The sequence below is a fragment of the Leopardus geoffroyi genome, chromosome E2, assembly GCF_018350155.1.
Source record: "Leopardus geoffroyi isolate Oge1 chromosome E2, O.geoffroyi_Oge1_pat1.0, whole genome shotgun sequence".
Taxonomy (NCBI): domain Eukaryota; kingdom Metazoa; phylum Chordata; class Mammalia; order Carnivora; family Felidae; genus Leopardus; species Leopardus geoffroyi.
This window is the reverse complement of record NC_059335.1, coordinates 3,474,163-3,602,500: the sequence shown is the minus strand read 5'-3', so window position 1 is coordinate 3,602,500 and position 128,338 is coordinate 3,474,163. Positions and strand designations below refer to the sequence as shown.

The 128,338-nt window shown below is 47.7% G+C and overlaps 4 protein-coding genes across 5 annotated transcripts; 1 reads left to right on the top strand and 3 right to left on the bottom strand.

Annotated features, from left to right (window-relative positions):
• The first annotated feature begins 15,898 nt into the window (after positions 1-15,898).
• NLRP2 (NLR family pyrin domain containing 2) lies at positions 15,899-50,851 on the top strand. Its single transcript, XM_045441331.1, has 10 exons — positions 15,899-16,178; positions 19,327-19,391; positions 21,503-23,409; positions 32,958-33,128; positions 35,139-35,303; positions 37,004-37,174; positions 37,507-37,677; positions 39,801-39,971; positions 47,307-47,477; positions 50,485-50,851. Exons 1-10 carry the CDS (start codon positions 15,899-15,901, stop codon positions 50,621-50,623), a joined length of 3,411 nt encoding a protein of 1,136 aa, XP_045297287.1. The 3' UTR covers positions 50,624-50,851.
• A 1,463-nt stretch (positions 50,852-52,314) lies between these two features.
• GP6 (glycoprotein VI platelet) lies at positions 52,315-74,217 on the bottom strand. Its single transcript, XM_045441521.1, has 8 exons — positions 74,041-74,217; positions 69,120-69,155; positions 68,740-68,997; positions 66,239-66,523; positions 60,105-60,158; positions 57,468-57,527; positions 53,823-53,873; positions 52,315-53,302 (listed from the first exon to the last, which is right to left on the bottom strand). The coding sequence occupies exons 1-8, from the start codon at positions 74,072-74,074 to the stop codon at positions 53,067-53,069; spliced, it is 1,014 nt and encodes a 337-aa protein (XP_045297477.1). The 5' UTR covers positions 74,075-74,217; the 3' UTR covers positions 52,315-53,066.
• A 1,589-nt stretch (positions 74,218-75,806) lies between these two features.
• LOC123578587 (leukocyte immunoglobulin-like receptor subfamily B member 4) lies at positions 75,807-84,247 on the bottom strand. Of its 2 annotated transcripts, none has more exons than XM_045441520.1 (9): positions 84,073-84,247; positions 83,805-83,840; positions 81,046-81,330; positions 80,337-80,624; positions 78,272-78,391; positions 78,148-78,190; positions 78,025-78,062; positions 77,690-77,742; positions 75,807-77,603 (listed from the first exon to the last, which is right to left on the bottom strand). In XM_045441520.1, exons 1-9 carry the CDS (start codon positions 84,104-84,106, stop codon positions 77,457-77,459), a joined length of 1,044 nt encoding a protein of 347 aa, XP_045297476.1. In that variant the 5' UTR covers positions 84,107-84,247; the 3' UTR covers positions 75,807-77,456. The 2 variants fall into 2 exon arrangements, 1 of the variants encoding a protein (XP_045297476.1); XR_006702421.1 differs by having other exon boundaries at positions 77,552-77,603; positions 77,937-78,062.
• Positions 84,248-105,370: 21,123 nt separating this feature from the next.
• Positions 105,371-117,418, bottom strand: RDH13 (retinol dehydrogenase 13). Its single transcript, XM_045441522.1, has 7 exons — positions 117,210-117,418; positions 114,724-114,842; positions 113,002-113,157; positions 110,352-110,456; positions 109,211-109,423; positions 108,279-108,380; positions 105,371-107,014 (listed from the first exon to the last, which is right to left on the bottom strand). The coding sequence occupies exons 1-7, from the start codon at positions 117,272-117,274 to the stop codon at positions 106,788-106,790; spliced, it is 987 nt and encodes a 328-aa protein (XP_045297478.1). The 5' UTR covers positions 117,275-117,418; the 3' UTR covers positions 105,371-106,787.
• Positions 117,419-128,338: the final 10,920 nt, after the last annotated feature.

The following is a 128,338-nucleotide window of genomic DNA, read 5'->3' as shown; positions in this document are numbered from 1 at the left end:
CCACCCAGGCGATGGTGCATAACATCTCGAGGGACAGAGTGGATGCAAACCACGACAAAGTCAGAGAAGGAGGCAAGAGAGGAATTCCTGGTTTCATACGAATGCGTAAGAACATTTAAGACATGCACATTTAAGAACCCCATGACTGGGGAGTATCGTAAGACTTCTGCTTCCCACACTGCCCCTGCTCAACTAACGGTGGATAGTAGGTCATTTAATTCCAGTTCCCATTGATACGCTCCAGCTTTGCGTGGAGCCCTGCGACGCCAGAAACACTGAGGCTCCTTTCCTGGGTCATATGCCCTCTCATCAGGGCAGCAGACGCACCCTTGGTTATGTCTTTCTTTCTGGTGTTGCCACTGTGGACAATGGTTGCTTCCACCCAGAAGGAATGGGTATGTGCACAGATGGAGAGAGGCAGCCTTAGAAGAAGGACAGCAAGTGGGTTCATGGAGGAACCGAATCCCAGAGGTCTCCAGGTAGGGATCCTCAGCCTGGAGTGCAAGCATTTGTTTTAAACAGGGGTCAATGACTTCCGAGGAAGACCAGGCATTGATAAACTTGGAGCTGAGCCTGAATAGCCTGAGGGGCTCTGTCCTTGCAAAGTAAAAAGCAAGGTGCCCTTGGCAAGCAAGCAAGGCAGAGCCTGCAGCCTAGAACTACAGAATTGTTAGATGCAACCCATATAATTAGCAGTGGCCCTTTCCTTGATGCTCTGTCATTACAAGTATTGGGGGGGGGGTGGATTACAAACCCATAAATTCCATGAGCACACGACTCTCCTTCCGTCTACATGACTGACACCACACCCATCTTTGGGAATCAAGGATACCATCCCATATTACAGATGGAATACGGAGGCTCACAGGCAGGGGTGCCCTGCCACAACACAAGGGCACCGCATGTGGGCACGAGGGCACATTTGGGGGTGAGGGAGATGCTCTGACGATGGATTGTGGGGATGGTTGCACAACTCTAAGTCTGCTCAAAAATTGCTCACTTAAAATGGGTGGGTTTTACAGGGTAATTTTCACCTCAGCAGAACACTTTAAAATAACATAAGAAAAACATTATAGATGTAATCACTGGCAGCTGTCTACTCCCAATCTGTTTTCTCGTACTTAACAGAGATTTCAGCTCGAGGACCTCAATAACCCTTCCAAAAAGCCTCAGGCTGCCCATGTAAGCTTGCAAAGTTCTGTGGTAGAGACTCAACCAAGCACTGCTGTTGACTTAAATAGGCACGAGAATTGGAATATATCAATGACACTGTGGCGAACACAGCACAGTGTATGGACTTGTGGAGTCACCGTGGTGTACCCCTGAAAACAGTGCAACATCGTGTGTCAACTACACTCAAAAAAAGAAACACAATACTGTAAATGGGAAGAAACCGAAACCAAAGGAACTGGTACTCACTTCTCTTAGGCTAGGGCTTACCTGCAGCCTGTGGATATTCATTGCAAACAAAATCTCCAAAAAGAATTAGTCTGCTGACTCAAGCTCCATGACCAACAGGCGGGGCCCTGGGTGGGGGCACGTCTTCCTGCCCAGGGTAGAATGACTCCCACAATGATTACCAGTGGCTGGTTCTCAACCTTTAAAATGAGACTCACACTAAAATTACCTGGGCCCTATTTCAGGGATCCTAATTGAATTGGTCTGGGGTAGGCTTCAGGCAATCAGGAGCCTTCAAAATCTCCCCCAGGAAATTCTAATGCACAGTCTCTGTTCTAGACCATCTGGAATCGGGGTTTTCGACTTCCGCACCGTCAACACTTTGAGATGGACAATTGTTTACCGAGGGAACTGTCCTGTATGCTGTAGGATGTTTTGGCCTCCTCTCCCTCAATGTCAATAGCGCCTTCCAATTTTGACAACCAGAAATGTCTCCAAACATTGCCAAATGTCCCCTGAGGGGTGCAGTCACCCCTGGTTGAGAATCGCTGATGTAGCTGCAATTAGCCACCCCTTGCCATCATACCTAGCATATTGAAATCCATCCACAGTCTATGTTAAATAAAATTTATATATCATAACAGTCAAGCTCATTGTTCTATGGTTGATGGTATTGATTTGTGTTGACATTTAAATGTGAATTCATTTGATTTATTTTGTATTCAATCTCAGGTGTATTAATTTTGACGGAAGTACAATTAACATTTCAGTCTAACTGATGTTACTTACAGGATTATAACTGCTGATCCAGGATTCCAGTCAAAAGATAGTGTATAATGACTGTCAGTGCCTTCAACTATAAAACTAAGAACACTAGCTGGCTAGCTAACTAACCAAATGCATGAAGTGTACAGTTGTTTATTCACACACACACACACACACACACACACACACACACACACCTTTAAGTTCAGAAAAACAACTAGAAAGGCAAATAATCTCATATGTATCTATGCCTAGAATCATAGGTACCATGCGTTGGTCATTACATTTTTTCACTCAGTCACCCTATAATTCTTAGGGCTCTAACATCCTCAATTATAAATGAAGACAGTGAGACAGAACTGATAAGTAACATCCCCAAGTCGATGGGCAACAGGGGAGAAAGAGATTTAAGCAGACTTCTGTTGGAATAAGTGAGTTTTGGGACGGGCAGACACAGACTGCAAAGGTGATTGAGTACATAAAAGAGGAACTATGTGTCCAGAGCAGTGGGTGAACTGATTAGAAGCCACAATAAAAACATAATTCAATAGAATGCCCAGTGCCATTAGAACCTGTCCGAGCCAGTCCATGAGTCCCTGCCAGTGGGCAGGCAGATGAATCTCCTGGACGACGCAGGACTGTGATCCTCAGAAGGAGAAATAGAACCCACCATGTAAGTCACCTGATTCCAAGTAGGCTCTCCAAACCCTGCCACTTGCCACAACATGGGTGGGCCTTGAGGGTCTCACGCTAAGTGAAGCAAGTCAGGCAGAGAAAGACAAACACTGCCAACAAAACCTGTCTGCCTCCTCCTCTGGGTTGGAACATTCGATTATCTTCTCGGTCCTTAGGGAAACTCCTTCTCTTCAGCCACAGGCATCTCAAAAATTACAATGTATGCACCATTTTTTTTTTTAATTGTCTGATTGTCTGGGCCTAATTGGCCAGGCCCTCATGCTGCTACTGATACATGACAACCAAAGGGAAATCCTAGTGGAAGTAAGAGCTGTTTCTGAAATTGAAGAACTGTGTATGATTCTACCGCTGTCTACAAAGGCCACAGAAGCAAATAAATGAAGAACTGTTGACACGGGGTATATGGACCTGTCCTAGGGACTTTAGCAAGAGATGGCCAAGGTCAAAGGGAATATAAGACTCTGCGTGATGCAGCTGATTATAAACACAGAGGTATTTTAAATAGGTAAAGGCGATCCCTAAATAAATGGTAGCATGAGTTTGGTGCCATAACATCAAGCATGGCAGCCCCAGCCCTCCAGGGCCCACCTCTGTTCTGAAGGCATAGAACCTTGAGGTAATACAGTGAATAGAAAAGTCACATTGACACAATACGCATGCACACACGCACGCATGTACGCACCCACACAAGCTCAGCCTCTCCTTGCTTATGACACCAGCCTCCACTCAGTAACTCAAGTAAAATCTGGGAGACATCTATCCTTATCTCCCTGTCTTATCAGCCCCAGAACCAACCATTCATTAAATGTGTTGTTTTTAGGGGCGCCTGGGTGGCTCAGGAGGTTAAGCTCTGACTCTTAATTTCAGCTCAGGTCATGATCTCATGGTTCATGAGATGGAGTCCTGCGCCTGGCTCTGCGCTGACAGCAAAGAGCCTGCTTGGGGTTCCCTCTCCCTCACTCCCTCTCCCTCTTTGTCTCTCTCTTTGTCTCTCTCTCTCTCTGCCCCTCCCCAACTCATGTCAGCACATGCAATCTTTCTCTCAAAACAAATACATTAAACCTTAAAAAAAATCTGTGGGGGTGCCTGGGTGGCTCAGTTGGTTAAGCGACCAACTTCTGCTCAGGTCATGATCTCGCAGTTTGTGAGTTTGAGCCCCATGTGGGGCTCTGTGCTGACAGCTCAGAGCCTGGAGCCTTCTTCAGATTCTGAGTCTCCCCCTTTCTCTACCCCTCCCCTGCTCATATTCTGTGTCTCTCTGTCTATCAGTAATAAATAAACGTTAAGAAAAAATTTTTTTAATCTGTGGTTTTTAGACGGTATCAGCGAAAGCTATCACTATTTTTTTGTTTATTGAAGTATAATTAATTTACAGTGTTATATTAGTTTCAGGTGTACAATATAATTATTGAACAATTCTATACATTACTCAGTACTCATCGTGATAAGTGTGCTTTTAATCTCCTTTATCTATTTCACACATCCCACTACACTCCTCCCCTCGGCAATCACCAAATTGTTCTCTGTATTGAAGAATTTTTTTTTCAATTATTTTTTCGTTATTTGTTCATTTTTTTAATGTTTATTTATATCTGAGAGAGAGAGAAAGAACGAGCAAGGGAGGGGCAGAGAGAGACAGAGAGGGAGATAGAGAATCCAAAGCAGGCTCCAGGCTCCAAGCTGTCAGCACAGAGCCCGATGTGGGGTTCGAACCCACAAACTATGAGATCATGACCTGAACCGAAATTGGACGCTTAACTGACTGAGCCACCACCCAGGTGCCCCCATTTTTTTTTACTCCACATATAAGTGAGATCATACAGTATTTGTCTTTCTCTGACTGACTCATTTCACTCACCATAATGCTGTCTAGCTTCATCCATGTTGTTGCAAATGACAAGATCTCATTCTTTTTTGTGAGTGCGTAATTTTCCGTTGGACATATATACCACATCTTCTTTATCCATTTGTCTATCAGTGGACACTTGGACTGTTTCCATAATTTGCCTATTGTAAACAATGCTGCAATAAACATAGAGTTCAGTACATCTCTTTGAATTAGTGTTTTTGTTTTCTTTGGGCAAATACCCAGCAGTGAAATTACTGTATCACATGGTAATTCTATTTTTATTTTTTGTGGAACTATCACACTGTTTTCCAGAGTGGCTCTAGCAGTTTACATTCCCACCAACAATGTATGAGTGTTCCTTCTCCTCTGCATTCTCACCAACACTTGTTGTTTCTTGTGTTTTTTATTTTAGCCATTATGACACATATGAGGTGATATCTCAACGTGTTTTTGATTTGCATTTCCTTGATGATAAGTGATGTTGAGCATCATTTCATGTGTCTGTCGACCATCTGGATGTCTTCTTTGGAAAAATGCCTGTTCATGTCTCCTGCCCATTTTTTTTACTGGATTATTTGTTTTTGAGTGTTGAATATACTAAGTTCTTTAAAGATTTTGGATACTAACCCCTAATCATATATGTTGTTGGCAAATATCTTCTCCCATTCAGTAGGTTGTCTTTTTGTTTTATTGATTGTTTTCTTTGCTGTGTGAAAGCTTTTTATCTTGATGAAGTCCCAATAGTTTATTTTGTTTTTGTTTCCCTTGCCTCTGGAGACGTATCTAGAAAGATGTTGCTATAGCCAATGTCAAACAAATTACTGCCTATGTTTTCTTCTAGAATTTTTTTAATGTTTATTTATTTTTGACAGAGAGTGAGAGAGAGAGAGAGAGAGAGAGCATAAGCGAGGGAGGGGCAGGGAGAGGGAGACACAGAATCCGAAGCAGGCTCCAGGCTCCAAGCTGTCAGCACAGAGCCCGACGCGGGACTCGAACTCACAGACCGCGAGATCATGACCTAAGCCGAAGTCAGATGCTCAACCAACTGAGCCACCCAGGCGCCCCTTCTAGAATTTTTATGGTTTCAGGTCTCACATTTAGGTCTTTCATCTATTTTGAATTTATTTTTGTGTGTGGTGTAAGAAAATGGTCCAATTTCATTCCTTTGCATGTTGCTATCCAGTTTTCCCAATGCCATTTGTTTAAGAAACTGTCTTTTTCCCATTGGGTATTCTTGTCTCTGTCATATATTAATTGACCATGAAAGCAGGGGTTTATCTCTGGGCTCTCTATCCTGTTCCAATGATCTGTGTGCCTATTTCTGTTCCAATACCATACTGTTTTTATGATACCTCCAGTTTTGTTGTTCTTTTTCAAGATTGCTTTGACTATTTGGGGTTTTTTGTCATTCCATACAAATTTTTGGATTATTTATCCTAGTTCTATGAAAACTGCTGTTGGTATTTTGATAGAGATTTCATTGAATTTGTAGACTGCTTTGAGTAGTATGGACATTTTAATAATAATTCTTCCAACCCATGAGCATGGAATATCTTTCCATTTGTTCGTGTCATGGAATCTATCACACTATTGATTCATTTAAAACAAGTATTCAATAACAGTGCGATGTTTCAGATTCATAGGGCTGATGAATGAGGCTCAAGCCTTATTCCCTAAATCCCATCACAGGCCAGGTCAGATGGGGTTAATGCTGTTTCTACGACAGACCACAATGTGTTCCAGCTTTCGCTGCTGTGATATCCACAACAGGAGCCTTGTTTCACTGCAATCACTCCCCACGGCAGTGCCAGCATCAGCACCCTGCAGCCACGACGGGCAAGGGTACTCCATGTCAAAGCCAGCTTATCTGTTCATGTCCAGAACAGTCAATTTCATGGGATGGAGGCTAGGGGAGGACCACCTAGCATTTTCCATTCCCATGGGGGAAAAAGTCATCACCACACCCCAGGAGGAATGCAAAAGTGGACTTGCCTGAATGTGAAATTGGTGTTAGATGCTGGTAAGTATAAATAAACCAGAGATGTGGGAGATTACCATGAAGGGGTGTGTGTCTTCCATGTATCTTTTGCATTGCTCCTGCCTTGTCTCTGTCTCCCGGACCACTACCCTTCTTTATTAAAAAAGAGACTTGACTAAATTTCCAGTTGACTCTGAAGTCAAGGCTTATGAGGCATTTAATGTCATATCTCAGTGATTTACCCTGACAGGTTACCAAAGTAAGAGATTATTCAGCTATGAAAGGATTCGACATCAATGGGTGGATAAAAGACCTTTGTACCCTCCACCTGAGAAGAGAGCATACATGTCTAGTTGTCTGAAGAGTATTAGCATCATGTCAAGTGAAGCCATGATTTTGTCATCATCGTGTTTGGAAAGGAGGTATGGTTAAAAGGTGTGCATTTGGAAACCAACGTGATGGGAAGCAGACTGGTGGCTCTGCACTAGGTCGATTTAGCTAAGCATGAATGAAATTTCCTTGAATTTTCTTACCTCTGTGGTTCTGGGTCAGAGATGACAACAGAAATTGACACAAGACATAGAAGGTGGAAGTGACCCTCAGGTGGTGAGTGTGGGCAGTGCAGTGTCTGTCATGGTGCAGCTCACAGATGTTTTATGGGATCTGCTGGCTCACCCATGGGTGTGAGCCCACCTTCACGCCCCCTGGCACCTGCACCAGCACTACTGAAGGTCTATAGTGAAGAGCACCATGCATATCATTGAAGTGGGAGGTGGTGATAGACAAATTGACACTGATTTTCTTGAGGGTTCCAGTGTGCTCATGATCTGCCACACTCCACATGCAGCTTTTCCTGTCAACACCCATCCTGGCTGACCTTCAGTAGCATTAGAGTGATACCAGATGCATCTGCAACCACAACTACATACGTTCTAATTGTTGCCATAAAGCCCTGTGTCCCACATCTCTCTCGGTAGTCCTCGTGTTCTGATGGAATCCTAACTGGAAAAGGCTTAGATCTACTGTATGATCACATGGATGACTACAAAACTGGGGGCAATAATCCAAGCTACCACCATTTTTGTGAGGACTAAATGCAGACCTGCTTCATGTAATCTACCTGTCTAGAATGAAATGAAAACTCCTAAAAGATTGATTATAAATTATTTGAGGTTCTTTGCAAAGATAGCATCATGGAGGAATAATAGAAGATTAAAAAAATTTTTTTGATGTTTATTCACTTTTGAGAGAGAGAGAGACAGAGTATGAGTGGAGGAGGGGCAGAGAGAGAGGGAGACACAGAATCCAGAGAAGGCGCTAGGCTCTGAGCTGTCAGCACAGAGCCTGACATGGGGCTTGAACCCACGAGTCGTGAGATCATGACCTGAGCTGAAGTTGGACGCCCAACCAACTGAGCCACCCAGGCACCTCATGGAGAAGATTTTAAATCACCCCTACATATTTGTCTAGGAGAAAAGATGACCTAGCTAGTCAAGGAGGTTCAGTCAGCGAGAACACTCAAGAACAAAGGTATAACTTAACCTAATGTAAGTATCTTGTTTACGTTCAAAATCAACACCCATGGATAAATCAGTGTTGACATTGTGTTGGGAAGAGACAGAAGCAGAGTGTGAAGGGGAAATAACGATTATGCTACTGCCTGTCTAGAAAGTTCTTTTGGGGACCATTTACATACCTCATTATTGTAGCTCTTCAGGAACTCATTGCTCCCCCTTTGTATCTTTGTATATATATCTTTGTATATGAAGAAGGGAATGCAGAATTAAGAAGCAAGGGCCATGAGTTCATGGTATCTCAAAGCAGGGCTTTGCCTACAAATTATTTATTTCTTGTTCTTTATCTTGTGATTTTCTTACCCCTTGAATTGTATAGAAATATATAGAAATATTTAAATGTTGATATGGGATTTGGGAATAGGAAATAGGAATCAGATTAGACTGAGTGTAGTTTGAAGTTCAGATGATTAACATCTTTGTGATGTCAGGCAATTCTGCAAGTCTCCTTTCCACCAAGGGGGGAAGAGAAAGAGGATATGGATTGTATTTTCTCCCTGTTGGGAGTGGGGTCACTCAAACTTCCTTGGGGTCTGTGTCACTTGCCAGAGAAAAGTCTGTTCCTCATAAGAGCAGCACTGCTGAGGCCAGGGGGTCTCTGGGATGTAGGCACGTGTCTGTGGTTCTTCCCATCCTACTCTATCTTGGTGACTGGGAGAGAAGGGTCAGGGTACAAATGAAGTCTACAGGAGTGAAGCAAAATAAATTTACCCCCTTGTGTTTTCTGTCAGGAGGATGTTTGCCAACATCTTATCTCATCTGAGGAATGTGGGGAAATGTTTATCTTTAAACAGGAACGTGCGTGCCTTTCTTCTACATACTGTTTAAATCCATTACAAGTACTAACTCACTTAAAATACTCTTCTCCTGGGGCGCCTGGGCGGCTCAGTTGGTTGAGCATCTGACTTCGGTTCAGGTCATGATCTCATGGTTCAGTTCGTGAGTTCGAGCGCTACATGGGCTCACTGCTGTCAATGCAGAGCCCTCTTCGGATCCTCTGTCCCTCTATCTCATGGCTCATCCTCTCTCTCTCTCTCTCTCTCTCTCTCTCTCTCAAAAGTAAGTAATAAAAGGGGCACCTGGGTGGTACAGTCGGTTAAGTGTCTGACTCTTGATCTCAGCTTAGGTCATGATCTCACGGTTCATGAGTTCCAGCCCTGCATCAGGCTCTGTGCTGATGGCATGGAGCCTGCTTGGGATTCTGTCTCTCTTTCTCTCTGCTCCTCCCCTGCAAAGTAAATAAATAAACTTTAAATAAATACATAAATGCATAAATAAAATACTCTTGTCCTATGAGGCAGGTGCTATTGTTATCACCATCTTACAAATAAGGAAACTGAGACACAGACGTTAGGTAACTCAACTGACTTTGCAGTCTAGAAGGGTTCAAAGGGTTGAATGGCCCTCTGTGTACTGTGACCTGGAAGTCAGCTCTTGGGTTGATTCTTATATCTGAGGGTTCATTGCTTACCTCCTCTTACTAAAGGACTCTTGATAGATGTATATCAAGAGACTCAGAGAAGTAACCAAATGCTGGAAGACCAACCCTTTTGATCCCTTGACCCTCCTCCTTTTTAAAACCAGAGGTCACTTTCCTGTCCTTGGGTCTAGACCTAACCCATATGATGGCCACTAGCCACTTGTGGCTATTAAACACCAGAAATGTACATGATCTAAACTGAAATGTGCTATGAGTGTGAAGTGCAGACCAGATTTCAGAGCTTTAGAACAAAATGTTGAATGTAAAATATCCCAATTATTATATCCCAGTAGCCAATTACATTGACTACATGTTGAAATAATATTTTGGATATATTGGAAAATTAATATTGTAAATATTGTAAAAATTAATTTCACCTCATTCTTTTTCCTTGTTTTATTTAAAAAAGCTTTTTTAGGGGTGCCTGGGTGGCTCAGTCGGTTAAGCGTCCGACTTCAGCTCAGGTCACGATCTCGCGGTCCGTGAGTTCGAGTCCCGCATCGGGCTCTGGGCTGATGGCTCAGAGCCTGGAGCCTGCTTCTGATTCTATGTCTCCCTCTCTCTCTGCCCCTCCCCCGTTCATGCTCTGTCTCTCTCTGTCTCAAAAATAAATAAACGTTAAAAAAAATTAAAAAATAAAAAAGCTTTTTTAATGTTTTACTTATATTTAAGAGAGAGAGCGAGAGACAGAATGTGAGCAGGCAAGGGGCAGAGAGAGATGGAAACAGAATCGAAGCAGGCTCCAGGCTCTGAGTTGTCAACACAGAGCCTGATGTGGGGCTCGAACCCACAAACGTTGAGATCATGACCTGAGGTGAAGTCGGACGCTTAACTGACTGAGCCACCCAGGTGCCCCGGTTCTTTTTCCTTTTTTAATGTGTCTATTAGAAAATTTAAAATTATACACATGGCTTATGTTGCATGTGTATTATATTATTTATTGTATTAAAATATTTTAACGTATTCTATTTAGTATATCATATATTGGTCTGGAGACTCTTCAGGCTTGAGCAGATAGATGAGAAAGTGAGATGTAGATATATATTCGTTCGAAAACAAAAACTTTGAACTCCAAAATTTTGAAATCATAATTACATATCTACAAAAATTAACATTGTCAGTGTAAAACTGATGAACTTGGCTATTGATGTACCTCTTGTATTTAACGTGCCACTTGTATTTAACATGAAATGTGGGTAGGTTTTAAAATACCTGGTGTGACAGGAAGGGGCGGCCATTCACAGCTGAAGGCTCTAAGCAGATCTTCTCAAGATTGGCTGCAATTACAATCATCTGGGGATCTTTCAAGAAGCCCGAAGTTTGGGCAGCCCCGATCCGATTCATAAATCAGAATCTCTGGGAACTTGATACTTTGAAATGATGCCCAGGGAGGTGGGTTATGCATGCGGTTGAGATCGAGGAACTCTGGTCTAGGAGAAAATGACACTCACACTGAGGAAATGGCCACCTCTCAGTAACTGTGGTGGATGCAGCAAGTTCTCTGCAATGGGATTGGGTCCCAAGGTCCAATCACAGAGCTCAGGGCAGAAGGAGAAACTCTTTTAATAGGAGGGCTTCTGTACCCGCAGCACTCACCGTGGGAGAGGAGTTCCTGGTGTTGGAAAGGTGAGTAACACCCCTGCCTCCTACTTTATTCCACTGTTACATCTCTACAATAAAAATTCCTCCTCCCTTTCTTTGAATGTTTGGATGTCACCCCTCTGAAGGGTTATTGAGATTTCAAGTGAAACTCCTCTTTGTGCAAAAGTTTCTCTCTCCTTGGTTGAGTTTCTACAAGTAGCATTCTATAGCCATATCCCCGAGAATATCATGCATGTTTTTATTCATTACACTCTAGATGCTTATCTTACTATTCTTCTGAAATTGATTTTCTTAAGATCTTGTCTGCTAAACGCAAAGGATTTTTTTTTTTTTTTTTGGTCCCTTTCTGACAAGTCCCCGAAATGTCGCTGAATCATTTTTCTATTAAATACGTCCTCCTACAAATAAAATGCATGCTAATTAGAGACTGAGAGTTCAAGAGGCTCAACAAGAATCCCCCACTGCGTTGCAATGTAAATGCAACCACTGAATGTTTAGGTATATATATCCTATTTCCATATAAGATTCTCTTCGCTGCTGTAATTTTAAACAAAATCGCAAGTTTAACTTTTCTCTTTTCCGCTGTAATTATACAGTGAGTATTGTATAATAGTCACCAGCCTTGAAAACCCATCAGGTGTTGACACACTTTGCTTAATCTATCTGTTGGCTTAAGAGAATGCTTTCTTCTGTATTTAACCAGTTGACTTTATTCTTCTGCCTGGTCCTCATTTTTTCTGTGTAATTACTGGCGACTTTAGAGTGGCATATACTTGAATCAACTAGCAGAGGAATTGAGATCACAGGTTCTGGGATAAGACTGCTTTGAGTAGAATATTGGTTTCAACACTTCACAGCTGGGTGAGAACTGGCCATCACTCAACCTCTGTAAATTTCCATTCTCCACGTTTTAAAGGATCATTTTACACAATGACCCCGTCCAACTCTTTCAAAGGGACTAAATTATATGTTGAACACCTGACCTGACTAGCATATAAATGGCACTTGGTGGGGCACATTGCCACCATCTCTTTAAAAAAAAAAAAAAGACACATGAAATCTGCTGGTAAATATAACCTGAAGTCAAATTTGAGGAGATCGTAGGGCCAAGAAGGACTCTACAAACTAAGGTGGGAGGAGGGGGGAGGGAATCAAGGTGTTGAAGATCTTGAGTGAGCAGTGGCTCTCTGCCTTCAGAGGGAGGAAGGTAGATGGGGAGGCAGGATCACAGCTGCATATTAATATGAGAAGAAACACTAGAAAAAATGTCCTTTTTCTTAAGCTGGCATAAAACTTTAGGCACTCATAAATACCTTAAAATGTTATGTAGCTTTTCCCTTCCATTTAGGTCTTTGGTCTGTTCTGAGTTAGTTTTTGTACATAATGTGTGACTATTTGTGGGAATCTTCCAAACAGGCAAATCCTTGGGGACAGGGAGCAGACTGGTGGTCACCAGAGGGCTGTAGGGAGGGGCATTTGGGGAGTGGGGTTTCCTTTTAGGGAGATGAAGATGTCTGGAACTAACCCGAGGTGGTGGTTGCACACTTGAATGTATCAAATGCCACTGAACTGTTCCCTGAAAATGGTTCATGGTTAATTTTATGTTACATTAATTTTACCTTAAGAAAAATGAAATATATATATGCATGCTTACATGAGGAAAAAAAAATGTCGGTCAACAGGATTTGTTTGAAACCCAATATAAACAGAACTACTAGGCATATGTTGGAGCAGGTTTGGTGCATGTGGAAGCTGGGACGAGTCTCCTGGCTTTGAGGTTTGGGGATGCTTCAGATGACCTTATCCCTCACACCACAGTCTGGAGCAAATACAGCTGCTGCAGGCTAACTCCCAGAGGGCCCAGCTTCCCTCTTGCAGGTCGACTGCGGCTTCCTGACCACATGTACCTTCTCCACATGCCTGGCAGGGTCGGGGGACAAAGGTCAAAGGATACTCAGCTGTTTCTGCCACCTTTATATCAAGACAAAAATAACATTCTCAGAAGCCCAACCAAAAATGCTTAAGCTAACTTCGTGGGCCAGCAATGTCCCATGACCACCCTTGGCCGAAACGTGGTTTTATGAATGGAGTTGGTGACAAATTAAGAAGCAGGTAGAGTGGGCGTGCACCTCAGGAACAAACACAGTGGAGGGGCTGTTCTTGACCCTAACCCTAGACCCAGCCCCTTCCTCACTGGGAAGGGAATGTGGAAATCCAAGCAGCTGGAAGTGGAAGGAACCCTGTTTAGATGGGTGCCCCTATCTTGGGTGTTTGTTGGGTCCTCATTTTCTCTTCATTTCCCTCCCTTATTGCCCAGAAACCACTGATTTCTCTCAAAAGATGTAATTCAGTTCTCCACAACTACACCCAAGTGAAACAACCGTCCCATCAGGGTGATTGACACCTGGGCTTCAGAGCAATTTATAATATCTAGTTCAGAGTCCATGTGGTCATGTGACCTTGAATGGTCTATCTTACCTCTCTGGTGCCTCAGTATCAATACCTGAAATAGGGAGAATATAACACTTGGTGATATCGTAAGGATTAAATGAGCTAAGTCTAACGGGCAGATTGCAGTGCCAGCCACCTTGCAGGGACTACCAACGTGTGACCTGACCCCTCCACCCTCAGGATGAATTCAGAATCCTAAGCCAGGCACTGACAAAGATGGTCTTCTTGACTGAACTGGAGTCAGCATCCTAGGTGCTCTTTTCCATTGGACCTCGTCCTTGGGCTCTCTCCTTGGTCCACTTAGTCCAACTTGAGCCAGAATCCTGCTGGGTCAGCTTAGCAAAAATTCCCCCACCCTTGCTATCTGATCAAATTCCTCCTCAACCAGGTGACATCTGCTCACCCTGGTCTGCCCTCAGCAGGAATCTTGGTGAATGGATCTAACAAGAATGCGCGTAGCCTTGATGTTTCCTCTCGGTGACTGTCCACCCACCGACCCCCACCTCCTTGGATCCACCCACTTGTCCTTGCTGTGTTTGGAGCTGGGTTCCATCTCTGTCCTCTGCCTCCAAACCCCAGCTGTAGCTGCCTCTCTCCAGTAAAGCCTTCCTTACCATCTTCAAGCATCATTAATACATTTCCCTTACCAGCTCTTTGGTATGGCTCTCTGTCCTACCCATGCAACAAGACAAAGTGCTTCTGAGTATAGGACAGATGGTGTGCCATCCCTGCTGGACTGTACCTGGAACCAAATTATAAAAATCCCAATTTACCATGCCACTGCCTTCATGATCAGAGATCTGACCCTAGGGTATGAGTTTCATCCTGTGCTCATCTGCTATAGCAAGTGTGTACCTGTATTGTTTGCCTCCAACCTGCTGAGCTCCACTCAGCCCTGAGCTTTCATACACCTTGTTCGCTCTGCTTAGAATTTATCCCCCACAAAATTCCCACATCTGGCAGCTCCTTGTCTGCATGTTAGCGGTTGACCTATTCCTCTGAGAAAATGTCCATGCTCACGTCTTGCAAAATTCCCTTCATTCTATTTCTCTATATCACCCTATCTTCATATTTTGATGTCACTTGTTTCTGTTTATGTGTGAAATGTCTGCTTCTCCCATACCATGTATGTGTACCCAACATTGAACATAAACCCCAAGTGGGCAGGTTTCTTACCCACCTTTATAGTGGTCCCTTCAGTTCTAAAATTGTTCCCAGCACCCAGCGGGAGCTTCTACTTGAATAAACAAAGGCCCAAAGCCAGTTAATATGGTGGGTGACGGCATACTTGTGTTACAACTGGAAATTCGGACGTCAGGGACTTTGACTACAGAATGGTCTCGACTTTGAAAGCATCTTAACAGAGGCTCACCAGGCAGTTGAGTGGTACCCCTTCTCAATACACTATTGCTTAAAAAGAGTGATCTCCTGACTTCAAGAGACATGTATTTGAAATTCTATTCATTGAACAGTTTGCGTGTTTGAGCCAAGGGTCCTAGAGAGCTAAAGTCGGTAGTTCTCATTAGCTCATTTGTCCACCAAATTTAATAAAACTAACAGGTGATCTGCTAAGTCCAGAAGACCCATCAGCATGGACTTCCTACCTACCCTCAGGGATTTGCACACTCTCAAAAGGGTCTCAGGTTCTAAAAACGTGAACCACTGTATCCAGCCAAAAACTAAGGGAGTTTCGTGTGAATTTGGCCTTTTGGGGAGTTTGTTCTTTTTTTTTAATTTTTTTTAACATTTACTTATTTTTGAGACAGAGAGAGACAGAGCATGAATGGGGTAGGGTCAGAGAGAGAGGGAGACACAGAATCTGAAACAGGCTTCGGGCTCTGAGCTGTCAGCACAGAGCCCGACGCGGGGCTCGAACTCACAGACTGTGAGATCATGACCCGAGCTGAAGTCGGACGCTCAACCGACTGAGCCACCCAGGCGCCCCGGGGAGTTTGTTCTTAAAGCAGCAGTTGGGCAGTGAGAATTGCCCAGTCCCAACACAGAGGCAACTGGTGTTTGAGAGAGGAGTGCCAGTTTTCTCTCTTTCATTTCCTCCCTTGATTCTTCTTTAATGCCCAAAGCTCGGATCTCTCACGTAGGACAAGATGGTACCTGCTGCGCAGCTGGGTTTCAACCTGCAGCCCCTTCTGGAACAGCTCAGCCAGGATGAGCTGAACGAGTTCAAGTCTCTGTTGAGGCCCCTTTCCCTGCAAGATGAGTTACAGCACATCCCTCCGACAGAGGTAGAGGAAGCCGATGGGAAGCAGCTGGCAGAAATTCTCACCAACCGCTGCCCCAGCCATTGGGTAGAGATGGTGACCATCCAAGCCTTTGACAAGATGAACCGAACAGATCTGTCTGAGAAAGCAAAGGATGAGCTCAGGGGTAAGTAGAAATGAGTCCACACTGTGTCACAGGAGGAAAGAGTAGTAGCCTCTAAGGTTTCAGATGCACAAGAGTAACACTGAGCTTTGGAGAGGCTACCTGCCCCGAACCCAAATGCTAGACCTTCATTAAGTCTGGTGGTATCTTTCAGCTCTTTTCCAAGTCTTTTCCAGCTCTTTCCACTCTGCCCAAGTATCGTCTACCTCCCCTGGCCTCCTCCCTCTGTATCTGCTCTGTCCAAAGCTGTTCCTTAGAGAATATATTCATGATCCCATTCTTCCATACCTCCTCCAAGATGTTAAATTATTGTACACACTCTGTTTCACTTTCAGTTCCCACTTATGGTGTTTGCTTCCATACACTCTGATGCACACTCAAGATGCAAACCCCTGCCTTCCCCTTGACTAGCAGCACTAACAACGTGTGGGGCTGGGAACCTCCTTTGAGGTATTTGGCAACATCCCTGGGGCCCCAGTGCTGGCATCCCAACACCTCTACCCGTTAGATGCCAGCAGCATACTCCCCTCATGTGTGACAACCAAAAAGGTCTCTAGACACTGGCAAATGTCCCCTGCGTGGAGAACTGTGTTTTAGGTTAGTGGCTGTCAACTTTCACTGTTAGGGGCAATGTCCTCAGGAGCTTTAAATACGCTGATGTCCAGAACCTACCACCGGAGATCATTATTTAGCTAAGTGATCTGTGTCTCCCCCACCCAGGTGTCAGGTTCTTGACCGCTTCCCAGGTGACACCTGTGTGCACCCAAGGTTTTATAATACCACCCAGGGCTCTGACACCTAACAGAGCAGCCACATGTGGTTAGTACACACTTGAGGTGTGACTGGTTCAATTCAGGTGTGCTGCAAGGATAAAATACACACGGGCTTTTAACTGCACATTTTTACGTACTATCTCATGAACAACTCTTAAACCGACTGCACATCTAAGTGTTAGTATTTTACATAGAGCTACATTAAAAAAGTATGAAAATCAGCTGTGCCTCTTCACAGCTTTCATCATGTGGTTCCTAGAAAGATAGGAAATCACATACTTTTGTGACAGGTGTTACATTTGTCTTGGAGACCACTGTGCTCCAGAGGACATTTTCTCTCTTGCTCTTCAGCAAGGGTATTCAAAATCGTTTTCCTATCCTACGATTTTATTTTTCTTTAAAAAAAAAAAAAAGGCCAGTTTTATTCCATCCAGGGATCCATTTTTAGCTTTAATGTTCCCTATCTTCAAATAGATAGGCGAGGGTTTTCATCCCTAGCTGGCCTCTGAAGATGACGAATTTAGAAATAACTGGAAGAAACTCAGAGTTGGATACCTATAAGGGTTTGGCTCTGAAAAGTGCAGTTTCTCCCTCCTTTCCTAGAAGTAGCTTTGAAGTCTTTTCTGGGAAATTTGCCTCCATCATTAAGTAAGTTACCTCATTTACAGTCTTGTGTGTGTGTGTGTGTGTGTGTGTGTGTGTGTGTGTGTGTGTGTGAGAGAGAGAGAGAGAGAGAGAGAGAGAGAGGGAGAGAGAGAGAGATTTTGGAATTCAGGAGCTTGTCTTAAATAGACAAAATGTGGTGCTGAGCACTAAGGATGCAAAGAAAGCCAAGCCCTCATCTCTGCTGCCATCCAGGTGGGTGAAGAGTTAAGACATAGGGAAAGGAGCTCAAAAAGGCAGTATTTACAGTAGAAATGAGTAAATACACACAGATGCTGGAAAGAATGAGCTTTCCCTTGGAATCTGGACTGTCTGGATTTTAGACGGACCTATAGCAAGGGTTGGCCAACCTTGGCTCACAAACCAAATCTGGCCCGCCATGTGCTTTTGTGCATCTTATATGCTAGGAACAAATTGTGTGTATGTGGTGGTGGAGGGGGGGGGATCAAATACTATTTTCCAGCCTATGAAAACCATGTGAAATTCAAACATCAGTATTCATAAACCAAGTGTGCTTTGCACACGGCATACTTATTTGCTCATACGTTATCTGTGATGGCATTTGCCTCACAAGGGCAGAGGTAGAGAGAGGTGGCCTGAAAAGCAGGAAATATTTACTGTCTGGTCCTTTGCAGTAGCAAAAAAAAAAAAAAAAAAAAAAAAAAAAAAAAAATCTGCTAACCCTGGCCAAAAGGATTTTTGAGTTTGTGATTTTCAACATTCTCTTCTCTTGACGTCATCAATCACCAGTACCTTGAACAACATGACCTGGGCTCAAGCCAACAGTAAACCAGAGGCTGGTTTGAAAAGCAAAGGTACAACTATTGATACTCCAGCCAGGTGCCTCCTGGGTATTTCTGCAAGAGTCTCCTAGACTCCCCTCTTCATTTATCCAGTGTTGAGTTTGAAGTATTTCCTCTCCCTTCGTGACTCCCCCCTGTTCCTATAGCCCCTCCCAGGTCCGTGAAGCTCTAACCACCTTATTAGAAACCCGGAAATTAATGCATGGAAGGTTTCTGATGCCCTCAGGAAGAAGCAATGGTGTATACGTGCCCATTTCTCTCACTGTGTGAACTTGACTGGTGACACCTAGGACAAATCCACCATGATGACTGCTCTGTGACCTGCAGTCTTCTTGAGCCCAGCCCCGCCCCCATGTCCACTGTCTTTCCTTTTGTTTAACCACACCCTTAAGTACGCCCTCAGTGCATAATGTCCTTGATCTGCTCTGGAGATAGGACTGGGGAACACATCTATTCTCCTTCTCCTCGCCACATGTACTCCCAGCCTCTAGAGCTATAAAAGCAGAGTTCCAAAGATCTTTTTGTCTTGTGGATGCTCTCGACATGCTTCTTAATAAGCCATTTCTTGTCAACTGGACTTGTCAGCCTTTTTCTTCAGTCTTAGGGCTCCTTCTGCCTTTGGAGGTTATTCTGCATACACCTCCCTGACACGGAACACACATTGTGTGTTCTGAACTGCATAGGAACCCACTTGCCACAGAGGCATGTAAGCCTGACATCATGGCTTGGCACACTTTGATTTCATCTCCAGTATCACGTTAACATCCTGTGCATGTAATCCGGGCTTAACTATTGAAACCCAGTTGTCAAACATGACCCTTCTTAAAGTCCCACTCTCTTCCCTGGGCAGAAGTTGCAATGCTACATAGTGACAAGCCTACAAATGCCCCCTTTTTTCTCAGGGATCACCAGGACTCCAGAACCAAAATGCGCGAACCTGGAAGAGACACAACAGTGTTCAGGAGAAGAGGAGCCAGGTTGGTCATAGAACGCTCAATGTTGGAGCAAGCTGAGTGACCTCTCCTCTCCCTCCCCCCACCCACCCTTACTGGACTCTCCATCTCTCTCCAACCTCATTTCCCTCCACCATTTATAATCCCGAAATGTCTCTCAGAAAATACCTTCTTCCCTTCCTTAAGAACAAAGCGGGGGGGGCGCCTGGGTGGCGCAGTCGGTTAAGCGTCCGACTTCAGCCAGGTCACGATCTCGCGGTCCGTGAGTTCGAGCCCCGCGTCGGGCTCTGGGCTGATGGCTCAGAGCCTGGAGCCTGTTTCCGATTCTGTGTCTCCCTCTCTCTCTGCCCCTCCCCCATTCATGCTCTGTCTCTCTCTGTCCCAAAAATAAATAGACGTTGAAGAAAAAAAAAAAAAAAGTTAAAAAAAAAAAAAAAAGAACAAAGCGGGGAAATGAACATTGGAAAGAATGGGAATTTCTTTAGTTCACAGAAAAGGAGTGTATTGTATAGAGTTTTTCTATAATTTTTTTTCAGTTTCAGATGCTCAGACTTTAGTAATATCAAACTCCCAGATGAGAAAATTAAGACCTGCCAGAGGTAGGTGTCTTGCCTCAACCAGTGCTGTGGTCAGTTTAACATCAGTCAATTTCTTAAGTTGGCCTGATGGTATTTTTTTAAATGGCCTTAGTGAAGTAGAATTTAGGTATCATAAATGTTATGTATCCTAAATTTTAATGTACTACTAATGATTTTGTGTAAACGTAGACTTTCGCAACCATGGCCGCTCTCCAATTTTACAACATTTACATCACCCCATAAAGTCCCCTCATGTCCACATGTAGTCACCCTCTGGTCTCTGTCGCCCAGTTCCAAGCAACTGTTACTTTCTGTGTCTCTAGCATTGCCTCTTCTGGACATATGTGGCCTTTGTGTCTCTCTTTCGTCACTTAGCATAATCTTTTTGAGGTTTGTCCATATTGTTGGATATATCGTGAACTTATCCACATTTATTACAGAATAATATTCCATTGTATGGATGAGTCACACTCACATTGCCCATTCATGGATGGATGCATGCTTGAATTTTTTCCACTTTTTTAAAATATATTTTAAAAAATGTTTTAATGTTTATTTATTTCTGAGAGAGACAGAGTGTGAGCAGAGGAGGGGCAGAGAGAGAGGGAGACAGAATCCAAAGCAGACTCCAGGCTCTGAGCTGTCAGCACTCATGTCCGAACTCACGGGCCCCGAGATCATGACCTGAACTGAAGTCGATCGACCAACCGACTGAGCCACCCAGGCGCCCCGAATTTTTTCTGCTTGACTGCCTTGCATGATGCTGCCAAGAACCTTCATGTGCTGGTCTTGATGTACACAGATTTTACTCGTAGCTCGGGCAGATACTTAGGAATTCTCTGGCATTCCACACAGGCATAACACTACTGGTTTACCCAGATACTTGAGCAGCTATAATGGGTTGGGCTGTATGGTGAAGGTCTGTCCCCTGATATCCTGGTGCTCGTTCTAGTCCGGTGGGGAGAGATAAGTAGTTTCCATAGATCACACTGAGTTTTGAATGAGCAAATAGAACAAACATTTCTTGTTCTGGGTGTCTCATCCGGGAGTTTGATGTTACTAAAGAGGGCTGTCACTTGGTTTAATTTTTTTTTTTAATTTTTTTTTCAACGTTTATTTATTTTTGGGACAGAGAGAGACAGAGCATGAACGGGGGAGGGTCAGAGAGAGAGAGGGAGACACAGAATCGGAAACAGGCTCCAGGCTCTGAGCCATCAGCCCAGAGCCTGACGCGGGGCTCGAACTCACGGACCGTGAGATCGTGACCTGGCTGAAGTCGGACGCTTAACCGACTGCGCCACCCAGGCGCCCCGGTTTAATTTTTTTTTAATACAAGTTATTGTCAAACTGGTTTCCATACAACACCCAGTGTTCATCCCAACAAGTGCCCTCCTCAATGCCCGTCACCCACCTTCCCCTCTCCCCCACCCCCCATTAACCCTCAGTCCGTTCTCCGCATCCAAGAGTCTCTTATGGTTTAGAATGTCATTTGCTCTAGTCATCTCTTTAAGCCCAGCTGTCATACCTCCCAGCACATGATATGGACAAAGAACTTAGAATCTGAACTCCTTGCAACCTCGTAACTCTGGGGGAAAAAAAAAAAAAAAGCAGTTCACCTGTTTTTACATCAAGCTCCATTTAATTTGTATTTTGCAGCGCTTGCACAAATGCAGGGAGAAGATGTCACAGACCCAGAAGAAGCGAAGGAAGATTCGAAAGGAGCGGAGCCAGGTCTGTATCCTGTCTTCCTGGATGAGCCTGGTGCTATTCGTAAACTTCTCTAGTTTTCCTTTCCTACTTAACACACAGTATTTTTTTTTTTCCCTAATGAATAACCAGCTATGTCCTTCCTATCCCCTGCCTCCTATCACCGAAGGTAAACAGGATGAATATAGAAGTATATTGGAAGAGGAGGTCTGGCAAAGCAGGAAGAAGAACTTTTGGCCAGAAGCCAGTGAAAACATCCACATGGTCACCCAGAGATACGAGACACTGGTCCCATCCTGTAATGCTAAAATGCTTGCAGGGCCATTCGCACAGACGGTGGTGCTGCACGGTGCCGCGGGCGTCGGGAAGACCACGCTGGCCAAGAAGTGCATGCTGGACTGGACGCAGGCCGGCCAGGCCCGCGCCCGCCCCGCCGCCCTCTACCTCAGCTGCAAGGCGCTCAGCCGCAGGGGGCCGTGCACCCTGGCGGAGCTGCTGGCGGACAGCGCCCCGGGCCCGCGCCGGGCCCTTCCGCGGCTGCTCGCGCGGGCGCGGACGCTCCTGCTGGTCATCGACGCTTTCGAGGAGCTGCGCGTGCCCGCCGCGGCGCTGGCGCGCGACCTGGGCGGCGACTGGGGCGCGCGGCGGCCGGCGCCCGTGGTCCTGGGGGGCCTGCTCAAGAGGAAGCTGCTCCCCGCGGCCACGCTCCTGGTGACCACGCGGTCCGAGGCCCTGGGGGAGCTGCGGCTGATGGTGGAGCAGCCGCTGCTGGTGGAGGTCGAGGGGCTCTCGGAGCCGGAGCGCAGGGCGTACCTGCGGCGACAGCTGGGAGGCGAGGCTCAGGCGCGGCGCGCTTGGCAGCTGATGAGAAGCAACGCGGCGCTGCTCCGCCTGGGCTCGGCGCCCGCCGTGTGCTGGATGCTGGGCGCCTGCCTGCGGCTGCCCGCGGACGAGGGCGACGACCCGGGCCGTACCTGCCGCACCGCCACGTCGCTGCTGCTGCGCTTCCTGTGCAGCCGGTTCGCGCCCGCGCCGGGCAACTGCCCGCGCCCGCGCCCCCGGGCCCCGCTGCGCGCCCTGTGCCTCCTGGCGGCCGAGGGCGTGTGGGCGCAGACCTCGCTGTTTGAGCCCCGGGACCTGCGCCGACTGGGCGTGCGCGAGGCCGACCTGCGCCCCTTCGTGGACCGGAGCCTCCTGCAGGAGAGCGGCGAGTGCGCGGGCTGCTACCGCTTCCTGCACCTGAGCCTGCAGCACCTCCTGGCGGCCGCGCTCTACGTCCTGGGCGGCGGCGAGGGCGGCCCCGGCTGGGGCGCCCGCGGGGTGCGGAGGCTGCTCTCCAAGGAGGAAGGGCGCCGGAACCCCCACCTGGCCCACGTGGGGCGCTTCTTGTTCGGCCTCGCCAACGAAGACAGGGTCAGGGAGCTGGGGGCCGCCTTCGGCTGCCCGGTGTCCACGGAGCTCAAGCACGAGCTGCTGGCGTGCACCGTGAGGTCCCCCGAGAGCGGCCCCTTCTCCTCGGTGACGGACACGAGGGAGACCTTGTGCCGTCTCTACGAATCGCAGGACGAACCGCTGGTGAAGGAAGCCGTGGCCCAGGTCACGGAAGTGTCCCTGCACTTGAAAGACCCCACGGACCTCGCGCACGCGTCCTTCTGCCTCAAGCATTGCGAACGGCTGCAGAAACTGCGTCTGCGGGTGGAAAAGGGCGTGTTCCTGGACGACGACACCGCGTCGGGGTCCGAGGCCCAGGCTGCCGGGTAAGGAGCCTCACGGTTCACTTTGTCAATTGCCGGGTAAGGAGCCTCATGGTTCACTTTGTCAATTGCCCCCGCCCTCAGCCTCCCACCCTGCGGCACCCGGAAACCGGGCCGACTTCCCGCTCCGTGTGTCTGAGGGTCAGAACGGGCTTCTGGCCACAATTTCTCCTGCCAGCTTGCCACTCAAGGTGGGAAGCGCTATATTCATACTAGGAATGGGGTCATTGGAACCAGATAATGTTTTGAGACCTGTCTCCTTTTTCCCTTAGCTGAGCAAGTTTTGCAAACGGCCCAGCCTGTCTCAGTTCACATGTTGGCTGTATAGGTTTCCCATTTCTGGGCGATTGTCCCATTTGGCATGATGGGTAGAAAAGCATTAAAGATGTGAAGTCAGAGGCTGAATCAACAAGGGGTGGGAAGGCTCCATGCCACCATGACGGAAGGGGAGTCCTTCCACAGGCGCCTTGCCCAACAGGACAGAGACCATGAGGGTGGCCCCAGACGGTTGTGACACGTTATTCTTGATATAGGCTTGAGTAACATCCAGGGAGCTCCTACAGAGTTTCCAAATGCTCCTGCTCACCCGGTGCCCATGGATGCCGTGTAATCTTCCATGTTGAGATGAAGATATTGGTTTTCAGAAAAGGGTGCTTGAGTGGGATTAGACTCAAGTCCGTTGGCTCGTGAAGTCCTACAGTCACAATCCATGATCACTGCTCATGGTCCTGTGTAGGGCCCCCCAACATACTGATGTTTATCTTATCCACTCACCTCTTCCTAACCCCTAAGTTGTCCTCCAAAATCAGTATCTGAAACCCTCATGCACATTCATGGGGCCAGAATAAAATGCCATCATTGATTTCCTGGGGGAGGTGTCTATTTTCCACATGAAACTTGAGTCACTGCCAAGGGAGCGTTAGGAGCACAACAGGTTGGTGTGAACATCTCTCCACCTCCCAGATCACCAGCAGTCCACAGACCGTATCCCTTCATCCATATTCTGATTTTGTTTCTTCTCTCATCCAAGTGTTTAGACAGACCCACATGCTACTTTATCTAAGTCCTTCCTCTGCAGGAGAGTCCTCCAAGAAATGCTTTGGATGAAAACAAAATTGTGTGAATAACCTCCTGTCTCTATCCCATCCAAGATCCCAAGTCAAAATAGTCTCTATTTTCCTGTTTGTTTGCTTGTTTGTTTGTTTGTTTGTTTTTTAGAGTATCAGAGCTTTTATTTTATTTTATTTTAATATAATTTATTGTCAAGTTAGCTAACAATGTATACAATGTGCTCTTGGCCTCGGGAGTACATTCCCATGATTCCTCACTATATACAACACCCAGTGCTCATCCCAACAAGTACCCTCCTCAATGTCGGTCGCCCATTTTCCCCTGTCCCCCTCCCCCTATCAACCCTCAGTTTGTTCTCAGTTTTTAAGAGTCTCTTATGGTTTGCCTCCCTCTCTGTTTGAAATTATTTTTCTCCCTTCCCTTTCCCTATGGTCTTCTGTTAAATTTCTCAAGACCCATATGTGAGTGAAAACATATGATATCTGTCTTTCTCTGACAGACTTATTCCACTCAGCATAATACCCTCCAGTTCCATCCATGTTGCTGCAAAGGGCATGATTTCATTCTTTCTCTTTGCCAAGTAGTATTCCATTGTATATATAAGCCACATTCTCTTTATCCATTCATCCATTGATGGACATTTAGGCTCTTTCCATAATTTGGCTATTGTTGAAAGTGCTGCTATAAACATTGGGGTGCAAGTGCCCCTACGCATCAGCACTCCTGTATCCTTTGGATAAATTCCTAGTAGTGCTACTGCTGGGTCGTAAGGTAGTTCTACTTTTAATTTTTTTGAGGAACCTCCACCTTTTTGTTTCTTTTTAACCTTGGTTTGGCTAAAACCAGCAATGGCACCAGTGTTAAGCGGCATTTCATTAACCACAGTCCAGCTGCTTGGTTCTCAGAGCTCCCATCTCAGAAAAGGCAGCATGGATGTCTTTAGGTTTAATTATGACCGTTCTGGTCTGTAATGCAAACTCCTGCTTTTCATGAAAGTTCCTTTCACATGCTGTTTGCCACTTTCCCTTCTGTGCTGCCCCATCACAGCAACCCCATAGCATTGCATTGCTGGTTTGCAACTCTCAGAATGGTTAAGTCACAAGATGACTTCTAATCAAATCACTTTCTCTACTTAGTGGCTTATCTTTTTTTCCCCCCCAAATCTTCACTTTATTCTTTTTGTTATTTTATTTTTTAAAATTTACATCCAAATTAATTAGCATATAGTGCAACAATGATTTTGAGAGTAGATTCCTTTTTTATTATTATTATTAATATATGAAATTTATTGTCAAATTGGTTTCCATACAACACCCAGTGCTCATCCCCAAAGGTGCCCTCCTCAGTACCCATTACCCACCCTCCCATCCCTCCCACCCCCCATCAACCCTCAGTTTGTTCTCAGTTTTTAACAGTCTCTTATGTTTTGGCTCTCTCCCACTCTAACCTCTTTTTTTTTTTTTTTTTTCCTTCCCTTCCCCCATGGGTTTCTGTTAAGTTTCTTAGGATCCACATAAGACTGAAACCATATGGTATCTGTCTTTCTCTGTATGGCTTATTTCACTTAGCATCACACTCTCCAGTTCCATCCACGTTGCTACAAAGGGCCATCTTTCGTTCTTTCTCATTGGCACGTAGTACTCCATTGTGTATATAAACCACAATTTCTTTATCCATTCATCAGTTGATGGACATTTAGGCTCTTTCCATAATTTGGCTATTGTTGAGAGTGCTGCTATAAACATTGGGGTACAAGTGCCCCTATGCTTCAGTACTCCTGTATCCCTTGGGTAAATTCCTAGCAGTGCTATTGCTGGGTCATAGGGTAGGTCTATTTTTAATTTTCTGAGGAACCTCCACACTGCTTTCCAGAGCGGCTGCACCAATTTGCATTCCCACCAACAGTGCAAGAGGGTTCCCGTTTCTCCACATCCTCTCCAGCATCTATAGTCTCCTGATTCGTTCATTTTGGCCACTCTGACTGGCGTGAGGTGATACCTGAGTGTGGTTTTGATTTGTATTTCCCTGATAAGGAGCGACGTTGAACATCTTTTCATGTGCCTGTTGGCCATCCGGACGTCTTCTTTAGAGAAGTGTCTATTCATGTTTTCTGCCCATTTCTTCACTGGGTTATTTGTTTTTCGGGTGTGGAGTTTGGTGAGCTCTTTATAGATTTTGGATACTAGCCCTTTGTCCGATGTGTCATTTGCAAATATCTTTTCCCATTCCGTTGGTTGCCTTTTAGTTTTGTTGGTTGTTTCCTTTGCTGTGCAGAAGCTTTTGATCTTCATAAGGTCCCAGTAGTTCATTTTTGCTGTTAATTCCCTTGCCTTTGGGGATGTGTCGAGTAAGAGATTGCTACAGCTGAGGTCAGAGAGGTCTTTTCCTGCTTTCTCCTCTAAGGTTTTGATGGTTTCCTGTCTCACATTCAGGTCCTTTATCCATTTTGAGTTTATTTTTGTGAATGGTGTCAGGAAGTGGTCTAGTTTCAACCTTCTGCATGTTGCTGTCCAGTTCTCCCAGCACCATTTGTTAAAGAGACTGTCTTTTTTCCATTGGATGTTCTTTCCTGCTTTGTCAAAGATGAGTTGGCCATATGTTTGTGGGTCTAGTTCTGGGGTTTCTATTCTATTCCATTGGTTTATGTATCTGTTTTTGTTACAATACCATGCTGTCTTGATGATGACAGCTTTGTAGTAGAGGCTAAAGTCTGGGATTGTGATGCCTCCCGCTTTGGTCTTCTTCTTCAAAATTACTTTGGCTATTCGGGGCCTTTTGTGGTTCCATATGAATTTTAGGATTGCTTGTTCTAGTTTTGAGAAGAATGCTCGTGCAATTTTGATTGGGATTGCATTGAATGTGTAGATAGCTTTGGGTAGTATTGACATTTTGACAGTATTTATTCTTCAAATCCATGAACACGGAATGTTTTTCCATTTCTTTAAATCTTCGTCAATTACCTTCATAAGCTTTCTATAGTTTTCAGCATACAGATCTTTTACATCTTTGGTGAGATTTATTCCTAGGTATTTTATGCTTCTTGGTGCAATTGTGAATGGGATCAGTTTCTTTATTTGTCTTTCTGTTGCTTCATTGTTAGTGTATAAGAATGCAACTGATTTCTGTACAATGATTTTGGATCCTGCGACTTTGCTGAATTCATGTATCAGTTCTAGCAGACTTCTGGTGGAGTCTATCGGATTTTCCATGTATAGTATCATGTCATCTGCAAAAAGCGAAAGCTTGACTTCATCTTTGCCAATTTTGATGCCTTTGATTTCCTTTTGTTGTCTGATTGCTGATGCTAGAACTTCCAGCACTATGTTAAACAACAGCGGTGAGAGTGGACATCCCTGTCGTGTTCCTGATCTCAGGGAAAAAGCTCTCAGTTTTTCCCCGTTGAGGATGATGTTAGCTGTGCGCTTTTCATAAATGGCTTTTATGATCTTTAAGTATGTTCCTTCTATCCCGAAGAGTAGATTCCTTAATGCCCCTTACCCATTTAGCCCATCCCCCCTCCCACAACCCCTCCAGCAACCCTCAGTTTGTTCTCCGTATTTATGAGTCCCTTCTGTTTTGTCCCCCTCCCTGTTTTTATATTATTTTTGTTCCCCTTCCCTTATGTTCATCTGTTTTGTCTCTTTGATGAGTGAATGGATAAAGAAAATGTGGTATATATATACAATGGAGTATTACTCGGCAATCAAAAAGAATGAAATCTTGCCATTTGCAACTACGTGGATGGAACTGGAGGGTATTATGCTAAGCAAAATTAGTCAGAGAAAGACAAAAATCATATGACTTCACTCATAGTAGCTTGATTATCTTATCTTGATAAGACAGTTGCTGACATTAACCCTACACAGCCCCAGATTCCCCCTCACCCCCCAGAGCACATAGACCATGCTCTTTGAAAAGTCACAGATTCAGGGCACCCGAGTGGCTCAGTCAGTTGAGCGTCCAGCTTTGGCTCAAGCCATGATCTCACAGCTTGTGAGTTCAAGCCCCAAATCAGGCTCTGTGCTGACAGCTCAGAGCCTGGAGCCTGCTTCAGATTCTGTGTCTCCCTCTCTCTCTGTCCCGTCCTGGCTCACATGGTCTCTCCCTTCCTGTGTCTCTCTCTGTCTGTCTCTCTCTCTCTCAAAAATAAATAAACATTAAAAATATTTTTAAAGAAAAGTCACGAATCTAGGTTGATAATGGCTCATCTTCATGGTGCCTCAAGTTTTACAATAGGTTATTTATTTATTTATTTATTTATTTTAATGTTTAGAGAGAGAACAAGCGAGCACGAGCAGGGGAGGGGCAGAGATAGAGGGGGACAGAGGCCCCAAAGCAGGCTTCACACTGACAGCACAGAGCCCGATGTGGGGCTTGAACCCACAAACCATGAGATCATGACCTGAGCCAAAGTTGGACGCTTAACCGACTGAGCCACTCAGGCACCCCTAGGTCATTTATTTTAAATGTGTCTGTATTCAGGGCAGGTACCACTAAAAAAACCAAAGGTATAACCTTGTCTTAAAACAGCCAGGGCCCTAGAGCTGACCGAATCTAACTTCTGTCTGGTTTCTTTTTCCTTCCCCTATTTCAAACCACAAACTGTCTCCTGTGTGTAGGGCTTGCTCTTGAGTCAAGTCTACTAACAAAGCTTCCGTCTTTGGAAACTATTTCTTCTCTGGGCTCTTTTGAACCTTAGGAAGATATCAACATTGTCCCAAATAAAATTAGGACTCCATTAGTGCCTCTGGGAGAGTATCCCCAAAACACAGTCTTGTATAACCTTGTCCTTCTGCAGGAGGAAGGAAAATTGTCCTTCAGAAGAGAAGGTGACTGGGGCACCTGGGTGGCTCAAGTGGTTAAGCGTCTGGCTTCAGCTCAGGTCATGATCTCGAGGTTTGTGAGTTCGAGCCCCGCGTCGGGTTTTGTGCTGACAGCTCAAAGCCTGGAGCCTGTTTCCGATTCCTCTCTCTCTCTCTCTCTCTCTGTCCCTCTCCTGTTCATAATCTGTCTCTCTCTCAAAAATAAATAAACATTAAAAATTTTTTTAAAAAGAGAGGGTGACTGAGTGACCACCCTCAAAAGGCTTAGGGACGGGGTGGAAATAATAAGTTAATTATTCAGATACATTTTAATGCTCTGAAAACCAACTGCCTTGATTGGAAATCAGTGGAACTCAGTTGTGAGCTGATAAGTAGAAGATGGTAAGAGGTGAGCGCAGGTGCTGGGATCTTATTCTTTGACTTTGAGTCCTGTCTCTGTTAGTGTGTGATGATGTGGGGCAAGTTAGACACTTTGTGTGCCTCCGTGCTATTATTTCCAAGTAGCCACAGTACCCACTGGAGAGTAGTAGGTTTTAAATGTCTACTTCTTTTGTTTTAATTGTTTTTTACATTTATTTATTTTTGATAGAGACAGAGCACAAGTGGAGGAGGGGCAGAGAGAGAAGGAGACACAGAATGGGAAGCAGGCTCTGAGCTGTCAGCACAGAGCCCGACACAGGGCTCGAACTCACCAACCGTGAGATCATGACCTCAGTCGAAGTCGGACACTTAACCGACTGAGCCACCCAGGTGCCCCTTAAATGCCTACTTCTTTTTTTTTTTTTTTTAGTTTTTTTTTAAATGCCTACTTCTAAGGGCACCAGGGTGGCTCAGTTGGTTGAGCATCCCACTCTTGATTTAGGCTCAGGTCATGATCTCACGGTTCATGAGTTCAAGCCCCACGTCAGGCTCTGTGCCGACAGCATGGAGCCCGCTTGGGATTTGCTTTCTCTCCCTCTCTCTCTACCCCTCCTCTGCTCTCTCTCTCTCTCAGACTAAATAAACTTTAAAAAATAAAAAAAAAAAAAGCCCAATTCTGAAATTGTTGAAAGTACCAGCTGCTTCTTTCAGTGACATGTTACCTTTATTCCTTGGGCATTTACACCTTTGATTTTCTCCAGGAAAACCTTCAGATATTAGACTATCCCTGAGGTCCCACAGGATTTCTACATCAGTAACTAAAATGTTTTAATTTTCTGACACGTCTTGGTTTAGAGTGTTTGCACCATTTTCCTGAAAATCAGTCCCCCCCCCCCACCCTGACTGCGAATGTCCCACACATAAATAGAAAATTAAAGCAGGGGTGCCTGGGTGGCTCAGTCGGTTAAGAGTCTGACTTCAGCTCAGGTCATGATCTCACGGTTCATGAGTTCGAGCCCCGCGTCGGGCTCTGTGTTGGCAGCTCAGAGCCTGGAGCCTGCTTCAGATTCTGTCTCTTTCTCTCTCTCTGCCCCTCCCCTGCTCATGCTTTCTCTCTGTCTCAAAAATAAAATAAACATTAAAATTAAAAAAAAAAGAAAATTAAAGCAATGTTGAAAAAGATAGAGAAATCGGGTCACCTACACAAACCCTACCCCCAGAACAAAATGAACATTCTCTGATACGTCTGTGTATATGGATATGTAATTACTTAAAGATTGTATTTTCTCTAAACTCAAAATGGATAAAGGACCTGAATGTGAAACAGGAAACCATCAAAACCCTAGAGGAGAAAGCAGGAAAAGACCTCTCTGACCTCAGCTGTAGCAATCTCTTACTCGACACATCCCCAAAGGCAAGGGAATTAACAGCAAAAATGAACTACTGGAACCTTATGAAGATCAAAAGCTTCTGCACAGCAAAGGAAACAACCAACAAAACTAAAAGGCAACCAACGGAATGGGAAAAGATATTTGCAAATGACATATGGGACAAAGGGCTAGTATCCAAAATCTATAAAGAGCTCACCAAACTCCACACCCGAAAAACAAATAACCCAGTGAAGAAATGGGCAGAAAACATGAATAGACACTTCTCTAAAGGAGACATCCGGATGGCCAACAGGCACATGAAAAGATGTTCAACGTCGCTCCTTATCAGGGAAATACAAATCAAAACCACACTCAGGTATCACCTCACGCCAGTCAGAGTGGCCAAAATGAACAAATCAGGAGACTATAGATGCTGGAGAGGATGTGGAGAAACGGGAACCCTCTTGCACTGTTGGTGGGAATGCAAATTGGTGCAGCCGCTCTGGAAAACAGTGTGGAGGTTCCTTAAAAAATTAAAAATAGACCTACCCTATGACCCAGCAATAGCACTGCTAGGAATTTATCCAAGGGATACAGGAGTACTGATGCATAGGGGCACTTGTACCCCAATGTTCATAGCAGCACTCTCAACAATAGCCAAATTATGGAAAGAGCCTAAATGTCCATCAACTGATGAATGGATAAAGAAATTGTGGTTTATATACACAATGGAGTACTACATGGCAATGAGAAAGAACGAAATAGGGCCCTTTGTAGCAACGTGGATGGAACTGGAGAGTGTGATGCTAAGTGAAATAAGCCATACAGAGAAAGACAGATACCATATGGTTTCAGTCTTATGTGGATCCTAAGAAACTTAACAGAAACCCATGGGGGAGGGGAAGGGAAAAAAAAAAAGAGATTAGAGTGGGAGAGAGCCAAAGCATAAGAGACTCTTAAAAACTGAGAACAAACTGAGGGTTGATGGGGGGGGTGGGAGGGAGGGGAGGGTGGGGGATGGGTATTGAGGAGGGCACCTTTTGGGATGAGCACTGGGTGTTGTATGGAAATCAATTTGACAATAAATTTCATATATTGAAAAAAAAAAGATTATTTTCTCAAGTTTTTATGGACTTTTTTTTTGGGGGGGAGCGAGAGAGCACATGTGTGCATAGGGACAGCACACGTGGGCAGGGGCGGAGGGAGAGAGAATCCCAAGCAGGTTCCATGCCCAGCACAGAGCCCAACACAGGATTCAGTCTCAGGACCTTGAGATCATGACCTGAGCTGAAATCAAGAGTCGGACACTTAACCAACTGATCCACCCAGGCACCCTGGATATCCTTTTAGGTCACAAATAGAGTTGTAAATCAGACTGAGAATATCATGTGTATGGATCCACCATCAGACATTCAAATATCCTCTATTTACATGTATATCACTCTCTATTTTTTTTTTAATTTTTATTTTAATGTTTATTTACTTTTGAGAGAGAGCATGAGCAGGGGAGGAACAGAGAGAGAGGGAGACAGAATCCGAAGCAGGCTCCAGGCTCTGAGCTGTCAGCACAGAGCCCAATGTGGGGCTAGAACTCACGGACTGAGATCCTGACCTGAGCTGAAGTTGGATGCTTAATCGACTGAGCCACCCAGGAGCCCCTCACTCTCAATCTTTATCAATGATCCACTTAGAATTTTGGATTATTCCAACCTTATTAGACTGTTGTGATCTATCTTTCTCTGTTGACACGATTGGTTGTTGGATAGTGATGCTAACTGATGGAAGGAATCATCTCACTTTTAGAATTACACTTATTTATTAGGGGTGTAGGCCCAAGCAACCCTAAATGTCTTCACAATGATGGCGAACTGTTAGTTTTCTCTCCAGCAACATTCGGTAAATTCACTCCTTTGCCTCTTCCCAATAGGTCCCAGAATGATGAACATGTACTTCCTTTCTGGATGGACCTTTGTTCCGTATTCGACTCCAACAAGGATCTGGTATTTCTAGACATCAGTCAGACCTTCCTGAGTACCTCATCAGTGAAGATTCTTTGTGAAAAACTCTCCTCTGCTACCCATAATCTTCAGAAAGTGGCGTAAGTGGAAGCTAACCCCTGGATTAAGACCCCCATGGCACAGCCAAGCTTCTTACATTTTTAATATTGGAGTAATATTTGAATTTCTTTTTTTAATCTTTTTTTAAAAAAATTTTAATGTTTTTTTATTTATTCTTGAGAGAGGGAGACAGAGCATGAGTGAGGGAGGGGCAGAGCGAGAGGGAGACGCAGAATCCGAAGCAGGCTCCAGGCTCTGAGCCATCAGTACAGAGCCCGACGCGGGGCTCGAACCCTCGAACCGTGAGATCATGACCTGAGCCGAAGTCAGACGCTTAACTGACTGAGCCACCCAGGCGCCCCTGAAATTCTTTCCCAGAGTCCCAAGTGGGTACTCAACACGAGGAATTCCACTGAATCATATGAAGTAATTTTTTCCAGTTTTTTTTATTGTGATATAACATAAAACTCACCATTATTTTTAAGTGTAAAGTTATGCATTTTTAAGTGTATTTGGCAACCACCACCACCACCATCACCACCATCCATCTCCAGAACTCCCTTCACATTGTAAAACTGAAACTTTGACCCCATTAAACAATAATTCCCCTGTGATCCCTTCTCCCCTGCTCCTGGCAACCACTGTTCTGCTTTTTATTTTTAATCAAGTAATTTTAATACAAAGTGAAATATGGTTTGAATGTCCACAAAACCCCACAAGGAACATCCAGATCCTGGGGGAGGTTTTAATCCCATTAAGACGACCACAGGGCTACACATAGAGCAGGATTTCTCAACCTCTACTGACACTTTGGGCTGGAGGGGGGCTGTCCTGTGCATCGTAGGATTTTTCGCAGCAGCCCCGGCCTCTGCCTTCCAGATGCCAGTGGCACCCACACACCCCCAGTTGTGACAACCTAAAACCTGTCCACACATTTCCAGGTGTTCCCAGAGAGTGTACAGAATCCCCCCTGATGGGGAACCCTGTTAGAGATGATGCTGAGACTGGTCTGCGAGCTGGGCTGCGTAAAGTTAAAATTCGCTTGGGCTGGGTGTATGTCTATCTGAATACGATCCAAAAATCTGTGTAGTTGAACGAAGTTGGAAAGAAAGGGTGGGGCTCATCACAGAACTTAAACATTTGTACTTGGAACAGAGTGTGCACCTGTCCACCTGAGGCAGCACTTCCGAGTCTCCCTGGACATGAGGCTCGTCTTGACCCGTGCAGCTTCTGTGCAGGGAGCGTCCTGCAAGCTCCCATGTGGGCGGGCTGCATGGGGTCGTTAGGGAAGGAGAGCAAACCTGACTGAGTCGGCAAAGGGGCTTTGGTACCAGGGAGACCTTCTCCAGCTACGGGTGTCTTCGTTCATAGATTTCTTTCTCCACCTAGAGAAAAGTTCTTGCTCACTTCCATGGGATCCTGATTCTGAATGCACCATATTTAGCAGGATGTAGTGCTCCTGAAATGTGCCCATTGGTAACACTTCAGGGAAAGGGACTGCTCCCCTTCCTTATCTTTTTCAACAAGCCGTAGAAGAGCTGTTGTCTGAAATGTCTGTTGGTGACCAGCTTCCCTTCTGTAAAAGTTTGAGAGGACTGAAATAGTGGAGGCTTCTGATAGCTTCTCAAATTAGATGTTAGGCAAGCGGCACAAAGCTCCAGTTTCTGCAAAATGAGTGAGTGAGTTCTGGAGACCTAACCTTACACTATTGTGACAACAGTTACTACTGCATCGGATACACGAAATGTGCTTGATCTCAAGGGTTCTCACCACAAAAAATAAAATAAAATAAAATAAAAATGGAAATGGTAGTTATGTGAGGTGATAGGTACGTTAAGTAGCTTGATTGAGCTTGATGGTGGTGATGATTTCACAAGGCACGTGTCTACCAAAACATGAACTCGTACACCTTCATGTATACAGTTTGACAATAAATACCTCAACGAAGGCAAAAAACGGGAACAGTAATTTCTAGTGTTTAAACCTGTTGCCACCCTTTGTCTCTGTGTATACAGAAACTCAAGATTTCACCTCTGTTCTCATTGCCCTAGCCTCAAAAATGTTTCCCCAGCGGATGCTTACCGGGATTTCTGCATTGTCTTTGGTGGTCACGAGACACTAACCCATCTGACTCTTCAAGGAAATGACCAGGATGATATGCTTCCCATATTGTGTGAGATCTTGAGACACCCCAAATGTAATCTGCAATGCCTCAGGTATATCTCACCGTCACTGAAAAACCCAGCACGTAACAGAGCTGCCTCAAGCTTCTATATCAATTCTGTGTAAATTAGGGGTGGGGGGCAATCCCTTATTTCTGCTTAGAAACAGTACTACACAGGGCACATGTCCCAGGACAGAAAATGGGGTGGGAGTTTAGTTTCCACTTGTATTGATCATTGAACAGCCTGGGTAACTGTCCATAAGATCCCCAAGTCCAAAGAAACACTCAGAAACTTGATATCCTCCTCTATCAGAGAGAATTTGTTTATAGTTTATGTTTCTCTTATGTCATGATTCAGAATGCCAGATTTTGTCCAGATTCCTCTGTCCAGGCAAGGATGCTTTGGGAGCATCAGATTTCCCCTTTCTTGGGCTGAGAGATCTCCCATTTGGGGATGTTCTCCACATGATTGCTCTGGCGATGATTTTCGTCACTTATCGTCGGGTTTCCATGGATCCCCACTTGACCACATTTGAGCAGCAATAGCAAAACGTTTAAGGTGATCTGTTGGTCTCAAATTATGGTTTTGCCTCTACCAGTATGACCTTGGGCTGTTGAAGTAGGTCTTATCCCCATCGGTTGGATGGAGTAGTGCACCTCGCACGAGGATTTGAGGAATGAATGAAACCAAGTCCAAGCGCACAAGTATTCATCGTTGCATTATTGGTAGTAGCCATTGTCACTATTCACCATCCCTACGACATTCCTTTCTTTTTCCTGTGAGGATTCACCAGGAAAAGGAATTGTGCCGTTTGAAGATTTTGGTCATTAACTTGTTTCTCAAGGAATAAACGAATACCATGATGGAAGAAGGAGACTCCTATAAATTTAGCTTCTTTTATTGGAAGCCATTAAACATTCTCTTTTGTGTTCCAATGCCCTGGTTAACTTTGATTCCTCTATTAGGGAGTAATCTCTATAGACATTCTCCATAGAGAGTCTATGAGAATACACACTCTAAGAGAGAAAGTGTTTTTGTTGGATTTTACTAAGTTTTAGCTATATGATATACAATCCACTTAGCACTTCCTGTGAATTATCAACCTTAATCAACACTCAGCATGAGGGTAGGACTTATTTTCAACTTAAAGATGGAAATGAGGTTTGATGAAGTTCAGTAACTTGGCCACCGTTTCATATACTGTAAATGGCAGAACTGGGATTTTTTTTTTTTTTTTGTAAGAAACCCCACTCCAAAGGCCACAATACACATAATGCCCCAGTGAAGTTCCATTCGTCCATGGTAAGAATCTCTCTCTTCAGGAATAGGGTATGGATGACTTGTTGCCTGATGTGTTTGATTGATTGGATTTCCAAATAAATAGTTCTCAACTTGTGGTCTCCAGACCAGCAGCAGCTTCATCGCCTAGGAACTTGTTAAAATCCAGATTCTTGGATCTCACCCAGATCTTCTGAAGCAACTTCTGGGTATGTGGCCCAGGAATCTTCCAGGTGGTTCAGGACCCCCTAAAACAGAGATCAGTGGATTCCGCATCCAGAGCGTCTGAGGACTTGCATTTCTAACTGCTTACCAGGTGATGATGACACGGCTGGCCCGGGGACCACACTTAGAGGCTGCTCCACACAATTAAGTCCAGGACGTGACATGATGGAGTGGAATGAGGGGCACAACTGGAGACCGTTATCCAGGGTTTGGTTCTCAAGAACGACTTGTTCTCCTTTCTCCTGCAGGTTGGTATCTTGTTCTGCCTCTGCTCAGCAATGGGCCCATCTCTCCTCCTCCCTCGAGATCAACCAGTCCCTCACATGCCTCAACCTGACAGCAAATGAGCTTATGGATGAGAGTGCCAGGTTGCTGTGCAAGACTCTGAGACACCCCAAGTGCTTCCTGCAGAGGCTGTCGTAAGTGCCACCTCCGTTCCCGTGGAGCATCTCCACACTGGGTCTGGGGCCACAATGGCGAACAGCACTGGATTTCCTGGGCGACCCATATGGGACTTCCCACTGATATGGATACCTGGTTTCCGCTTCTGGTCCCAGGCGGGTGGCTCGTGCATTTTCTTCTCTCACTCCTGGTCCTTCATGGCTGTGAGGATTAACTGCAGGATGACAGAGGAAGTGGATTCCCAACAAGAGCTGTATACAGCTGGGACCTCGAGCCTTTGGGGATGGCCAAGAAAATCAGGCTTCGGAAATGTCTTCGCCGTCTTACTGCTTGTATGGCGCTTTGGCAGGTTGGAAAACTGTCACCTCACGGAAGCCTGTTGCAAGGAGCTCTCCTCTGCTTTGATCGTCAACCAGAGTCTGACACACCTGTGCTTGGCAAAGAACGCTCTCGGAAATGGAGGGGTGAAACTTCTGTGCGAGGGCTTGAGTTACCCGGACTGTCAACTACAGACGCTGGTGTAAGTCTGTACTGCGTGTATGTGCATTCGTGTATCCTGGATTCAAGTAACACAGATGCAAGCATTCACTAATTCCTCTGATAACCCCAAGTATGATGCTGACGGTTAGATGTGATGAGACCCGGTGGTAGAAAAAAAATACAAGAGGGGCACCTGGGTGGCTCAGTCGGTTAAGCGTCCGACTTCGGCTCAGGTCATGACCTCACGGTTCATGAATTTGAGCCCCGCGTCGGGCTCTGTGCTGACATCTCAGAGCCTGGAGCCTGCTTCAGATTCTGTGTCTCCCTCTCTCTCTGCCTCTCCCCCCAGTCACACTCTGTCTCTCTCTCTCTCTCTCCTTCAAAAATAAACATTTTTTGGGGCACCTGGGTGGCTCAGTCGGTTAAGCCTCCAACTTCAGCTCAGGTCACGTTCTCACGGTCCGTGAGTTTGAGCCCCGCATCGGGCTCTGGGCTGATGGCTCAGAGCCTGGAGCCTGCTTCTGATTCTGTGTCTCCCTCTCTCTCTGCCCCTCCCCCATTCATGCTCTGTCTCTCTCTGTCTCAAAAATAAATAAACGTTAAAAAAATATTTTTTTAAACATTTTTTTTTATAAAAAGAAAAAAAATACAAGATATAGTGTCAATAATCTGTAGGGATTTGGGGGATGTCACTGGTTTCAAGGTTTGTTTGAGGTTTTCTTTAACCTTTAAAAAAATTTTTTTAATGTTTATTCATTTTTGAGAGACAGAGCACACATGGGGGAGGGGCAAAGAGAAAGAGGGAGACACAGAATTCGAAGCAGTCTCCACAATCTGAGCTGTCAGCACAGAGCCTGACGCAGGGCTCGAACCCATAAACTGTGAGGTCATGACCTGAATCAAAGTTGGATGCTTAACCGAATGAGCCACCCAAGTGCCTGTGTTTGGGTTTTTTAAATGAATGTTTTTGATAACATGTAACATAAGTTCTATCTGCAACTGGGTGTAGGTGGAGTTATTTGACTCTTAGAAAATATAGGTCAAATCTTTCTGGACCTCATCTGTTTCTGTTTTGTGAGCCATGCCCCCACTTTACTAAGTTGTCAGAGCTTAATTTCATGTGTCTGTCTTGCTGGGGTCTTCCTCTGTTACTCCGTAGTCCTGGGAGTTTCTATCAGTTCACAAATCTCCAAGCCTTAGAGGTGTATGTTGGTTCCTCTCAAAGGCTGTCTATGACTGAACATCCCTGGATGTATCACATGACTGTTTCCTAATTGTTTCTGTAATGAATTGTCACAAACGAAGAGGCTTAAAACAACACAAACTCGTTGTCTTAAAGTTCTAGAGGCCAGAGGTCCAAAATGAGTTTCACTGAGCTAAAATCAAGGTGTCTGCAAGGTGGTGTTCCTTCTGAGGTCTCCAGGGAAGGATTCATTTCCTGGCCTCTTCCAGCTTCTAAAGGCACCTGCATTTCCTAAAGGCCCCTTCCTTCATGTTCAAAGCCAGCAGCATAGCGTCTTCAAATGTCCTTCTGTCCCTCTTATCCCATCTCCCCCTCCTGGCTGTGACTCTCATGCTCCTTCTTTTTTTTTTTTTTTTTTTTCAACGTTTATTTATTTTGGGGACAGAGAGAGACAGAGCATGAACGGGGGAGGGGCAGAGAGAGAGGGAGACACAGAATCCGAAACAGGCTCCAGGCTCTGAGCCATCAGCCCAGAGCCTGACGCGGGGCTCGAACTCACGGACCGCGAGATCGTGACCTGGCTGAAGTCGGACGCTTAACCGACTGCGCCACCCAGGCGCCCCACATGCTTCTTCTTTTAGAAGGATCCTTGTGATTACATTGGCCCACCTGGGTAATCTCCCCATCTCCACATCCTTAGCTCAACGGCACCTGCAGAGTCTCCTTTACATGTTATGTGATGTATTCACAGGGACCAGGGATTAGGATGTAGACACCTTTGCATGTGTTGGAGCGGGGGGAGTGGCAGCCTATGTAATCACTTTTGTAGTAATTGTGACTCCATCCATGATGTCATTTCCACGTCTCGTTGTCTGCTAGCTTGTGTACAACCTATGGCTTGAGGTCGGCAGTCCTGGCTTTGGTGCATCTCACCAGGGAGGACTCACAGAGTTCATTTTCTCCATGTGATTGATTTCTAGGCTTTGGTACTGCAGCATAGGCAGCAATGGCTGCCATCATCTGTCAACACTTCTCCAGCAAAATTCAAGCCTTACGCACTTGGATCTGGGGCTGAATCACATAGGAATTACTGGACTGAAGTTTCTGTGTGAGGCTTTGAAGAAGCCAATGTGTAACCTCAAATGTCTATGGTAAGTTATGTTTTTTTGAATTTTAATCTGTATCTGAAATAAAATAGTGTAGCAATTCCCCACCACCACCACCAGCTCTAATGTAAGAGATTGGAACAAATCTAATCATTAAAAAAAAAAAAAAAAAGTAAGATAGCAGTTTTCACAACTTTTGTTTTTATTTTTTTTTTATTTATTTTTTTTTAATTTTTTTTAACGTTTATTTATTTTTGAGACAGAGAGAGACAGAGCATGAACAGGGGAGGAGCAGAGAGGGAGACACAGAATATGAAACAGGCTCCAGGCTCTGAGCTGTCAGCACAGAGCCCGACGTGGGGCTTGAACTCACAGACCGTGAGATCATGACCTGAGCCAAAGTCGGACGCTTAACCGACCAAGCCACCCAGGCGCCCCACAACTTTTGTTTTTAAATCCCCAGATTTGTAGGCATCCACAAAAGACTCCAAATAGCCAAATCAGTTCTCACAAAGAACAACAAAGCTAGAGGCATCACACTTCCTGGTTTCAAACTATATTACAAAACTGTGGTATCAAAACAGTATGGTATTGGCATAAAAACAGATACATAAACCAAAAGGACAGAATAGACGACCCAGAAATACCGGGAAGGCATGATTTCATCAGTAAATAGGGTTGAAAAAAACCCTGGATATCCACATGCAAAAGAATGAAATTGAACCCATACACGATACACAAAAATTAAATTAATTTTTTTTTCAACGTTTATTTATTTTGGGGACAGAGAGAGACAGAGCATGAACGGGGGAGGGGCAGAGAGAGAGGGAGACACAGAATCGGAAACAGGCTCCAGGCTCTGAGCCATCAGCCCAGAGCCCGACGCGGGGCTCGAACCCACAGACCGCGAGATCGTGACCTGGCTGAAGTCGGACGCTTAACCGACTGCGCCACCCAGGCGCCCCTTTTTTTTTTTTTTTTTAATTTTTTTTTTCAACGTTTATTTATTTTGGGGACAGAGAGAGACAGAGCATGAACGGGGGAGGGGCAGAGAACACAAAAATTAAATTAAAATGGGGCACCTGGGAGGCTCAGTCAGTTAAGCATCATGATCTCACCGTTCGTGGGTTCAAGCCCCGCATTGGGCTGACAGTTCAGAGCCTGGAGCCCGCTTCAGATTCTGTGTCACCCTCTCTCTGCCCTTCCCCCAGTCGCACTCTGACTCTCTCTCAAAAATAAATAAATAAATAAATTTTTTAATGTTTGTTTATTTTTGAGAGAGAGAGAGAGGAACCGAGAGAGGGAGACACAGAATCCAAAACAGGATCCAGCTGTCAGCCCAGAGCCCAACATGGAGCTCGAGCTTACTAACCATGAGATCATGACCTGACAAAGTCAGACGCTTAACTGACTAAGTCACCGAGGTGCCCCCCAAAATTTTTAAATTAAAAAAATAAACTCAAAATGGATTAAAGACTTAGGACACAAAACTGTAAAATTCCTAGAAGAAAACATAGGGCAAAAGCTCTTTGACATTGGTCTTGGCAATGATTTTTTATATATGATGCCAAAAAGTACCAGCAGCAAAAGCAAAAATAAACAAGTGGGGCTTCATCAAAATAAAAACCTTGTGTCTACCAAAGGAAACAGTCAACAAAATGAATGACAACCTACAGAAAAATATTTACAAACCACATATCTGATAAGGGATTAATATCCAAGAGAGATAAGGAACTTCTACAACTCAACTTTTTTTAATGGGACCTAAATAGACTTTTTCCAAATCAGACAGACAAATGGCCAACAGGTAGGTGAGAGACTGTTCAACAGCACTAACCACCAGGGAAATGGAAATCAAATCCACATGAGATATCACTTCATACCTTTCAGGATGGTTGTCATCGAAAAGAACACAGGTAACAAATATTGGCGAGGATGTGGAGAAAAGGGAATGTTTTTGCACCGTTGGTAGGAATGTACCACCATATGGAAAACAGTAAGAAGAGTCCTCAAAAAGCTAAAAATTGATGTATGATATGGAATCCCACTTCGGGATATATATATCCAAAGGAAATGGAAACAAGGTCTTGAAAAGGTATCTGCACCTCCATGTTTGTGGAAGCATTATTCACAATAGTCAAGATGGGAAACAACGTAAGTGTCCATCAACAGAGGATTGGATAAAGAAGAAGTGAGATATGTATACACAATGGAATATTAGCCATGATAAAGGAGGAAATCCTGCCATTTGAGATAACACAGATGAAACTCAAGGCTAGTAGGCTAAGTAAAATAAGACAAAGACATCACTTATACGTGGAATCTAAAAGAGCTGAGCTCATAGAAGCAAAAAGTAGAGTGATAGTTACCAGGGGCTGAGGGGTGGGGGAAATGGGGAGGTGCTGAGGGAAGCATACAGACTTCCAGCCAGAAGATGAAGTTCCGGGACACCTGGTGGCACAGTCAGTTAAGCATCTGACTGGATCTCTGCTCGGGTCATGATCTCACGGTTGGGAAGTTCAAGCCCCTCATCAGGCTCTACACTGATAGTGCAGAGCCTGCTTGGGATTCTCTCTCCCTCTCTCTCTCTGCCCCTCCCCCTGCTTTTGGTCATTCTCTCTCTCCCTCTCTCAAAATAAATAAATTTAGAAAAACGAGTAAGTTCCAGACATCTAACGTATAGCATGGAGATTATAGCTAATAATACTGTGTAATATACTTGAAATTTGCTAACATAGATTTTTTCTAATTCCAGTATAGTTAATATATAGTATAATATTAGTTTCAGGTGCAATATAGTGATGCCATAATTCCATATAACATCTGGTGTTCATCACACAAGCGCCCTCCTTCCCATCCCTTATTTATTCTGTCCCCCCACCCACCTCCTCTCTGGTGACCATCAGTGTGTTCTCTATAGTTAACAGGTATTTAAAAGAACAGATCTTGGGGCGCCTGGGTGGCGCAGTCGGTTAAGCGTCCGACTTCAGCCAGGTCACGATCTCGCGGTCCGTGAGTTCGAGCCCCGCGTCAGGCTCTGGTCTGATGGCTCAGAGCCTGGAGCCTGTTTCCGATTCTGTGTCTCCCTCTCTCTCTGCCCCTCCCCCGTTCATGCTCTGTCTCTCTCTGTCCCAAAAATAAATAAACGTTGAAAAAAAATTAAAAAAAAAAAAGCAGTTGAAGAACAGATCTTAGGGGGCGCCTGGGTGACTCATTTAGTTGAGCATCCAGCTCTTGATTTCAGCTCAGGTCATGATCCCAGGATCGTAGGATTGAGCCAATCAGCCTAACACTGAGCATGGAGCCTGCATAAGATATTCTCTCTCCCCCCCCCCCTTTTCTATCTTTTCTCTTTCTTTCTCTCTCTCTCTCTCTCTCCCCCACTCTTTCCCTCTTTCTCTCTCTCTCCCCCTGCCCCTCCCCTGCTTGTGTGCTCTCTCTCTCTCTCCAAAATAAAAATAAAATTTTTAAAAAGAATAGATCTTAAATGTTCTCCCCAAAAAAAGAAATGAAGATGGTGTGTCAGGATGAGGGTCAGCTAACACTACAGTGGTAATCATGTTGTAATATATTAACGTGCCAAATCAGCACATTGAACACCTTAAACTTACACGATGTTTTGTGTCAATTATTGTGTCAACAAGGATTAAAGAAAATCTCCAGAAACTTCTACATTTCGACAATAAGAAATAAGATCTACTCTCAGCAAATCTAGTGTTCTCAAAAAAAAAAAAAAAAGCAACTATGTGAAAGCTGACAGATGTAGTAATTAACTCGACTGTTGATCATTTCACAGTGTATATTAAATCATCACATCGGGGCGCCTGGGTGGCGCAGTCGGTTAAGCGTCCGACTTCAGCCAGGTCACGATCTCGCGGTCCGTGAGTTCGAGCCCCGCGTCAGGCTCTGGGCTGATGGCTCAGAGCCTGGAGCCTGTTTCTGATTCTGTGTCTCCCTCTCTCTCTGCCCCTCTCCCATTCATGCTCTGTCTCTCTCTGTCCCTAAAATAAATGAACGTTGAAAAAAAAAAAAATCATCACATCGTATACCTTAAGTACATACAACTTTTATTCGTCAATTATTCATCAGTAAATCTGGGGAAGAAAAGTCACTAGTGTGATTAAAGGAATACTCTCTAGTCTAAGCCATCCAAAGGACACCAGTGAAGCATTTTGAGGATGCAATGCCTAAAGCATCGAGAGGCAGTCACCGGTGCCCCCGCTCCCAGCCTCCAGAGAGGTAGGGATTTGACATGCTGCCTCCACTGGCAGATAAATGCCCTCAATTCAGTTCTGTTTCACAATTCCACATGAGTTAGGTATCTTCACTCAGATGCACTGGGGTCTGGAACCCTACCTGTGAAGGACCCCCAAATGGTAACCAATTTTCTGACCTCTACACCACAAGACGATAAGTCATGGTGTTCAGCCTCTACTGAGTAGTAGAAATGCTTGCAGGTTTGAGAATGCCAACACCCACCCAGGCTGTACCTCAGACCACTCCAGTCGGGATCTCCTCAAGTAAAACCCAGACAACGGTATTGTTAAAGCTCTCAGCATGACTGCAGTTTGCACTGGTAAGGATACCAACTGAACAAATCCTAGAGATCGCAGGTGGAAAACCACTGGTTGTTATGATTCATGGCACGTGCCTGTTTGCAGGAAGGTGACGATGTTAACGGTGATGGGGAGGGGGCTCTTCTAACCATGTGCTCTACTGGCATAGGGAAGTATCTAGTCAGCCATAACTTCCCAATGGTATAATCTCGGTTGTACATTTTAGGAAATGGAGTAAGTCCTGTCCATCAGGAAAGTTGGTTATGATAATGAAATACATATGCATTTACTGTGCCAGGAAGTATGCTAAATGTTTGATATTACTCATAGCCTCTCCCAAATCCTGGGGTAAATTTAAATACGTGACCTTGGGGCGCCTGGGTGGCGCAGTTGGTTGGGCGTCCGACTTCAGCCAGGTCGCGATCTCGCGGTCCGTGGGTTCGAGCCCCGCGTCAGGCTCTGGGCTGATGGCTCGGAGCCTGGAGCCTGTTTCCGATTCTGTGTCTCCCTCTCTCTCTGCCCCTCCCCTGTTCATGCTCTGTCTCTCTCTGTCCCAAAAATAAATAAACGTTGGAAAAAAAAATTTTTTTTAAATAAATACGTGACCTTAACTCATATGTGTGTTCATGTATGCACAAACACATTGAATCTTTGTATAATATTATTTGCTCAGAATGAGATCCTTCATACATCATCCTTTATTCCTTTTTTTCTTTCAAATATCAAATCCAAGCCTTTTTTATTATTTAAGTTCAAGTTAGTTAACACACAGTGTAGTCTTGGCTTCAGGAGTAGAACCCAATGATTCATCACTTATATATAACACCCAGTGCCCTTCCCAAAAAGTGCCCTCCTTAATGCCCATCGCCTGTTTACCCCATCCCCCACCTACCTCCCCACCAGCAACCCTCAGTTTATTCCTAAGAGTCTCTCAGGGTTTGCCTCTCTCTGTTTTTGTCTTACTTTCCCTTCCCTTCTCCTATGTTCATCTGTTGTGTTTCTCAAATTCCACATATGAATGAAAACATATGATATCTGTCTTCCTCTGACTTACCTCACTCAGCATAATACCCTCCAGTTCCATCCACATTGTTGCAAATGGCAAGATTTTATTCTTTTTGATTGCCAAGTAATACTCCATTTACATATATACCACGTTGTCTTTATCCATTCATCCATCGATGGACATTTGGGCTCTTTCCATACTTTGACTATTGTTGATAATGCTGCTATAAACATTGGGGTGCATGTGTCCTTTCAAATCAGCATTTTTGTATCATTTGGAAAAAATCCTAATAGTGCAATTGCTGGGTCACAGGGTAGTTCTATTTTTAATTTTTGGAGGAACCTCCATACTGTTTTCCAGGGTGACTGCACCAGTTTGCATTCCCACAAACAGTTCAAGAGGGTTCCCCTTCCTCCACATCCTCACCAACATCTATTGTTTCCTGAGTTGTTAATTTTAACCACTCTGACAGGTGTGAGGTGGTATCTCATTGTGGTTTCGATTTGTATTTCCCTGGTGATGAATAATGTTGAGCATCTTCTCATGTGTCTGTTGGCCATCTGGATGTCTTCTTTGGAGAAGTGTCTATTCATGTCTTCTGCCCATTTCTTCACTGGATTATTTGTTTTTTGGGTGTTGAGTTTGGTAAGTTCCTTACAGATTTTGGACACTAACCCTTTATCAGATAGGTCATTTGAGAATTTCTTCTCCCATTCTGTCGGTTGCCCTTTAGTTTTGTTGATTGTTTCCTTTGCTGTGCATAAGCTTTTTATCTTGATGAGGTCCCAGTAGTTCATTTTTGCTTTTATTTCCCTTGCCTCCAGAGACATGTCAAATCCAAGCCTTTTTAAAATCTTGCTACCTGGGGTCCCTGAGTGGCTCAGTCATTAAGCATCTGATCTTGATTTCGGCTCAGGTCACGATCTTGCAGTTCAGGAGATCAAGCCCTGGATTGGGCTCTGTGCTGGCAGTACAGAGCCTGCTTGGGATTCTCTCTCTATCCACCCCAACCCTTCTCCTCTCCTCTTCTCTCTCTGTCCTCTCCTCTCCTCTCCTCTCCTCCCTCTCCTCTCCTCTCCTCTCTCTCTCTCTCTCTCTCTCTCTCTCTCTCTCTCTCTCAAAATAAGTAAACATTGTTTTAATCCTGCTACCCTCTTCCAGATATCTAGAATCTGTTCTCATACCCCACACACATACTTATAACATGTGGGTTGTTGTCTAACCTTCAACCTAGTCTGTATTCTGCCCTCTCAGTGCCGCTAGTTTTCTAGCCAAGCACTAAGAATAACTTGTAAGATGTAACTCCCATCATGCTTCTTCTCAAAAGCCCCGGTGGTTCCCCATCTCATTCCAAGTAAAATCTGAAGTTTACAATGGCCTAAGGGCCCTATGTGAGATGGCTCCCTGTTATCTGTGGCTTCGTCTCTTATAACCCTGCCTGATTCACTCTCTTGATTTGCTATTGAATCTGGCTGCCTTGGTATTGTTTTACATGATAATGATACATGACCTCATAGCCTTTGCACAAGCTATTTCTCTGTTTGGGGAGCCCCCACTCCAGATCTCTCTAAGGTTTGTTCTCTTCAGCCATTGTAGTGAGTGCCCTGCCCAGCTTCTCCCTTTACCCTTTGCCCTTCATAACCCTTATCAGATATGGCACACTACATACATCTGTTTCCTATTAGTATGAGCTCAGAGGGAAGAGATTTCTGTAATTTCCTCTTGGATCCCCAACACTCAAGAATGTGCCTGGCACATAGGTTGGTTTCCGTAAACACTGCTTGAATGAATGAACTAATTTTTGTGTCTCCCCTGCAGGTTGTGGGGATGTGCCATCACCCCTTTCAGCTGTGAGATTCTCGCATCTGCCCTTGGCAACAACCGGAGCCTGATCAGTCTGGACCTAGGCCAGAATTCCTTGGGATATAGCGGAGTGAAGATGCTGTGTAATACCTTGAAACTTCAGAATTCCTCCCTCCGGACACTCAGGTATGATCCTTCTGCTCCTTAGGGTGTTTCCTCCGGGATAGCAGGTGTGCAGGAGGATGCGCAAACCACAGGGACGTGTGAGTCGCTAACGTTCAGCTTTTATCCAGTGATGTTTAGTCGCCAGATAATTCTCCCGTCGGCCCCTTCTGTTGCTTTGGAGAGTAAGATGAGTCAAAGGTGAGACTCAAACTCAGTCTGATGCCGGGAAGCTGGCTCTGGGGGCTCCTCTAAGTGAGGGACAGTCATGGTGGCCGTCTGTTGTTGAGTGAGGAAGATCAGACTCTCGTGTGGTTTCTTGAGTTTGTGTTGGTTACAGAGGTCTGGCAGTGGGTCCACCTTAGGAGCACATTCTCTGCTGTGAGTCCGCCATTGAATGAAATGAGTCTCTGTCTTCTGTTGGTCGTCGAAGCAAGCTGTCCCTGAGTTGTGCTGTTCACTTGCTCCCATGGCAACAAAGAACCCTACAACTCTTTATTCTTAGGTGCATGGGAACTTTAATATTTTCTTTTAGTTTATTTTTGAGAGAGAGAGAGACAGAGTGCAAGCAGGGGAGGGGCAGAGAGAGAGAAGGAGACACAGGTTCCAAAGCAGGCTCCAGGCTCTGAGCTGTCAGCACAGAGCCCGACATGGGGCTCGAACCCACGAACTGTGAGATCATGACCCGAGCCCAAGTCAGACACTCAACTGACAGAGCCACTCAGGCGCCCCCAGACGTGTGGAACTTTAAATTCTCAGATGCAACATAGACAGCCGATGGCTCGAAATGATAATTATGTAGGAGAAACTGATGAAATATTTACTTAATGTGACTCTCAGGTCCCTTGCTAGACGAAAGAAGCAGCGTGTAGAGTCTGAAGTTTGTTTCTGTTTTTAGCCCTTTTCTGGCGAGCTAGCTCCCATTTTATGTATCAGTGAGTTCTAATCGAGGTGTAAAGCCCCCCACAAAGACATTGAGCTGTTTCTTGAGACCACCCAGTCAGACGTGCTCTCCTGAGTCTGTGAATCTCAAGGGGAGCAATTCAAGATGGGGGCTTCTTGTTCAGTGACAGACCCTAGACAGGCACAGAGACCCCGGGTTCAGAACTTGGCTTTTGGTTCTTTGACTTTATCAGCTACCTCGTATCCTTCTGAGATGCTCTTTTAACTTAACTGGAATCCTTTTCTTTGGCTTAGAGACAAAGAGGCCCTGTCATCACACCTCATTCTTAGAGCAACACCTTTATATATTCCACTGTGCCTCACGCCCTGTTTCTGATTCCTTCAACACTTTTGACCAGACACAGGTCGACTGTGGGAACTTTTTCTGTCCTTCAACTGCAGACCATGACCAACCTCCTACACTCACGAATAGACACAACTACATTTGACCTTGGAGGGTCATGTTGAAAATATTTTTTTAATTTATTTTTTTAATTTACGTCGAAGTTAGTTACCATATAGTGCAACAATGATTTCAGGAGTAAATTCCTTAATGCCCCTTACTTATTTAGCCCACCCCTGCTTCCGCAATCCCTCCAGTGACCCTTTGTTTGTTCTCCATTTTTAAGAGTCTCTTATGTTTTGTCCCCCTCCCTGTTTTTATATTATTTTTGCTTCCCTTCCCCTATGTTCATCTATTTTGTATCTTAAAATTCTCATATGAGTGAAGTCATATGATATTTCTTTCTCTGACTGACTAATTTCACTTAGCATGATATCCTCTGGTTCCATCCACATAGTTGCAAATGGCACGATTTCATTCTTTTTGATTACTAATACTCCATTGTGTGTGTGTATGTATATATGTATGTATATATGTGTATATATGTATATATATATGTGTATACATATATATATATATATATATGTATGTGTGTATATGTATACCCACACACACACGCACACACACACACCCACATACATACACCACATCTTTTTTATCCATTCACCATCGATGGACATTTTGGCCCTTACTTTAGCCAAAGTTATATTGATTGTGATTTTGATATACAAAAACATTGTGAAATCATCACCATCATCAAGCTGATTAACACATCCATCACCTCATAGAGTTTTACCTTTGTGTGTGTGTGTGTGTGTGTGTGTGTGTGTGTGTGTGTGTGGTGAGAACACCTAAGATCTATCATAGCAAATTTCAGGTACCCAATACAGTATTACTGTCACCAAGCTGTACATTAGATCTCCAAAACATAAAACTGAAGCCTTGTTGTGTGATTGTGTTGTGACCCTTAAACAGCAAAACAAAAAAAATTGGTTAATAAGCTAGCAAAACCAAGGGTTTCTGCCTGGCTCAGTCAGTAGAGCATATGACTCTTGATCTTGGGACATGAGCTCAAGCCCCACATTGGGTATAGAGATTACTTAAAATACATATATGTTTCTTATTGGCATTATAGTCCTGTATACATACACACACATACTAAGAAAACCAGGACTACGATGCCACCAAGAAACATGGCAGCTAAAATCTTCAGTCTCTTACTTTTATACATATTTTTGCTTTAATTATTCCCTTTCCCCCACCCCATTCCCCATGCCCGTGAATGAATCTGGTTACCGAAAGGTGAATCCTACAAATGAGGCTGCTATTATCACAGGTCAAATAAAGGTGGTGATCAGCTAATGTCATGTCAAAGGAGACACAAGTCTGGTCTGACTTGGTTCAAGTGTGTATGTCTCGTCCTGGGTCCACCAAATAGAAGTTGCCAACATGAGCTGTGGAGTAGGTAGGTGTTGGAATTGATGGAAATGTCTGTGATTTAGTTCTGTCTCTCCAAGAATAATATGAGAATCATCTGAGATCATGCAGGCATCTTAAAGCCATTTGTTAACCTGGAATTATCTCTTGTTCCCTATCAAATCAATATGGATCCCTACTTTGCGGCACAGAATAATCAATAAAGACTGCCTCTCTTCTAAAGCATGACACTTGCAGGCTCTTGGGCATTTGGAATTAGCCTCCTTGAAGCAACAAGAAACCTTCTTTTCATTCCCACTGCACCTCCAGGTTGAGGATAGATGAATCTGATCCTCGAATCCAGAAGCTGCTGAAAGAAGTCCAAGAAAGTGACCCACAACTGACCATTGAGAGTGATAAGCAAGATCCAAACAATAACCGACCTTCTTCACATGACTTCATTTTCTGAATCCCCTGGAGTTCTTGGTTCTCCAGTAAAGTCTGAGGTTGTCAAGGTGATGGGGGAACTTCCTCTGAGCCCTCTCAGTGATGTTAGGTATGGGGCCAGATGTTCTTTTAGCCTTGGGGGGGTGCCTTTGGCTTCCATAAAGCACACACAAGTGACTTACCCCTGTTATGGGTGGAATGTCTTTATCTCGAGTCTATCAAGAGAAATAAAGGTGAAAGCATTCATGAAGGAGGTTATGTTTATTAATGGATTCTGACCAAACTTAGACACAAGATACTTAATTTGGGGAGAACCTAACCCAGCAGGGCAAGGGGACAGAAATGTTTGTGATCCCATCGGTCCGTTCACTTTGCCAGTCACTGCCTGGCTCTGGCATTTCTTGACCTGCATGGATAGCTGTCTATAGGTCTTCCTCATCAAGAGTATTTCTCCTACAAATCCTACGATATTTTGTAGCATTCTTAGGCACTTCAATGAAGCACATATATGATTACATCATTGCTCTTATTAACTTTTTAATAACTCCCCCCTTACAGAAAACATAAGTTCATGGTGTGCGTAGCCCTTCCCCATCTAGCCCTCCTTATTTCATTGTGACCTACAGAATCCCAGAATTCCTTAAGGCAATTAATTGTTAAGAATCACTTTTTTATTAAGCGCTAATTTGTCAATTACTCTTTCAGTCATCCTACTTTCCTGTTTCTTCCCTGGGGTTCATCGATTCATCATTCTCACCAAATACACCACGTTCCCAGACGTCCCCTTCAAACCACCCTTGAACATGCTTGTGTATCATCTCTGTGATGTCACTGCATACAGTGTGGGCTCCTGGACTTTCCTTCTGTTTCTGTCTCAAGGCCTCTTGTTCAGCTGGATGTAGGTTTTTCCTAGAGCATCTTCATTCTCAGGGTCTGAGGTTTCATGAGTGCCTTTAGTAGGAGCAGATGGGGTTATTAAAAGAAGAAATAGAGGGGCGCCTGTACGGCTCAGTCAGTCAAGTGTCTGACTTCAGCTCAGGTCATGATCTTACGGTTCAGGAGTTTGAGCCCTGCATCAGGCTCTGCACTGACAGCTCAGGGCCTGGAGCCTGCTTCCAATTCTGTGTCTCCCTTTCTCTCTGCCTTTCCCCTGCTCGTACTCTCTCTCAAAAATAAACATTTTTTCTAAAATGCTTTAAAAGAAGAAGAAGAAATAGAGGCATACTATTCTTTAAAAGCTAGGAAGGAACCTCAGTGTCTGCTAGCCAAGAGTTTCTCAAGATCTGCGCTATTGACACTTGGGACCAGATAATCCTTTGTTACCTTAAGTGTATCTCTCACCAAGAGTATGTTCTGTTAAGAGAGAGAAAGAGAAAGAGAAGCATCTCTACTCTCTACCTGCTAAATACCAGCATTTCCCCTTGCCTCCAAATATCTTCAGATGCTGTGCAAGATGTCCCAAGGTTGACATCCACTGTAATCTAGCCAACCCCCCTTTAAGGGAAAAGAAACTGAGTAGCCTGTGTACATTAATTTAGGGACAGATGCTCTGCCCATTCCTCCTGTGAGTTAGAGATTCTGTGAGTGTGGTTGTTTTTTTTTTTTTTTAATTATTTTTAGTATTTTTATTTATTTTAGAGAGAGAGAGTGTGTGTGTGCTGCGCGCATGCGAGACAGAGAGAGAGAGAGTGGAAGAGGGGCAGAGCTGTCAGCACAGAGCCTATTGTGGGGCTCAAACCCATGGGCTGTGAGATCATGACCTGAGCCCAAGTTGGACACTTAACCAACTGAGCCACCCAGGCGCCCCATCTGTGAGTGTGGTTATTAACTATGGAGCAAGATAGGAGGAGGATGTGACCATAAATTGATGAATCCAGAGACCAGGTCCAAGGAAATGGCATTTGGGACCAAAGAGAAGGACATCTCAGGGCGGGAAGGCATGGGTATGATGGGGCAAGACCTGAGTGCTCACACATGTGACCAGATGTTTCTGGTTAGGAGAGAAGCTAGGCTGATGGGCTCAGGAAATGAGTACTAGTCTGAATTAACCATCTAAGCTATAGGTTTATATTCGTGAATATGCGGAGAAGGCACAGGGGCTAACGGGGAAGTGTGGGAGGGTTTTGTGCAGAGGATAGAACAAGGTCAGCTGTGAGTGTTGAGGACATTGGAGGTCAATCCAGAACATGTATCAGAAAAGGTTGAAGGAAAAGGTCAGTGTGGTGGTCCCATTAGATCCACAATGTGCCAGATAAGAGCAAGGAGGTGGTAGCATCCTCTAGATACCTCTAATCCCTAGTGAAGGGAGTCAGAAAGCCATAGATACTGGCTCAACAGCTCTTTGATGGGGCACCAAGGAGGGGCCCCATGGCCCTCCTTCTCCACAGACCCTACCCTCTTGATCTTATGTTCCACACACGGTCTTTACAATGCCTGTCTCACAGATATAGCCAAGCCTTGGGGTTCTAGTTGTGGCACCCATGGGTATAGCCATCTGGTCGACCCTTGTCCTGCCAACTGTGTGGCTTCTGGGTTTGCGGAAGGGGTGGGAGTGGCCTGTGGACAGCTCTGACCAAGTGCAGCAGGGGTTTCTTTCGGCTGTGCCAGTCTTCTGCCAGAAACCCCACCAAGAGTATTAGGATCACAGCCCCGAGGCATATCCGGACCAGATTGCCCTTGGTGTAGTGCTGCTGGGCAAGACCTGGAGGAGAGAAGAGAAATTAGAGCAGGTGATAAAAGCCCATCTTCAGGACCCGCTTCAAGGGACATCTTGCATTCCTCGTAGCCATGACCCTCATCTAAGATCCTGTTATTCTCTGCTACCTACAATGCCAGTCTCCTTACTAGAGGCCCCCTCCCCTCCTCACCAAGGCTGGATACTTATTCTCTAAACATCACTTCTTCCCATACTTGCCCTCCCCACACACAGTCGCTCTCTGGTTATTTGGCTAATTGCAGAAGAAAAGATTGTTACAAGGGGTAGAAGAAGAGATGAATGGAATTTATCCTTCTCTGATCCTCTAGAAAATCTCAACCTCCCCCCCCCCGCCCTGATGTTAATGATCAATTCTGAGTTCCAAGTGCTGATATTTACCCTTAATATTTTACCCACCAGGACCCAAGATCATAGAGCCTTAGCTTTCATACAGGAAAAGCAGTCAGCTTTAGGGGAAGACACAGGAATGGGAATGGGGAGGGTCCGGGGAGGACCCGTTACTCACCAATTGGAGAGTCTGACCCCTTTGGAAAGATGGTGATATTCCTGGAAGGCACTGGGAGTCAAAAAGGGTGGGGGGGGGGAGTTTAAAGAGATGAGACCATCTCCTCTAGCCCTGTTCCTGCCCCTATCCTGAATATATGCACTTGGGAGGCAAAACCTCATGGCTATAAGAAAAGCATGAACTACAGAGTCAGGCTATCCAGATTTGAACCCCAGATCTGTCACGAATTAGATGTGGAGCCTCTCCCAAGTGACTCAACGTCTTGAGTCAGTTATCCCATCTGTCCAGTGAAAGTAATTATAATGCATCACAGGTTAATGTGAAAATTAAGCCAATAACAATAATAACAGCATGAGGCACAGTGCTTGACCTATCATAAGCACCCCATACACGCTAGCCCTCCTTCTGTCACTCCACAAGTATCCCCAGAGACTTTCCACGTGTTCAGCTGTACTCATCAGACAGGTGCATGTTTTAATATACTGTGAAAATCGGTGTAATGGGTAGTCCATAGGACAGAGGAAACTGCATAACCCAGTGTCAGAAAAGGTTTCCTGAGGGACTGAAGCCATGAGGAAATGGAAGGAAAGGCAGAGCTAGTGGCTTGGGTGCAGGGTCACGAAGAGACGTCGAGTACCCAGAAGAGCTTCATCTGACTCTGTATGGCTGAGGTTTGCATGAGGAATGAAGACTGAAGGAATCAACAGTGGCTGATCTAATGGCATTGGATTTAAAAGCATTGAACATTAAGCTGAGAAGCCTGAGCTATATCCTAAGGGTGATTAGGAATTCAGAAGGATTTTCTTTTAATTTTTTTTTTAAATTCCAGTTTCATACAGTGCAATATATTGGTTTCAGGAGTAGAGTTTAGTTATTCATCGCATACCTATAACAAGTTCTCATCATAACAAGTGTCCTCCTTAATGCCCATCCCCCATTTAGCCCATCCCCCCCCCCATCAACCCTCAGTTTGTTCCCTGTCATTAACAGTCTCTTATGGTTTGTTTCCCTCTCTCTTTTTTCACTTCCATATGTCCATCTGTTTTTGTTTGTTAAATTACACACATGAGTAAAATCACCTATCTGTCTTCCTGTGACTTACTTCTCTTAGCATAATACACTCTAAATCCATCCACATCATTGCAAATGTTAAGATGTCGTTCTTTTTTATCTTTGAGTAATATTCCATTGTGTATATATACCGCATCTTCTCTATCCACTCATCAGTTGATGGACACTTGGGCTCTTTCCATATTTTGGCTATTGTCGATAGTGCTGCTATAAACATTAAGGTGCATGTGCCCCCTTTGCATCAGCGCTCCTATATCCTTCGGATAAATACCTAGTAGTGCAATTGCTAGATCATAGGGTAGTTCTACTATTAACTTTTGGAGGAACCACCATACTGTTTTCCAGAGTGGCTGCACCAGTTTGCATTCCCACCAACAGTGCAAGAGGGTTCCCCTTTCTCTGCATCCTTGCCAACATCTATTGTTTCCTGGGTTGTTAATTTTAGATGCTGTAGCATCTGACTTCAGCTCAGGTCATGATCTCACAGTTTGTGGCTTTGAGCCCCATGTTAGACTCTGTGCTGACAGCTCAGAGGCTGGAGCCTGTTTCAGATTCTGTGTCTCCCTCTCTCTCTGCCCCTCACCTGCTCATTCTCTCTCTCTCTCTCTCTCTCTCTCTCTCTCAAAAATAAAAATTTTAAAAAGAAAGGTAATGCTGGCCTTGTAGAAGGAGTTTGGAAGTTTTCCTTCCATTTATATATTTTTTAATAGTTTGAGACTAGTTTAATAGTTTAATAGTTTAATTTTCTGCTTAGATGATCTGTTCAGTGTTGTAAGTGGGATGTTAAAGTCCCCTCCTATTGCTGTATTATTATCAATGATTTCTTTATGTTTGTTAATTGATTTATATATTTAGGTGCTTCCAAGTTGGGGAAGGGGAATAAATATTTACAATTGTTAGACCTTGTTGGATAGACCCCTTAAATATGATGCAGTGCCTTTCTTCATCTCTTACTTCAGTCTTTGGTTTAAAATCTAGTTCGTTGGGGGCAGCTGGGTGGCTCAGTCGGTTAAGTGTCCGATTTCAGCTCAGGTCATGATCTCACGGTCTGTGAGTTCGAGCCCCATGTCGGCCTCTGAGCTGACAGCTCAGAGCCTGGAGCCTGCTTTGGGTTCTGTGTCTCCATCTCTCTCTGCCCCTCCCCCTCTCATGCTCTGTCTCTCTCTGTCTCAGAAATAAATAAACATTAAAAAAATTGTTTTAATCTAGTTTGTTGGATATAAGTATGGCTACTCAGCTTCCTTTTGATGACCATTAGCATGATAGGTGGTTCTCCATTCCCTCACTTTCAATATACAGGTGTCTTTAGCTCTAAAATGAGTCTCTTGTAAGCAGCATATAGATGGGTCTTGTATTCTTACCTATTCTGATACCCTATTTCTTTTGACTGGAGCATTTAGTCCATTGACATTTAGAGTGAGTACTGAAAGATACAAATTTAGCACCATTGTGTTATCTGTGGATTTCATGTTTGTAGTGATGTTCTCTGGCCTTTTGTAGTCTTTGTTACTTTTCGGTCCCCCCCTCCCCGACTCAAAGAGTCCCCTTTAATATTTCTTGCAGGGCTGGTTTACTGGTCACAAACTCACTTCTTCAGTTTTTGTTTGTCTGGGAAACACTTTCTCTCTCCTTGTATTCTGAATGACAGCCTTGCTGGATAGGGTATTCTTGGCTGCATATTTTCCACAAGCATTCATCACATGGAATATATACTGCCACTCCTTTCTGGCCTGCCAGGTTTCTGTGAACAGATCTGCGAACCTGATGTCTTCCCTTGTAAGGTAGGGACTTTTTTTTCCCTTGCTGCTTTTAGGATTCTTTCCTTTTCTGTGTATTTTGTGGATTTGACTATGATGTGTTGGTGATGGCCAGCTTTTGTTGCATTCAGTGGGAGTTCTCTGTGCTTCTTGGATTTCAATGTCTGTGCCCTTCCCCAGATTAGGGAAGTTTTCAGCTATAATTTCCTCAAATAAACCTTCTGCCCGGTTTTCCTTCTCGTCATCTTCAGGAACCCAGAAGGCTATTTTGAAAAAGGATGGTGGAGAATCTCACCAGGGTGTTAGAAAGAACTTGCTGGCCTCAGGAGTCTACCAGAGAGCTAGAGTTGGGTAGAGCACAGATGTCTAACCTGTCCTCAGGGGATCGGCCAAGGTTTTCTGTCTCTACGGAAATGGAGACTTTTTCCAGGAAAAGCGAGGGGAAAGAGAACTACAGCATGAGGGAAGCATGTTGTGTGGCACTGCGTTAGTAAGAGGATGCACTGAGCAATAGGAAACAAGATTACACACATGGACCGCAGCAAAGTCAGAAAAGCAGTGTGTAGGAATGAGTGATGGTCTTCCCATCATAACCTTGGCTCCGCCATCTTTGAAACGGCCACATCATCCAGAATGTTCCTCTGTCCCGAAGCTCAGAGCCCACCTCTATCCCATCCTTGATCCTCAGACCAAGGATTTTCCTTGGACAAGTCAGGTGGTTTCCTGAAGCAGACTAAAAGCCTACGGCCCTAGATGATGAGAGAGAAACCAGTTCTCGTACTCTTTTCTGCTGGGCTCTGAGTGCCTGGTTACTCACCAGTTGTGGAGCCTTTGTTGATAAATGAGACGTTCAGTTTCCTGGAGGCTTCTGGGAATTCTAAGCAAGAGGGTAATAAGACAGTGGATCACGTCAGGTCTTCCCAGTGAGTCCCTACACTCCATACCCCTTCTGAGATATCTGGGCTTCCTGCAACCCCTTTCTCTGACACACTTTGTACAGACACTGAGGAGAAACAAACACAGAAGGGCTGTAAGAACATGTTGTTTTCTATCAGTGGCTTAGTAAGAAATGGATCCGTTCATCCATCGATGGGCATTACGTTATTTCCTCTTTTTTGGCTATTATGAGTAATGCTGCTATGAGCATTTATGTACAAGTTTTTGTGTGAATGAACATCTTTCATTTTAAACTTGGGGGGGGGGCTATATCCCAACAAGTGGAATAGCTGGGTCCTGTGATAGCTCTGTGATAAGGTCATTCTTCCTGAGGGAGCTGCTGGACCATTTTCCATGGCAGCCGTGGCTCTTTTTATTCCCACCAGCAGCGTCTGAGAGTTCCAGTTTCTCCACATCCTCACCAACACTGTTGTGCATTATTATTATTATTATTATTATTATTATTGATTGCCATTCTGGTGGGTATGATGAATTTCATGGTATGTGACTTACAACTCAACTAAAAACATAAGAAATGGGTCAGTAGGTGCAAACTCAGTGGCTGATACCAGTCTCCGAGCATAAGAGGCTCCCCTCCCTCCTAAGGTCATTTTCTTAACCAGGGACATTCCCGATTCCATGGGCACCAAAATATTTCCTAAAACCCCTCGACCTATAAATATATAGCTCCTATTGAGGGTGGGGAAAGTCTCCGAGATCCTTTATTATGGCAGAGTCAGCTCATCAAAGCCTAGTTTATGCTCGCCTTTCTGTGGTATAAAAAGAGCTTGGATATTATGGGTTCTCCGTTATTTCTCTTCCTGGGAGTTTCATTAATAAATTTGGGGTCGTCGGGGCGCCTGGGTGGCTCAGTCAGTTAAGCGTCTAACTTCGGCTCAAGTCATGATCTCACAGTTCGTGAGTTTGAGCCCCACGTCGGGCTCTGTGCAGACACCTCGGAGCCTGCTTGGGATTCTGTGTCTCCCCCTCTCTCTGCCCCTCCCCTGCTCATGCTCTGTGTCTCTCTGTCTCTCAATAATAAATCAACGTTAAAAATTTTTTAATTAAAGAAATAAATTTTGGGTTGAATTTAGATTAAACAGGCGGTATGTGCATATCATGGAATACTACTCAGCCATAAAAATGAACACACTGTTGATAATCATAATAACTTGGGTGGACCTCAGATCATCGTGCTGAGTGAGAAAAGGCAGCCTCAAAACATTCCATGCTATGTGGACCTTTCCATTTATGCAAAACATTCCCAAAATGACATTAAGTAGAAGAACAAGCTAGTACTTGCCAGGGGTAGGAGGGGAGAGGGTGCATGTAACTACAAAGGGGTAGCCTCAGGGATATCTTTCCAGGATGGAATAGTTCTGTATCTTGAGTGCAGTGGTGGTTACACGGATCTACACATGTGATACATTGCTGTAGAACTGAATACAAATATTGCGTCAGGGTCAGGTTCCCAGTTTTTATGTTGAACTACAATTATGCAAGATGTAACCACCGGGGAAATGTAGGCAAAGGATACATGAAATCTTTCTGTATTGTCTTTGTAACTTCTTGTGGACCTACATCTCAAAAGTTTTAAAATTCCAGTGAGAAACACACACACACACACACACACACACACACACAGTGTGCCTCGTTTGGCATGACAGCCCCCATATTGTTCTCAACCACACGTCAGCACTTTCTTCTCCTCCTTGGCTCTTTTCAGCCTGCTTCTATTCCTTGGGATTTGGGTCTATCCCCAACACACAGGGAACACTAGAGATGCCACAGCCTGATGTACAATTTCTTAAGGCACAGGCGGGTATCCTACACACTGGAATCCACTGAGATGCCTTTGAAGATGGGGGGACACTATGGCTCACACAAACTTTAATCCAATGGTTCTCAAAGTGACATCCCCAGATCAGCAGCATCAGTATCACCTGGAAAAGTGTCCGAAATGGACATAATTGGACCCCACCGCAGACCTTCTGAATCAGGAACTCATGGGGTCCAGAAACCTAGATCACCCCCAGGTGATTCTCAGGCCCCCTAATCTTTGAGAACCACTGGCCAATGGAATCAGAGACTCAAAAACTAGGGTCCAGGAAGGGTGCCTGGGTGGCTCAGTCAGTTAAGCGTCCGACTTCAGCTCAGGTCATGATCTGACAGTTCATGAGTTCAAGCCCTGAGTCAGGCTCTGGGCTGACAGCTTGGAGCCTGGAGCCTGCTTCGGATTCTGTGTGTCCCTCTCTCTCTGCCCCTCCCCTGCTTGTGCTCTGTCTCTCTCTGTCTCAAAAATAAATAAAAAACATTTTTAAAAAATGCCTATCTAATATTGTTACATATATTATTATGCTCGTCTTCTTTATAGGCAGAAATAAGCAATTTTTAAATATGTCAAATGTGTGAAAGAGACAAGTGAATTAAATTAAGAAATACAGATAAAGGGGAGAAAGAAAAGAAGGGGTCTGTGGGTCTATACCCCAGACACCAGGATGAATCCTCCAGAATTTACCTGTCACAGAGGAAGGTGGTTCTGTGGGTAACCAGCCGGGGGTCGCAGAAGTCCCTAGGAAATCAGAAAAAAAAGAGACTTCTGTGCTGTGTCAGCTGTGGGTCCTGAGTAAATAATGAAGCATTTCTGTGACCCAGTTTCCTCACCTAGAAAAGGAATATGAGAAAGGCCACATCACTGGACTGTCACGGGTATTAAATAGCACACCTAGCACATTCGGGGGCTAATTAATAACGACAACCCCTGTAGCTGCCTTCCTTGCTCTTTGAAGCCCTGTTCTGTCCCTTTTCCTGGATCTCTGTGATCTGCACCTTACTTCGTCCCTTGGAGTAAAACTGACTCTTGTGTCCTGGAAAAGCAGATAAAGAGGCAGAAGCCATGGACACATGTGGGGACGGGGGAGGCGATACATACAGGGAGAAAGGCTGATGGCTGTATAGCAAGACACAGCCCCTTTCCACCCCAGGACATTTGCTCACACGACCCTGTATGCCTGCAGCCCGTCTCACTACTCCACCCACCTGGTTACCTCCTCCTCTGCCCTGAGATCCACATCAAACATTGATTATTGAGAGAAACCTTCCCAAACTGCTTCCTCTTTAGCTCCTAACAGCACCACGTACGTCTAATTCATAACGCACATCACAGTCACAACTATACATGTGCTGGATGCATCTCGAAGAGTGTTGGCTCTAATTACTATATGTAAGTATTAGGTGTCTGTGTGTATATATGTGTGTGTGTGAGAGAGAGAGAGGGAAATACCATGTAGAGTTTCAAGCAGTCCCCAGCAAAGCACCAGCCACAGCATAGGCACTTTTGAAATATATGCAATTAAAAAAGCAATAAGTGGGGGCGCCTGGATGGCGCAGTCGGTTAAGCGTCCGACTTCAGCCAGGTCACGATCTCACGGTCCGTGAGTTCGAGCCCCGCGTCGGGCTCTGGGCTGATGGCTCAGAGCCTGGAGCCTGTTTCCGATTCTGTGTCTCCCTCTCTCTCTGCCCCTCCCCCGTTCGTGCTCTGTCTCTCTCTGTCCCCAAAAATAAATAAACGTTGAAAAAAAAAAAAAAGCAATAAGTGAACAGGGACCCAAAAAAGGGAAAAATCTATAGAGGCAGGAGGATTAGTGGTTTCCTGGGGCTGAATGAGCAGTGGGGAGTGCCTGCATATGGCCATGAGGGATGTTACAGGGTGGTGGAAATACTCTACAAGTGGATTGTGGTAGTGACCAACAACTCTGTAAATTTACTAAACACCACTGAATTGTACACTTAAAACAGGTGGATATTTGCTAAGCGCCTGCTATGTTCTGGGAGCTATTGGTGGTGCTGGGGATACAGCGGAAGAGAAAACAGAAGTTAACGTCTGTCTTTCTGGAGCTCACATTCCAGGAGGCGGGGTCAGACAGATGATAAACACCATAAATCAGTATGATGTATGCACAGGTGTGGATGCCATGGAGAAAAATTAAGACAGAGAAGGTAGCAGAGTGCATCAGAGAGGCAAGAATGGGACTTTTGACTGAAGGCCTGAAGGAGAAATGGAATGAGCCGTAAGAATATCTGGGCGGGGCGCCTGGGTGGCTCAGTCGGTTAAGCGTCCGACTTGGGCTCAGGTCACGATCTCACAGTTCGTGGGTTCCAGCCCCACGTCGGGCTCTGTGCTGACAGCTCGGCACCTGGAGCCTGCTTCGGATTCTGTGTCTCCCTCTCTCTCTGCCCCTCCCCCACTCAGGTTCTGTCTCTCTTTGTCTCTCTCTCTCTCAAAAATAAATAAACATTTAAAAATAAATAAAAATAAAAGAATATCTGGAGAAACTGTCCCAGCAAGTGCAAAGTCCCTGAGGACATAACGAGCCTGCATATTCAAGGAAAAGCAAGATAGGATGTAGTCGATACTATCCTAACCACTTTATATGGTCACAGACAGTAACCAGACTTATCGTGGTGGCCATTGCATAATGCATACAAGTATCAAATTACTATGTTGTACACCTGAAACTAACACACTATCGTATGTCAATTCTTCAATTTAAAAAGAGTGTTTGAAAAAAACCAAGATGCTGGCGTGTCTAGAGCAGAGTAAATGAGGGAGGGGCAGTAGGTCAGGCAATCAGGCAAAGGAGGGGCTTGGAGAGGAGTGAGTGCCAGGGAGTCAAGCAAAGGGATGACCATCATCTGATTTTGACAAGCTCTTCTGAAAGGATTCCTCTTGCTGTGGTTTGGCAAACGCTCAAAAGAGGGCAAAGGTATAAAGTCTTGCAAACCACAACCGGTAGGTAAACATACGTCCTGGAGATTAATGCACAGCCTACTGTCAGCAGCACCGTATTACAGAAAAGTTGCCAAGAGGTTAGTTCTTTAATGGTCTCACCACAAAGAAGCAAAGGCAATTACGTGAGGGCATGGAGAGGTTAGCTAATGCTCCGGCAGTAATCGTGTTGCAATATATAAATGTATCAAATCATCTTGCTCTGACATCTTATACAGTGTTACGCGTCCCTTATATCTCCATTTTTACGTTTGTTTAATTAAAAAAGTTAAAGGAGGGGCACCATGGTGGCTCAATCGGTTGAGCGTCTGACTTCAGCTTAGGTCATGATCTCATGGTTCGTGGGTTCGAGCCCCATGTCAGGCTCTGTGCTGACAGCTCAGATCCTGGAGTCTGCTTCAGATTCCATCTCTCTCTCTCTCAAAAATAAATATTAGGGGCGCCTGGGTGGCGCAGTCGGTTAAGCGTCCGACTTCAGCCAGGTCACGATCTCGCGGTCCGAGAGTTCGAGCCCCGCGTCGGGCTCTGGGCTGATGGCTCAGAGCCTGGAGCCTGTTTCCGATTCTGTGTCTCCCTCTCTCTCTGCCCCTCCCCCGTTCATGCTCTGTCTCTCTCTGTCCCAAAAATAAATAAACGTTGGAAAAAAAAATTTTTTTTAAATAAATATTAAAAAAAAAAAGATGTGGTAGGAGGCATGTGGTGGGAAAGGACACCAATACTTAGGAGAAAATGCCTCTGAGTATTACAGCAAAAACGCAGAAGTGTCTTCCTTTGAATGTTCATGTTATTTTAAGGGCAGTTACAATCACTTAGCATTAAATGTACCATCTTGAACATTTAAGTGTATAGTCAGTGGTATCACGTACATTCACATCGTCGTGCGGGAAGTCTCAGAACTCTTTCATCTGTGAAAACTGAAACTCTGTGCCCATTGCACACTAACTCCCCTTCTCTCCTCGCCTGGCTTGCCAACCCCCTTTCTATTCTCTGCCTCTATGATGCTGACTGCTTTTAGATGCCTGATGTGAGTGGAACCAGACAGTATATGTCCTTGTGCGACTGGCTTCCTTGACATGGTGTGACAGCCTCCAGGTTCATCCATACTGGAGCACGTGCCAGGATCGCCTTCCTTTTTAAGGCTGCGTGACAGCTCTTCCATTGTGTGTTATATACCCCATTTTCTTTATGAACTACGCTGTCCTCTTTGGAAAGAGGCACGCTTTAGCAATGAAAGACGGATACCTGCTACAATGCGCACGAAACTCACAAACATTAGGCTGAGTGAAATAAGCCAGTCACCAAAGGCTGCATGTTATAGGACTCCATATATGTGAAACTCCCCTCCCCCCCCCCAAAAAAAAAGGCAGATTTATAGAACTAGAAGGTAGATTTGTGGTTGCATGGAAAACGCCTGCAAACAGGCTCCAGAGACCCCTCAGAGGTGATGGAAATGGATTAACACTGGGTTGTGGTGATGGTTGGACAACTCCATGAACTTACTAAAAACCACAGACACTTAAAAAGGGTAACTTTAAAAAAAAATAATGTTTATTTTTGAGAGAGAGAAAGACGGAGCAGGAGCAGGGGAGGGGCAGAGAGAGAGGGAGACACAGAATCCAAAGCAGGCGGGGCGCCTGGGTGGCTCAGTCGGTTAGGCGTCCGACTTCAGCTCAGGTCACGATCTCGCGGTCCGTGAGATCGCGGTCCGTGAAACAGGTCTGGAGCCTGTTTCAGATTCTGTGTCTCCCTCTCTCTGACCCTCCCCGGTTTATGCTCTGTCTCTCTCTGTCTCAAAAATAAATAAACGTTAAAAAAAAATAAAAAAAAAAAAGAAGGGCATTTGCTGGGATGCACACTGGGTGTTGTAACTGATGAATCACTAACGTCTGCTCCCGAAACCAATATTGCACTGTATGTTAACTAAAATTTAAACTAAAATAAAAAAAAAAAAAAAGAATGGAAGGCAATTTGTAGTGAATGATGACCTCACTAGCGAGATTTCAATGAAAATAAGTCTGAGTACAAATACATTTTCATTTTACCCTGTACTAACTTTATTCATCCACTGAGGACCAGAAGGAGAAGAATTTTCCCCTTGCTGATAGATAGAATCATTACTCTTTTGTACATTGGGGCATTTTAAACAGTTCAGTTGCCGGGTGCCTGGTTGGCTTAGTCAGAAGAAGACACAACTCTTGGTCTCCCAGTGGTGAGTTCAAGCCCCATGATGGGGCTTGAGATTATTAGAGATTTTTTTTTTAATTTTTTTTTCAACGTTTATTTATTTTTGAGACAGAGAGAGACAGAGCATGAACGGAGGAGGGGCAGAGAGAGAGGGAGACACAGAATCGGAAACAGGCTCCAGGCTCCGAGCCATCAGCCCAGAGCCCGACGCGGGGCTCGAACTCACGGACCGCGAGATCGTGACCTGGCTGAAGTCGGACGCTTAACCGACTGCGCCACCCAGGCGCCTCAGAGATTTGTTTTTTGTTAAGGAGGGCACTTTTTGGGATGTGCACTGGGTGTCATAAGTAAGAGATGAATCACTGAGTTTCCTCCTGCAGCCAAGACTACCTTGTATGTTAACTAACTTGAATTTAAATATAGGTGATAGATAGATAGATAGATGATAGATAGGTAAACAAACTTTAAATAATTCAGTTGCTTCGATACTTGGGAAGGCACATAACCATAAAACAGTGGTGAGCATAGAATATCAACAGTGGTTTTTACATTTGCATCAGTTGATGCAAAGGGCTTAGCGGCAGGCTTTGTCGTAAAGATACCTTGCACTTCGACTATTACGAATAAGAAAGGCTGAAAGGATGGTGCCTGTGTGAAGGGAGTCAAAGTTTCCTTCCTGGAACACGGACATTTTTTAAGTCACTTCCCTATGTTTTTTGCTGCTACTTGCTTGTGTGTGTGTGTGTGTGTGTGTGTGTGTGTGTGTGTGTGTGTTAAGTTTGTTTTGAAACCTAGATGAGACACAAGGCATTCTCTGTAGTATTAAGAATTATTTTTTCTAATGTATATACTCTGTAGTAGAGACAATAACAACCTCTCAAATATGCTCGTGTCCTAACCCCCAGAATCTGTGAATACGGCACCTCGCATGGTAAATGGGACTTTGCAGGTGCACTTAAGGATGTCGGGGTGCAGAGGTTATCCTGATTATCCAGGTGGACCCAGTGTAATCGCAGTGTCCTTAAAAGTGGAAGCAGAAGGTGGAGAGGGGCAGACGAGTCTGAGACTGAAGGAGTCAGAGACTGAAGATGCTGCACTGCCAGCTTTCATGATAAAGGGAGGGACCACGGGAGCCAAGGGATGCAGGGGCCTCTAACAGCTGGAAGAGGCAGGGGAGAGATGCCTCCCTGGGGCCTCTGGAAGGAACACAGCCCAGCTGATGGCTTTGTTTTGTCCCAGTGAGACCCATTTGGGACCTGACCTCCAGAAGCGTAAGGGGATAATACATTTGTGGGAGCACTTGGGTGGCCCCGTCGGCTGAGAGTCTGACTTTTGATTTCGGCTCAGGTCACAATCTCACAGTTCGTGCGTTCAAGCTCTGCGTTAGGCTCCGTGCTGGCAGTGCGGAGCCTGCTTTGTATTCATTCTCTCTCTCTCTCTCTCCCTCCCCCGCCCCCCAATAAATAAATACACATTACAAATAAATTCATTTGGGCTATTTTAAGCCAGTGGATTAGTGGTGATTTGCTAAGGCAGCTCTAGGAAACGAATACACCCTCCAAAGCCTCAGACTTCTGCTGGTCTCCCACCTCCTGTGCACCTGCTGGTCCCTCCCCCTGGAACTTCCAGCAGAGTTTGCAAGGGCTGCGGAAGAAAGGCGGGGTCTGCACCTCCCTCACCTGTGACCACAAGCTCCAGGGGGTCGCTGGGGGCTGACCACAGGTATGGGTGTCGGCTGGAAAAGCTGTAGCATCGGTAGATCCCACTGTGGGCAGCAGTCACTGTGATGATGGGGAAATCGGCCCTGTACCACCTCTCAGGTCCCTTGTAGGGGCCAGTGTCCCCCTCCTTGTATAAAGCAAATTGGTCAAAACCGTATTGGCTGCGACACTGTAGAGTGACATCCCCTCCTGGGGACACGGCCGGGCCAGGCTGGGCTGAAAGCGAGGGCTTGGCGTAAACTCCTGGGGAAGAAAAAGAGAGCTCTGGTATTAAAGACAGTGGCCAGCGTGTCAGGCCTGAGTGTGGGAAGGTCCCCCCACCTCCTAAGAACTAGGGAACTTGGCAGGTGTTTCCCTCCTAGAGAACACACTCGCCCTGCTACCTGACCAGAGTCATATCACAGTGCCCAGGCTCAAATCCTGGTTCTGTCACCGAGGAGCTGGGGGGGGGGGGGGGGGAGGGGGTCCTGGAGATGAGTCTCCCCCTCTCTCTGTGCCTCGGTGTTCTTTAGTATAAAATGGGCATGGCTGGATGAAGCATTATGTATCAAGCGTTTAGCAGAGTGCCTGCTGGATCGCCAGCTCCCCAACTATGATGGTGGTAACAAAATGACTGAAGCTCATCTCACACTGCAAGCCAGTGTTACAGAACACAATCTATGTTGTAAACCTGTATCAAAATCCCAGCTTCCACGGGTCATTCCAAGCTTAGGACTCATACGGCCTCATTGAAGCCTCACGAAAGCATAGTGAATTCGTCGCTATGAATACCCCGGTTTTAAAAAGGGAACTTGGGAGTACGATGCTAAATAGCTTGCCCAAAACCATAATATACTAAGTGGCAGAGGGGTGCCTGGGAAGCTTAGTTGGTTAAGCATCTGACTTCAGCTCAGGGCATGATCTTGCGGTCCATGAGTTCGAGCCCCGCGTCGGGCTCTGTGCTGACAGCTCAGAGCCTGGAGCCCGCTTCAGATTCTATGTCTCCCTCTGTCTGCCTCTCTCTCTCTTGCTCTATCTCTCAAAAATAAATAAACATGAAAAAATTAAACTTGGGGGCAATTGTAAATAGGAAGGGATATACTTAATTTGAAGGTAGCATTTGAGTCAGCCCAAAAGCAAAGCGGGTACCCTTGCGTGGGGCATACGGACCACTGCACTGGCTCAGGGATTAGGCTATGCAAAGTTTAAAGGGGTGCCAAAAAAAAAACCCTCAGCAATGAAGGTAAATAATATTTCAATGCATTCATCAAACCAAAATTAATGCAAATAATTCATAGTGAACAAAATACCAAGATTTTAAACAAAGATTCCAACTGTGCCTAGTGCAGCCTGAGGCAAAAGGTTCAAAACACTTTTCTGTATTTCTTTTTTTAATTTTTTTTAACGTTTATTTATTTTTGAGACCAAGAGAGACAGAGCATGAACGGGGGAGGGGCAGAGAGAGAGGGAGACACAGAATCGGAAGCAGGCTCCAGGCTCTGAGCCATCAGCCCAGAGCCCGACACGGGGCTCGAACTCACGGACTGTGAAATCGTGACCTGAGCTGAAGTCGGATGCTTAACCGACTGAGCCACCCAGGCGCCCCACTTTCGTGTATTTCTATGGTTAATTTTTTCCACACTATTAACATAGTTGAAAAAAATACTGAAAAACCAAGTTATTAAAACTCGTGAATTATTCTAAGTTTATTTCATTTGTACCACTCCCCTCCCCCCACCCCCCCAAAAAAAGAATTTATTATCATCAGACTCTCCTGGCTTTCGTGGAAGCAAACTCAGCAATGATATTTTCAAAATCTATTTGGAATAGAACCATTTAAAAAATACATTAGAAATAAAAGCCTAAGCTGCAAACACTTTATGCCATCAAAAAATAAAAATGCATTAGAATGTGGCTAGAGCCTACACCCGTTTCCTTTTGCATCGGGCTCAGATATGGCTTGAAAACACACTGCCAGGTTCTGCCTTTACTTAAAAGCATGATATGAGGGCACCTGGGTGGCTCAGTGGGTTAAGCCTCCGACTTCGGATCAGGTCATGATCTCACAGTTTGTGAGTTGGAGCCCCCCATGTCGGGCTCTGGGCTGACAGCTTGGAGCCTGGAGCCTGCTTCGGATTCTGTGTCTCCCTCTCTCTCTGCCCCTTCCCCGTTCATGCTCCATCTCTCTCTGTCTCAAAAATAAATAAAGGTTAAAAAAAATTTTTTTTTAAATACATTAAAAAAAAAAAAAGAAGGGTATTACATAGACCTATTATGAGGATCACCCCGGGCGGTCGGCACCTCCCCTAAATGTCCTGGGCAAGGCTAGGGCCCTGCTCGCCCCATCCTAACTAATCCAGGACCCCTGGGACTCGGGGTTCACTGTCATTACCATCCCCCTTTTGGCCTTCCTGGAGCCCCGAGGCCACAGGTGCAGCCACCCCCTCCCCCTCCCCCCCCACACACACCCCTCCAGGTACCGGTAGCCACCAGCTCCAGCCGGTCGCTGGGGGGAGACCAGTGGGTCCCTTTCTGGTAGGAGCAGCGGTAGCACCCGGCGAAACTTTGCTTCATGGCCTGGATGGAGAGGACGGCCTCATCCTTATACTTCCCGGACCTCAGCTTCTCCAGGCGGTACAGGTCCACACCCGGAGGCCCCTGGCATTGGATGGTCACCGGCTTCTCCAGCGGCACTAGGGAGCTAGGCAGGGCACGGAGGGAGGGCTTGGGCAGAGAGACTGGAAGGGAAGGGGAGCCTGGTGGAGGGCGCCTTCCAAACAGACCCCTCCTCCCGGGGCCCTCACCCTGCCCGCCCGCCCCTCCCCCGTGCAGGCTGAACCCAGAGGGATCCGGGACTCACCCTGCCGAGTTTGCACCACCTGCCCCAGACACAGCCCTGAGCAGAGAAGAAAAGGACCAAACGCTAGGACCTCGCAGAGCCCACATTCACACCTGCAGAGCAGGCGGTAAGACATTTGCATGCATTAATTTTCTCTTGTCCTCTTTTTTTTTTTTTTTTTTTTTTTTTTTTTGAGGACACACACACACACATAATTTAAGGGCCGGAAGAAGCCGGCCATAAAAGGCTGCATATTGTAGGGTTCCATTTACCTGAAGCGTGCTGAATAAGTAAATCTGCCCAGACAAAGAAAGTAGATGCGTGGTTGCCAGGGGCTGGGGGTGGGGAATCGAAAGGGGATTATCACGGACACCGTTTCCTTTGAGAGTGCTGACAACGTCTGGCAACAAGATAGAGGTGGCGGTGGAGGTTGTATACATCGTGAATGTAGTAAATGTTATTAATGATACATTTTATGCTAAGTTTGTTATTTTACCACAATCCTTATATTTTTAGTGTTTTTATTATTTATTTTTGAGAGAGACAGAGTGTGAAGGAGAAGAGGGGCAGAGAGAGAGGGAGACACAGAATCCAAAGCAGGCCCCAGGCTCCGAGCTGTCAGCCCAGAGCCTGACGCGGGGCTCAAACTCACGAGCTGGGAGATCATGACCTGAGCCAAAGTCGGACGCTCAACCGACTGAGCCACCCAGGCTCTCCAACCACAATTTTTAAAAAGCCAACCAGAGATTCCTTGCCCTACTCCTAATGCACACACTTTTGGCAACCATAAAGAGAATTACCTTCTCTCTGAAAAGGGCGCTGTTGCAGGGTGTATAACATTGTATAAATTGAAGGCGTGTGTGTGTGTGTGTGTGTGTGTGTGTGTGTGTGTGTGTTGATTTGATACATTTATATATCACAAAATGATTACCTCCACACTGTTAGCTAACACCTCCATCATGTCACATAATTACCATTTCTCTTTTTTTGTGGTGAGAAACCTTAGGATTTTCTGCAACACAGCATCATTGGCTTTATCACCATGCTGTGCATTAGATCCAGATGGGGTCTGTTGCATTATATCTTGTCAAGAGATCTGGAGGTGTGTTAATCATGGATTCCCCACTGTTTTAACCCATATCCCGGGGGGGGGGGGGTGCCTGGGTGGCTCAGTCAGTTGAGTGCCCGACTGTTGATTTCGGCTCAATCATGATCTCATGGTTCATGAGTTTGAGCCCTGCGTCAGGCTCTGTACTGACAGAGCAGGGCCTGCTTGGGATTTTCTCTCTCTGTCTCTCTCTGCCCCTCTCCCGTTCATGCTGTGTCTCTCTCTCTCAAGATAAATAAATAGGGGCGCCTGGGTGGCGCAGTCGGTTAAGCGTCCGACTTCAGCCAGGTCACGATCTCGCGGTCCGTGAGCTCGAGCCCCGCGTCAGGCTCTGGGCTGATGGCTCAGAGCCTGGAGCCTGTTTCCGATTCTGTGTCTCCCTCTCTCTCTGCCCCTCCCCCGTTCATGCTCTGTCTCTCTCTGTCCCAAAAATAAATAAACGTTGAAAAAAAAATTTTTTTTTAATTAAAAAAAAAGATAAATAAATAAACTTTTAAGTATAATTGCATTATTATGAGTGTACAAATATTATTCATGCCTGAGGATTGTAGTATTGGCCTTGTATATTTTTCCTAGAGTCACTATTTGCCTGGCTTATGTCCATCCTCGTAGTTTTCCTTGACCCTAATGTCTGATTCTTTACACGGTTCCCAATAGTCTCCCATGTAATTTTATACACCTGTCAACCTGCATAATCTATGAATTCCGCTTTCTCCCTTAGAGGCGCCTTTCCCCCATTTTCCTTCTACCTTCTCTACATTGAACAGCTGCCTTTTTTCTCTCAAGCTAAGACTCTTTTTTTTTTTCCTTTAATCTTTTGGCTGAGTTGGTAGCATTTCCTGTTTTAGTCTCACCAGTATTGCCAAATTTAGCAAATAAAAACATAGGACTCTCGCTTAAATGTGAATTTCAGAAAAACCATGAATATTTTTTTATAGTGTGACCCATGAGATGCATAGGATATACGTAGGCTTAAAAAAATTATTTGTTGTTTCTCTGAAATTAAATTTCCCTGAGATTTGCTGTGTTTTGTCTGGTAACCTTTATCCTTGTGCGCGCACACACGCACACACTCCTGCACACATGTGCACACACTAGAAGGGGGAGTAGTTATCGTTTTGATTATAAACATAAGGAAGCTGGACAGAGAGGCGACGCAGTTTCTCTCAGCTCACACACATGGGAAATGGCTGAAGCTGGATGATCCCTGACTCCAGGGCTCAGCGGATGACTGCTTATCTCCAGCCCCTCTCTGAGCCCCGGGTTCTGCTCCCTATACCCACGCTCTACCCACATCTTTGGCCACTGCCCAAGACACAAGCCCCTCTCAGCCTCTCCATGGGTTTCCCTGCAACCTTCTAACGTGACTGGAGGTATTCCAGGAGCCCTTCTGAGCGCTTCCTGTATGCACTCTGAATCACGGCAATCCTACCGGTTAGGGGCCACTGTTAGCCCCATTTTATAGATCAGCCTATAGAGACAGTCTCCTGTCCACTGTCCTGCAGCCAGATTCTAACACCAGCAGCATATTTTAGTGGTAAAGAATGTGAACATGGCACCAGGTTCTTTAGTTTATTCAAGTTCTAGATACGCGACCTTAAGCAAGTTCCTTAATCCCTCTGGGCCTCAGTGTTCTCCTCCATAAAATGGACGTAATAATAGCCCCTACCTAGTCAGAGTGCTGTGGGGAAGAGGTGAGTTAAATGTCTGTTTAAAAAAACAAAGCAAAACAAAACAAAACACGGGGGCCCCTGGGTGGCTCAGTCGGTTGGGTGCCCGACTTCAGCTCAGGTCATGATCTCACACTCCGTGAGTTCAAGCCCCGCGTCGGGCTCTGTGCTGACACCTCGGAGCCTGGAGCCTGCTTTGGATTCTGTCTCTCGCTGTCTCTCTCTGCCCCTCCCCTGCTCATGCTCTGTCTCTCTCTGTGTCAAAAATAAATAAACTTTTAAACATTGAAAAATTATAATAAACAAATAAATACAGCTGGTTCATGTAGGACAGCAGCGAAAGGCCAGTCTGCATTGGCTTTGAATGATCCTAAAGATTTTATGCTTTTAACAAGCACTAGAGAGCTCCTGAAATAGAAGAATCTACCCACACTGCACATTGAGATCTGCCTGCCATGGTGTCTGATAAGAATTGGAGTCGGTGGGGCGCCTGGGGGGCCCAGTCGGTTGAGCGTCCGACTTCGGCTCAGGTCATGATCTCACGGTCTGTGAGTTCAAGCCCCACATCGGGCTCTGTGCTGATGGCTCAGAGCCTGGAGCCTCTTCAGATTCTGTGTCTTTCTCTCTCTCTCTCTGCCCTTCCCCCGCTCACATTCTCTGTTTCTCAAAAATAAATAATAATTTTAAAAAAAGACTTGGAGACACCGGTGGATGAGGAAAACAGAATCTTAATCCATAGTCCACCTGAGATGTGCTAAGCTTCTGTAGCAAGCTTATAGCAGCGGCCACGGTGAGAGGATAAGTTAGGTAACATCGGGATAGGGCAAAGGTAGCTGTTCTCTGTTAAGCAAAATTACTGAGCTATAACATATACCAGAGTAAACATGAGATAGGTGAACATTAATAAAATTGTTAAGCTAACTGATTAAAAAAAAATTAGTCGAGGGGCACCTGGGTAGCTCATTTGTTTAAGCTTCTTTTTTTTTTTTTTAATTTTTTTTTTCAACGTTTATTTATTTTTGGGACAGAGAGAGACAGAGCATGAACGGGGGAGGGGCAGAGACAGAGGGAGACACAGAATCAGAAACAGGCTCCAGGCTCCGAGCCATCAGCCCAGAGCCCGATGCGGGGCTCGAACTCACGGACCGCGAGATCGTGACCTGGCCGAAGTCAGACGCTCAACCGACTGCGCCACCCAGGCGCCCCTCATTTGTTTAAGCTTCTGACTTCGGCTCAGGTCATGATCTCGTGGTTCTTGGATTCCGTGCTTGCTTGCCCTCTCTCTCTCTGTCTCTCTCTCTCTCTGTCTCTCTCTCTCTCTCTCTCTCCCCCCTCCCCAGCTTGTGCTTTCTCTCTCTCTCAAAAATAAATAAACAAACATTAAAAAAAGAAAAAAAACATGGAATAACACCCAGCCCATAGTAAGTGTTACATGAGGGTGTGTTAACGAATGACTGACAGGCGGTTTGCGCTCATGGCGTTTTCTTATCCCCAGGACACAGCTGTTCCTTCCTGCTTGACCCCTTGGAGCCTCTGTCCTTTTAGCAAGAACATTCTTCTGGAGAAATAGGAACTCATTCATCTTATAACTGGAAGTTTGTTCTCTGTCCATCTACCTCCTCGTTTCCCCCCCACCCAACCCCCGGCAACCACTGGTCTACTCTCTCTGCCTTAGTGAGCTAGACTTTCTGGGGTGCCACATATATGTGAGATCATGCAGTGTTTTCTTTCTGCGCCTGGCTTATTTCGCTTAGCGTCGTGGCCTCAAGGTCCATCTGTGTTGTTGCGAATGGCAGGATTATTTCCTCCAGTGCTGCACGGTTTGCTGACAGAATCTAGTCCTGATGTCACCAAGTCCATATTTAAAAAATTAATTAATTAATTAATTAATTAATTTTTAAAACATGGTACATAGAGACAAAGTTAGAACCCCAAGCAGAAGACCCATACCGTTCCCAACCGAGCCATGAAGAGAATATAACAGAGTAACAGACAAACACCACCTCCCTGGGGCCCTGTTTTCCCACCCAACAAAGGAAGGCGCCCTCATAGGTCCCCTGAATTGCCCTGAAATTCATTTCCGATCCAATTTTTTAAAACATTCTGAGTCTCATAACCCACTGCCTGTCCCGCGGCATTTCCCAGAACAGCCCTCAGGACTCACCGAGACCGAGAAGGGCAGACAGGGACGGGGCCATGGTCCTTCAGCCCGTCCAGAGCTCTGTAGCCCAGGAGGGACGCTGCAGGGAGTGGGAGCAGAGACACAGGATGTGGTGAGGATCCAGAACCCTCTCTTCCCTTCCCCCAGCAGCTTGGCCTTTCCTAATTGCGGCTCATCAAGCTGGAGCCGTCCCCTCAGTAGCGTGACTTGCTCACAAGCTCGCAGAAGCTCGTTTATCTTCTCCCACCAGCCCATGGTTGTACTGTGTCTGCCTCCTGAGGCATTGAGATGGAATGCTAGCTGAAGGATCTCCTTCATGGGATGGTTTCATGGAGCTTTCCATTGGACCTTTGAGATTATACCTGGCGGTAAGAAGTTTTCATGAAGGAATAGCAGCATGTTTAGCATGCCCCTAAGCCTCGATGAGGCAAAGAGCTTGGCATTTTTGCATAACCAGGACGTGAACAGTGTGGCTGGAATCGAGAGTGCAAAATGCTGAGGCTGATGAGGTTATCATAGAGGTTATACAGGGTGTCCCAACTTCGGTGATACTGACATTTGGACCAGGTGATTGTCGATGTAGGGACGGGCTGTCCTGTGCTTCTGGGAGGTTCAGCAGTATCCCTGGCCTCCATCCACTAGATATCACCAGCACAACACCCTCTCCAGTTGTGACAACCTGCAAATATCTAGACATTGCCACCTGTCCCTTGGAGGACAAAATCACGTCCGGTCGAGAACCACTGGGTTAGATCATTCAGGGACTCCAAAGGCAAGATAAACTTAGGTGCACAGGGCACCCGGGTGGCTCAGTCGGTTGAGCATCCAACTTTGGCTCAGGTCATGATCTCATGGTTCATGGGTTCAAGCCCCGCGTTGGGCTCTGCGCTGACAGCCTGGAGCCTGGAGGCTGCTTCAGATTCTGTGCTTCCTCTCTCTCTGCCCCTCCCCCACTTGTTCTCTCTCTCTCTCTCTCTCTCTCTCTTAAAAATAAACAAACATTAAAAAATAAATAAATAAGGGCACCAGGGTGGCTCAATTGGTTAAGTGGCAGACCTCAGCTCAGGTCATGATTTCACAGTTCGTGGGGTCAAGCCCCATGTCAGGCTCTGTGCTGACAGCTTCAGATTCTGTGTCTCCCTGTCTCACTCTGCCCCTCCCCACTCATGCTCTGTCTCTTTCTCAAGAATAAACAAAAAAAGTTTTTTTATTTTTTAAAAAAAAAATTTTAATGTTTATTTTTAAGACAGAGAGAGACAGCATGAACGGGGGAGGGGCAGAGAGAGAGGGAGACACAGAATCTGAAGCCACTCCAGGCTCTGAGCTGTCAGCACGGAGCCCGACGCGGGGCTCAAACTCACAGACTGTGAGATCATGACTTGTGGCAAAGTTGGGTGCTTAACCAACTGAGCCACTAGGTGTCCCGATAAACAAACATCTTTTAAAAAAAGATAGAAACTTGGGTGCCCAAATATTTCCTTGTAACCTGACTCACTTTTCAGACACCACCTCCTTTGACCCTCACACAAGACTAAGCAGATACAGCTTTAGTCCTACTCAAATGGGAAAACCTGAGCTTAGAAGAAAACGTATTTTTCTACTTGAAGCGTGGATGCCGGGAGCTGAGTAATCGATCGATCACCTCTGGCTTAGCACATGCACACATGCATCCAGGTAATCGACGTCTTCTGTGATTTTTCTCTGCCCTGTGGTTCTCATTTCGTTTCTCCAGCTTCAAGGAGCAGCTCTGAAATCACAGTCCGTGCAAATTTGTTCGTGTTTGCAGAACTTTATTTTGCGTCTTGCAAATGTTAATGCTGTGGAAGTCATTCATCTTTCCACTGCACACTGGGGGTTTATGGACCACTCATATGTCTACAGCACAGTTACTTGCTTCAACACAGTAATCCCCACAGTGTCCTAATAAGGAACAGACACATTGTATCCAAATATCTCTATTGTGAACAATGCTGAGCTAAATATCATTCTGCAGACGCCCCTATGGACACATGTGAGAATATCTTTAAATTATGTTTACATTTCCAACAGGAAATTGCCCAATCTTTTACTCACGGCCAAATGGAACTTCAGACTCACTGTACTAGTTCCTTCTCCCAGCAATACAAGAAGGTGCCCACACGCCCAAAACCTGAGGTGGCCCAGCCTCCTCATCTTTGCCAGTTTCTTTTCTCTAATGCCTAAAGAGGTTAAGCATCTCATCACCTGCTCACCTGAGCTTGGAGTTTCCCTTCTGTAAATTAAAATTCCAGCTTAAATTAAATTAAATTCCAGCTTAAAGAAGAATGTTTAAATGTCTGCGCCATCATGCAGCTGGTGGTTGCCAAAGGAGAGTCTGAACCCAGGTGAGCTCATCTATTCCAGAGTCTAAACTCTCACCTGATAGCCCATCCCACCAAGTGTCAACCGTCCCTCCCTCCCCAGCATCATCCACATTGTTTCCTCCCCTCGGTTATTTCCATCAACGAACACACATGCTCAATCCCCCACTACTTCTCGTACCCCTCACTCCAAACCACCTCTCCGGTTCTCACTACACCTGCTGTTAGCTTTCTACTTTACTTCCTTTTGTCAAAAGTCACTGAAAAAGTTATTGTTCATACCAGCTTCCAGGGCCTCTCCTTCTCATTCATATATTTTTAAAAACTATGTCCTATTTATTTTAATTGCATAACTGAAAAAGAGAAATTCATCAAAACCAGGTGGAAACCATAAATCCCCCCTCCAAATGCCGTCTACACCATTCCCCTCCCCAGGAGGAACCGACCCATCCTGTGGCCAAATTGGTTGCAACTTGGTTCCCTCACAAAGAAGCTTCCTTATTCAGTTTCAGTACTTTGAAGGCTTCAACTCTCAGCGACACCTAGAACATTGTACCAAAATGCCATTAGGAATGTCCTCCGTGCCCGAACTGACTCTTATTTCTTGACTTCTTGTATTTTATACCAATGAGCGCTCTTTAAACATTCCTAGACATTGTGTCTGCTCAGTGACCCAAAGCATCCTTACACCTGTTCCAGTGGGTCACCCCCTTTGCTTTCCAAGGGTCAGATCATGGGCTTGCCTCACTCAATAAATCATGAGTCCTTGAGACTAAAAACTATATCTTCATAATATGTATATCCCCATCACAGATCCAAGGAAAGAGTTGACTTTTGTAAACATATCTTGAATAGGCAACTGAATGGGTAAATATACAAGGGACCAGGAATCTGTTGAGAGATATTTGATGGGGCCCAGAATTTCTTGACAGTTGACAAGTTGACTCCAGTCTTAAGTCCTTGGGGAGCTCCAAGGTGATGGCTAATGTTGAGGAACATGAGTAGGACACCCCATGGAGCTGACCTTCTTTAAGGAGCACTTGAACACTGGAGTCTACACAGCCAGTCCTGGCTCTAAACTCAGGACAAGTTGAGGGTGGCATACACACAGGGCTGGCCAGAGGAATCCTCATGGGTGTGGGAGAGTAGCGTGTCCACGTTCCCCCTAAGGGTTTCCTGGTGTAGCTGAGCATAGGTCACCTCCTGAGAGTCTTCCTCTATGGGGACCTGTCAGCATGGAGGTACAAAGTGAAAAGAGAACACCTGTGGAAGGTTACTGGGGCCGGAGAGTAGGTAGGTAAGGAGAGACTCACCTGCATAGCCATCTGTCTGTCCTTCTCAGGCTGGATGTCCTCTAAGACATCATCTGCAAGGAAAGATGTGGGGGTAAGCCTCCAGAAAGAGCCTTAAAACTACCCAGTCCTTTAATATGTATATACGTGTGTGTGTGTGTGTGTGTGTGTGTGTGTGTGTGTGTGTGTTGTGTGTATTTATTTCAGAGATGGTTGACTGAAACAGGGAAGGGCAGTGATGTCATGTCCAGTAAGGTGATGCCCCCACCTTGTCTGCTTCCTCCAAGTTGCCTTCTGTCTTCCCCAAACACATCCTTTCCCCACCCCAGCTGTTCCTCCTTCTCACTCCCCCTTACATTGATTTTCTTCCTGGAAATCCATGACTGGGAAGGAGCTGAGAAAGAAAAGATAGAAGTATTAAGACAAGTCTGAGAAATAAGGCGGAAGGTTTTCTACTGGGGGAGTCCAAATTTTCCTACCTCTTATACTTCACCTGGTTCTTGGTCTCACAATCAATGTTCCCTAAGGAGAGTCAGTAATCAGAGTCTTGGTAGGGGATCCACCAAGCCCTCTCAGGTTAACCCTCCCACCATCAGGACATACCATGTTTGACCCGATGCCAACATTGGTAAAAGAGAAAGAGAAGGAAGAGAAGAAGTAAGACAACGATGGCCAAGATCCCAGTCACAATGGGAAGGTGTCCATTTCCAGGAGCAGGTGGATCTAGGAATTAGGAAACAGTAAAGGTCTGTTTTTGAGCTCTTGCTGGATTAATTTATCCATTTAATAAACATTTAACGTTTGCCTTCCCTACATGAGGCAAGTTATTGGATGTTTGGGACACCATAGTAAACACGCCCAACAATAGAATCTATGGTCTAGAAGTATTTTTACACATAGAGATAAATTATAGGGCAAAACCATTTATGCCGAATTATATTTTTAAATAAAAGGGTTTCTTTGGGGATAAGCCCTGAAAGATAAGAAACACCTAGATCTCTGAAGTGCAGGGAGAATTGCCTCTAGACAGAGGGAACAGTGTAACATAGCCCAACTCAGAGGTGAGAAAGAGCCCACACACAGAAGGACGGGAAGAGTGGCTCAGAAGAGTCTGGGTTTAGGTCTAAATGTAATAGTGAACCACAAAGGGATTGACAAGCAAAGAGCTGTGTATTTTTTAAACACTGCATTTTCTGTGTGACACATGGATTTAAGAAGCCAGGTGGAAAGATAAGGCATCAGGGAATGTGCTGCAGGGTGTGGCTGTGTTTTAACAATGGGGTGGTGGGAGTGGTGGGAGAAAGAAGGAAATGGACCTGAGGAGTTTTCGAGGATAGAAATGATGACAGTTGAGGTTTGGTGATGGAGTATGTGGGCACTGGGAGCAGAAGAGGAGCATCAAATATTTTTGGTGACCTGATCATTGGAGAGGATGAATGGACCTTACTGTGATAGGAAGACCAGTATAAGGAGGAGATTTTGAGATTTACTGATTAAGAGCCTTCCTGAGATGCTTAATAGGTATCTGAGTAGATGTACAATAATCCATGGATATGAAACCCAGAGGAGCATTTTTGATGGGAGTGATAAGTTAGCAGCCATCAGCAGATACTGAACAACTAAAATGTATTATTTTTATTCTACACAGCACCCTGCCTGCAGGCTGGTCATGCACAAACTTCTCCAGTCACCACTACCCCCTTCTCTACTCTATCCCTGCCATTTGTTTATCAGGTCCCTAACTCCTTGTGTCCATCTGTCCATCCCTAATTCATGCACCCTCCCACAACTAACCTGTAGTTCCCAGAAGGCACCAGGCATGCTTGTCTCACACCCGTGTGTCTATCCCCTCTGCTCCCCATGCTCGGACGTGATCCCCTCCCTTGAAACCCTGAAAAGTGTCAGCCAGCCAGGAAAGTTATGGCTTACAGAACTCCACCCCCATCCACCAAGACAGCTGAGCTGCCCCTCTGCAGCGCCCACAGCCTTGTAGGATCTTGATCATAAGCCCATCTCGGACATTCTTCTGTAAATTTTCTGCATTCTCCATTGTGTTGGTGGCTGATGAGAGACACTCCTATGGTCCCAGAATCTTTTTTGGATGATGCAGGGCTTATGAAAATAGTCTTGGATGAAGAAACCAGTATGGCCCTTCCTTTCCCTTTTCTGTCACTCTCGCCTAGTGATGATACTCAGTCACCCACTCGCCTGCAGATGGAACTGCCTGAGGAAATGATCAAGGAGGGTGTAAAGGATGACCACGTGCCCACACACCCACCACTCACTCTGCTTCTCAAGAACCACCACCCCAGATCACAGAGCACTTTCGTGTAGATGGTTAAAGACCTTTCTTCCCGAGGAAAATCTGCCTATATCTATGCCAAGTTGTCCTAATAAATACTAAGTTTCAGGGTCTCTACATTGAATGGAGTGATCTTAGCAGGGGTCCTCTTATACAGTGCACAGGAAACCCCTCTTCCTCATTGCCTTGGTAGAGGCAACTTCTACCAACTCCGCTTTGACCTCAGTCTGTACTTTCCGATTGAGTATGTTCTTCTTTCCAGCTTATCTTACTCAGGCAATGTGGGAGAGATTCCCCACCCCAGACATCACAAGGGACATCCTTGAGCAGAGCGCAGAGGGCTAACAGTCCAGCCTCTTTCCTCACCTGTAACCAAAAGCTTAACAGGGTTGCTAGGCAGTGACCAGCTGTGAGGGTAGATTTTAGAAGAACCATAGCATCTATAGATACCCCCATGGGCAAGGGTCACAGGAGAGATCAGGAAGGTGTTATGGTCCTGACGTAAAAAATCCTGAGGAGAGACACTCCTTCCATCTTTAGTCAAATTAAAGATTTCATAGTACGGAGATGTTTCACAAAGGAGTGTCACGTTCTCTCCTGAGGTCACATTGGGGTCTGGAAGAGCAGTCAGGGAGGGTGTGTCCTTGTATACACCTGGAAGAGAAGAGAGCCTCTTAACATTATCAGGGAACCACACACAACACCACCATTCTCTTGTTGGAACCTAAAAGAAAGAAGGGAGAAGGTAGGTTGAAATTCAACAATTGTTCCTCTACAGGGATTATGAGGACAAGACAAACACTTTTCCATTTTCCCACAACCAGAGACCAGGCAGTGGCCATATATATGGAGAGGGAGCTTAGTATCTGTCCCCATGACGACAGTCCCCTGGGGACTCCAGCCACCTTCCTGAAGAGATATGGGACCACAGTCAGAACACAGAGATTTAGACCCAGATGGATAAGGTGGGAGGGCAGAGACAGAGGGCAGGGGTCCTATGATAGGGACACGTCGGGTCTAGGGTGGTGGGCAGCAGAGATAGGAGCTAAGGATGTGCCCTGGGGGTGTCTCTTACCTGTCACCACCAGATCCAATGGGTCACTGCGTCCTGACCAGACTCCTTGCTTCCAGTATATGCAGTAGTAAATTCCTGCATTGATGTATGTCACAGACTGGATGAACAACATGGAAACTCCCTGGGATCCATCTGAGGTTCTGTCGTACTGTGAGATGAAAGTTCCTATTCTAAGTAGCTGCCATCTGACTACTCCTGGAGGTCCCCTGCAGCGGATGGTCACAGAACTGCCCTGGGGAATCACAGCCCCGGGCAGTGCCCAGATGGAGGGCTGGGGTAATAATCCTGGAAGACAAACGGGACACGAACCCCAAACATGCTGATGTCAGGAAACACCTTTTCTCCGTCCCCAGGAGGCAAGAGACAAGTTCTATCAACTCCAGTTTGACCTCAGTCTGTACTTTCTAATTGATTTAAGTTCTTCTTTCTGGCTTATCTCTTAACTGAGGCAAAAGGTCTGGTGGGCAAAGCATCCCATGAAGGAAACAAAAACTATCTCCTCAAGCAATAAAGACCCTGTATGACTGACCCCAAGGCAGTGATCAACCTGGCCTTTACTGCCCAGCTGCGTGGCCCCACCAACCTCTGCCCCCACTTTCCTTATATAAACCTGGAAGTTTCTCAGTGCCCTGCAGATAGTCTGTGACATGTTAGTCTACTGTCTTCTCAGGGTTGGCCTCCCTGAGATAAATCCCTGTCCACCACTGCTTATGGCTCTGCCTTTGGAGTTTGTCAGTGGTGAGTGGCTGAACCTGGTCTTTTAGGGACCCCCAGAGCCAATATTTGAAATCCTTGCCTGGTGAAGGTGATTTGTCTCCCAGGACCCCACACTCTTGATTTCTGTCCTGCACACACTTCTCAGTCTGGTTCGCTGTTTCTCATCATCTCCAAGCCACTAAACTTTGGGATGCCTCTGGACTTGGTCCTTCAATCTGTTTTTCCTTTCTGTATGTACTCACTCCTGGGTTGTCCCAACGTGGCTTTCTGTCATCGGTCTATACATAGACATCGGTATATCCATAGATACTCGTGTAGTATTCCTGTGTGTCTCACACACACAATATAACCACTCACCAGAACTCTAGACTGACTTATCCAACTGTGAACTTCTCATGTACACTGGGAATTTTCAACTAGTTGTATCCAAATTAGAGTTCCTGATATATCCCCCAAAGATCCAATCCCACTTAGTCTTCCCCATCAATTTAAGAATAACTGGCACTCCTTGGCATCATTGCTGACTGGTTTCTCGCCACTGCTGGTGTCCTATTTGGAAATGAACGCTGTGGGTCTATGTTCTTATCACCTGCTGTTACCACCCCCGGGGTTGAGAAACCATTATCTCTCATCAAATCACTGCATTTACTTTGTCCGCTTCTTCTACAAAACTCCCCAACTGCTCCCCATGCCCTCGTGCAAACACCAAAGACTATGATCCTGTTTAATAAGTCCCATTAACTCAGTTCTCCACTCGCAGCCCCAATCGCCCCATGTCATTCTGAGTAACCTCTTGCCCTGCTCTACCAAGCTCTTGGCTCCCTGATCTCACCCCCCGACACACACACACACACACACACACACACACACACACAATATTCTCACTTGCTGCCCATCCTCCAGACCCACTGGCCTGCATCTAGATGACCAGCCTAGTTAGTTCCACATCAGCACAACCATATCAGCATTTGTTTCCTGCATGTAAGGGTCTTCTCCCTGATAGCTTCTGCCTCCCTTCCCTGCTCCAGACTTTACTGTAGTGTCCACATGGGAATGCCTTCCTCCAATGCACCTCTCCCCAAACACACACTTTCTGGGCCCCCCTTCATTCTTCATGTTTCTCTTTAGCATTAAACACCTCACATGTTATAGATCTTGGTTATCTATTTTATTAACATTATTTCCCTTCAATTGGAGGGCAAAGACATTTTTGGGCATTCAAAGCCCTTTCCTCTGACACAAAGTACAATGTGGAGGTCACACCAAAGGCTCAGTATATCCACAATATGAAGGAATTAACTTACCTCTTGGAGGAGTTCTAAGATTAAAATAAGATAACGTATGCAAAAGCTGAGAACAACACTCAGCAGGGGCAAAACCCCAATAAATTTTATGTGGCCATTGTTAATTTTACACAATGGTACCTCATCTGAGGCTGTTTTCTGAACTTGGCATGCCTTGTATCTTAACTGGTGCCACACTCTGTCATTATTTCATGTTCCAAAGGAGGAGGAACTCAGGGCTCAAGTACAGGAAATTACTTGCAAAAAGTCACAGGACTACCGAACGTTGCGGTCTTCGTTCTGCTTCAGGTCTGTCTCCTGAGCAAGGGTGCCATCCTTGTGAGCTGACCCCTCCTTAGAGAAGGGACCTGGAAGCAGCTGAGGGGTTGCCCAATGGAAAAGGACACCCAACACACCCAGTAGGCGACAGCCTCAGATCCACTGGGGACGTGAGGCAAGCTCCCCAGCTCTCTGCGTCTGCCTTCTAAGTGCCAGCCTTGGCTGTGTTTCCTCTCAGCGTTATTAAAGGACCTGGAGGTCCCCTTCTTGACTCACCCGTGCTGATAGGGAAGAGTCAGGCATCCGGAAGCTTTCTGGAGAAGGAAAAAGACTTCCCACCAAAAATGGGTGTGATGATGCGAATTTAAAAATTAGAACTGAGGAGGGTTAGTGAGGCGATGACACGGGTTGAAAGTTGGGACTCAACCAAAGCTGCCTAAGCTCAGCCCATGTCAGAACTGCTTAGGAGGAAACACTCACCATTTTTTGCCCAAATCCTTTGTTCCAGACAAAACACTGAAACAGAGAGACACCTGGTGAGAGAGGTCTACCCTAGAAACCAATGATCCCCAAACACCTGATACTGGACACCAGACCTGCATTCAATAGGAGAATGGTGACCCTACAGGTGATCTCTCTATAACCAACTGGCCCAGGACCTCCCAGAGAAGAATCCCATGGAAGGCACCTCCGTGTCTGCATTCTCTTCCCCTGCCACCTCCCGCCCAACCCCCTTTGCAACACTCACCAAGTCCCAGCAGGAAAGTGAACCCCAGGGACATAGCACTGGACCCACAGTGTTCTCAGCAGGACCCACCCACGGGTGGAGCAGCCTGGGGCTTTAAGCCTTCACACAGCGTGATGTGCACCTGCTAAACACAAAGAGCAACTCTGCTTTTGCAAGACATGGCTCTGCCTTTTGACCCTCCACCGGAACACTGGACTCAGGCAGGAGCTGCTCTGTGGGTTTCCTGCTGTAATCTCACAACCGCAAAGACGTTGGAGATGTGCGTAATGCTCCTAACAGTGACCCGTCTGTCGGCTACAGGACGTTGAAGAAGGTTTAACAAAAAAACAGAAGTGAGATGCAGTGAAAGAAGACTGAATCTAATATGTGGAAATCAGTGAAACTGTTATGGTTGGAGCCACAGACCTAAATCAGTCTTGAAAATTTGGTGGAGGGTAATGTAGAGCCAGGGAGTATGTCTGGGAGACTTGTGGACGTGGCTTCTCTGTAGTGATCATGTGTGTGAAAAGTCATGGAGTCAACTAAGTCATGGAGAAAATTTTTCCTGAATTACTGCACCTAAGAATGATGTCCTGACCAAAAAATCTCTGAGGGGGCAATCATCCCAGTTCACTTGAAAGGACTATTTTAATTTGCTTGGAATAGTCAATGACCTTCTTCTAATCTGAGAAATATGTAAATTCTTAGGCATTTGATATCTTATACAGCCTTTTTTATATATTTTTAATATTTATTTATTTTAAGAGAGAGAGAGCACAAGCAGGGGAGGGGAAGAAAGACAGGAAGACACAGAATCCAAAGCAGGCTCCAGGCTCTGAGCTGCCAGCACAGAGCCAGATGCGGGGCTCGAACTCACAAACCGTGAGATCATGACCTGAGCTTAGTCATGATCAGACGCTTAACTGACTGGGCCACCCAGGCATCCCGGCCTTTTTTTATATAAAAGGGAAAGTATATGTCTTTACTTCTCTTAAGATGTTTTTAATAGCAAGATGATTTCGTATAATAATCTGGTTTGGGGCACCTGGATGGCTCAGTTGGTTGAGCTTCTGACTCTCGATTTCAGCTCAGGTCATGATCCCAGGATTGTGGGATTGAGTCCCACATCAGGCTCTGTGCTAGGCATGGAACCTGCTTGGAACTCTCTCTCTCTCTGGTCTCTCTCTCCCTCTCCCTCTTTCTCCATCTGCCTCTCCCCCCTGCTCGCACACACTGTCTCTCTACAGCTTATTTTTGTGTCTGTAATTCAAAATGTGTGAATGATTGGGGCATCTGGGTGGCTCAGCTGGTTAAGCCTCTGATTTCTGCTCAGGTCATGATCTCACAGTTCTTGGGTTCAAGCCCCATGTCGGGCTCTGTGCTGACAGCTCAGAGCCTGGAGCCTGCTTCCGATTCTGTGTCTCCCTCTCTCTCTGCCCCTCCCCTGCTCATGCTCTGTCTCTCTCTCTCTCAAAAATAAATAAACATTTAATTAAATAAAACTTAAATTTAAATAAAATTAATTTAAATAAAACTTTAAAAAAAGTTTAAGATTCCTACTACAACCTCATGAAGTGCATGATCACAACTAGTCTTGCCTTTCAACAAAGCAATAGAGGTTAAAATTTACAAAACAACTCTTTCAGGCATTGGGTAACATGCAGTGTTGGATGATGATGCCCAAAAGACGGAAACAAACAAGATTGGCCATATAATTGCTCACGTTCTGTGCTTATACTTGATCTTAGCCAAAAGCCCGAGAAACGATGTCGTTCTGTGCTTATAAGTGTAGGGTACAGTGATATCCCTGAGTCATAAAGCTGCTGCCACAATGGAGTATAATCAAGTGGACTGAGGGAAGCATGACCCAGCCCCGGGAGGCAGAGCACATGTGAAGGTCAATGTGGATATTATGGACAGTGGTGAGATGGTAGCCTTTATTCTGGGGACGTTACCATGGCATGTGGCATTATTGAAGAAAATGCCCAGGCAGTGTGATGAATCAAGACTGCAAAGGGGAGGGCCAATGACCTTGTATCATTTCCTTTGCCCTTGTGGATAATATATCCAGAAATCACTAGTAAATCAACTATTGTTAGAGAAACACAGGCTGGATCTAACATTGGTGTCATCATCTGACAAGGAGAGGTAGGGCTGAAGGAAGGGGTGTGGTACCTACCCCAGGTTGATGGGGTAAGAGGAGTGTGGTCATGAAAAGGAGGGATGCCAGTGGATGTTGAGGGATCGGGAGCTGAGGAGGGACAACAGGCCTATGGAGAAACATCCGCAAAGAAAAAGGATTCAGGAATGACACTGAGGCAGAAGTCAGATGTCACATCGAGCCGTAGAAAGAGAAAGAAAGAGAATATGATCTGGGATTTGGGAAGTCTCTCCTTCTGGCACAATTGCTGGGACTCTACACCATTCCGTGGCATGCAGAGTTCATGGAGCCCAAGTCCCTTGAGAATCTCTAGATTCCCTCATTCTGATGAGGTGCTATGAAGAGTTACTGCTCAGCCTGGGGGCTCCCTAACTGCACCTTGCAGACCTTCTCTGCTCTTCCGGGCTCCCAGCAGTAGAAGCCCCATAACTAAGAGGAGCAGGCCACCAAGGCTAAACTGGATGATTCTCTCTGTTGTGTAATCTGGGATGTTCTCTTTTCCGTAATCTCGGGGTAACGATTCTGTGGGAAAAAGAAAGAATTTAATATGGGACCAACAGCATATCCCCTCAACCCCAACAATACAAAGATCACACATAAACCACACATCATCCAAATTCAAATAGGCTCAGTCAGACCCCTCTTATGACCTGAAAGTCTCTTTTTTCACTCTGATCAAATGTGAGGCTGCAGGTGGTTCCCTGAACAAGAGTGTCTGGGTTAAGGCATAAATAGTGAAACTCAAACCACAATCTGTCTTCTCCCCAAGTCAAGAGTGCTGACGTGGGGTGGTGGTCACACAGAGGATGTAAAACATAATACAGAATTTGTTCAGGATCCTAACAAAGACATGGCACCTGCCTGCTGACCCTGACCTCAGTGCCATGATGAGGGGCATGGCCAAGAGAGGGGGAAGCAAAGGGAAAGGTGGGGTCATCAGAGCCTGAGACGTTCTCCACTTCCCGGCTATGAGCTTAACTTCTGGTCGCATGACCCTGGGAAGCCCATGAAAGCCTCAGAATGGTAGAGACGTACAAAGAGTTGCTAAACAGATTACCATCCATAAATGTCTAGTATCACAGGGCTATGAGCAGCTGTCTGTGTTCTCTCAGAAGTGGTAGGAACATGTGGCTCAAGGTCACATGGTTTAGGAGACACTCAACCAGGGACAGCATAGAAGGGGAGCCTGGCCACCTAACTGGTAGAGAGAAATTCATCAAACTTCAGCTCCAACCACAATAATGCCACATTCAATCTGAGACCAGAGACACCCCTCCACCCCCCTCCCCGGCCCAGTGAAAAGGGGAGAGGTGATTACAGTGTCCCAGGGAGGAAGGATATTGAGGCTAACGTGGCATAGGATGGAATTGTTCTGCATGTCCCAGTCCCGCAGGGTACCAGGGGTTTGGAAACTGAAGGTCCACCTTCCAACCCCGTTCGTTAAAGATTTGTTTCTACCTCTACTCTCAGTATACTTTCCATATAGCCAGAGGTGGTTTGAAAATGCGATGAGATTCTACTCTCCATTGGGCATCAGGGAAAGAACTTGAAAGCTGGAGACTTTGGGGTTCCATTCTGAGAGGTGGAAAGGGGAGAAAGACTGGCAAAAAGAACATTCTAGACTAAGGGCAAAAGCAGAGGGAGTATAGCTGGAAAGAAGCGGGTGAAGTGGAAATTGAAGCAGGGGTCAGAACAAACTGGAACTGGAGTCTGTAGAAATAGCTGAATTGTTCACTCAAAGTGCCAAAAAAATAAGGTTTTGAAGCACTTGCCTAGGCTCATGGTGCAATGGAATGGGTTTTGAAAGGATGGCTTCAAGTGCGGTGAGGAGGGAGCACGGCATCGGGCAGTGGTGGAAGATGAAGACACGTAGGGGGGATGTAACTGGAACCCAGTGATATATGAAGGTACCTGAGAACACCTGAGGGTGTGGAGAAAAATCTGCAAACTCATCATCACTTTCCAAAGTAGAAACCACAGAAAGTGTTCACCCATTCGGTGTGGATTTTATGGGAAAGAAAGGGGAATCGAGATTGGCACAAAAATATTCCATTGGAAAGAAAGGGAAGACGGGGATGTCGCTGCTGGAGAAGTGGTCTGAGGGCAGGGTTTTTAGTCACAGGTTGTGCTGATCAAGAGCGCTTTGTAGAAATGGAATTTTTGATATCGTTTGGTGCGATTCAACCAACATGGGAGACTGCTGACGTGAGACGCACCGTTGTTTTACATGGAGGTGAAAAGAACGGAGTCAGCCAGTCAGACTATAGTCACGTCCTAAGTTTAGAGGCGACAGATGTGGAAGACATGCATTTCAGGATATAAATGTGAAACTAGGGGCGCCTGGGTGGCGCAGTCGGTTAAGCGTCCGACTTCAGCCAGGTCACGATCTCGCGGTCCGTGAGTTCGAGCCCCGCGTCAGGCTCTGGGCTGATGGCTCAGAGCCTGGAGCCTGTTTCCGATTCTGTGTCTCCCTCTCTCTCTGCCCCTCCCCCGTTCATGCTCTGTCTCTCTCTGTCCCCAAAATAAATAATAAACGTTGAAAAAAAAATTTTAAAAAAAATGTGAAACTATATGCTCCCTATATTACGTATATTATATATGCTAAATACAAAATATAATATATAACTGTATATTACTATATATCACTATATAACGTATAATATATTACTATAGAACGTATAATATATATGCTAAATACAAAATATGATAATATATAATTTTGTGAGTTGTATTTTTATATATACTTTGTGTGGGACATAATCTAGCACACGTGTGTGTGTGTGTGTGTGTGTGTATAAATAAAGTCACATGCTATTCAGGAATTCAGAGGGGCTTTCTGGGCTTCATAAATATATTGAACATTCATCAGCAGATGCTGGAAGTCTTGCACGTTTAACTTTCTGTATTCCCGGCGTCCTTGCCAGTCTTCTGAGTGTATTCACCAATTTGAGTCGGTGCTCTCCTGTGTCCCCTCCTCATCCCAGCCTCAGCCTGCTGCCTCCTCTCATATTCCCCCCCGACTCTGATCACCTTGATTTCTTATATATAGTTCCATTTGCTTACCAACGTGCAACACACCTGTTCATCTTCCAAGATTCCACTCCAATGGAATACTTGGCTTAGCTTACTGAGCCCCCCCCCCCAGAAAAATGGGCTCGGCACCCCTGCCTGTTCACGTGACGTCTTGAACATAACCCATCCCATAGACACTGCTTTCTTGTTTTCTGTGGTCCTCCCCTACTTGACTTGGTTTACTAGAGGTCATTTTCACAACCCAGCATCATCAGCTTGCAGTCGGACAGACAGAAAGCTTGATACAAAGAGTCTTGACATTATGACCTCCCCTGACTTCTGTGTCACGACCTCTGGAGGTACCAACATCTGGGAAGGGTTTGAGGAGGGTTATGAAAAGCGTCCAATCTCTTTGTGCTCAGTGTTCCCGGGATATCCCCTAGCACCTATAGCGACTTTGCATGAATTGAGAAAAGGCACATGTGCCCTGAGACCGCTTTCTCAACATGACCCAGAGATTCCCACAGTGACCCTGATGTGGATGCTCTGCAACACCAGAAACACCTCACACAGCTGGCCTTGGAGCTCCCTCCCCAGTCACCTCGTGGGACATCCCAGCACACAGACATGGAAGTGACCGGTCTAGGACATTCCTCACCTGTGACTAAAAGCTCAAGGGGATCGCTGGGCAGTGACCACCGGGACTGATTGTTGCTAAAAGAACCATAGCACCTGTAGGTCCCCTGATGGGCTGAGGTCACAGGGGAGATGAGGAATGTGTTGTGATCTTGATGTAAATAGTCCTGGGGACAGACAGCGGTTCCATTCTTGCAGAGAAAGGTGTCATAGTTATGTACATGACAAAGAAGGGTCACAGTCTCTCCGGAGGTCACATTGGCGCCTGGATGAGCAGTCAGGGAGGGTGCTTTTGTGTACACTCCCGGAACATAGCAGAGCTAGTTATTAGAGGGAAGCCATGCCCAAAGCCATCATTCTCTTGGTCTGACCTGAGAGAAGGAAGGACAGAGTCAAGGGGAAATTCACCCCTTGCCAGGACAAAACACCCGCTTTTCTTACTTTCCCATGACCCAAGACCAGAGAGTGGTCATATAGGGAAAGATGAGTGTCTGTCACCATGATGTGCGGTCCCTTGGGGGCTCCAGCCGTCTCCCTGAAGGGATTTGGGATCATAGCAGAACACAGACCAGAACCAGATGGATAAAGTGGGAGGGCAGGGGTCTGTGATAGGGGCAAAGCTGGTCCAGTGTCAGGGGCAGCCCAGACCAAGGCTGGGGGACAGTGTCCTTTGGGGTGTCCCTTACCTGTCACCACAAGGTCCAGTGTGTCTCTGACTTCTGACCAGACTCCTTGCTTCCCGTGCACACAGCAGTATACCCCTGCATTGACGTAGGTCACATTCTGGATTAAGAACTCAACCACCTGCAGAGCACTGTGTGGAACTCTGTCATACCACAGAGCAGGGGGTCTTTGTCTCTGCAGATGGGAGATAACCTCACCTGCAGAATATGCTCACGGAACTGCCCCAGGGGATCACAGCGCTGGGCACTGCCCAGATGTCAGGCTGGGAAGTGGTCACTGCAGGAGAAACAGTCTGAGATGACAAGAAACCCAGCATCCCGCTTCCTTAAGGGGCCCTGGAGCAAAACACCATGTGGGTGTGGGTGAGAGTCCAGCACGTGAGTCCCAGACGTGCCCCCACCTCAACCCCGCATCTCTAGATGAAAAGAGAGGTTCGGTCTCTTCATCTGTAAGAAGGAGCTCATTTCTATATTTACATAAAATCATTAACATTTCACAACGGACATCAGCCTGCTTAAAAATGACCCCCACAGGACGCCTGGGTGGCTTAGTCAGTCAAGCGTCCGACTCTTGACTTAGGCTCAGGTCATGATCTCACGGTTCATGAGTTTGAGCCTCACATCGGGCTCTGCGCTGACAGCACAAAGCCGGACTGGGATTCTCCATCTCTCCCTCTGTCTCTCTGCCTCTCTCCAGCTTGCACTGGCTCGCTCTCTCTCTCTCTCTCTCTCTCTCTCTCTCTCTCTTTCTCTCTCTCTCTACATAAATAAAAACTTTTAAGAAATGACCTTCGCTTGACTTCTAGCCACTCATGGTCTTGGTTTTCCGATGGTTTCCTTGAATATTCCTTCAGCCTCAAACTCCTAAAATTATCCATGGAAACCTCTGGGCTCAGTGCTCCAACCTAGGTCTCATTTCTCTATATACTCGCCCTGTGTAGTCACTGTGAATAAAACGCACACACATACACATGCCCCTCACTTAAAGTCTAGACTAGTTCACCCAGAGCTGTGAGCTGCTCACCTGGGTGAGTCATCTCCTGTGGGACATTCCCCTCCTTAGGGCCAAAATAGAGCTCCTGAAATATTCCGGAATACCTCATCCAATCTCATTCTCCACCAACAATGTAAGAGCAACTTATTCCTTAGTGTTATTACTGAGTGGTTTCCTCTCCACCACCCACATTCAACCTGAAAATCAACCCTGAGGGTCTCTTCCTCATCACTTTCACTGCTATCCTTGTTCCCCTTACTGCCCTTTAGTAATATTTCTCCTTAGCATTTTTTTAATTGTTAATGTTTATTTATTTTTGAGAGAGAGACAGAGTGTGAGCAGGGGAGGGGCAGAGAGAGAGGGAGACACAGAATCCAAAGCAGGCTCCAGGCTCAGAGCTGTCAGCACAGAGCCCGACATGGGGGGCTCAGACTCACAAACTGTGAGATCATGACCTGAGCCAAAGTCAGATGCTTAACCAATGAGCCACCCAGGCGCCCCTCTCTTGAGCATTAAAAACCTTCTAACACAGCACATATTCCAAGTTCTCTATTATGTTAATTTTATCTTTCCTCCCATTAAAGGGCAGGGATCTCTTTGCCTGTCATGTCCCCAGTAAGGGGAACAATGCTGAGGTTACAGCAGGAATTCAATATATCCAGAATATGAAGGCATCAGTTTAGCTCATCGAGAAGCAGTAAGCATAAAAGGAGACTATATGTGCGATTGGCCAAGACTAGTCCTTGGCACATGAGAAAATCTCAATAAATGTTATCCAGCAACTGATAACTTTATATGATATCAAATCTGAGCAAAGTGATGTTCCCTGAGCTTTACAGGTGTGTGGTGTCTTCATGGATGCAACAGCCTATTGCTATCCCCATTTTGGGAAGAAGGAATTTGGCATTCAGGGGTAGGAAACTGCTTGCACAAGTTCTCAGACTCGGCACATGTTGAGGTCTGGATGTTCTCTACTGTCTCTTTGCTGAGCAAGCGTGCTTTCTCCCGTGAGCTGGCCTCTCGGTAAATGAGGAAGCTGGAAGCAGCCAAGGCAATGGCAAATGGAAAGTGCCCGGCACAGGCAGAGAGAATTGATCCCTTATCTACGAGGAGACATGGGCCTGTGCTCTGTGTCTGTTCTCTGTTGTCTGTTTTCAGTGTCACTCTCAGCTATGTTTCCCTTCAATATTATTAGTGACCCTGGCAGATTATTTCCTTTTTTTATTTTTTTATTTTTTTTGAGAGATAAAGAGAGAAGGTGCATATGAGCAGAGGAGAGGAGCAGAGATAGAGGGGGAGAAAGAATCCTGAGCAGGTTCCACACTCAGCATGGATTCCAGTGCAGGGCTCCGTCTCACCAGCCGTAAGATCATGACCAGAGCGGGTATCGAGGGTCGGTTCTGTACACACAATGGAATATACTCAGCCTTGAAAAGGAAGGACCTTCTGGCATGTGCTACAACACAGATGAACCCTGAGGACATTATCCCATGAAATAAGCCAGACACAAAAAGACACACACTGTCTAACTGCACTTGTATGAGGTATATAGAGAAGTCAAATTCATAGAATCAGAAAATAGAGTGGTGGTTGCTGGAAGCTGGGAGAGAAGAATTGGGGAGTTGCTGGTTAACAGGTATAGAGTGTTTTGCAAGATGAAAAGTTCTGGAGGTTGATTGCACAACAATGTGAATATACTTATCACTACTGAAACATGCTTAACATCAGCTAAGGTGGTAAACTTATGTTAACTGTATTTTACCACAATTTTATTTATTTTTTAACATTTATTTATTTTTTGAGAGACAGAGTGGGACAGAGTGCGAGCAGGGGAGGGACAGAGAGAGGAGACACAGAATCCGAAGCAGGCTCCAGGCTCTGAGCTGTCAGCACAGAGCCCGACTCGGGGCTCAAACCAACCAACCGTGGTGAGATCATGACCTGAGCCAGTCGGACGCTCAACAGACTGAGTCATCCAGGCGCCCCAATTTTACCACAATATTTAAACATAAATAAACAAAATGAAGACTGTGGGTGAGGGATGGTGTGGGTCAAGGGTTGGAACTAGTTCAAGGCTCCTGAGACAGTCAGACTCAACATGACTAGGTGGAAAAGGGAAGAAACACTCACCATTTTGTGCCCAAATCCTTTGGTCCAGACAACACACTGAAATAGAGACATGCCTGGTAAGCGATGTCTACCCTATAACTCAGTGATTTCCAAACACCTGAGATCAGGGCATTGCCTGGATGCAAGTTGAGTAAAAGTGACCAGATGGGTGATTCCTCAGTAGTTAAATGGCCCTAGGACCTCACAGAGGAAGAGTCCCATGAGAGGAACCCAAGACATGAACCTGAGTGTATTCTCTTCCCCTTCTAACCTCACCAACTCTCCCTGCCGTACTCACCAAGTACAAGAAGGAAAATGATCCCCAGGGGCGTGGTAGTGTCTCAGTCCACACCTCCCGGATGTGTCACGGCAAACTGGGCAGACAGTTGTCACAAGAAGACAGACCCACTCATGACACTCATGAGTGCTCTGGAGCTCAGAAGCCCTTGTCACAGGGCAACAGCATCAGCTACTACACAGGAAGGGAAACCCCCGGTTCTGCAAAGTCAGGCTCTGTCCGCTCTCCTCCGCCATAACTGGGTCCAGGCCACGTGTCAGTCTGTGGCTTTCCTACGGGAAACTTCAATTCAGACAGTGACTCAGGAGATGGGGTTAGTAGTAGCCATGATGGTCTGCGTGTGTACCACAGGAGAGTTGAGGGAGGCTTTGACAGAAAGAAAGTCAGAAAAAAAATGAATCAAATATGTATAATCCACTGAGACAGTCAACAACCTGGGTGGTGCTGCAGGTGAAGATGACACTTGAAGGGCATCTGGCTGGTTCAGTCGGTGGAATGTGCAATCCTTGATCTCGGGGTTGTGGGTTCGAGCCCCGTGTTGGGTGCAGAGATTATTTAAAAACAAAATCAAAAAAAAAAAAAAAAAAGATCACACTTGATGGTTCAGTAGACCCAGGGAAGATACCTGGAAGAACGATTCTTTTTTTTTTAATATGGAATTTATTGTCAAATTGGTTTCCATACAACACCCAGTGCTCATCCCAACAGGTGCCCTCCTCAATGCCCATCACCCACCCTCCCCTCCCTCCCACCTCCATCAACCCTCAGTTTGTCCTCAGTTTTTAAGAGTCTCTTATGGTTTGGCTCCCTCCCTCTCCAACTTTTTTTTTCCTTCCCCTTCCCCATGGTCTTCTGTTAAGTCTCTGAGGATCCACATAAGAGTGAAAACATATGGTATCTGTCTTTCTCTGCCTGACTTATTTCACTTAGCATAATACCCTCCAGTTCCATCCATGTTGCTACAAAAGGCCAGATTTCATTCTTTCTCCTGCCAAGTAGGATTCCATTGTATATATAAACCACAGTTTCTTTTATCCATTCATCAGTTGATGGACATTTAGGCTCTTTCCATAATTTGGCTATTGTTGAGAGTGCTGCTATAAACATTGGGGTACAAGTGCCCCTATGCATCAGCACTCCTGTATCCCCTGGGTAAATTCCTAGCAGTGTTACTGCTGGGTCATATGGTAGGTCTATTTTTAATTTTTTAAGGAACCTCCACACTGTTTTCCAGAGCGGCTGCACCAGTTTGCATTCCCACCAACAGTGCAAGAGGGTTCCCGTTTCTCCACATCCTCTCCAGCATCTATAGTCTCCTGTTTTGTTCATTTTAGCCACTCTGACTGGTGTGAGGTGATATCTGAGTGTGGTTTTGATTTGTATTTCCCTGATGAGGAGCGACGTTGAGCATCTTTTCATGTGCCTATTGGCCATCCGGATGTCTTCTTTAGAGAAGTAAGACCAATTCTTTTGTAAAATACGTACGCTCTATAGTAATAGCAGACATGGAAAGACTCAACATAAATGGAGAAAGAAAATTTTCCCAGAATTATTGAATTCCAAAACTTATGTCCTGACTTTTAAAAAAAATTCTAGGGGCGCCTGGGTGGCGCAGTCGGTTAAGCGTCCGACTTCAGCCAGGTCACGATCTCGCGGTCCGTGAGTTCGAGCCCCGCGTCGGGCTCTGGGCTGATGGCTCGGAGCCTGGAGCCTGTTTCCGATTCTGTGTCTCCCTCTCTCTCTGCCCCTCCCCCGTTCATGCTCTGTCTCTCTCTGTCCCAAAAATAAATAAACGCTGAAAAAAAAAAAATTCTAAAAAACAATACCCATCCCATGGTCCAATTATCTCAATTTAGGTGAATTGACAGTTTTAATTTTCTTGGGATGGCTAGGAAAGTAGGGATCCTTTATCACTCTCTAATATCCATTTCTAGTATCGTGTGGTTTTCTTTGTGTTTGTCTTGAACGAGGTTTACAGAGTTTCTTGCCTCCCTGGGCACATATATTTCATAAATTTCACAAAGCTCCCGTCACGATTTCTGCAATTCTGGAGCTCTTTTCTGCATGGCTCCCTGTAGTCGTCTATCCTACTCTGAATTTGTAGAGGGCATGAACCCAGCTTCCTGAATTCCCACATCTATGTCTTGTTGAAATTGTTGTGTTCTGCTTGGGTTTGTACTCCGTGGGTAGATGTCCAGAGGATACTTCTAGGCACAATGCGTCAGCAATCATGTGGCTAGACTTGTTTGTTTCAGTCTTTTGGATACCACAGTCCTGTATCGCGTGTTAGTATTAGTCCTGTACAGCAATATCTCAGAGTTATTTTGTGTATTTATTCACCTTCCCGGGCGCCTGGGTGGCTCAGTCGGTTAAGTGTCCGACTTCAGCTCAGGTCATGATCTCGCGGTTCGTGAGTTCAAGCCCCGCGTCAGGCTCTGTGCTGATGGCTCAGAGCCTGGAGCCTGTTTCAGATTCTGTGTCTCCCTCTCTCTCTGACCCTCCCCCGTTCATGCTCTGTCTCTCTCTGTCTCAAAAATAAATAAACGTTAAAAAAATAAATAAATAAAATAAAATAAAAAGTGTATTTATTCACCTTCCCTATTTTTTTTTTTTTTTTTTTGATGAACAGGCAAGATAGGTGATGGCTACTTCATCAAGAAGTAGAAGTCCTAAAAATATTTTAATAGTCAATCTTTAAGCATGATTTCAGTTCCAAGGCAGATTTCTTCCTTTCTTAAATTTTTTTTTTCAACATTTATTTATTTTTGGGACAGAGAGAGACAGAGCATGAACGGGGAAGGGGCAGAGAGAGAGGGAGACACAGAATCAGAAACAGGCTCCAGGCTCTGAGCCATCAGCCCAGAGCCTGACGCGGGGCTCGAACTCACAGACCGCGAGATCGTGACCTGGCTGAAGTCGGACGCTTAACCGACTGCGCCACCCAGGCGCCCCTCTTCCTTTCTTATTGGGTCCTCTGTAGCGTACATCTGAAGGTTATGTTATTATCCATCTTTTAGAAATGAGGAAATGGATGCACACTATTGAAAGATGTACTTTCGTGGAGCACCTGGCTGGCTCAGTTGGTACGGCATGTGGCTCTTGATCTTGGGGTTATGAGTTCAAGCCCCATGTTGGGTATTAGAGCTTACTTTTTTTTTTTTTTAATTTTTTTTTTAACGTTTATTTATTTTGAGACAGAGAGAGACAGAGCATGAACGGGGGAGGGGCAGAGAGAGAGAGAGACACAGAACTGGAAGCAGGCTCCAGGCTCCGAGCCATCAGCCCAGAGCCTGACGCGGGGCTCGAACTCACGGAGTGTGAGATCGTGACCTGAGCTGAAGTCGGACGCTTAACCGACTGAGCTACCCAGGCGCCCCTAGAGCTTACTTTTTTTTTAAAAAAATGTAATTTGGGGGGCGCCTGGGTGGCTCAGTCGGTTAAGGATCAGCACAGAGCCCGACGTGAGGCTTGACCTCATGAACTGTGAGATCATGACCTGAGCCGAAGAGCCACCCGGGGAACCCCTGTATCTGTATATTGAAGAGATATCATCAGGGAGATTCTGCTCTTCAGAGGTCCCTAATGGTGTAAGGGATGGGGACAATTAATGGAAAGACTGCCCCTAAACATGGTCACAGCTTTGTGCCCTCCCTCCACATTAGGGATGGGAGGTGAAGGTCAGTATGGAGGCACAAAAATTGAGGATAGTTTGTATATGAAAGAGAAACAGAGAGAAACAGAGAGAAAAAGAGCAAAGAGAGGGGAGATCGAAATTTCCTACACCTGATACAGTAAAATTGTGAAGGGGGAATACAAAACCCTTATGTTCCCTCAAGGGCACTAAGCCAAGTACTGGCTCCATAATGTTGGCGAAATATAATTTTTTTTTGAGAGAGAGAGAGAGAGAGGGCCCAAGTGAGCAAGGGGTAGAGAGAGAAGGAGAATCCCAGAAAGGCCACCAGAAAGAGAAAGAATCCCAGGAGGGCCAGAGGGAGAGGGAGGGAAAGAAAGAGTGCATGTGCGCGAGTGAGCGGGGCAGGGGTAGAGAGAGAGGGAGAGGGAGAGAGAGAGAGAGAGAGAGAGAGAGAATCCTGAGCAAGCTCCACACTGTCAGCACAGAGCCCGACTCAGGGCTCGAACCCGCAGAAACCAAGAGTCAGATGCTGAACCGACTGAGCCACCCAGGTGCCCCCAAACATACAAGTTTTCTAAAGAAATGCTCTAAGAAACAGGACAGACATTTCTCCACATGTTTTCAGCAGGCAGACTTAAGCTCTTGATTGTAATCAGTTATAATTGCCTTCGCGAGGTCAGATATCCCAGGCATCCCGAGGTTATGCTCCCAATTTGGTGCTAGACCAGCGGCCTCGGCGCCTCCCCCAGAAGCTCCCTGCTGGCTCCGAAGTTCGGCCTGGAGAGGTTAATGTCTACTGCTCCAGTCCCAGCACGCACTTCCCCCTGGAGGGATTAATGGCTACTGCTCCGGTCCCACCACGCAATCTCCAGACCTTCACCCCTCTGCCGCTGGTAAGCACCATGCTCTTTCCTATCTCTACGAATCCGGCTTCTTTAGAAACGTATGTACGTGAAACCACGCAGCGTTTGTCTTTGTGACTGGCTTCTTAGCCTAGTGTTTTCAAGGTTCATCCGTGTTATAGCAGGTGTTAGTGCTGCCTTCCTTTTTAAGGCTGAATAACATTCCAGTGGACAGAGCAACTACGTTCCCTTTATCCCTTCATCTCTTGATGGACGCCGGATTGCTTCCACCCTTGGGCTGTTGTAAACCTGTGAAACAGGTGGTGCAACAGTGGGGCAGTTCTTAGGTGCGTATCAACTGAGTTTTTGGGTTCTTGTTTCCTGGCTTATTTTGGTGGCTGTGTCTGATACATGTCTGCGCCTGTGTGTTTCTGTAAACAGGTCTGGCTCTCTGGGATGATTTGCACGGCTCCTGTTAAGCGTATGCCTAGCTAATGCTCTTGGTGGCTTCTGGAAAGATTTTTAGTACAAGCGCGCCCTCTGCTGTCAGTATAGTAAAGTGCAGCTTTTTACGAGCTGGCTCGCGCTGGGAGGCGGAGAAAGGTGATGTCCTTGATTTGTTTTTCCCCTTTCTTCTTGAAAAGCCTGAGATCCCCCTTTCTCCTTTGCCCCTTCGATATGCTATGTCCAAAAGCTGCCTCTGTCTGCTTTTACGGCTCACAGACTGCAGTTGGTGCCCTGTGGTCAGTGCCCTGACCTGTCTGAATGCTTTTTTACTATTTGCACAACTTTCTCTTTCTAGCGGTGGTTTTCACCCAATTTTGGGCCTGCCAATAAGCACCTGCCTCTGTCTTTTGCACGGTTTTCCTCATTGTCTTTGTGGCATCTTTGTGATACAGCCAGGTGATGAGATCATGTGCAGGTTTTGTTTTGTTTTTTTGTTTTTTTGTTTTTTTTTTAAAGAATGTGATAGGGGTGCCTGGGTGGCTCAGCTGGTTAAGCGACCGGTTTCGGCTCAGGTCATGATCTCACAGTCCGTGAGTTCGAGCCCCGCGTCGGGCTGTGTGCTGACAGCTCAGAGCCTGGAGCCTGCTTCGGATTCTGTGTCTCCCTCTCTCTCTCCCCCTCCCTCGTTCATGCTCTGTCTCTCTCTGTCTCAAAAATAAGTAAACATTTGGGGCGCCTGGGTGGCGCAGTCAGTTAAGCGTCCGACTTCAGCCAGGTCACGATCTCGCGGTCCGCGAGTTCGAGCCCCGCGTCGGGCTCTGGGCTGATGGCTCAGGGCCTGGAGCCTGCTTCCGATTCTGTGTCTCCCTCTGTCTCTGCCCCTCCCCCGTTCATGCTCTGTCTCTCTCTGTCTCAAAAATAAATAAACGTTAAAAAAAAAAAAATTAAAAAAAAAAAATAAGTAAACATTTAAAAAAATTAAAAAAAAAAAAAAAGAATGTGATAGATCTTTGTGTAGTGATAAAGATCTTCAAGGTCTATTTCTTGCTAAATGAAAGAAGAAAATGCAAAAAGTACATGACAGGATCCCGCCATGGGTATGCTTTATTTTCCTTTTATTTATTGAACTTAATTTTATTCTAGTAATACATTCACATTGTTCAAATATGGAAAGTATGAGACCAGAGAGCATGAGAGCTTGCTCACTGGAAATCGGGGAGGTTTTCCCTCTTGCTTTTACTTGGCATTGTTTTCAAGTGTAGGCATTCTCTTCTGTTCTCATGCTAAGATGTGGTTTGGGGCTGTTTTGTCATTCTGCACTGTTTTCATTTTTTCCACTTATTTTGAAGCAAACTCACGGAAGAGGTTTTTTTTTAAGTTAATTTATTTTTTTTTAATTTTTAAAACATATTTATTTTTGAGAGGGAGACAGAACACAAGCAGGGGAGGGGCAGAGAGAGACGGAGACACAGAATCCGAAGCCGGCTCCAGGCTCCGAGCTGTCAGCACAGAGCCCGACGCGGGGCTCGAACCCACGAACCGTGAGATTACGACCTGAGCCAAAGTCAGACACAACTGACTGAGCCACCCAGGCGCCCCTACATAAGAGTTTATAAATACAATACAAAGAAAAACTTTGCTTGCTGAACCATCTGAGACTATGTTACAGACCTGATTCAACTCACCCAAATACTGACTGTATTTCCTGCAAACAAGGACATTCTCCTAGTTGACCACCTTCCAGTTCTCAAAACGGGGGTATTAATACTGACCTGCACCGTCTTTGGCCGTCAGCGGGGAGACTCATCCATACTTATGCAATTGCCATAGTCTCCAGCTACCCAGAAAGCCTAAAATACTAGATAAAAATCTTCGTCGCAGGTGACTGACCCTGATGTCCACGGACCCTCCCCAACTTCTTTTTTTTTTTTTTTTCAACGTTTATTTATTTTTGGGACAGAGAGAGACAGAGCATGAACGGGGGAGGGGCAGAGAGAGAGGGAGACACAGAATCGGAAACAGGCTCCAGGCTCCGAGCCATCAGCCCAGAGCCCGACGCGGGGCTCGAACTCACGGACCGCGAGATCGTGACCTGGCTGAAGTCGGACGCTTAACCGACTGCGCCACCCAGGCGCCCCTCTCCCCAACTTCTTACATGTATGATCCATCGGTCGTGAGCTGGGATCTGCCACAGTCCAGGAAAGACGGTAGAGCCAAGTCTTGAGGGGAACGAGCATCCTCTCGGGAGACACCTGTGTAAGAAGGAACCGTGACCGCCGATCGACAGGTGCTGGTGTCTCCTTCCCAGGGCATCTCAGGGGAATTTGGGGCTCCAGATGTTCAGCTTTGTCCCCACAAATGACTGAATCCCAGATCCCAGAGGGTCCCAAGGCTGCGTATTTCGCCTCCTTTGAAGCCCTGCACCGTCAGGCTGAGACCCTGGCCTGATTTCAGCGGGGTCGCCCCCTTCCAACTGCTCTAGAGGACTCTGGATTTCGTGGCACGTCTTCAACGGGAAATTGCCGCTCCGGGCCGGTCACGCTGTTCCTACGGTTCACGTCGCCATCAGGACAGACCGCCCCTTGCCGTGTGCGTGGTTTCCATGAGGATCCGTCAAGTTCTAAAACCACCGAGGCCCCCGGCGTCTGCCTTTCACCCGCACGCCCTCCCAATAATAGCACAGGTGACAGCAAGTGGCTGTGATGTGCCGAGGCTGGTGCTTAGATCCACGGTCGTGGTCATCCGCCGGCGGCTCCTCCCGTTCACAGCCCGGAAAGGGGTCCGCACGGGTCTGCACGAGGGGTTCTCGACTGGAGGTGACTTCCCTCCAGGGGACATCTGGCTGTTTGGGTGGTCACACCGGCAGGGGCGGCAGGGTACCACAGGCATCCTGGTGGGTAGAGACCAGGGATGCTACTCAACCTCCCACAGCGCCAGGCCCCGGGCGCCCGCCTGCCCCACAGCCAAGAATTATCCAGCCCCAAATGTTAACAGCGCTGGTGTCGGGAAGCCTGCTTTTCGTCCGTTACTTTCTTGGCATTCCCTGGGGGAAGGAGGGGTTTTAAGGGTTTTGAGATGAGCACATAGGCAGAGATGAACCCATGAGACAAAGAGAGGCTCTCCATTCTGTGCCACCGAACAGAACACGAGAAACAAGTGGTCCAAATGGGCGTCTCGTGACCCCAAAGACACTGAACTAGTGTCCTCTGGCTGTCGTTATAAATTAATCTCAACTCGGTGGCTTAAAGTAACATCCAGAAGTCCAAAATGAAGGTGTCAGGAGGGCCGCACAACCTTCAGAGCCTCGAGGGGCGTCTGTCCTGTGTCTCCTGTGGCAGCTTCCGGGGTCCCCCCACTCCCTGGTTTGAGGCTGATGGTTCCACTCACCGCCCTGTCTGCTCACGGCCTCCTCCTCTCTGCTCTGTGTCCCCTCCCCTTCCCTCTCTTGTAAGGACACCTGTCGCTGGACTTAGGGCTCCCCGCCCCCCAGATAATCTAGAACGATCTCGGGATCCTTCATTTTGTCGGCAACGTAACTGTTTCCAAATCAGCTCAGATTTGGACAGATCGTTCAGGGGTTCACGCTTTGACGGGCTAGAGGCCCAGCCTCGGGATGAGGTTGACTCTGTCGAACGGTCAGATAGGCAGAAGGAAGCTTGGCGGCATCACTGAGCCCAAAGCCTGCCTTACTTCTGGACTTGGGCTGCTATGAAATAGTGTCCCTTCTTGCTTGTGACTGGGGTGAATATCGGCACAGCTCACATGCTGCATGTCTGCTCTCATAGCAGGCATGGGCGGCCCACAGAGCCTGGCCGAATCCCCAAAGCCCAAACAGCAGTCTGAAGGGTTTGACACGGTCGTGGGTTTCTTTAAAACAACAAACAATGGGGCGCCTGGGTGGCGCAGTCGGTTGGGCGTCCGACTTCAGCCAGGTCACGATCTCGCGGTCCGTGGGTTCGAGCCCCGCGTCGGGCTCTGGGCTGATGGCTCAGAGCCTGGAGCCTGTTTCCGATTCTGTGTCTCCCTCTCTCTCTGCCCCTCCCCCGTTCGTGCTCTGTCTCTCTCTGTCCCAAAAATAAATAAACGTTGAAAAAAAAAAACAACAACAAACAAAACATCCCCAAAGCATTACCCTCATGATTCGTTCTTCAGTCTGCTTATTACGTTGCCACCATCCTCTCTGGACTTGGGTGGGTTTGAAGTTTTCCTAGGCCAGCTTTGATCATCTTTCATCTATCTGGGGGCTATGTGTAGAGTTAGGAACCACCTCAAAGCTTTCAGTAAAGTAGCGGGGGTTACGTTATTTGTGAGTCAACGCCTGCGGCCCTTGTGGCTTCTCAGTTCCGGAAAGGAAGCCGATGTTGCTTGTGAGGGTTTGTGGCTAGACTCAACCCCAGGCCGAGTTGGACTTGTCTCCATAAGAGCTAGGTTCTTGTGGGAGCGGCCACCCCGGTGGGCTGGCCTTCACGCTCCTTCCATTGAGGCCTGTGGCCCCCTGCCACGAATGTGGGCTTCTGCATCAGACTGGATTCCAACTCTTCTTGCTAAGACACTCCAGGGTTCATTGGCTGGTTGGTCGGTTGGTTTTAAGTAAACTCTACGCCCAAAGTGGAGCTCAAATTCACAACCCCAAGATCAGGAGCCTCACACTCTTCCAACCGAGCCAGGTGGGTGCCTCCCCGGATTGTTGGGGTTTTGTTTTTTGTTTTGTTTTGTTTTTAAAGAGGCAGTAGTGGGGAGTTAGTGGTAACGTGTGCTCATTTCACTTGACTTCCTTGCAACGCTGATGATGCCAATTTTGCTTTAATAGAAACAGGAGGACTTGGGAAGTGTCAGGGAAGGTCATGGTCCTGGGAAAAGCCGAGGAAGCGGGTTTTGGAGAGGATGGGGCGCCAGGGAGAACGGTGGCTGCCCCAAATCCCGAGAACCTGTTACTTTACGTGGCAAAGGGGCATCGAGGGGGCAGATGGAATTGTTGCTCTTGAGCTGTTGTGAAGGAGAGAGGTGGTCCCGGATCACTGGGCAGGCCGAATAGCCTCACCAAGTTCCCTAAAAGCGGGGGACAGGGAGAGCCAGAAAGATGGCCATGTGAGGACTTGGCCTGTCATTGCTGGCCCTGAAGGCGGAGGAAGGGCCACGAGGCGAGGAATGTGGGGGCCCCTCTAGAAGCGGGAAAAGGCAGGAAGCAGATCCTCCCCGTGAGCCTCCGGAAGGAATGCAGCCCTGGTGACATTTTGACCTTAGCCCAGAGACCCGTTCTGGACTTCTGATCTCCAGAACTCTGGAGCGTGAACCACCCAGCCTGGGCTCGTTTGTCAGAGCAGCCGTACAAAGCTGGTAGACAGGAGCCAGGGTGCAGGGGCCAGGAGCCGACAGACCTCTTTGGGACAAACCTTATCGGTCTTGATGTCAGCCCCATCGAGATCCAGATTCAGGGAGAGGGTCTGGTTGGTCTTGCTCGAATCACCTCCACGTGCCTGCTGCCCAGATACACAGAGATAAGGCACCCCGATTGAGAAACCCACCCAAACCGGGCAGCAGGGAGCCAGGAAGTCTGTGCAGGAGCTTCCGCTTGCCGAGCGGGTGGAGGCGCAGGGAGTGACGTCCCCAGAGATAGCACGGCTCCGGGCCCTTTGCCCTGTGGGGCTCTGACCCCCTGGAGGCTGCCTCACCCCTGATCTACTCACAGAGAAGTCACAGACAAACCCAAACTGAAGCACCTTCTATACCATACCTGGCCAGGACTCTTCAGAAGCGTCCCACTCAAGAAAGAGGAAGACGGTTCAGCTTAAAGCGGATTAAGGAGACAGGACAAGTGATGTAACGTGTGATTCTGGATTGGCTACTGGGTCAGAAAAGAATTTCGGTGGTTTTCTTTTGCGCTGTAAAGGACATTACCATTGATAAAACTTCAACGTCTGTAGATTAGATATGAGATCCTAGCATCGTCAGTATTATTTTCTGGGTTTTGGTCATTGTACTGTGGTTATGTTAGCGAATACCGTCACCTCTGGACAAATCCTACACGTATATTTGGAGAAGCGGAGGTTTTGAGGTTACGCTCAGACTACCAGAAGTACTTTCCCTGAGACACACCAGAAGGGACTCTTAAATACCGAGAACAAACTGAGGGTTGCTGGAGGGGTGTTGGGGGAGGGGGGGGATGGGCTGAATGTGCAAGGGGGCATTAAGACCACTGGTTGGGATGAGCACTGGGTGTTATATGTAAGTGATGACTCACTAAATTCTATTCCTGAAAATCATTACACTGTATGTCAACTAACTTGGATGTTAAAATTTTTTTAATGTTTATTTATTTTTGAGAGAGAGAGAGACAGAGTGTGAGCGGGGGAGGGGTAGAGAGAGGGGGAGGCACAGAAGCCGAAGCAGGTTCCAGGCTCTGAGCTGTCAGCACAGAACCAGACGTGGGGCTTGAATTCACGAGCCGTGAGATCGTGACCTGAGCCGAAGTCGGATGCTTAACCACCTGAGCCACCCAGGGGCCCAGGATGTAAATTTCTTAAAAATAAAAAAAAGAAGTATTTTCCCTGATCCCACAGGGAGAAATACACAGATTATATGAGGATACACACACACATATGTATGTATGTGGGGGGGGTGTATCCCTGTGGTGGACAGGCTCTTAGGGTAACTACCCCCCCCCCAACATGATTCCCACCTCCTGGTGTTCACACCTGCTCCTGGATTGCTGCACTGAGGCCTCAGTTCCTCTCTGGCCATCCCGGCCACTGGGATGTCTGCACAGGACAGCTCACAGCTCCTCTCGGCGAGGCAGGGCGAGGGCCAGCACGACAGATGCCAATCAGTAGCCTGACCACAGAACCGGCTGTTCCGTCAGCTTGGCTGCATTCTTTTTGCTGGAAGTGAGTAGCTAGGTCCAGCCCTCTCTCAGAGGGTAAGAAGGACGTGAACAGGGGGAGGTGGGGATCGTTGGGGTCCGTGCCGGAAGGTGCCAACCGGAGTCCGTTCATCCCAAACATACCCTTCGGCTGTTGTGGTCTGATGTGGTAACAGAAAGAAAACTAACTGTACTTCTAAGGCTTTGGGCCGTCTTTAATGCCTTTCCACTCCCTCCCTCGGCATCGTTGGCATCTGGGGCACGATCATTCGCTGTTCTGTGGACGTGGAACGGCATCCCCGGGCTCCCCACGTACCTCAAATGTCACATTTTTTTAATGTTAAGGTATTCGTATCTTGATTACCGAGCTTTTTGGTGCCAGCAAGGAACACACAGCTGCCACTCACCGCGCCGGGCGATAACTCACCCACCACCATACCATCCTAGGAGGTAGTCAAGTTATTCTGCACATTCTACAGTGGGAGAAACCGAGGCTCGGAGAGGTGACTGCGGGTGTGCACGGTCCCGCAGGGAACCATGAACTTGATCCTGTCCGGCTGACAGCTTTCCCAGGGGTGTACAGTTCGGCACCGTGGCCGTCATTGGCTCTCCTGCCGCGGCCACAGCAGAGGGAGCGGACTCCTCCCTCAGCAGTTCCCAGTGACATGCACAAGGCAGGTGTCTGATGGCCCCGTGCCCCTGCCGGCCGATGGGCCAGGTGTGCACCTGCAGCCGGGTCCACTGTGCCTGAGAGGAGGCAAGAGCCACGAGGGATCCCTACAGGATGGTGTGGACGTGGCGGCCATTGGTCCTTGAGCAATACTGCCATCTAGGGGGCGCTGCGCGCACGACAGCCTTGGTCTTGAGGCTCACACGGCCAACACTGCCACCTAGAGGGTGACGTGGGCGTGGCAGCCAGAATTCCTTGGCAAACACTGCCACCTAGAGGGTGCTGCAGACAGAGCAGCCAGCCTTGGTCTGGCGGCTGCATCCAGGTGATTCAGCCTCCCGCCTGCTTTTGACACCTGCTCCCAAAGGTTATTCTGGGAGGGGCTGTCCCCTCACTGAGGAGAGGAACCACCGGACAGCTCCAAGCCCACCAGGCGGGCACTTTCAGCCCAAAGCCTCTGGGCTACCTCCTCATCCTCAGCTTCAGGGGCTGGAGGCTTCTCTTTGAATCCATCAAAGTACTTTCCAGAAACGCCCTCCAGTTCCTCTGCCACGGCCAGGTACGTGCTGGGCTGGGCTGCCAGCTGGGGGCTCTTGACCAGCAGCCAGAAGACGGGCCCTGCAAGGAGCCCACAGGGCATTCAGTCCACACACGTTCTGGGAGGAGGACACAAACAGCCCAACGCCCCCACCACGATGCCCAGGGCCCACAGAGGCCAGAAGTCGGACTGCAGGCCCACACGGCCCACCTCCAGGCCTTTGCCTCCGAGGTTCCCTCCACCAGGGGTTCCCTTCCCCGGCACTGCCCAGCCACCTTTGGGCCAGAGACCAGCCCCAAAGCTGCCTCCCCCAGCAAGCCTCTCCAGCTTTCCCCAAGAACACGGGAGCTCTCCCTCCTCTCCTTGAGTTCTGAGTCCTTACCCTACCTCCTCTTGCTGAAAATAACTTTTATTTATGAAATGTCTCCAGCGCCAGCCTCAACTTAGAATCCTTGATATCCGGCACCCACCCACGAAATGTTTCTCAGGACTAGTTCTAAAGTTCTAATTATTCAGCCTAAAGCTGGGTCAGACCCTCTGCCGGTTCTTTTAAGGGCCATCTCATCCTCACGACCGTGAGGAGCCTGCTGTTATGGCCCTCGCTTTGTCGTTAAGGAAACAGGCTCCGGGAGGGGAGGATGCCTCCCTGGGTGGCAAAGCTCATTTGGGGTGAAGCGGGAGCCACCCCAGGCACAACCAGGAGTCCGCTCCATGGTCTCCTTCTCTGAGACTCGGTTTTCTCATCGAACAGGATCTGGCCTGTTTCCTGGGGCTATTCCCAAGGATGGCAGGCTGGATCCACATGTACCAATAACTCGTTCTCAGTACCCCGGAAGATACGAGGGAGGGGGCAGAGCCAAGCCCCGGAGAGAGTCTCTGAGCATGAGATACTCTCTGAAGGAGTAAAGAGATCGCCCTTCACCAAGGTGGGTGGGCACCGTGCAATCAGTTGAAGGTGCCAACGGAACACAAAGCTGGAGGAAGAGCCAATTCTGCCCGCTCTCTGCTTGAGCTGGGACATCCGTCTCCTGCCCTCAGACGCCAGGGCCCCCGGCCTTCGGGCTGGGACTGACACCAGGGCTCCCCTGGTTGACAGGCCTCTGGGTTTGGACCGGGATACACCACCACCTCTCCTGGGCCTCCGGCAGACAGATGGCAGATCACGGGGACTTCTCAGCCTCCGTAAATGCACGAGCCGATCCCTCACGACAGGTCTCTCCGAGCACCTGCATATATCCTATTGTGTTTCTCTGCAGGGTCTGACTGATACGCTGAAGGGAGCTGGGCCCCAGGCGGGGCGGGCAGGGGTTTGGCTAAGGGCCCGCAGGCCAGGAGGGGGCTTACCGAGCGTGAAGCTGGAGAAGGCAGAGCTGTGCATGCCCGTGTGTCTGCCCAGCTCCGTCCTGGCCACGCCGGGGTGCAGAGCGTTGACAGTCACACCCGTGCCTGACGGGAGAGGGAAGGAGAGGGACGAGGGGGTGAGCAGACACCAGGTTCACGCCCACCTGGAAGGCTGGTGCTGCCCGCCCTCGGCTCCAGGGCCGTCCCATTCCGCGTCCTCCCCTTGAATCCCCATCACCCCCCCTTGCTCGGAAACTTCCACAGCCAGTGGTTTCGTCTTGCAAAGCAGCTCTGTCACGTAACTGCCTAGAGCAGGGCCGCCCGAACCTGAACGTACGTGAAAATCCCCCGGAGGGCCTGAGAGCCCCCAGCTGCCGGGCTCCACCCCCACCCCCCCCACCCCCTGAGAAATCTGAGGCGGTGGCTCGGGGTGGGGCCTGAGAGGCTAGTTACAGCCAGCTCCTGGCTGAATGGACGTGGCTGGTCCACGGATGCTCTCTGAGAAGCAAGGGCACAGGGCGGACCTTCCGACTTCGGCCCCCTGGACACTGAGGTCAGATCGTTCTTCATCCTGCCCGCGGCAGGAGGCTGGGCGGCTGCACGCCAGCAGCAACGCTCCCCCCACCGCCACTGCCCCAACGGTCTTCAGATACTGCCGAATGTCTCCAGGGGTGCCGACTCACCCACGGTTGAGGACCGCTAGCCCAGAGCACCAAAGGCTTAGGTGCCGGTGCAGGATGAGCCGGGGAGAATGCCACGATCAGTGACGTCTGTGCTTCGGGCACCAGTGAACGTGGTGCCGTGCGTGTCCCGCGTCCACCTACTCTGTTCTGGGACCCGTGCTTGACCTCCCATGGGCCCGGCGTCACAGGAGGACTGTTCCAGGCGCAGAGCTAGAGGAAGAGAGAGGCCAGCGAGGCTCGCCACACACGTACCCTGCAGCCGCCGGCTCAGCTCCTTGGTAAACAGGACGACGGCCAGCTTGCTCTGGCAATAAGCCGCTTTAGTGTCGTACGTCCTCTTCTCCCAGTTCAAGTCATCAAAGTCCATGTGACCTGCGACGTGGGCCAAGGACGAGAGGTTGACGATCCGCGAAGGGGCCGAGGCTTTCAGTGTGTCCAGCAGCAAGTTCGTCAAGAGAAAGTGACCTGGATGCAGGACAACAAAAAGGCAATTTTCCCTGAATTCTTACCTGGCACATAGGACCGTACTGAAAACATTACCTTGTGTGACCTTCCCAGGAACCCGTGGCTCTGGACAGGGGCCAGATCCATCCCCCAGGGGACCTCTGGCAACACGTAGAGGTTGTGGTCGTCACAACTGCAGAGAGAAAAGGGAGGTGCTCTGGCCATCAGGTGGGTGGAGGCCAGCCAGGCATGCTCCTAAATAAACGTCCTGTAGCCAGCAGGGCAGCCCCGCAGGAAAGAAAGATCCAGCCCAACATCAAGCTCTGCACGAATCCTATGAGGTCCGTTGGGGGACGGACCGCCTTCCGTCTCCCCAAATCCTTCCTCCATTTCTCCTTCAGCGATAGAATTTTCAGCTCTGCCCAGGGCTGCCCGGTGAAGCACTACATTTCCCAGACTTCCTTGCACCGGCATCGGTCATGTGACTGGGCCCCAGCCAATAGGACACCGAGTGATAGTCACGTGAGTTATGACCCTCCAAGACCTCCGCATGTGGTCTTATTTGGAGAGAGGGGTCTTCGCAGAGGCAATCAAGTGAAAATGAGGTCATGAGGGTGGGCCCTAATCCAGTGACTGGCACCTGCCCAGTACCTAGTTCCTCCTCGCCCTTGCTAAGGGAACCCCTGTTGCATTCAGGGTGACAACAGGTGGACAGAGTAACTGAAGGACAGACAGACTGGAGGACAGACAAGGGGTCAAGAGGCCGAGACGGATGACGGATCTGAAGGACTGGCGGAACAACCGGCTGTCAGCAGGCAACTCCCTGAGCTGCCGGTGACCCCACAAGCGGCCGCCCAGCTGCCCTTGAGAGTGAGGAGGACCCACAGAGGATCCCATTCACATCCCAGGCCGACGTTGACCCCACACAGCCCGCAGCGCGAGGCCTCACCCAGGTGGTTAACGCCAAACTGCATCTCGAAGCCGTCCTCGGTGGTCCAGTGGGGGCACCGCATCACAGCCGCGTTGTTGATCAGGATGTGCACGCGCTCTTTCTCTGGAGGACATGGGTGAGGGCAAACGCGTCAGTCCCATGCCTGCGTGAAGCACGAGCGCAGCTGGGGGGACAGCACCCCCTGCCCTGGGCTGACCATTGTCCCCCAGACATTCACGCCCAGCCGGAGTCTGGGAACACAGCCTGATTTTGCAAAGAGTCTTTGCAAAAGTTATCTAGTTAAGATAAGGTCATCGTGGGGCCCTAAGCCAACAGGACTCAGACAGCAACCCGCGGGGGGAATGTGCTGTGGGGACGGAGGCAGAGACTGAGCGATGCGCCTGCGAGGACCGAGGGCCACCTCCAGAAGCTGGAAGACGCAGGAGGGACTGTCCTGTCCTGTCTCAGGAACAGTGCCACCCTGCTGACACCTCAATCCTGGACTTCTGGCCTCCACAACCGTGAAGAGACTGCGGTCTCAAACCAGTTTGCTATATTCTGAAAACAGACACGCCCCACCTGCAGCTCAGAGATGTTTTCTGAAAAGGGAAGAGGCCACATCTGCAGGGGCCTCGGGGCCTGAAACTGGGGGGTTACTCGTGGGAACCCCAGCTCAGCAGGCAGCCGATTCCCAGCCCTGCCTCTCCACAGGCACAAGCGGCCGTCCCTCCCTGGGCCTGTTTCCTTGTCTGTAAAATGGGACAAATAACAGCACCCTCCTCCCTGTATCAGTCAGCTAGGGCCGTGTAACAACGGGCCACGGAAACATACTGCGTCCCAGCTCTGGAGACGGGGAGTCCGGGATCAGCGGGTCTCAGGATTGTCTCCTTTTGAGGACCGTGAGGGACAATCTGTTCCTGGGTCTCTCCCCGCCCGTAAACAACTGTCCGCCTTCTGTCTCTTCCCTCAGCATCTGTCTGTTGTCCTCACCTCCCTCTCTACAAGCACTCCAGCCATACCAGAGTAGGGTCTACCCTGCTGCCCTCACTTTCACTTGGATACCTCTGTACAGACCCTGTCTCCAAATAAGGTCACGTTCTAAGGTCCGGGGGGCTGTGATCCCAACACAGTGAGGGGACACAGTGGAACCCACAACACTCTCAAAGTGGTTTTTAGGTTCAGTAGAGACAACAGACTAGTTATCCAGCACCTTGTAAACAGAGCCTCTATTTCGTTCTTTATCTGATGGTGGATGGGGTAGCACACAACTACCTGGAACCATCAGACGAGGGTTCAAATCCCCTGGCTCTACCCTGGCCAAGGCACACAGCTTTGCTCTGATTCATTTCCCCCTGTGTAAAAAGGGAAAACACTAGAACCTGCTGGGTAGAACAGGGGAGAAAAAAGCACCACACGTATGACATGCTCCGATTATATCAAAAAGGCCCAGGGCAGGTATATTTATCTGCTTGCTTTAGAAACGCACTAACAGGGGCGCCTGGGTGGCTCAGTGGGTCGAGCGTCCGACTTCGGCTCAGGTCATGATCTCATGGTTTGTGGGTTCGAGCCCCACATCCGGCTCTGTGCTGACAGCTTGGAGCCCGGAGCCTGCCTCGGATTCTGTGTCTCCCTCTCTCAAAAATAAACATTAAAAATTAAAAAAAAAAAAAAAGAAATGCACAAACAGTCTCCAGAAGGACACCCAAGAAGGGGTGCACCGGATACGTCTGAGGAAGAAGGCGTCTGGGAGCTAGCGGCAGGGAGATGGTTGGCTGTATCCCCGTTTGTACTTTCTGAACGTTTCCTCCCGTAAATGTCATTCCTGTTCCCAAACATAAGGACGTAAACCAGTTCTGAGGACATCGGGTGGGAAGCAAGATGGGAGAGTCATGAGTGTGATGCAGTGCAGAAAAATGCCAGCCTAGTCCCCGGATCTGCAGAAAGAAACACCCAGCAAAGAGAGCGTGAGGGCCGGGTACCCTGTGCTGTGCCCATCGTCGCGGCCGTGGCCCCACACAGGACCCCGCGCAGAGCCTGGATCCGACTCCTCGCTGCGTCCCGGGCGTCACCCGTCACCCCCGAGAGCCAGGGAGCCTCAGAAACCCGTGGAGAGTCGGCACCATTGCCCTTCACCAGGCTAACTCATCCCTCATCCCCCCGCACTTCCAACCTCATCCGGGCCTCTGCATCTGGGGGATCTGATGCCGAAGGAGTTCGTTTTCCGACAGGGCAAGCTTCTCCTGTAAAGGACCAGACTGAACACTTTTGGCTCTGCAGGCCAGACCGTCTGTCTCTACTGAACTCCGCCGTCGCGGGACTAACGCGGCCACAGACGATACGTAAACTAACGGGCACAACTGTGTGCCAATAAAACTTTATTTACAGACGCTGATATCTGACCTCCATACAGTGTCCGCATATCCAGAAAGATCACTCTTTTGAGTTCTTCCAACCATTTACGTAAACGGTTGACACGTAAAATACGTTAACGTGACCAGAAGAGATAAAAAGCGTATCATCTTCACCCGCAGACGTCTGCCCCTGTCCGAAAACACGGGCCACGCTCTACCAACACCCCACGGCAGCCCTAGGACTTGGCTGGTTTAACTCACTCCTCAAAGCCTGGCCACCCCACCGCGCCCCTCGAGGCCGGCGTCCTCCCTCCTACCTTCGGTGATCTTTGCCGCGAACTCTCGGATGGACTTGAGGGAGGCCAAGTCCAGGTGCCGGGCGCTGACGTGGTGATTAAGGGTCTCCCTGCGAATGTCCCTTGCGGCTGCTTCGCACTTCTCCATGTCCCGACAGGCCAGAATGATGTTGCCTCCTGGAAGCCCAGGACAGGATCAAGAATATTTTTTTTAATCTTTTTTTTTTTTCATGTTTATTTATTTTTGAGAGAGAGAGAGAGAGAGAGAGAGAGAGCATGAGTGGGGGAGGGGCAGAGAGAGGGAGACACACAATCCGAGGCGGACTGCGGGCTCCGAGCTGTCAGCACAGAGCCCGACGTGGGGATCGAACTCACGAACCTCGAGATCATGACCTGAGCCGAAGTCGGACGCTCAACCGACTGAGCCACCCAGGCACCCGGGATAAAGAATATTTTTTAAATCCTCCCCTCGGGGGACGCCTCAGTGGCTCGGTCGGTTAAGTGTCCAACTCTTGATTTCAGCTCAGATGATGTTCTCCCGTCACGGTTCATGGGTTTGAGCCCCCACATCGGACCCTATGCTGACACTTCAGCGCCTGCTCGGGACTCTCTCTCTCCCCATCTCTCTCTGCCCCTCCCCTGCGTGCACACATACTCCCTCTCAAAATAAATAAAGATTAAAAAAAAAAAGGGTAAGTGGGTAACCTGTGTGTTGTGTGGATTAAATCTCAATACGGGCATAAAAAAAAAAAAAAATTAGAAAAATGACAAGAACCAGGGACTGAAGAAGGACAAGCAGCCACGGTGCGGACCGCGTGGATGTGTGTGGCTTACCTGCCCGCCACTGGGCCCCGCTGTCCCTCACACGCTCCACAAGGGAACTCATGGGACGCGGATCCGTTCATCCTCTCTGCCTCGGGACCTCAGGACCACGGTGGGTGTGTCCACCCCCTCCTGGGGGGAGCACGTGCGCCTCCTTGGGGAAACCCCAGGGCCGGGGGGGGGGGGCTGCCCATCACGGCCCCCACCGCTCTCACCTCAGGGGTGGACAGGGGTAGACCCCACTCCGGCCTGGCCCGCCAGGACCCATCCCCCAGCCACCCCAACCCGTCAAGCCCGCAGAAAGTTTGCGATCTCCCGCAGCCCTCAAGCCTGCCCCGCCGCAGCCTTCCCGCCCCCACCAGGGGTGGCTCTGCTCCTCCAGCAGCTCAGACGCAAATCCTTGACTCCTCCTTTTCCGGTGCCTGACCTGACAGGAAGTCCACTGATTGTAACTTGGAAGGAGACCTTCACGTGCTGAGCGGGGCAGTCCTCCCGCCCGGAAGTCTGCCAGGACCCCAGTCCGACCAGGAGAAAAACACTGACCGGACCCAGATCGAGGGGCCTTCTACAAAACGCCCGACCAGTAAGCCTGGAAGAGCCTGAAGCCAGATCCTCACCCCCAGCCTCTGACCCGGGCCCCAAGCCAGCCATCAGGACAGAGTCGACTACCGTAAGGGAGCGCAAGGCCGGCACCAAGAGAAAAGCCAACACCAGAAACTGCTGGGTGTCCACAGCCTCCTCGGAGACCCAGAGTCTCCCTCACCGCGTTCAGAGAGGAGAACCTTTCCGGCCTAAGCCGACATGACTTTGGACCTGGACAACCAGATGGCCTTAGCGTCCCCCAGGAACGCAAACCCTCCAGCACCAGACCTCACACCCCAAGCCTCGGGCAGAGAAGGCAGGTGCCCGCTGGGGCCTCACCTCTTTTGGCCAGCTCCAAGGCGGTCTGCTTCCCGATGCCCGTGTTGGCGCCGGTCACAATGACGGTCTTCCCGAGAATGGTGGCCTTGCTGGGACAGGACCCTCCGGCAACGTAGTCTCTGAAAGCGAGAAGCCACGTGGTCAGTCCTGTCCATCTGCACCCTTTGCTGCAGGTGCCGACATGAGCTTGCGTTCCCCAAACCGAAAGGCAGAAAGGACATCTGGTGACTGCATGGGGGCCACTGTGATGTCACAGGGAAAGAAAGGGCTCAGCAGGGCCAGGTGTGGGGGAGCCTCTACGACGATCAGTACTTCCTGAAGACCCGCTGTGTTCGTTTCCTGTGGCCGCTGGAACCAGTCACCACAAGCTCGGGGGGTTTTAAACTCTGCTGGCGTGATCTAGGGCTCTGCAGGCAGGCGTCCGAAACGGGTCTCACTGGGATAAGGGCAGGGTGTTGGCAGAGCTGTGTTCCTTCCAGAGGCTCTAGGGGAGAGGCCAGTCCATGCCTCTTCCAGCTTCTAGAGGTGCCCACTGGCTCCTGGCCCCTCCTGTCCCCAAAGTCAGCCGTACAGCATCTTCAAGTCCCTGACTCGGAAGGACCATTGTGATTGCGGTGGACCCACCTGGACAACCCCCCCATCTCAAGGTCCTTGACTCAATGGCATCTGCAGAGTCCCCTTTGACAGGTAAAGGACCATATTCCCAGGCTCTGAGCATTAGGACGTGCCCATCTTTGGGGGGCAGGGGGACCCTTATTCTTTACCCATATCCCACAGAAGCCAAATACTGGAAACAACTGAATGTCACCAGTGGGGGACTGGCCAAACAATGCCATCTCCTTATGAGAGAAGGGAGAGAAGGGAGCTGTACAAGATGGAAACCACCAGCTACCTGGGGCTAAGTTTTTATTTAAATTAAAAATAAGGGCACCTCTGGGGCACCCAGGTGGCTCAATTGGTTGAGCGTCCGACTTTGGCTCAGGTCATGATCTCACGGTTCGTGGGTTCGAGCCCCATGTCGGGCTCTGTGCTGACAGCTCAGAGCCTGGAGCCTGCTTCGGATTCTGTGTCTCCGTCTCTCTCTGCCCCTCCCCTGCTCGCGCCCTGTCTCTCAAAAATAAAGATTAAAAAACATTAAAAAAAAAAAAAATAGGGGCACCAGGCTGGTTCAGTTGGAAAAGCAAGCGACTCTTGATCTTGGGGTCGTGAATTCAAGCCCCACGTTGGGTGTAGCAATTACTTAAACAAATAAACTTTTTAAAAATAATGAAGAATAAATAGCCATACTTTTCCAATCACTTGCAGGCCTCCCAGCCAATCTCTTGTATTGTGTAACTGTAATAAAATGATATATTGCTGGGGCGCCTGGGTGGCTCAGTCAGTTGAGCGTCCGACTCAATTTTGGCTCTGGTCCTGATCTCACGGTCTTGAGATCAAGCCCCTCCACTGGCTCTGTGCTGAGCGTGGAGCCTGCTTAGGGTCCTCTCTCCTTCCCGCTGCCCCTCCCCTACTCCTGCACCTCTCCCTCTCAAAAATAAACAAACCTTTTTTTTTTTTTTTTTTTAATTACATATTGCTGGGCACCTAGGTGGCTCGATCATTAAGCATCTGACTTCAGCTCAGATCATGATCTCATAGTTTGTGAGTTTGAGTCCCGCCCGCATGGCATGGGCTCCAGGCCCTCTTGGGATGAACACGACCCCCACTATGGGTGAGCCCTGCTTCTCTCTCCTCTCTCTCTCTGCCCCTTGCTCACTTCGACCCCCTCTCTCTCCCTCTCTCTAAAAAAAAAGGAATTATATATTACTAATTCTTTTCTTTTTAATTGCGGTAAGAACACTTAACGTGATTTCCACCCTCTTAACAAGTTCTTGAGTGTACAATATAACGCCGTATTGTTAATTACAGGCACGATGCAACTATACTTTAAGTGCTATCTACCATAACGAACAGCACAAATGTAAAACACTTCCATCAGCGCCGAAAGCTCTCCGAAGCAGTGCTGCTATGGAATACGGGGTTGGCTGGGTTTTCTGTGGGGTTTTTTAGTGAGTTCGCCCAGGAGAGACAAGTATATAATCCACGCAGTTCAATCTGGTCATGCACTGTGTTGGGCAATTCAGTTTGCGTCTCCGATTTCGGATAAGAGAGCTTAAGGTGGCACACATTTTCCTTGCACCGGGGCCAGCACATGACTACGGAGACCATTCAATAAGTGTCCGCAGGACGGATTCAATAATCGATGACAAGCACGGAAGCAATTAGACCAGCAGGTTCACAAGGGCCCGGATCCGCCCCTTCCTCGGAGTGACCTTGGACCGTGACCTGCCCTCGGGGGGCCTACCTAGGTTTGCCCCCCAACACTGTCTGGGGGCGGGCTGGTCGGGTGAGCTGGAGGAGTTCTAGGCCGTCGGCCACCAAGCAACCTCTCCCCAGCCTTCCCCCCCCTCGCGGCTGCCGGCGGCCCACCAGCAGAGCGCACTCACCGGAGCAGCACGGCGCCACCCGCCACCGTGCCCAGCACGGACAGCGGCAGGAGGTAGCGGTTCATGCCGGGTAGGAGCGGGGGTCGGACGCGGAGCCCCCCTCCCTCCCCCAGACCCGCCGCTGGGTCGCCCCTGGGACCGCTCAGCCCGCGACCCACGTGGGGAAGGCTGGGCTGTCTGGGACTCAGGCTTCCGGGAAGAGGCGGGGGCGTCTCGGGGGCGGGGCTTCCAAGGCGGGACCTATGAGAATGGGCCCTGGCGCCGCTGCGGCTGGGAATGGTAGTTTCCGGGGAGGTGGGCGTGGCCGTGGCTTAGGGGCGGGGCATGAGGGGCTGGGCCCGTGCGCGGGTTCAATGAAGTCAAACTTGCTCAGCTACCAGGCGCGGCGGGGTTCTTCTGTAACACGAGGGTTACGATCCTGCTGCTGCGGTTTCTGCCACCACTTCCAGGCTGCCCTCCTCTGTGTGTCTTTCAGATATGTCAGCCTGTTTCCCACCTAAAATGCGTGTTCACCAGTAGTACCTTCCTCATAGACATTATGAGAGAATTTGAGAACTTCAGTGCTTAGAAACTAGGATTTAGTACCTTGGGGTTCCCAAACCCCTGGGGTCCTTGAGGAAGGAGTAGATCAAGGCGTGGACTCCTGGTCTGACGGAGGAGAGGGTAGGGACTGGATTCCCAGTTCTGAAGGAGAAGCGTCCGGGGATCAGGATTCCCCCAGTCTGAGGGAGGAGGTGGTGGGGGTCTGGACCCCTGGGTCTGAGGGAGGAGGAGGCTGGGAGCAGGATTCCTGGGTCTGAAGGAGGAGGGGCTGGGAGCCTGGACTCCTGGGTCTGAGGGAGGAAGGGCCAGGGCCTGGACTCCTGGTTTGAGGGAGGTGGGGATGAGGGTCAGAACTGTTGGGTCTGAGGGAGGAGGGTCTAGCGGTCTAGACTGCTGGGTCTGAGGGAGGAGGAGATGGAGGCCAGGACTGCTGGATGAATTATTGTAAATTTATACAGTGGGTCATTATTGCATAAAAAGAATGAACCCCTGGCAGTTGCCGCAACACGGATGAAGGACAAAAGCATCATTCTGAATATGAGAAGCCAGACACCAGATTGCATGCCGTGTGACCGCAGTTAGAGGCATTCCAGGGAAGGCAAGGCTATAGGGGAAGACAGGATCTGCGGGGCCAGGGGTGGAGGAAGTGATCACCAGAAAGGGAACTTCTTCCGGTTTTGGAAATAGTCTCTGTGGCAACCCTACTGGGGGTTATATGCATGAGTACATACATTTGTGAAATGTTACCAGCACGTTCACTTAAAAATAGTGAATTTTATTGCATGTAAATCGTCCCACAATAAAGCTGACTGAAAGAAAAACTGAATTTTTTTTTTACAATCTGGTTTTGGAAATTACTTGACCGCAAGTAACTCATTTGATTTACGATTCGATCGCGTTTGTCTGCAATCAACAGACATGCTTGAGAATTCTTAGGAGGTGAGAAAAATCTGGCTGATAAATTGTTTCCAAATGTCCCAAGAGATTTTTGAATATTGGATTGGATGACAAATCTGATGTAACGTCTTGTAGGTATAGAATGAAATGTATTCACTTTGGGCCTGTAGCTTTTGTAGTTTGGAGCTAATGATTTTTCCCCCTTGGGGTGATGTTGCTCATTTCTGTAGTGCCCTGAAAACTGTGAGTTCCGTTTTCCTCTTAGACACAGGGCACCCAAAGGGAACACAACAGCCCTGGGTCCAGGATCTGTGATTGCAGATTCAGCCTAGGAATGTGGAAACAGTTCCCAGAGGAGGGGAAACCCAAATAGGGTTTTGAAGCATGCATAGGAGTTTGGCAAGTGAAACAAGTGAAGAGGGGCAACCAGACAGGTGTAACAGCGTATATAAAGTCTAAGAGTCATGAGGCAAGTTGTTTGGAGAGAGACGCACGTTTGGGATGACAGGAGGTTGGCTTGAAGGGAGAGGCAGCTGGCAAGAGATGTGGCTAAAGGGAAATTTTAAAAGAAAAAGTAAACGATAATACCAGCAACTATTTATTGAGTACCTACTATGTGTATTTAATCTACACAACCCACCAACGAATAGGTTTGTAGGGCAAGAATAGGGATGTGGCAAAGGTGGCTGAGTCTGGTGAAAAGCCTCTGCCCTTTCTGAGACTGTGGCAACTTGGGGCTCCTGGGCCATGGAGGGAACAAGGCGTGGGAAAGGGGAAGGTGCCATTGAGGCTGTGCTAAGGAACCCCAGACCCTGACCTACACAGATCTTGCGTCAAATTCCTGCTCTCCTTCTTAGATGTGTGCCTGGAGCAGTGACTTTCCTTCTCCCAATTTCTGGCTCCTCTTACCCACCACATGGCAAAGAGTTCACATCCTTCATATATAAAGAGCTCTTATGAATCTGCAACAAGGAGAGGGGAGCGTAGGCAAAGGGTATGATGGGCAGTTTGCAAAGGAGTAAAGTCAACACACACGCGAAACTACTCGGCCTTCCTAGGAAGCAAACAAATGCTCATTAGGATAATTACGGAATGATATTTTCCACCTATCAGATTGGCAGGATCGAGACAATGCTCGTGTCCAGTGTCGGCAGGGATGTGGTTAAACACATAGTCACACCCGCTGATGGAAGTTTCAATTAGGGCGACCTGCCCGAAAGCCGTTCAGCGATACATGGCACAAATGTTTGTGCCTATCTCTGAGCCGGTCATTCCTCCCGTAGGAATTGGTGCTAAGACAGAATTAGTCATTTGGAAAGAAAGATCCACAGGAAAATGTTCCTCACAGCCCTGTCTCTGCGTAGTAACAAAATGCCAGAAGCCAGTAAAACCAACCTCAATGCCTGTCAGTAGTAGAGGGGTCCTGCTCTCTACTAGTCCGTCTTCTGTATTCCTTTCCGCAATTATTTAATGAGCACCTACTGTGTCCCAGACATTGAACTCCACCCTGGGGAAGCCAGCAACAAAACAGACAAGGTCTCTGCCCTCACAGACCTCCTGACGCTGACAGTGAAATTAATTCATCTGTATGTGGCTCCGGACAGACTCTGCCTTCAGCTTTATCAGGCTCAAATGTTTAGGAACACCCATGACTTCCCGGGGGGCGCCTGGGTGGCTCAGTCGGTGAAGCCTCCGACTTCGGCTCAGGTCATGATCTCGTTGTGGAGCCTGAGTTCGAGTCCTGCATCAGGCTCTGTGCTGACAGCTCAGAGCCTGGAGCCTGTCGGATTCTGCGTCTCCCTCTCTCTCTCTGCCCCTCCCTGCTCACTGTCTGTCTCTCTCTGTCTCTCTCAAAAATAAACATTAAAAAAAAGAAGAAGAAGAAACCCATGACTTACTTACTTAACCACCAGTATGGGGAGCTGAGAGGGCAGGCTGATTATCTCTCTCTGTTTTTAAGTTTATATGCCAATGTACATATTTTTAGAGTTAAAAAAAAAAAGTATAATATTCTGCGTAGGATCTTTGCCAGGCAAAGTGACGGCTGATTTCACTGTTTTTCACCTTCTGTTCATCGGTCTTTTCTCGTTGTTCTTGGATAATGGTTTCTTCCTTGTGAAAGCATCCCACGAGGAGTAATGGGAGGGCAGTGGCTAAGAGCATGGGCACAGCAATCCACGTGGCCAGTGATGGATGAGTAGATGAACAAAATCTGCTATACACATGCAATATTATCCAGCCATGAAGATGCTATGCTACGTGCAGTAAGCCAGTCACAAAAACCCAAATGCCATATGATTCCACTTATGTGAGGTCCCTAGAGGAGACAAAATCATAGAGGCAGACAGTAGGACAGTGGATGCGGGAAGCTGGGAGGTAGAGGGAAATGGGGAGTCTGTGTAGAGTGGGTGCAGAATTTCGGTTTTGCCAGATGAGAAGAGTTCTGGAGACGGATGGCGGGATGGTTGCACAGCAGCGTGAATGTACTTAATGCCCCTGAACTATGCACTTAAAAATGGTTAAGATAGTAAATTTTATGTCCTGTGCATTTTTCCATAATTAAAATAAATAAAAAAAAAAGAGGAGGTTCCAAGAGGAGGAGAGAGAAGATGAGCACTGTGTGTTCAGATGCTGGTGCTCTCAAATTTCTTTGGTTTTTGTTGTTGTTGTTGTTTGGTTTTTTTGGTTTTGGTTTTTGAGAGGGGGGAGGGGCAGAGACAGGGGGAAAGAGAGAGAATCCCACCAAGCAGGCTCATATTGTCAGCACAGAGCTCGATGCAGGGTTTGAACTCGTGGACTGTGAGCTCATGGCATGAGCCAAAGTTGGATGCTTAACCAACTGAGCCACCCAGGCGTCCCTGGTTCTCTCAGCTCTGAATACAGCATTTCCTGTCTGAGCCTTTTTCTCCTCTTATGTAAACCGGGCTCCTAATAGCATCTACCTCAAGGGTAGGGTTTTCTGCAAAGGACAAATAATAAATAATTTCATCCTCATGGGCCGTATGGTCCCTATTGCAACTATTCTGCCATTATAGCAGGAAAGCCACCATAGACAAGGTGCACACAAATGAGCATAGCTGTGTTCTAATAAAACTTTATTTACAGAAACAAGCAGTGGGCCATGGTTTCCCAGCTCATTAGAGTCTGGAAGGATGACATCAAGTAAATCACAAGGACCTAAGACACAGTAAGTGCCAGAACCTTGCTGCCTGCTAATGTTGTTATTACACAGAAAATAATACATGCAAATTCCTTCCCCTGAGGACCTCCCACCTGGTTCCCAGACACACCCACGGTGTTTAGAAACTCTCTTTGAGGGATCGTTGTTGAGGTTTGTAAATTGTTGATAAGCATTGGGTGCTGTCCCAGGTGCTGAGAGACTTCTCCCACAAAGCCCTTTGCTTTCCCTATGGGGGCGGGGTGGCCCAAATTCATTCTCTCTCTCCATCTCTGTGTCCTGTTTTTAGGAAATACATGTAAAGTTTTTAGGGGTATAAGGACATCAGGGCTGCAAATCATTTTTAAATAGTTCAGAAAAAGCATGGGAGAGAAAGAGAAGGAGAGAGAGAGACAGGAGAAGGATAAAGCAAAAATGTTTATGTTCACTGTTAATGTCTGGGGAGTAGCTGCTAACAGGTACAGGGTTTTATCTGGGGGCAATACAATGGGGTTTTTTTTTCCAGTTTTTATTTATTTTTAAGAGAGAGAGAGACCACAAGCAGGAGAGGGGCAGAGGGAGAGGGAGAGAGAGAATCCCAGGCAGACTTTGCACTGTTAGCACAGCACCCAACATGGGGCTTGATCTCACGAACCACAGAGATCGACCCGAGCCAAAAGCAAGAGCTGCACTTTAACCGACTGAGCCACCCAGATGCCCCAAGGAGCAATAAAATATTTTGGAACTAGATGGAGGTGATGGTGGCCCCACACTGAGAAAGCACCAAATGTTACTCGGTTGTTCACTTTAAGATGGTTAATTTTATGTCAATTAAAAAAAAAAAAAGAAAGAAAGAAAGAAACTTGGTCAAAACACTTGTATAGCACCCTCAGTCTCTCTGGTCCTTACAGTGACCCTGGGAACCCACGATCTACCCTCATCAACCCTCTGTCTGCACGTTCCACCCCTCCGCCCTCACCCGCTCTGCCCCAGATATGCTGACCTTGCTGATGCACACCAGACAAGCCCCTGCCTCAGGACCTTTGCACTGGCTGTTGCCCCTGCCTGGAAACCCTTCCCCTGGTATCTCCACACCTCACTCCCTCCCTTGAGTGAGGACCTCAGCGAGGCCTTCCCCAACCACACTATGACTTTTCAGTAGTATCCCCAGAGCACCTCCTGGGCCCTCCCCGGCCCCCTCCCCTGCCTTATTTTCCTTCACGGTACTATCACCACTGACATTCTAAACAGGTGACTTTTTGTTTTGTTTTCCACCAGAATATAAACTCCACAAGGCAGGTTTGGGGCTGTTGAGTTCCCTGGTCCCTAGAATGGCTCCTGGTGTACATGCTTGATAAACATTTGTTGGATGAATGAATGAATGTCTCTGATACACGAGCGGTCACTGGGGGCTCCAAGCGAGGTGGGGGTGGGGGGGTGTGGGGCGCTGAGGCTGTTGGTTGCTTGGGATGTCAGAACAGTCACTGGAAGGTAGAGCCAGCTGCCGAGCTGTTCCTGGTTCCCGCGTGTCACCTGGGTCATTCAGCTATAGGTTCATCGCTCCTCTATCTCTTTTTCATGGAGGCTGAGCCTTGAGCCCTGTTCTAAGCATTTTCCTTGTCCTCAAACCTCACTCCCCACTGGCCTTTATGGCAGGTACTAGGACTCAACACTTGTTTTTCAGGAGGAAACCCAAATAGACTGCGAATCACCTGCCCCACCCCGGGATCTAAACTCAAATCGTCTGAGTCCCTTCCTGGTCGCTGCCCACCCCCACCCCCAGGCCAAGCCCCCTCCCGCCAGGCTGGGAGCCAAGCTCCCCACCTCCTCCCCCCGGTTCAGGAGACTGACCCGCCCTCCATCCTTCCCAAAGAATAACCAGCCCCACCGCCAGCCTCCCTCCCCCACCCTCCTCCTCTGCGGGGCCCAGGCGGGTTCTCAGACCCACCCTCTGTGCCGAACCAGGGTGGACCCATCTCAGGGGATGTGCAGGGAAAAACCCAGCCCCTCCTCTGCACACTTAGGGCAGCCCCGAGTTGGTGTCACCTCCCCAACCAGACCCGGGCTTGGGGCCACCCCATCCGCGGTGGAGTTTGGCCACCCTCTCGTTTGCTGCTGTCACAATCGTCACCATGACCAGGACTCCACTGTCACACGCTCTGGCCAGACGCACCCCCGACAGACCTGACCCACCAGCCTCCCCAGGGTATTCCCTCTGCACATTCCTGACTCATTCTCGAAATTCAGGTCAGAGCCCAGCTGCCTCTTCCTCCAGGAGGCCATCCCTGACTACTCCCCCCCACCCATAGAGTGACCACACCTGCCTACCCGAAGTCACGCCATCTCGTCACCTTTGTTTTCTGTCCTCCACAGCACTTCCCACGATCTGAGAGTCTGTTCACCTGTGTGTCTCCCTGTTTATCTCCTGTCTCCCGCCACGCCCACTGACACAAGGGCAGGGGCTTTGTCTGGCCAGCACTCAGAACTCTCTTGGCACAAAGTAGGTCCTTAAGTATTTGCTACTCCGTGACTCTGGCACATTGCGTCTACCAGTGTCAACACTTAGAATGTCATCCCTTGCCGCACTGTCCTAGGAAAACTCCTATTCATCCTTCAGAACCCCGTGCAGCCATCAGTTAACCAGGAAAGGCTTCTTTCACTGGCTCACACATCCACTATGAGGCTGAAATAAGGGCCCCCTCAGGGGACACGCAGAGCCCTGTGCCACCTTCACTAGTGCACGTGACAGCACAGTCCCATCCCCCAATTAGACTCTCTTCTTCAGGGCAGAGGCGGGGGCACAGATTGAGTCTCAGGAACCATCCACCGAACGAATAAGTCAATTAACACATATGTAAATAAATACAGCTCCCACCTTATTTATATCTGCCCAAAACCTGCTGTCACCTCACATTTCCTGTGACTTTGTCCCCCCAAGAACGCTCTGTCCTAGGAATTCATCCGCAGACCCTACAGTTGGGGCGTGGAGGTGGGCAAGTGTGTAAGGAGGGGAGGGTGAGCAGAGAGATGGGCTGCTTTTAGATATGACGCTGGGGGAGCTTAACTGATCAAGCCCCAGTGGGGAATTCTGTGTGGTGCCGGGGGCCCCCCGCCCCCACAACCCAGAGAATCAATCCAGTCCCCGGTGACGGAGCTACCCCGCTTTGGGGACACCAGCAAACTCTGACCCACAGTGTCTTTGCAGCTCACTTCACAAAAGGCGCTGACCCTGGGGACGGGCGAGGGTTTGGAACGGGTTCCTAGTGACTGGTTCCCTTGGTGAGTCTCCAGGGTTCACTGCCTCCGCCCAGGACTTACTGAGTCAGACGGCGCAGGGGTGGGAGCCTCCACTGGTATTTGGAAGCCACTTGCTCTGGTTTGAGGAGAGGGAGGGGCCTCCTTTGCGGCCGGAGAAGGAGGAAGGAGGCGCTGGACCCAGAACTAGGGTGGAGGCTCTGGTTTCGGTCTCAACTTCTCACCTGCTGCTCCAGACCTCGGGGCACCTGGGGGCAGGGACTGGGGCACCTGTGCTGAGCCCTGCCCTCCTCCCTCAGACCCCAGCCCCTCCTCCCTCAGACCCAGGAGTCCAGACCCCCAGTCCCTCCTCCCTCAGCCCCAGGAGTCCTGGCCGCCAGCCCCCTCCTCCCTCAGACCCAGCAGTCCAGACCCCCAGCCCCCTCCTCCCTCAGACCCCAGCCCCTCCTCCCTCAGACCCAGGAGTCCAGACCCCCAGTCGCTCCTCCCTCAGACCCAGGAGTCCTGGCCACCAGCCCCCTCCTCCCCCAGACCCAGCAGTCCAGACCCCCAGTCCCTCCTCCCTCAGACTCAGGAGTCCAGACCCCCCAGCCCCTCCTCCCTCAGACCCCAGCCCCTCCTCCCTCAGACCCAGGAATCCAGACCCCCAGTCCCTCCTCCCTCAGACCCAGGAGTCCTGGCCGCCAGCCCCCTCCTCCCTCAGACCCAGGAATCCAGACCCCCAGTCCCTCCTCCCTCAGACCCAGGAGTCCTGGCCGCCAGCCCCTCCTCCCTCAGACCCAGGAGTCCAGACCCCCAGCCCCACCTCCCTCAGACCCTGCAGCCTTGGCCCCTGACTCTCAGGCAAGGCCTCTGTGAGGACACTCTTCTCCACCTGCGCCTGCACGTGAAAAAGGACCTGGACTTAGTCAGATCTGCGTTTGTGTCACATGGCCCAGGGCCACTGTGACCTGGGGCTAGTGGCCTCCCCACTCTGAGCCTCTGTGTTCTCTGCTAGTGGGCACCAATCCCAGCCCCGCCTGCCTCGCAGAGGGTAAGGGGCCCGCTCCTGTCCGTGGACCCCAACCTAGGCAGGACCAAGCTCAGAAAGTATCTGTGGCATGGATGTGACAGGGACCCGGAGTGACAGAAGCTGGAGACAGAAGCACGGGACCCTCCTGCCTCCCCCTGCAGCACCCTTGGGAGCCGCACACAGCACACCCTCCCCTCCCCTCCCCTCCCCTCCGCCTCTCAGGCCTGGAACACTCTTCCCTCACCCTCCCGGCCACCTCGGGCTGCCAAACTCGCCCTTCAGGTTCAGCTCTGCCTGCCCCTCCTCCTCCAGGAAGCCTGCCCTGACCCTCTTAGCCGCCTCCCATCCCAGCACACGTGGGAAGAAAGGCCACCATGGACACCCAGCCTCGCATCTCTCTTGGCCGGGCGCCGAGAGGGCTCTCCCTGAACACCGCCAGTGTTGCGATCCCCATGTTACAGCTGGCCAGACTGGGGCACAGAGAGGTTGAGTGATTTGCTTAGCGCCCCACAGCTAGCAAGGGGCAGAGTCACGACGTGGCTGCGCAGGGAAGCTAGCACCAGAGGATTCAGGGTGTAGATTGTAGGGCCCGGGTTCCGCCTGTCCCCACCAGGTACCTGCTGTGTGACCGTAGACAGATTCCCTAAGGGTGTGTGTCCGCACTTCCTCAGGTGTAGACGGGAGATAATGGAACCCGTTTCCTAGGATGTTGTGGGGATCAGACACACACACACACACACACACACACACACACACACACACAGTACTGAGAAGAAGACCTAAGCACACCCGCATCACGTAGGAAGTCATAAGTCTTATCAACTCTATTTCGTGGCAAAGTCAGAACTCGAACCCCCACCCTCCCCGGCTCTTTGCCATCACCCCACAGGATTGTCTCCCCTTTGCTCTATTCTTTCATCCCCGCCAACCCAGGACAAAGGGGTGCTTCCTGTGGTTTCCAGCCTCGCTCAGCGTGGACTGTGGGGTCAACACGGGCCGGACGAAACAGTGAAGCCTCGTCCACACGAATGCACCGAAAGCCAGTATCGCTCCAGCACGGAATGTGTGCGAGACCCTGTTCTGATGTGCGGCAGACGGAGCGCGGGGCTGAACGTCCAGAAGTCTCTGCCCTCCGGTCACTGGGGGGCTCAGTCGGTTAAATGTCCAACTTAGGCTCAGGTCAGGATCTCACAGTTCCTGAGTTCCATCCCCGTGCAGGGCTCTGCGCTGACCTTGAGGAGCCTGCGGGGGATTCTGTTTCTCCCTCTCTCTGCCCCTCCCTGGCTTGTGCTCGCTCTCTCTCTCTCTCTCTCTCAAAATAAATAAAAAATACATAAAGAAAGGAGTCCTGGCCCCAGCCCCCTCCTCCCTCAGACCCAGGATCCTGAACCCCAGCCCCCTCCTCCCTCAGACCCAGGAGTCCAGACTCCCACCCCCTCTTCCCTCAGACCCAGAAGTCATAATCCCCTAGAACCTCCTCCCTCAGACCCAGGAGTCCTGGCCCCCAGCCAGGATTCCTCACGATGCTTACATTCTAACAGGGGGGACATAAAATAAAACGAACGGGTAATATAGTGTGTTACAAGGTGATAAACGCTCTGGAGAGAATTTAGGGAGCAGGGAGAGACCACAATTTTAAATAGGGTGGCCAGGCTTCTCGGAGAAGGTGACACTCGAGCAAAGACCTGAAGGAGGTGAGGGAACAAGCCAGGAGGAGATCTGAGGGAAGAGGCATTCCAGGCAGCGGGCAGAGCAAGTGCAAAGGCCCTGGGGCAGGACTGGCTCTCAGGGCTTGAGGCGCAGCAGGGAGCCCAGTGTCCCGGAACCCGGAACCCGAGTGATGGAGGGAGAGAGGAGGTTTGAAGGATGTTCCTTAAGACTTTGCAGACCTCAGCTCTTATCCCAGAAACGGGGAGCCCCTGAAGGGGGCGGAGCAGGGAGTGCTGTGAGCTAACCTAGGTTTCTTGGGGCTCCCTGCAGGGAGACTAGACGAGGGGAGGAAGGGAGCAGGGGCCTGTCGGGAGGCCGCTGCAGGTGCAGGACGTTGGCAGGGACCAGGTGAAGGTCACACTGATAATGGGCAAGGCTAAAAGGGGGCTTGCCCGCCCCTCCTCCTGCTCTCGAGCTTTGGCGTTTGCTGCTCCCGTCCTCTCCCTGCAAGTGTGACCTGGGGTGAGTCTCTTCACCCTCGGTGTCCTCAGTTTCCTCCTCTGTGAGGCGGAGACCCCCCGGCCCTCACCTCACTGGGTTTGGGGGAGAAACGAC

Coding starts and splice junctions, on each gene's coding strand:
- NLRP2 (XM_045441331.1), top strand. CDS start 15,899: ATGGTACCTGCTGCGCAGCTGGGTTTCAACCTGCAGCCCCTTCTGGAA. Junction 35,304..37,003: donor TGTAATCTGCAATGCCTCAG/GTATATCTCACC, acceptor TTTCTCCTGCAG/GTTGGTATCTTGTTCTGCCT. Junction 37,175..37,506: donor TGCTTCCTGCAGAGGCTGTC/GTAAGTGCCACC, acceptor GCGCTTTGGCAG/GTTGGAAAACTGTCACCTCA.
- GP6 (XM_045441521.1), bottom strand. CDS start 74,074: ATGGCCCCGTCCCTGTCTGCCCTTCTCGGTCTCG. Junction 68,998..69,119: donor GGTGGTGCAAACTCGGCAGG/GTGAGTCCCGGA, acceptor CTTCCCTTCCAG/TCTCTCTGCCCAAGCCCTCC. Junction 66,524..68,739: donor GCTGGAGCTGGTGGCTACCG/GTACCTGGAGGG, acceptor TTTCTTCCCCAG/GAGTTTACGCCAAGCCCTCG.
- LOC123578587 (XM_045441520.1), bottom strand. CDS start 84,106: ATGTCCCTGGGGTTCACTTTCCTGCTGGGACTTG. Junction 80,625..81,045: donor ATTGGATCTGGTGGTGACAG/GTAAGAGACACC, acceptor CTTCTCTTCCAG/GTGTATACAAGGACACACCC. Junction 77,743..78,024: donor TTTCCAGGAAGAAAATCAAT/GTAAGGGGGAGT, acceptor CTTTCCTTGCAG/ATGATGTCTTAGAGGACATC.
- RDH13 (XM_045441522.1), bottom strand. CDS start 117,274: ATGAACCGCTACCTCCTGCCGCTGTCCGTGCTGGGCACGGTGGCGGGT. Junction 114,843..117,209: donor GGTGGCGCCGTGCTGCTCCG/GTGAGTGCGCTC, acceptor TCTCGCTTTCAG/AGACTACGTTGCCGGAGGGT. Junction 109,424..110,351: donor GTTTGGCGTTAACCACCTGG/GTGAGGCCTCGC, acceptor TCCTGCATCCAG/GTCACTTTCTCTTGACGAAC.